The 137,202-nt window shown below is 36.2% G+C and overlaps 6 protein-coding genes and 1 long non-coding RNA gene across 8 annotated transcripts; 3 read left to right on the forward strand and 4 right to left on the reverse strand.

The window, feature by feature from the left end:
• The first annotated feature begins 14,439 nt into the window (after positions 1–14,439).
• Positions 14,440–26,071, forward strand: gas2b (growth arrest-specific 2b). Its single transcript, XM_077713610.1, has 7 exons — positions 14,440–14,653; positions 16,131–16,240; positions 16,434–16,575; positions 17,465–17,528; positions 18,129–18,621; positions 18,712–18,819; positions 25,883–26,071. The coding sequence occupies exons 1-7, from the start codon at positions 14,440–14,442 to the stop codon at positions 26,069–26,071; spliced, it is 1,320 nt and encodes a 439-aa protein (XP_077569736.1).
• Positions 26,072–27,445: 1,374 nt separating this feature from the next.
• Positions 27,446–36,875, reverse strand: tmem276b (transmembrane protein 276b). The gene is made up of 4 exons (XM_077713679.1): positions 36,231–36,875; positions 34,400–34,513; positions 32,650–32,787; positions 27,446–31,234 (listed from the first exon to the last, which is right to left on the reverse strand). The coding sequence occupies exons 1-4, from the start codon at positions 36,616–36,618 to the stop codon at positions 30,987–30,989; spliced, it is 888 nt and encodes a 295-aa protein (XP_077569805.1). The 5' UTR covers positions 36,619–36,875; the 3' UTR covers positions 27,446–30,986.
• A 3,719-nt stretch (positions 36,876–40,594) lies between these two features.
• slc39a13 (solute carrier family 39 member 13) lies at positions 40,595–49,961 on the reverse strand. The gene is made up of 9 exons (XM_077713907.1): positions 49,633–49,961; positions 46,798–47,160; positions 43,684–43,791; positions 43,355–43,497; positions 43,047–43,136; positions 41,582–41,632; positions 41,314–41,446; positions 41,141–41,240; positions 40,595–41,058 (listed from the first exon to the last, which is right to left on the reverse strand). Exons 2-9 carry the CDS (start codon positions 47,120–47,122, stop codon positions 40,983–40,985), a joined length of 1,026 nt encoding a protein of 341 aa, XP_077570033.1. The 5' UTR covers positions 47,123–47,160; positions 49,633–49,961; the 3' UTR covers positions 40,595–40,982.
• Positions 49,962–52,115: 2,154 nt separating this feature from the next.
• spi1b (Spi-1 proto-oncogene b) lies at positions 52,116–65,416 on the forward strand. Its single transcript, XM_077714092.1, is given in 7 exon segments — positions 52,116–52,231; positions 57,115–58,637; positions 58,640–58,711; positions 59,741–59,831; positions 60,702–60,898; positions 62,051–62,201; positions 64,184–65,416. Coding segments are annotated over 6 exon segments (906 nt in total). The 5' UTR covers positions 52,116–52,231; positions 57,115–58,556; the 3' UTR covers positions 64,498–65,416.
• A 422-nt stretch (positions 65,417–65,838) lies between these two features.
• On the forward strand, positions 65,839–89,715 carry mybpc3 (myosin binding protein C3). Its single transcript, XM_077713408.1, has 31 exons — positions 65,839–66,133; positions 68,020–68,289; positions 69,151–69,285; positions 69,367–69,444; positions 70,258–70,406; positions 70,606–70,723; positions 70,856–70,907; positions 73,317–73,376; positions 74,325–74,348; positions 75,349–75,512; positions 75,586–75,718; positions 75,838–75,840; positions 75,929–76,053; positions 76,131–76,236; positions 77,380–77,546; positions 79,878–80,043; positions 80,107–80,213; positions 80,298–80,327; positions 81,202–81,341; positions 82,677–82,836; positions 82,997–83,101; positions 83,196–83,384; positions 84,461–84,595; positions 84,680–84,847; positions 84,921–85,009; positions 85,147–85,342; positions 85,586–85,725; positions 87,224–87,383; positions 87,474–87,610; positions 88,384–88,570; positions 89,459–89,715. The coding sequence occupies exons 1-31, from the start codon at positions 66,109–66,111 to the stop codon at positions 89,488–89,490; spliced, it is 3,750 nt and encodes a 1,249-aa protein (XP_077569534.1). The 5' UTR covers positions 65,839–66,108; the 3' UTR covers positions 89,491–89,715.
• LOC144194371 (uncharacterized) lies at positions 75,059–87,745 on the reverse strand. Of its 2 annotated transcripts, XR_013325871.1 has the most exons (5): positions 84,670–87,745; positions 83,231–83,378; positions 82,229–83,134; positions 81,219–81,327; positions 75,059–75,475 (listed from the first exon to the last, which is right to left on the reverse strand). It is a non-coding gene; the product is annotated as an uncharacterized LOC144194371 (long non-coding RNA). The 2 variants fall into 2 exon arrangements; XR_013325870.1 differs by having other exon boundaries at positions 82,229–83,378.
• Positions 89,716–92,157: 2,442 nt separating the features above from the next.
• lgr4 (leucine-rich repeat containing G protein-coupled receptor 4) lies at positions 92,158–118,154 on the reverse strand. The gene is made up of 18 exons (XM_077713695.1): positions 117,263–118,154; positions 108,343–108,414; positions 106,205–106,276; positions 103,884–103,955; positions 101,827–102,042; positions 100,631–100,702; positions 99,034–99,102; positions 98,762–98,833; positions 98,561–98,632; positions 97,789–97,857; positions 97,636–97,707; positions 97,465–97,530; positions 97,264–97,335; positions 97,077–97,148; positions 96,873–96,998; positions 95,575–95,672; positions 95,140–95,193; positions 92,158–95,060 (listed from the first exon to the last, which is right to left on the reverse strand). Exons 1-18 carry the CDS (start codon positions 117,445–117,447, stop codon positions 93,649–93,651), a joined length of 2,943 nt encoding a protein of 980 aa, XP_077569821.1. The 5' UTR covers positions 117,448–118,154; the 3' UTR covers positions 92,158–93,648.
• Between the last annotated feature and the right edge of the window lie 19,048 nt (positions 118,155–137,202).

Raw genomic sequence — 137,202 nt, forward strand, 5'->3', positions numbered from 1 at the left:
CCCCCATGATGTATTTTCTGATTTACTGTATTTGTCATAACAGTCAATGGTATTCAAGAACAATAGTTGATTCTGTACTGAAAAAACAAAAACAAAACAAAAACCATTGTGCAACATAAAGTAGTTCAATTTCCTGTTTTTGTGCCTCTAATGTTAAAGCGTAATTATTTGCCTTCTGTTGCTGTGAAATCTGAGAGGTTTGTTGTTGTTGAAAAAAAATACACTAGATCATTTTTTAAATAATAACAATCTATGAAAAATAATCTCTGCATTTTCTTTTATATATATATGTTTATTTTAGATATAATGAATGTATTGACAATCAAAGAACATGTTAGTGTGAAATAACATTGATTTTTTCCTTTAGAAGCTTCAGAAAAAGTCTATGGAAATGGAACATTTCTTTATAATTTAAATCCCAATGAAGAATTCTAACATATGTATATATATATATATATATATATATATATATATATATATATATATATATATATATATATATATATATATATATATATATATATATATATATATATATATATATATATATATATATATATATATATATATATATATATATATATATATATATATATATATATATATATATATATATATATATATATATATATATATATATATATATATATATATATATATATATATATATATATATATATATATATATATATATATATATATATATATATATATATATATATATATATATATATATATATATATATATATATAATAAACAATGCATTCAAGTTTAAAGGAACAAACCCAAATTCTCATAGAGATGGACTGTTGTGTAAAAATTAATGATACACATATACAATACAATTACAATCATTTTCCAGTAATTTTCAACTTCCATTCAAATTCTCTCATTGCACAGGGTGGGAATGAATGTGGAAATGAATGAACATGAGTGCTCCACATGTAAAACTTATTAAATGGCAACCAGTTCAAAGTTAAACTGCATTCCCTAAAATCATCTTGTAATACAGTGTTCCCTCGCTACTTGGCGGTTCAGCCAACGCGGACTCAGAGCTTCGCGTTTTTTTGGGGGAAAAAATACAAATATTACATTGAGACAACATATTTTACAGGGTGTTTTTGTTATAACATGAATTTCACTCTCTCTACCCGTATTCTATATGGTGTACTGTATACAGGGGGGTAAAAAATATTATTATTTTTTTAAATTGAATTAAAATTAAGCATTTTTGAAGCGGCATCCCTACTTTGCGAAAATTCACTTATCGCGGGTGGTCCCGGTCCCCATTAACCGCGATAACCGAGGGAACACTGTATATGAATTCATTCATTAATCTTTTGTATCTCCACCAGATTATCCACAAGATTTCGAATGCAGTTTTCATCTTGTCCCCTCCCGCTACTCCAAAGGCCACAGGATGTACTCAGCTTATAGCCACCCTTCTTGCCTGCTGATGATGAGATCAATAGTGTCGTTCACCAATGGTCGGTAGGACCTATTGACAGCTCTAACCTCTTAATGGAGATGAGCGGAAGGAGGAGTGCTTATTGAGCTATTTGGGAGTGTTATTTCCATTTAGGAGACCTGTACCAACAAAGACCACAGTCTCAGAACAGATTGCCAAAACGGCATAGATTCGGACTGCATTAGTTTAATTCATCATATAAAGAATTTTAAATTTTATTGTCCCTCAAGGGTCAGAATTTATTTGCTGATTCCTTGAACCACAAATTGACAGGAAAATGTTCAGATGGAGTGGTTTATGAATTACATAAACATTCATTCAATTGCAAGACAAAGAGCTTTGAGATTTTAAATGGAAAATTATCTGAAAACCATCACACAGGTTTATGTGAAGTTGAAACAATGCTCTTTTTGTTTAAAGATATATTCATAGAAGCTTTAAACAAGATTATCCATTTAAAAGCAATTCAAAGATGATTTGAACATACAAGATCTTCTTCATTTCATCTTTATCAGATTTATAGCTTATCACTACCAAATCAAAAAAAAAAAAATAAGCAGAGCTGCTACATTAACATAATAAAAAAATGAAATTATCAAGAAAAGAGAAGAATACAATATCTAAATCATTATCTACTGTATGTTTATTTCAATCAAGGTTATAGAAAATGACATACAACATGACAACAGATTAAATAGAGAGCTGCAGCAGGTGATGATATTAAAACCGTGCCTCATGTGTGCGTTTGTTTGTGCCCAGCACATCTCCAGTTGACTGGATTTGTTAATTTGACAAGCTCCATAGATCTGTCACCAGCCACAGCAAATGTTATTTTCTCGTAGGCAACCAACCAGAACTGACGCCCTGTCCCAGTGCAAGTGAGGGAGGTGACCCATAACCTTGTGTGACCATCAATCCACTTATTACATAAAACATGCCACTCCCCCTCTACTTCATTGACCAGCCCCTACCATGTGAGATTGATAGAGGTTAAAAAAAGAACGGTGTATGTCTGGTGTTTGTGTTTGTGTCAGTGTACTTACTACGTGGAAAGACGTCACAGCAAACTTTCCTAGACGTCAATGATTCTTTTTATATGTTTACTTGCTATTTGAACGCGTGCTTGGTAAACACAAATACAGCACGTGGGCATGTGCGTGGTAATTCTAAATTGAATGCTAGCTTGCACATATGTTCAGCATCTTAAATGGCAGTTCAATGTGGGTGGAGGCAGGTGTTTCCATAGCCTCTAGGGATGTGATATGTGTGTGTGTGTGTGTGTGTGTGTGTGTGTGTGTGTGTGCGTGTGTGTGTGTGTGTGTGTGTATGCGTGGGGGTGGTGGAGTGTGAGGAAGTAGATGCCAAAATCACTCATTAATGACTGTAGAGCTGTGCCCGTGTCGTGTGAAGGTCCCTAAGAGCCGGTGTGGCTCATAAATAAACTCCTGATTTGCACACTGTGCCCCCAGCACTGAATGATGAGAAAGTCTGACTCTTGAGCGCATATTGATTCGAATGCAATCTAGGGAAATGGGGAATAAACATGTTTATTATATAATTTCCTTTTAAAACCATCTCATCATTTTAAACCTTATTTTTTGTAAAATTGCATTAAAGTGATGTTTTTGTTCAACTTCTAGTTAGAGCAGTTTCTATGCACATGCGCTGTCCATGGTTCTTAATAAAGCACTTCACCAACCAAAGAGGATATCACAGTATTAAACGATAAAGTATTGCACATTTAAGTACAGAGTATCTGTATGGTTATTGGTTAATGGTAAACAAACAGGGTGTGGAACATCAGCCATTGGTTCTGAAAAAAAGGTGTCATGATTCTCCTGCACGTGTCAGGAAGCATGATTGGATGCACATGCCAGCCTTCAGCAGCAACACCAGAGTTGATATAATTAGCGGCCCCCACCTTCCTTTCACGTATTTCTCATCCTCGCCTATTACGCAGCTTCCTACCACCTTGTCAGAAAGTGCGTCAGAATCTCGTCAGCAAGGAGCCTCTGGGGCGAGGTGCTCTAAAATTAGGAAGCCTGCAATTCTTCTTTATCAGACCATCAGTACTCGAGTACACGTGCAGGCTTACAACAACAATGTGATGCACGGATTCGGGACAAAGCTCAAGTTGTCTGGAGAACATTTTGTGCACTTTTGTTGCCACAGCGCTGACTCTACTCTGAAGAGGCTGACTCATAAGCACCCAGTCACTTTAAACACTTCAAATACTTGCAACATCCTTTATAAGATGCAAAGCATGATTCGCGGATCAGCAAACGTTTTAGAGATCCTGGCTCTACTCAAATGTTTGGAAGCCATACTACCTGAAAAGGGATTCTGGTTTAAATTCATATTTCATTCAGCCAAAACAAATGAATTGAAAATAATTTGATTGTAGTCAAACAAACAAATCATCTTATCATTGCATAATTTGCTCAAGATGCATTTGGCAGCAAAATGAATGAACAATTTTCAAATTTAACGAGAAATACCTACCGTTAAACCTCTAATTTTACGGCATGCCGTTCTATTTTTCAAACTTTCCCCCTTAGTGCCGATTAATCAGAGGTGCCGTTCAATTAGAGGGTGCCATTCTATTTTCAATTCTTCCACCAAGGTGACGTTTTATTAGAGGTGCCGTTCAAATAGAGGTTTTCCTGTATTTTGTATTTAACATGGTCAAACGCTGTTATAAAATACCCTTAACCCTATCCAAAAATTGTCAATGATTCCTTAAATATGTACACGACTTTAAATAAACATTCAAATGTGAGAAGGAGAGTGAATTGAAACAATTTTTACACATGCATACATATTGTATATATTGTATGTTCTTGGCTAGAAAAAGCATGAAATTGAGTTTCCCAAAACATGGTGCTTGTTGGAGTGCCTCTTAATGCCATGTCAGCAGATGGACGTCTGTGCGAGTGTCTGTGTGTGTGTGTGTGTGTGTGTTTTGAGAGGGGGGGGGGGTTGCAAAAACACGAGCATCAGGCCTCCTTTTGTCCTCTTGCCGCTGATGGCTTCGCACTGGGCTGACACACAAGCATACGTATATGAATACAATGGTGCATGCACACGTACTCGCAACCTCATCAAAAGTGAGAGGCTGAGAACCTTTCATGTCTAATGGAACTGGAGGGAACAGAATAATTAGTTCTTCTTGTTGGAAGTCATGCTTATACAATTTTGAATTTAATACAGTGGATACCTAACATCAATTATATGTACCGGAGCCATCATTAGTTTGGTACAGTCAAATCAAATATATGGGAAATCTAGACATTGAAAAAACATAATTTCAGCATCCAAATACATTTATAGGGAGTACTATTTTTATCTCATCTCATTTTCTGAACTGCTTTATCCTCACAAGGGTTGCGGGGGGTGCCGGAGCCTAGCCCAGCTGACTTTGGGACTTAGTCAAAGGACACCCTGAGTCAGTAGGCAGCGAATTGCATGGCACAAGGAGACTGACAACCATGCACATTGACACCCATACCTCAGGGCAATATGGAGTACCCAGAGGAAAGCCACACAGGCCTGGGGAGAACATGCAAACTCCATACAGATGGACCAACCTGGACTTGAACCCAGGAGCCCAGAGCTGTGAGGCCGACACTCTAACCAATCGCACCATCGGGCCGCTGAGTACTATTCTTGTGCGCATTTTTTTTAAACACCTATTTTGTATTATACCGTATCATGTGAACAAAAGTATTGTAGCTTTCTTTTTTTGCACACTATAACTTACCAGGGCTGGGAAGTCTATTAGATAATGATAGTCATGTCATATTAAAGCATTTGCCATGATTGCAGGTATGAATGAAATCACAGCAAGCCCCCATTTATGGCCTGCAATTTACCCATTAGGTTCATAAATTGCCTTCCAATTACAGTAAATTGCACTTGAAAATACTTGAATAGAAAGCAAAAAAAAAAAAAAAAAACACATCCCCGTAAATTAAAGGGCAGACTTTGAATGATACTTTAATAACCGACAAGTAGACAAATTGATTTTTTGATTTGTGTGGTGGTAAATTATTAATGACCTGTACCTTTAAGAGCAAGAGCTGTGAAAAGAGGCACCTTGGAATAGAGTGAGGGGGCTGCACTAGCAGACTATAAACAAACATGATAATAAAGTGTCATCAAACACTGAGAACATTTCTGTGGTCTGTATTCATTCTCCGATTCACTAACTATATGAGAACAAAGATTCACATTGTGCAGTTTCCTTGAAACATCTTCCTCAACATGACATCTCTTGATACTTTAGTAGATGTGACGATAGGGTAGGAACACTAGTTCTCTTCATTCCTTCAGCGTGCTTTGTTATAAGCTTTTTTTTCCTTTTCTCAGCTCGCTCCTCCCTTCCTCGCGCTGTCCCTCGCAAGGCGACTGCTGCATGGTGACTCACATACTGCAGTGATGCTTTTCAATGATGGATTGCATGAGTCACACGTTGTCCGTTTTTCTCAACTTTTCTTCTTCTTTCACACTGGCATCGCACTAAGCTGAGTCGTGATGTTGCCCTGGCCCACTTACCGTATTTTAAGGACCATAAGTCACAGATGAGTATATTTCACACTCGTCAAAGAACACACAATGAAGATGAAAAGATTTCACACTTGAGTATAATTAGCAATTTTGGCAGAATTATTTTTTATTTTATCAGAAACCAAGAACAAACAAAGTTAAAGTGACAATAGTAAAATTGGAGAATAACAAGCTAAACAGGATGTTAACTTGACAGTTTTTAGATGACAACAATTGCCAGAGAGAACAAACTAAAAACATATTTGCACATGAATATTCATATTTGATGTTGCACCTTGCATTTTCATACTTGAAACACAGTGAGAAATAATCCCAACAGTGATTAGTTGTTGTCTTCAATACAACTTTTACTGTACTTTAGCATGTCACACAGACAAGTCAAAACAATGATAAAGGTGCGTATTATAGTCCAGAAGATACATTATTGCAGTCGATTTCTTCACAGCTCAATGCCAAAATTTTGACTGTTCAGTCATCCATCTTCTGAACCACTTGTCCTCACCGGGGTCGCGGGGTTTCGGACAGGAAGCGGAATACATGTGGAACAGATTGCCAGCCAATCGCAGAGAGAATTAGAACTGTCTAAAACTCAAATTCCCGCCCCCCCAACCCCCCAAATGTCATTTCCTGTGGTTCATAGCATGCTCTATCTTAGTCAAAAGGTGAAAAAAAAATCTATTGGGACTGAATAGATTGAAGTCATAGATGTTGGCATGTGACCATCTCAAGGAAATATAAATAAATTGAGGAAATGTTGTCATTCTCAACTTGGCCACACCTGAATAATTTACATTATTATTACAGACAGCTGACGTCAAAAGCCGCTCTATTGTTAGAAATCTCCGCAAGAAATTATTCTCAATCTCATTTAAATTATATGTCCGCTTTGAGTGAAAAAAGAATTATTGGCTATTCGTTCTTTTTTATTTTTTTGTCCGTCATTTTAAAACATTCACGAGTTGCTATGGAGACGAGTGCTGGGAGGAAAACCCAGAGTACTGTGCTTGTAAGCAGACAGCATGGGGTTCAAGGTTCATCTTTTTTCTCTTCTCTGCTTCACTATTAACCAGCAGTAACGAAGCTTCTAAATATGGCAAAGAAACATGTCTTTGATAGTGAATATACATTTTTTTTACCCCCTCCCAGGTTGCCCGTCCTTGTCTTCACCGCTTATAATAATAGTCGTCATGAAGCTTCTCATCATTTGGGGTGAGGTTGTGATCCTTCATGTGCTGACAGGGGTTAAGCGACTGGACGGTGATAACACAGACATCCGAGGCACTCTATCACTTGATAATGACATTACACTGGCACTCCATTGCTTTGACTCCTTCCTGGTAATCTTGTTAAAATCCTAGTGATTGGAATCACTGTGACAGAGAGACAAATGGGCCTGAGATCCAAACCATGCGCATCTGAGTGAAGGTTTTCAAGTGTATCAAGCTTTTGTTGGGTTGCCATGGAGCTGCATAGGCACACAAATGTACATACGAGTGCAGAATACCTTGGAGTTTCTACTTTACTGCATATACTAACCTGGCTTTAATGAATTGTTGGAGGTTTATGTGTTTTTTTAAGCCATCTTTTTACTTTATTTTATTTTATTTGTGTCTTGGTGGCCAGATGGATAAAAACAACTACACAAAGGTGCTATCCACTCCATTGAAAGTAGCTAAAATCACCGCCTTGACGCTAACACCACTCCCTTTTTTTGTATACGCGCAAGTAGATATGCTGCTCTCTGGTGGAAATAAATCAACACTACTGTAAGAGTATTACTTCACTGGCATGCATTTTCTGACTATTTCAGTGGTCAAAAAGGTACATTTAGTTAAACAAGCAATCTTGTTGTGCAGATATGTATTAAGGTATATTTTTTAATGGCTCAAATTTTGTTCAGCTTCATCATTGAGGTCCTCGTGGCAGGTAGCTTATTTGAAGAAAAGGTTACCCCTGCAGCTAGTGACCCCCTGTCGTGGCCTGCCTGAGCCGAGGGAAACAGCAACCATTAGTCATGTGCAGGAGTCGTATTAAGAGCCGGTCTGCTATAAGAAACGCCTCACAGCCACTGGCAGCAGGTTTAATGATCAGTGGTAATTAAAGTGATACAAAGGAGAAAATGAGTTGAATTCCACGGAGACAAGGCCTGGAAATGTGAAGTATTTCTCATAACACGAGGTATTACTGTCACTACATAATGAAAAATGTAAATAATTACATGCACAAATTGCTGAAGCTGTGTATGAGATGGAGCAATTCAAAAGACATTTTAAGTTGAATCCAAGAAGTTAAAATGTTTTTGGAGGGTGTTGCAAAATTTGGATTAAGGAAAAAGAAATATGTATATTAAAAGAGGAAATTTTTTTTTTATCTCTGCAGACTGCAACCGTGCTTGTTATAATTGTTTTGTGGTTCATTCGACATTGCGCTCATCCTTCGGATGTACTTGTCATGGCAACCAGGCTGTATGTAGTATGGTGTATACAGGCATGTATAATATATATATATATATATATATATATATATATATATATATATATATATATATATATATATATATATATATATATATATATATATATATATATATATATATATATATATATATATATATATATATATATATATATATATATATATATATATATATATATATATATATATATATATATATATATATATATATATATATATATATATATATATATATATATATATATATATATATATATATATATATATATGTATAGAGCCTTTACTCTGCTGATCAAGTTGAAGTTTAATTAAAAATCATGCAGAAAAAAAGTGAAAGAATAAAAAAGAAATAAAAAGTGAATATAAATAATAAATATATTGACTTTTTAAAAATAAATACATAGTATAAAACAGTGATTAAATTGGACGAGAGGAGACACCCTAGCTCATAGTGATATCTGTTTTAATCTTGCAGAAAGACAGAACAATTGTGAGTGTCTAATAAGTGTGTCCCCCATCTGATAAGTCACGGGCCTCTTTACCCAGGGGACCAATTTGAGTGGTACGCAGCACATGGTGCCTCGTGCAGCATTATTGATCCCCCACCACCACCACCACCTCAGTGGGGGTAAAAAGGGGCTTAGTTGTCTTGGCAACATGCGATGCCATCTGTCATGCCTGCGCTTGATCATCATGTTGCTGTGACCGTCTTTAAATTGGATAATTTCTACACGGAGAGATCTCGTGTTTAAAAACATTATACGTATACACGCTACTCAATTTGTGTCAAGGAAAGGAAAAAGCTGGAAAATTATTATTTTTTAAACCAAAAGTTGGATACTATTACTAATATTATGGATTTTGTTACCTGGCGAAGCACTGACGTTTGAAAATGGCTGTTTCAAATTTCCTTTGAACTTAGAAGAAGAAAATAGAACCAGGAAATATACTACTGACTAGTTTTAATTGTCCCATAGCACATTTTGAAAATGTCATTAAATATGGCCAGCACAAAAAAGTTGAGTTCGGGCTATATTTTTCACACTTCACCGTTTCAACGCTAGATGGCACTAGTTACTTCAACAATTCATTCCTTCTGTAGTATGTTTCAAAAGTATAAATATAAAATTCTGTTAAGCTATTGCAAAACACATTTGTTACAATTGTTATCTAGATGTGTCAATATATTTCCTTACAATTCTGGATAACAATTATGAAATCTTTTTAACATTGCTATAATTTACCTTCTGCAACATGTTGAGCCTGTCGTTTGAATAATCAGTGGTGTCCTTTCCATCTAAGGTTGAATTATAGGTTGAAGGACATCCAAATTAAGCTCATTCATATTCAAAACTGTGGTTCTTTGCATAGAGATGAGCAGGAAGGAAACACACTTATGGAGGAAGGGGTTTGGGGGAACTCCCCCTTGGGAGACAAGCTGTTAATGAAGCAGAATTCACACCAGTGGAGTACTTCAGATTGCCACTAGAGGCAGGACATATTCTGAGAATTCTTTTATAAATCCCTATTTTTAATTATAACAATAATATACACTGGTTTAGACAGGCTATAAATTTCGGATTTGGTATTTATGGATGAAACAACCCCTTTTTTTTCTTTGTAAACAGTGATTACAATTTCCTAGAGCCAGTCGGAAGTGGCAAGTACTCTGTTATATTTCATTTTGTTCATTCAAACCTTGAAGGTACACTTGAATAATGTAGTTATGTGATGAAAAATATAATGAGCATGATGTTGTCACCTAAATGAATACCCTATAACCCTAACCCTAACCCTAAGGGCTTCATCGAGGTGGATGCAAAACAGCTGGTTAAATTGGCATAGTGGCCCCCTGAACAGTTGAAAAAGGAGAATAAATGTAGGCCATGTGATGCTATGATCTCATCAGGGTTTTTTTTCCAGATTTATTTTCACAATTGGTTCTCAATGGGGCACTTGGGTAGGGATATGAAAATGGCTGTCCGTCAATGTTCTCCCTCCAACCTAACAAAGCAGTAGAAAGGCAGAAGATCCCCAAAGTCCAGGTGGGAAAAACTTACTGTATAAATCATAATGACTCGTGTATATTTTTTTAAAAAAGGGTCTTTTATTTACCAATAATGAGGAAAAAGTAATTATAATCATGTGCAGACCATACAGAGATTCCACTCTCTCTGTGAATGCTACTCCATTTTAATGCATTTCATATTCATATATACTACTTAACTAAATCTAACAATGACGTGATTTTGACAAAGACACAACAATAAATGATCAAAGATAGGGGAATTAAATACACACAAAACAACAGATAGTCTGAGACACAAAAGGTGAAATCAATGGACAATGGCAATGTCAAGTTCCGGATAGAAAAAGCCAAGACTAATGCAACACAAAAATCAAAAACACACAAACCTCTCAATTTCTTTGTTCATGAATCCTGGCCACTGGAATAGAGGGTGGGCCCCACACTAAAGGTGGGAGATCCACCATCCCCTGCTTATAGAAAGCACGGTGAACGAATGGTTAGTCTGTCAGCCTCACAGTTGTGGGGTCATGTGTTTGAATCCATTCCCCCTGTGTTTTGCTTCCTGTTCTTCCAAGCCCGCGTGGGTTTTTTCCGGGTACTCTGGTTTCCTCGCACATTCCAAAAGCATGCATGGTAGGCTACTTGGACACCCTATATTGCGACTAAGTATGAATTTGCGATTATTGGTAGGCTAAAAATTCAAGGTGTCCACCAAAAGGTACCTGAAGTCAGCGATGATAGGCTTCAGCACCCCCAGCAACCCTAATGAGGATAAAGCGGTTTAGAAAATGAATGGATGAAAATTAATATTTCCCTAATTGCACTGTTTAGATATTGTAGCAACACCTAGTCAGATTTACATGGCAAGTGTAGTGTAGGAAAAAAAACAATCATATGTGGTACTTTGAACAGCATTTGAGTACTTTTAGAAATGCTCTAATATTGTGGTAAAAAGACAGTAAAATAAGACTAATGCCATAGGTAAATTGCACTTTTTTTTACTATAACTTAGAAATGGCTATTTTATCCTTTCCTGGTCAGCAATGCTAACTCAAGTACATAAATAATTTCATAATCTGCACAAAAAGGGGATGATGTGAAAACATTTGAAGTCCAATCTCACTGAAGCACTCGCAAGAGTGTTGATTTTTACCGACTTAAAAATACATCAAATGTTATTTTTGATCAAGGATAATGGATGATCAGAGTGAACAGATGATGGTTTGAACTGTATCCTCAGTGAGGAAAAAAAAATCATCTGCACTGAAAAAATGTCTCATTGGAAGGTGTGTAAGATGACACCCCTATTTGCAAGTTTAAAGTATTCTGTTGAAAGTTACAACTCCGCCTGTTAGAGAGTGAGGCCATGACCACCGCTGTCATGTGTGTAAGCTGTTTGGAGAATCGAGAGTTGAAATTCTGATGAAGAGGTAAACCTTCATTGAAATCTATCTGCAATTACGTACTATCAGTCCTATAGGTAAGTACCTTGTTATGGTTTTTCTATGTGGTCAGTAGACAGGCTATTCCTGAAAAAAAAAATGAGAGGATTAATAACAGAAGCTATATTTATGTTTATTATCTGACCAAATTTTAGTCTACAATCATTTGTTCAAATCAGTCAGTGAGCATTTTTAACCATTTGTGAAAATAGTCTTTGAAGGTTTCGTGCTGGTTATTTAGTGCTTTAGTGATCTTTCATCATTCAGTCTTTTTGACCTAGTTAAACCTGTACTTTCATGGTGCCGAGTAATTGGGGTACAATGCAGATTTTTCTAAGGCACATCTTGTTTATTCGACTTTTACCTCTTAATCAAAGGAACACAGGACAAAGACGACTTTTTTATGGTTGTATTCTACTGAGGTCTCACACTAAAACCCACGCTCTCATCAGGAAGCAGCAACAGGTCATAGAACTTCTCCATCCTGTGTTGATAACAGGTTTATTTAGTGTAAAACTCAGTGCAACATGAAATGAAAAGCTCAGCTTTAGGTGAACTCTAGACCACTAGCATTGATTCATTTCATTTCACTTATTCTGTTCTTGTAAAATGCCCGTTTACAAACATTGAATGCTTATGAGAACTCAAACTGTGACTGTGGACTGTACTGGACTGTGTATTAGACATATTGACATTTTACCAGTACATATAGATGTTTTAAACCTGTATTTTCAATTGTGGAAAAGTTGTTTTGTTGCTTTATAATACAATTCAGCTGGTTTTCAATAGTAGCTAATATTTGCTTTGAATGAAACTGGGCTTTTACTGAAAGCCCAATGAAAGGTGACAAAAAAGTAACTGCGTAATGTAAACTAGGGTTGAATTACAATACATGCAGTGGCCATGTGGGTTGATTTGACAGCATAGCACCTTGAGTTTAGCTGGAGAATAAAGGCATCTAGTGTCTCAAAGATAGACCAGTGGGTGACCTTTGACATTGCTTCCCAGCAGAGCAATCCTGGAGTACAGGTGTGATTTTCTCACCTGGATGTTTTGTCACAAGCTCTCATGGCCCACTGGTCAACCAATAAACCAGCCTCCAACTTGGCAGGCTGCCTCTTCTCATAGCCAACATCTGGCCCAAGGTTTTTCACAATGTGTTTACAAAAGGGCCCTTTCACAAAAGTCCATGCTACATGGCGCCTACATTTTTGCAATTTCCTTTTGCTGTGTGTGAATTTCGTCTAGCTCACATATAATGGAGACTTTTTGAATAGATTTCTCTCAAAATAGATTATCCTAATTGTGTTGTTTATCAGAACAAATCACGAAGATATGCCATAACACTGGAGTTATAAGTGAGGAATGTTTTAAAAGCAAGTGGGATGCTAGTTGGCTTCAAAATATCGATATACCAGGTTTGCCTCAAACACATTATTCTATGCGCTTTGGATATCTAATATGAAGAATATGTTCTTAAAGAAGTAACACACAGACAAGGTCAAATAATGTAATAACTGTGTGCATTGTTTATTTTTACCCCATACCTATCACCTATTTTATACATTTATTTTATTATATCAAATTATGTATGTCGTAAAACAAGTTTTGTATAGGAATCTTTTTGTTAAGTCCGTTTTTTTTTTTTGTAAAACCGATCCCGTTTTACCCATTTCCGCTCTAACCCGGATCGTCTCGGTCACTGGTTTAAATGCAATTACAACCATTTATTTGATTCATAAATTTTCCCGAAACATATCCTAACAAGGGTCACGGGTGGTGCTGGAGCATTTCCCGGTAAACTTCCAGCAGTAGGTGAGGGGACGTTAAATTGGTTTCCAGACAACCGCAAGGAAATATCTGATCCAAAACATATTTTCCACCATAATTAGGAAGATTTACCTCTATACTGAAACTACTGTAATTGGAATTTTCACTTGCCACTTTAACCTGTTCAGTTGAAAAGAATACATTGCTTAAACAGAGACTTTTGGACAAGTTTTGTATTTCCAACAAAAGAGAGATGAACTTGGTGACAGCCAAAATGTACATTCATTTAATTTATTCAATTCTTTTGTAAGTTATTTGTGTAGGTGGGTAAGGGTGATGGAGGGGGGGGGGTGGTTTGGTTTGGGTTTTGCCAGATGACAAGAAATGAAAATCAATTAATGAATAGATAGTAGATTTGAAGAGTATATTTGATTTTACATGACTTTACATGAATGAATGATTTTACATGAATGAAAATCAGGCTGGCAATGAATAGATAGAAGATTTGAAGAGTATATTTGATTTTACATGACTTTACATGAATGAATGATTTTACATGAATGAAAATCAGGCTGGCAATGAATAGATAGTATATTTGAAGAGTATATTTGATTTTACATGACTTTTGTAAATATAGCACAATTGATACCAAAAACATAACACGTGTCTCCCTGCAGGACAAAACTTTATGGAAGGTGAAGTGGAATCAATGAACAGGAGGGCTGAGAGTCCTCTAAGCCCACTGACAGGGTTGGGGATGAGCTGTCTTGTTGGGCAGCGGCACCGTTGCGGGCCGGGCCTTAGCAGTCCTCAGGAGTACAGCCAGTGGCTACCATATCGCCATGATGCCAGCCTGATGCCTATGAAAGAAGACCTTGCTCTTTGGCTCAATTCCATCCTAGGTGAGCTTGATTAACATTACCATGCAAAAGTGATTGTGACTCCATTCGCCGCTAATCAATGCAGATACTCACGCTCCCTTTAAATGTGAAACAATGGTATCCCACTCAAGGCTGGAACAATGTCACCACAATTGGCTTGTGTAGTGTGAAACATTTTAATTGAACCCTCTTATATGAAATAAGATGATAACAGTTAATGGCGCCCTGAAGAAGTTTATTCCAAATAATATTTGTTTGGAAACATCATCACATCCCAAATGAATTCTCTCAAAATATATGTCAGTCAATTAGGGAACCGTTGTTAGAATGTAAACAAATCAAATACAATCCAAAATAAACTGTTGCTATGCTTTTACTATCCAGGTATTCTTGAGCAATGGATAAACATAGGATGGTGTTCAATGGCATAAAACACATTTCTTGTAAATACTGATTATCTCTGGCTCTTTAGAATTTTTTCTCCTTACAATGACATGCCTGCACTCCTATTAAACAGTTGGGATCTATGGAGTTGAAATTTTTCATCCTATTTGGCTTTTTAACAATAATTATATACTAATGGATATCAGTGGGTTTCAACCAGTACAACTACAAAAACATCCAGTGGGTTTCAAGCAATACAACTACAAAAACATCCAGTGGGTTTCAAGCAGTACAACTAAAAAAAAACACTTTGACTTATATTCCCAGGACTGGATCTTCCTGTGTGGTACTTACTTGAAAGTTCTTCCTGTGTTTGCATGGATTTTCTCCTGTTATGCTGGTTTCCTCCCACATTCCAAAAACATGAACACTCGTTACAGTGGTGGCTCGAAGTTTTGTGGTTTGTCGTTTTATCAGAAAATCGCCAATACTTGCACCAGTACAAAATCCCCTTTTTCATTTAAGATGATAAATTATGATCTTATTAATCACTATAGCCGAGTGACGCAAGTGTAAGATACTATTTAATATTCAGTAGGTCCAATGTTAATGGAGCACCATTAACTTGCTTCCTTGCCGTACTTGCTCCGGTTTGAACTTGTACGGTAAAATCTCATTTTCTTTGAGACTTACTTCCTCCTTTATCTCACTTTCAATTTCATTGTCCAACATCTCCCATGATAAATAACCACAATGAGTATATTCATTTTCCATTGAGTAATATATCCTCTAAAAATCCTGTCATCCCGTAACGTCATCGGTTTCAAAAAACGCTGATCCACAAAGCTACATGAGTATTTTTTTGTACAATTCCAATACTTTGAATACTTTTTGACAATATTCTAACACCTAATTTGTATAAAAAAATCTGTGATAGTTTGACCCTAATATCTAATGTAGTTATTTGCAGATATGATACACAAGATGTGCTCCTTTTTTTAAAGAATTTTGAAATTTCATTGGAAACAATAACCTGTAGTAATAGTATTTGTGTGTGTGTGTGTGTGTGTGTGTGTGTGTGTGTGTGTGTGTGTGTGTGTGTGTTGGTGCACAGGTGGGGACCTCACTGCTGACAGTTTAATAGAACAACTGGACAATGGCGTCGTTCTTTGTCAACTGGCTCAGCTCCTCCAAGAAAAGATGAGCCAGAGCAATAATGGCAAGGTGGTGTAACTGAATTAAAACATTATTTTCAAATAAAAACAGTCTGTGTTGTGTGTATCGCTGACTGGTTAATATACAAACATGAGCACGTGGAGCTTTGCAGAATAAAGGAGATGATCCTACTGACGTATAACTTCTTTTATGTAGATATACGTGGAATTACCATGTGTTTATTTGTGTGTGGCTTGTGCAGTCCTTCACAAGAAGAGTGATCCACTGGCGAAATGATGCAACTTCAGGATCATTTTTGGCCCGAGACAACACAGCTAATTTCTTGTACTGGTGCTGCAAGATTGGTATTGATAGGTCCCACCTTTTTGAGTCAGAAGATTTGGGTGAGTTAAAGCCAATGTAATTGTCAATCAAAAATAAAAATATCCTGTTTCTACCTTCCTGCTCAATTATCTTCCCTCTTCTCAAACGTAATAAGTCATCAATTCCTACAATATTTAATTTTAGCCAAGTTTGGATAAGGCAACACTGTGAAAGAGTACAAACATATTATGCTGTGTTTTATTGTAAATTTATCAAACTCCCTTTTGATACAGTGAGACAAAACGTAATTTTTACTTATAATTAATTATTTGGAGGTGACTGCTGTCAAGTGTTTAGCACAGATGTGGGCAAACTACGGCCCGCGGGCCTAATATGGCCCGTTAGGCGTTTTAATCCGGCCCGTCGACTTTGTTCAAATAATGTTTTTTGTGTTTTTTTCCCAAGATGGCGCCGTCATGCGGAAGCCAGTGGCAGTAGCTCTGTCCACTCTTATTTGTTTTTCATGTTTTACAGCCCCTCTATATCTTTTTTTAAATTACATTTTAACATTTCTTAATACATTCCTTTTTACTTTACTTTGTACTTTATACTTTTTACTTTAATGATGAGTGATGAGTATGTCAATACTTGAGTCCTTTTTTTCTGTTTATGTTTCATATGTACTGTTAACGGATGCACTTTTTTATATGTATCGTATCTTGTGCTGACCTGGCCCATCTGTCAAATTTTTAAAGTCAATGTGGCCCCCGGGCCGAAAAGTTTGCCCACCCCTGGTTTAGCACGTCCACCTCAATGTTCCGAGATATGTCACTGTTGTCATACGCACATTTATCTCTAGAAAGGATACTTTGCTATACAGTATATCCTATTCATTCAATCTTTATTTTGGTCTCTAACTTTGTCTCTCTTCCCATTTTTGTCTGAATTCTCTACGTGTGTCATGAGAAGTCCTCCATAAGCGACCACGCGAGGTATGCCTGTGCCTAATGGCGCTTGGACGCATGGTTGCCAGGTAAATAGTACATTAATTACTTTGATGTAATGACCATCAAGATGTTGCAATTTGACATTACGCAACAATTGTGTAGAGATTATCATATCCGGATGTAAGGAGTGGCATAATTAAAGAGTAAATATCCATCTATGTTTCCAGTTTACATGTGTGTATATATATATATATATATATATATATATATATATATATATATATATATATATATATATATATATATATATATATATATATATATATATATATATATATATATATATATATATATATATATATATATATATATATATATATATATATATATATATATATATATATATATATATATATATATATATATATATATATATATATATATATATATATATATATATATATATATATATATATATATATATATATATATATATATATATATATATATATATATATATATATATATATATATATATATATATATATATATATATATATATATATATATATATATATATATATATATATATATATATATATATATATATATATATATATATATATATATATATATATATATATATATTTTTTTTTTCTTATATAGCCATGTATTTGCCTTCTCAGGTATGGCGTGGAACCTCCAGGCCTTGTGAATTTGGAGCGAGAGATAGAAAAGGAGGAGGAGGAGGGCAGACTGTCTCCGCTACCCTTTTCGTTTTTTCCTCCCCCGGAGCTTTGCTCACTATCTCATTCAAACAAGCCCCCAACGCTTCCCCCTCCTTCTCCACCTGTGGCCCACACTCCAAGTTCAACCTGCTACTCTGAAGCCCACATCAAACCTCTCGCGTCTGATCTTCCATCAGCCACTGCAGACCTAATGCCCACATGTTTACCCCCTCTGCAGTCCATGCTCTCAGCTCCGAAACTCTGCACAACCACAGCTTCAACACAAACCCCTTTGTGTTCCACTGATATATCTGATGCTCTTAAAAGCCAAACCCAGGTGGCATTTGCAACAAGACCCTCCGCGCCCTCTCCAACACCAAGCCCGAAACATCACTTCAACAAATTCACGGCCAGAATAAGCACCAGGACCGACAACATTCTGGACGACACTGTACGGCCCTGCAAATGTGTGTTTTCTTTAACTCGGTGACGTTGTTTGCATTGCATTAACACCTTCTCGTTCTACTTTGTCTTTCATCAGGTAAGAAACATTACTGAAAATCCACCCTGCAGCTGTCCAAATAGGTTCCCTGTTGAAAAGCAGCCAAAGAGCTGTTATCGAGTGGGGGATAAAGTTCTTTATATACGGGTAAGCCCTACACCTACATTATTTGCCTTTAGCTTTTTTTTTTCTTTTTATGACCCCCATCAAAATCAGTCACCAAGCAATGAATAACCACTGACAGCTAATCAAATCCGTATTAATGTATCCTTCAACCTTGAACCTCAGTTTTGTTTATTATTTATTTAAATATATATATATATATATATATATATATATATATATATATATATATATATATATATATATATATATATATATATATATATATATATATATATATATATATATATATATATATATATATATATATATATATATATATATATATATATATATATATATATATATATATATATATATATATATATATATATATATATATATATATATATATATATATATATATATATATATATATATATATATATATATATATATATATATATATATATATAAAATAACCAAGCCCTCCAATTACTCACTTAAAAAAATACATTTTCCTTCCAGCAAACTACCACAGGTTTTGTGCTTTTACTGTAACCATTATACAGAACATGGTAGTTATAAATCCCTCCTCCTTTATTTTCCACCGAAAAAAAACAAACCCCCCCCCTTGTAGGAGTGAGTGAAAATGATATTTCAAAGATAATTAATGACATTGTGTTAACATGAATCACTTCCTGATTTGGCATACCTGGAATAGAGATGTTGATGGCTTTCAGCCTCCCCGAGTCATTCACCACCTGTGTGTTTCAATACAAAGGCTCAAGGAAAGGCCTTCTGGGAGCTAGGGTTGCTTGGCAACCAATGGTCTGGATAAGACTGGGCTGACAATGATTTTATTCAGTACACAGACCTTCAGCTAAGAGTTCAAACCTGAAGGGAAAACAAACGTGCCTCTTTCAGGTTGATTTTGCAAAGATATGGCTGTTGTGTGCAGTTCAAATGGCAGCACCCTTGGGAGACAGTGTCCTTCCATTTTGGAAGGCGTCTCATTGTACACTGGATGATTTATTTCACTTCCACTAAGATGACAGCGCCGACTTGATGGATTAATAACATGTGGTTCGAAAAAAAATAAAATAATGAGATTAGGAATTCTGCTTTGAGCTCTATAACTGACCAAGAAGGAAGAAGTACAATTTCAGTGGTAATCAGTTTAAATCTATTTAGTGCATGATTTATCTTTTAGCGGACATCCCGGTGATGCGAATAGTTACCACGTCAGCCTCACAGCTCTGGGGTCTTGGGTTCAAATCCAGGTCATGTCCATTTGTATGTTGTGTCCGAGCCTGTGTGGGTTTCCTCCGGGTACTCTGGTTTCCTCCCACATTCCAAAAACATGCATGGTTGGCTGATTGGACACTCCAAATTGCCCCTAGTTATGGGTGTGAGAGTACACGTTTGTTCGTCCGATCTTCCTGCCTCTGGCCTGCAGTCAGCTGGGATGGGCTCCAGCACCCCCGCGACCCTAATGAGTATAAAGCGATACCGAAAATTAGATGAGATGCTACTGCCACAATGTAATTTCCCGAATACGGGATGAATGAAGTTATCCAATCCAATCCAATTTATCTTATTGAGCTAACACACTTTTAACTGGAAATCAATGCTGTCAATCAGTTTCAATAAAAAAGAAATACAGTCAAAAGGTCTTTTAGTAAAACTGTGTGTCTTGCTGTGAATGTGCAAGTGTGAAGTTGATCAGTCGCAATAACAAAAAAAACAAAAAAAGGCAAAAAAACCCAGTTTTTAAAAAAAACACTTTTTTTCCTGATGACATACATTATGGGATATTCTTGTACATGATATTTACTCCAAGCTAGCGTTGATGGTGTTGAGTTCAAATGACGGTGAATGTTATTCCACACAAAATTCAACCTATCATGGACCTTGCAACATGTTCTTTCAAATCCAAACCCAAACTATATAATATTCTAGACAGTAAAATGAAATGCCTTGCCTGAGGTTCTCAATATGACATCTTAGTGTGTCTTAAAGCTAATCTGTATCCATCTTTTAGTCTTCAACTATAACTCCTATAGTATAACTATGACTTCCATTATATTTTCCTCAGCTTTTGACAGCAAAAACACTGACCGAATGTCCAACTATCACCATAAAAGGCACATCTGCCATCATATGTGGCAAGAAATATGCAACAAACTGCAATTGCCATGCACGCTGATGACCTCCCTATGTGCATACACACATTTGTAACATGCACATACTATTGATTTGCACGACAAAGTCATTAGCGAGGGGTTAAATCAGACAGCTTGTTAATGAGCAACTGAGCATGACGGCCCCTCCTCACGTATGTGTTTTCACCCCCCCCAACCACACCCCGCCCTCTTCATCCCGTCCATTTCCTTTGGGGACTATTCAATCATTGTGGCTGTGAAGTGCAGTGCCAGTCTTTGGTGGTGAAAAAGAAGAACACTTTCCTTTCTTCTCTAAACCCAATTAGGCTCTCCATGAGCTTTTTAACCATGACACATTGTGTGACTGTGTCATTTGAAGGAGAGACTCTCACAAGATCATGCCACGGCCATTCTTTCTTCATCACATTATTTGCTAATAAGATAAACTGAAGAGAAATGGAAAGACTTTTGACCAATTAAGCATTAAGAACATAATTAAGTCACATTCAAGAAACAATTTCTACTCGAGTTGTTACTCAAACCAAGCATCTGAATAAGGAAGAAAGGTGATTTAAGTGACTTTGACCATGGCATGGTTTATGGTGCTGGACAGGGTGGTCTGATTCAGAGCGTGACCGGACATTTGGTCGACGGACACTTGGTCCACAGACGTTTCGTCGAACGGACGTTTCGTCGAACAGACGTTTGGTTGCCGGATTCGCTCGCTCTCAAAATTGTAATCATAAGAGAGAGAGAGTTACTGTTGAAAGCGATCAACCAGGTAATCTTTCGCTCTCAAAATTATAATCATGAGAGAGAGAACTGTCCGTCGACCAAACGTCCGTCGACTAAACGTCCGTCGACCAAACGTCCGTCGACCAAACGTCCGTCGACCAAACGTCCGTCGACCAAACGTCCGTCGACCAAACGTCCGTCGACCAAACGTCCGTCGACCAAACGTCCGTCGACCAAACGTCCGTCGACCAAACGTCCGTCGACCAAACGTCCGTCGACCAAACGTCCGTCGACCAAACGTCCGTCGACCAAACGTCCGTCGACCAAACGTCCGTCGACCAAACGTCCATCGACCAAACGTCCATCGACCAAACGTCCATCGACCAAACGTCCATTGACCAAATGTCCGGGTACCAATTCAGAGATATTATTCCACTGGAATTTTCACATACAACCATCTCTGGGCTTTACAGAAAAAGAGAAAACATCCATTGAGCAACAGTTTAGTTAGAGAAATTGCTATAGGTCAGAAGAGAATGGTCAGAAGGGTTGAAGCGAGGTTAAAGAGAGGCAGCAATATCTTAAATAACCAATCGTTCTAACCGAGGTATGCAGATGAACATCTCTAAATGTGTAACACATCTAACACTGAGGTAGATGGGCTACAGCAGCAGATGACCACACCAGGTACCCATCTTGTCTATTAAGAACAGAATATTGAGGCTACAATTTGCACAGGATCAACAAAATTGCACAAAAGAATATTGGATAAACAATGTGTGGTCCGATTAGTTATCATTTGTGTTTTGATGGTAATGGAAGAATTTGGCACCAACAACAAGAACCTTGAAAACTTGGAGGCGCAGTCGACAAATCAACAGCAATTTTCAGTACTTAGTTGAATCTTTGCCATTAAAAATTATAGTTCTAAAGGTAAATGGGATCCAAGTGGGAACTTTAGCACAGACTATCTAATTATTTGGTCGATGAGTAGTTCAGTTCAGTTACAAACTAGCGTCAAAGTAACATTTGAACATAAAAAAGCAATTTTCTTTTAAAAAAAAGGTCTTGTTTCTGCTGTCTTGTGGCTTGAGGTTGAAATGTTTGTTCAAGTTAGCCATGTGGTACTACTGTTAACTAAATAAGTTTTCTTCCAAGGAAATATTAGAGTTTCATCTCGTTCAGTCACAATCCTAAAAAGCGTTTACTTCAGAGTGTTGTGGTAAAAAAAAAAAATGGCTGGATTAAATGAACCAAAGGAAGAAAATGAACTGATCGTGCTCTATTTTTTTCAATTAAACTTTAGTTTCTGAATTTGTGGAAATAAACAGTAGGTGTGGCTCAGATGTTTCTTGACTACAAATACAAAAATGACAGTTATTATTTAATCTTAAACACTTATGGTTATTTAAATGGAATACCTAAAACAACAAGGCTATGTTTATATTTGATGGATGTGCTGTTGTTTTGCTTTGATGTTTTCTACTCTATTTTATCCAAAATTGTTGAAATGCTGTAAAACTAAATATTTACTATTCACCCTGAAGTGAAAATTATTTTCACATTTCATAATATTTGTCTTAAAACCACAAATGGCAGTCTCAAAGTCAAGATACTCTATTACTGTACTGTGAATGAATTTTGTTGGGGTCCATTGTTGCCCCTTGTCACATTAGCTGTGGCTTTGGCTCAAGTCTGACTCCTACTGGCATCTATTTAAATCATTTCTCTGCTGTCATGTGAACGTATATGAATTTTTCAGTAGGACAAGGTAAGGCAGTGGCCGAGACAGGCAGTACTCAGGGGAATCCACAAAATAGTTTATAGGATGCAAAATGTAGCCAACTGTGTAGACCACAGGTGTCAAAGTGGCCCAAGAAAATAAATTATGAGGGCCGACTATCTGTTTTAGGATCAAATTCAAATGGTTATAGATGTATATTATATTTCCTGATTCCCTTTTTAAATATATATAATTGCAATGTTTTAATCCATTTTTTCTCAGTTTGTATTTCAAAAAGCATCAGTAAACTCTAAAGATAAATGTATACAAATATATTCTGTTTTCAACTTTAATATTGAACATAATTTATAAAATAAGTTTCCTTTAGAAATGAAAAAAAAACTATGATTGAAAGACGTTTTCCCTTACCAGGAAGAAAAAAAAAGCTCAAATAAACATTGTTTTAGATCGATACAAAAATTCAATATTTGAGGCTTTTGATCAATTTCTTTGAAACATATTTAAAATATATAAATAAATACTATTCTAAATATTATATCTAAAATGGTCCGGCCCACATGAAACAAGAGTTGACATTAATGCGGCTTAAGAACCAACTCAAGTTTGAGACCCTTGGTGTAGACTCTACATAGTAGGAGAATTTATAGGTAGGGAAGGGCCATTTTGGATGACCCACAAAAGATGCCTGTGTGGTAATTGTGAACATAACATTCCTAAAATATAAATATCAAAACAAACAAACAAACACACACACATCCTGGGTCAAGAAAAGCATGGTTCTTCACTAAAATACACAAATGCAAAGAGCACATGTTAAAGATTAGGAGGTTGAGCTGGCTTATCCATTAGGCCACTAAAGGCAAGCGCTAAGGGCTCCATGACCTCCTGGGGGTGCCCCAAATCTGGATAAAGTACACCTTAGTCTCATAGGACCCCCATGGGATGTCAGATCTGTAAGGCTTCCTAGCTCTTTTGAAAACAGGAAACAACAATACTCTTCATATAACAAAAGTAGCCCCAAGAAACTAATCAATACGCCTTTTTCCAAAAGACGGTTTATTTTTAAGGTATGTGACATCTCGGTAGCATCGGAAATTTACATATGTTTACTCTTAAATATCTCAAAATATATTCCTTAAAAATTGAAAAAGTATGTACTATAAATAAATAAATAAATATATATATATATATATATATATATATATATATATATATATATATATATGTGTGTGTATATATGTATATATATATGTATATATATATATATATATGTATATATATATATATATATATATATATATATATATATATATATATATATATATATATATATATATATATATATATATATATATATATATATATATATATATATATATATATATATATATATATATATATATATATATACATATATATATATATATATACATATATATATATATACATATATACACACACACACACATATATATATATATATATATATATATATATATATATATATATATATATATATATATATATATATATATATATATATATACAGAATTATTAATGCACCTATTCACATATAAGGGTAATGACATCATAAATACTTTCATAAATTACTACTGTGTGAAAGCACTACAGAGTAAATGACATGCAGTGTGTGTAAGTCAGAACAATGGCTCACTGAGGATGTCAGATTTGACCTCTGTCGACCTTAACATTTTAATCTGGAGGTTGTCAGTTGAGATGGAACGTGTCTGAGCTTCCTTCCACGGCTGCTTAAGTCTGTACGTGTGCCATTTATTTTTTATTGTATACGTGAGACACAAAATGAGGGAAGGGCTGAAGGGGGTGCATATGAGCTTGTGTGATCAAATTCTTAATGCTTCCTTAATGAAGGGTTTATTGGCGAGAAAGCAATGAGGAAGAAGAAGAAGGGCTGGAGGGGGCTGGGGGGGTGCTGACTGTACAATAACCCGCTTTGCAAGGTCTCCCGGGAATGTTAATATCTCCTGGGAGTTGTGGGTGTGCAATTGATTCATCTCAATCCCCCTTTATTTCTTGTTCTGGCTTCATATTGTGTCCGTTGTTTCCATGGCAGCAATTGGTTTTCATCTCCAAGGCTTCTTGTCTGTGGATTCTGGGCCCTTTTGCAACAGCTAGCTGCAAATACATAGGCAATAATATTTTATTGAAAATAGTGCACATAACCTGGTTTGTGTGGGGATGTAATTTGTGCGTATGCATGCTCAAATATAGATTATTCTGTGGTGTGAGCTCAGCTGGTGGCACGGGTTGCTCTTTCATTTGCCTTAATGAGATTTTGACAAAGCTATATGAAAGATCACTTGACTTTCATGGGGACATCTTTATATACAGTCAAAGCTTGTAAATATACGGGTGTTTTACGTGTGTTTTTTGGAATTGATCATTTATAAACATTGTTCCGTGACTCTCCTTTTTCACGTCACAGATGCTGAATGAACGTCACGTGATGGTACGTGTGGGTGGAGGATGGGAGACTTTTTTAAGCTACCTACAAAAACACGACCCCTGCAGATCTGAGGTCAGGAGCTGTCGGAAAAAAGTACATTCACGCAATTTGACCGTGTCACCTGACAGCTACATGGTGGTCAATGCCCATTACCATTTGAAGAAATAATCATTCTTATTTTTGTATTCTTGCAACAGTCTTCAAGCAAATTAAGTTTTAAATACCGTATTTTCACGACTATAAGACGCACCGTATTATAAGGCGCACCCTCAATGAATGACATTTTTTCCATATATAAGGCGCACTGTATTATAAGGCGCACTGTCTATTTTGGAGAAAATTTAATACTTTTAAGTGCGCCTTATAGTGGTGAAAATACGGTAATTGCTATTGACTTCCAGGTATGAAGCACTCACTACTTTACAGTCACCTCTAGAGCCAGCCATTGTTGATCTTTTGGATTTTTTTGTATAAAATCTTGCAGTTGGGGAGGAGCTATATGATGGAAGATTTTGTAAACTAAGATGGCATCTGCTTATTTAATAGTATTGTTTCAGTTCAGGCGTTTGTGTTTTTTTTTTTTTTTTTACATCCGACAGTGGTGGTTTTTCGTTTTTGGTTTTCAGTTTTTTCCATATATAAGGCGCACTGGATTATAAGGCGCACTGTCTATTTTGGAGAAAATTTAAGACTTATATGTGTGCCTTGTAGTCGTGAAAATACGGTATCTTAAATCGAAAATAGTTTGTGTTACTAACACCTGCCATTCTCTCTTTACCCTGTACACACACAAAATAAGGTTGAGACAGTCTGTATTTTTCATAATATTGCAGCCTAATACTCTGGTGAAATTACATCTGTGATTAAATGTATATTCATCATTCATTTATTTTCAAAAGCGTTTCAACACAAGTCTCATTGGGATTGCTTTAGGCAACCACAGCTGACTAAGGGCACCAGGTGTTAGAAACCCTGAATTGGTGGCCAGCCAATCGCAGGGCACAAGGAGACACAACCATTCACAATCGCACTCATACCTAGGTGCAATTTAGGGTATTCAACCAGCTTACCCTGCATGTTTTTTTTGGAATGTTGGATGATACCAGGGGAAGCCCGAGGAGAACATGCAAACTCCACACGGTGGGGGCTGACCTGGGATCAAACCCTCGACCCAAGGACTGTAAGGTCGATGTGCTAACCCCTTGCTCAACGGGCCACCGTATATTCATCAGAAATTCAAATTTCATAGTGGAAAATGAACTATATTTCGAGGCCAAATGATATCTAATATCAGACTCTTGGACACTTGGATATATTACCAATAATATTTAAACGCCGGTTATTTTATGGTAAAAGTAAACACAGCTTTGTACTTCTTGAATTCATTTCTTGCCATAGAAATTGTCTGATAAAAATCTAAAGATATGTTACCGGTTTCATCCTCTAGATGGCGTTAGGTGCTTAGTGAGAATAATACCTCAGTTTAAGGATAATGCAGAACACAAATGTGTTGATTCTAGAAGAAATACAGGAATCTGAACGTTAGCAATTACATCTTTTATTTCAGTAAAATAAATAAATGAAAAACTTCCACAGTTTTAATACTGAAAGAAAATGAATGATATCATGCATGGCTGTTATGACTTTAATTCCCACAAAACCTCTGTTTTAGTAAATGGTACTTGTACAAACGTAAAAAGTAATAGCTTTGCTATTGAAACGAGTGTCACTTTAAATGGCAGGTTTTCCACTGAACAGAAAAGTTGAACGATAACAAGATATCTATGGATTTAATTAGAAGTCATTATACTACTGTGCTCAAATTAGCAGAATTACTCATGTGCTTTTGTTTTTAATACATTGTCATTGATAAAAAGATATTCAATTTCCAAACCTTGTATTGGCACTTTAAATGCATAAAATCTGAGAAAGGGGGACACATATTTGTGCTTAAAAATCTCTGGGCTGTCTGGAATTTGTAGCACATCAGCTCGAAAAATAAAAAAATAAGGATGAAGGGGTAGACTGTTACCACAAAAGTACACGAAAATACATGTACAATATTGCTTCCATTATGTCAACAAGTTCATATTACTATTTAATCAGTAATACATATCTTACTGGTAAGTTTGGGGAGTGATCTTAGAGCAAAACACTGAATATGTTCCATAAGTACTCATGAATATTAACATTGTAAATGTTCATTGATGATTTCTAACACTTATATCCTTTTTACTGCCTTCATATATTCACAATGAAAGTTTGAATGGACTTGTTATAAACACCACATGGTTTAAACCAAAACTGTAAAAGACACATCATGGTGTGTATCATGCTCTTATTTATTTTGATACCCTAATGTATGTGACCTTGCAAACATATACTTGTAATCTGTCTGTTTTGACATTGCTCATGCTTCAGATAACATATGACCGACTTCTTGTAAAGTGGAAAGGACTGAACAATACATACAGAGTTGTCAACACACATTACAATACCTTTGTTTTTTCAAAGAGAAACTTCATTCACTCTTCTTATCTGATTTCATCCAGTTTTTGTATACAGTATAAAACATAAAAATGATTTATGACCTAACCTAAGCAAGTTTCCATACTCAAGTAAACTCCTCTACTTTTTCATTAAGTGTATGACATGGAATTTGTAGCTCATAAACAAATGAACCAATCCTGAAAAATTCCAACATTTTTTCAAAGTTAACTTTTATGCACATGAAAAAAAATCTTAACTGCATGTGTTTTTCGTTAGAGCATTGTTCCCTATTTTTTTAGATCAGTAATTGTCAAAATCAAATGGGCCACCACACAGGTTTATGCTGCCCTAAATTAAAAACAATCATATTTACCATGATCTTTCGTTATGATCAAATCCCCATGCCGGATGCATTTAATAAGAATGGAGTTTTTCAGACCTAAAAAATATAATTTTGCTACTCAAGATCGTAATGAAGTTATTTTTCGGACTTGTCACAGTTGGCAGGGAAACATTTGAAATTATGATATAAAAGGATTTCAGTTTGAAAATACCTGTGTAGAAAATCATAGGTGGGTGTTATCTAACACATATGTTAATCACTGTAGATGTCAATGCTATTCATTCCCTTTTTAACTTAAAAAAAACAAAACAATGGACATTGGAAACAAATTAATACATTAGATATTTGAATTGAAAACCCTGCATTAAAACATTTGGATTCTTTTTCTTCCAAGCATTCGAATTGCTGTATTTTCTCGCATATTAGCCGCCTTTGCGTTAAAGCCGCCTTCTTAAAATTGCCTTAAAATCGTTGACTTTTACAATTTCTCCCGTATAAGACGCCCCCTTATTCACAATTTTCACCTATGTATTCATGATTTTTAAAGAGATTACAAATGTGTTAGTTTGAAGGGAAAATCTCGCAAAAAATAGTCGCATCTGGTATTTATGAGATACTGTATAAATCGATTGCTGGATTGGACATTCATAAAAGGTGTTGCCTGCACATAGACAAATTCAAAAAGGAAGTGACATGAGCAGTAATACCAGAAAATGTGTCCGTAGCAGTGTAGTTTTTTTAACCCTAGGTAAGATGGCGGCGCCCTGAGCGAGCAATGGCAGGCACAAGTGAGTTTTTTCCACGTTTTATGCAAGATAAGTTTTTTTTCCTTGAATTTCATTCATAGACAATACAATAAATTTGTCTTGCGTTATGGCGTTTCAATTCTAATTTGGGCGCATATAAGCCGTACCCTCGATTCAGTCATCTATTTTTTTGCGACAAATACAGCATATATACGAGAAAATACGGTATTTATAAATGAGGTGTTACCAGACGTGAACCAATACACTGAAATTTGAGAATTTAAAATAAAATATTTGTCTGTTTGCTCCAATTTTTCAGGTTTGTTTTTTTTTAATGTCAGGACCAAAGGACACAATGGCCACTATTTTTAAAGTATTTTTTTTTGCAAGTAGAGTACTAAAACACTGACATTTATTTTCAATTTCCTAAAATGTGTACTTTTAACAAGAATGACAAAGTGTAAACATCACAGCATTTGAATTTCACTCTGCGTTTGGCTCTCTTATTTGTCTTGTTAGGTTTTTACACAGCTGTCAGCAAACAACTGGTTCTGTCAAGAGTTGTAAGCACACAGCAGCATAAAATCATAGCTCAGCAGTTATGCGATTTAGTTTTTCAACCCCCCCTCAAAAAACCCTCAACTGCCATCATGTTGCTAAACCTTATAATGGATTTATCTTTGCACACAATTCTGCTGAGCCTGCACTTCCATCCTGTCTGCCATTTCAACACAAACAGATATAAACAACCTTATTCAAAATCTACTCTACATAAACAATGTATCTTAGTCTACAGAGAGATGCAATTGTATACACACAACTCTTTTCCAAGATAATCAAATGGTTTCTTTTTTTGATGCAAATGTATCATCACTTCATCCAGCAGAAAATGCAGACATCTGCCATGGTAACGGCTAATGTTTGATATCATTATGCTACACTACCAGTAAGGAATGGGCACTCATTGCCATTTTTTAAAAATAATTTTTACAGCACACATGACTACTGAAAAGAGAAATGCTGACGAGATGTTCTGGACTCAATTCATGTGATTTCCTCTGTTTGGATGATTTTTCTAATGAGTCACCAGCATAAAATGTTTGTGTGGAAACGCTGGTGTATGTCTGCATGTGCGTGTATGACTGCGAATGGATTTACAAGAGCACCATTGTAAAACAGTCACCTTCAGATTGCCATAAAATCATCATGTCAAAAAATAACATCAAAAATCTTTGTGCTACAAGAGCCAAAGCGCCTTTCGGATTTGAGGTTGCACTCTTGGTGTCCCTGGAGGTCCTGAAGTGGGATGGTTCAAGTGCTTGTGTTTGAAATATTTGTTCTTTGTGCCGGGATGTGAGTTATCACAACTTAGGCACCATCAGCACGGAGAAAGATGGAAATCTTGAGGGCGTTGTGAGACGGACAAAAATGGTTGTACGTTGAAGTTTTGAAGAGAGTCGTTTGTGGCATTTGTGTGCTCAGCGAGTAAGTCGTACGAGCGCTGTCACACGGTTCCGTTCTCGTACCTCGGCTTGTGAGTTGTCGAGCGGGTCGGCGTGCTCAGGGAGGGCGCCAAGGTGCAGAGGAATCCAGCCAATAAAGTAAGACCAAGTCCACCCCAGGCGCAAAACATGGACCAACCATAGCCATGGCTAATGTCTTCAGGTAGGCCGTACATGTTGCGGGGGTAGCGGGATAACTCAAAGTTGATACCAGCCACGCATGTGCACAAGGAGATGATGCAGCAGGTTCCTGAGAAGGCAGAAAAGAAATGTGCTCATTAAGTAAAAACAAATGCAAAGATTTAAGTTGGATTTATTAAGTAAAGGGAAAGTACATATTAGTGAACATATACACATATTCATGTTATATGTAAATATGTATGATTGGAGCCAAAGGCTAAGTTCCATCTTTAGTCCCTTGTGCAGGTTTGAGAATGAATAATGCATAGAAACAATGAGTAACACACACAAGTAGAACTGTTCTAGACAACAATTTTGTTCATCTAACAGTCAAGCTTTAAGATGATTGGCGAAGATATTCAGAGACAGGAGTTCAAGTATGGTAATTGGTATTGAGTTTTAGTTATGTGAGGCAAGAACTGTGAAGGTGCTTTAACTAGAAGCACATTTTCTTCTAACTTGTTCAAAGTAGTCAAAGGTACTCTTGCTGATTACCAGAACAAAAGCTAGACTGCAAAAGTAAATTCAAAATCATAGTCCTAGTGTTTGGAGGATGAGTGGAGAGGAACAGAAACCACATTTCCTGAAGTCCATTGTGAAGCAGAGTCAGTGATAACCTGTGGTCATGTGTTATCTGCTGGTCTTGGTCCACTGCCTTTTCTAAAATTTACATTCAGGTTTCATGGAGATGCTGACCTCACCACGTTAGAAAGGATATAATTGTAGCTGGTTTAATGAACAGGGCATACCTGTCAACCTTGCCCAATGGCTCCGCTTGTTAATGATTGCAATTCCCCTTATTTAGCAATTAAAAAAAACGTATAAATGCAACACGGCACATATTTATTCACATAGGGCACACTTAAAAGTCTAACATTTTCTCCAATATGGATGCCCAATCAGTATTCACTAGAGGTTGACTGTATGGGTACATTGCTTGCTGACACGCTATATTTATATAGTGAAAAGGGGAATACACGTGCGCATATCATGCTTAAAGCATAATAATATTAGCAGTCGACAATGACGTTTTTTTTCTGCTACCAGTGACTGAGACGATCCGGATTAGAGCCGAAATGGTTAAAATGAGATTGGTTTTTACAAAAAAAATAAATGTTGTTATACGGCATACCCAATTTGAAATGATAAAGAAACGTATAAAATACAGGAAAAGTTGACAGGTATGCCATGGTATTGAGCTTGATTGATGAGAAAACTCCCCTCAACTGAACCACAAATATAATCAACGGGGTGCAGTCAGGAAGAGGATGAGAGAGATCAGAACTAACAATGCAGATGACCCGAAGAAAGCTAATCGTACTAACTACACAATAAAACTCTGGTCAGAATAGAAATATGTAGACATAATTTCTAGGGGTTGAAATAAAGCTTGTATCTGATGTTGTTAATATACTGTATAAATGGCCATAATGTTATAGCTGGATAGTGTTTATGCAAATGTGTACAAATATTTACACACAGTACCTCCCATGAGAAAGAGTAGCCCGGCTACATATTGCATGAGGTCATGTTGTTGACAGCATCCCAGCACTCCAATTATCCATCCAAAAAGAATTATGGAGACGGCCATACCAACAAAACCAGCTGTCATTCTTCTGAGATCTGCAAGAAGGGAGGGCAATGTAACAATCAGGTAAACTTGCTATTACTTCAATTATAAATAAAAATTATATCTACAATATACTGCTTAAAACGGGCAATACATTAAGTAAGTTGGTGGATTTTCTGTACAGATATTTTATCCTGTACTTCCAGCCATTTTGAATAAATCCTCTACATATTGGAGTCATATGTAAGCAGCCACCCATTCCAGTTGAATGGACTGGTTGCCATCCAATTGCAGGGCACATACAAACAGAGAACCATAAACACTCACATATATATATACCTATGGCTAATCAAAACTCTTCCATGGATGTTTTTGCAAAATGGAAGGAAGCCAGATTATACGTAGAACTCCTAACATTGAGCACAACCTTCTAATCATGACAATCTAAGAGAATTTCCAGTATGTTTCTGTCAGGATTATACTGTCATTTCCAAATTGATTATGAAAATTTCAAATATTATTGTACGATATCATCGGATTATGAACGAAAAGTTTCTTGGCATTAGGCAATTGTGCTTTTTTTCTTCAGTACGGCTGAACTGTACTTAGTAGAACAATTATTGCAGTAGTAGAATGGCCAGTGTGCTAATAGGACAACTTCATCTAAGAATTAACCTTTTCTAGTTGTCCAACAAACTTTACCATGAAACTACTGCCCTGCACTGCAACATGATATGAGACCCAGCTATTTGCTATTTTTCAAAAATACTAGGGTTCTAGTACAGAGGGTGGGCACACTTTTCGTCCCGGGGGCCACATTGACTTTAAAATTTTGACAGATGGGCCGGGTCAGCACAAGATACGATACATATAAAAAAGTGCATCCGTTAACAGTACATATGAAACATAAACAGAAAAAAGGACTTAAGTATTAACATAATCATCACTCATCTTTAAAGTAAAAGGTATAAAGTCCAAAGTAAAGTAAAAAGGAATGTATTAAGAAATATTAAAATGTCATTTAAAAAAAGATAGAGGGGCTGTAAAACACGAAAAACAAATAAGAGTGGACAGAGCGACTGCCACTGGCTTCCGCGTGACTGCACCATCTTGGGAAAAAAAAAAAACATTATTTGGACAAAGTTGGTGGGCCAGATTAAAACGCCTCGCGGGCTGGATGTGGCCCGCGGGCCGTAGTTTGCCCATGTCTGTTCGAGTATATGTGATGAAATGAAAAAAAAAAAAAGTAATTAAAGACTCCATAGATGCATTACTAATAAGATAGTTATTCTAACCAGGTTGATCCAAAGTTATCTGGAATTGCCTAAAAACCGGGGTTAACAAACCCGCCTCAATGTTATCAAATCAAGGTTCAAAACCAGGCTCGGACAACAGCTTGAGGACCACAAAAAAAAAAAAAGACAAGAATGTAAAAAATATCCTAATTCTTAAAAGTTTTCCTTTTATTAAGAATGACATTGTCAATGTTAGAAAATAAGAGTAAATTAAAACTCTTACATTTTGGGAAAAGTAATAGATCTTATTCTAATGTGTTTAAAAGTAAAAAATAGAAAGAGCAGAATGCTAAATAGAATCCAAATCGAAAATAATGACTAAAAGTCAATTCATCAACCCTTCATGAAAATAGAACGTGAAGTTACTCACGAAGTGCATGCCATTCATCCTGTCGTATGGTCTTTGTGATGTTGACAGGTAAATTTCGTGGAAGAATAGATGATGTGTAGTGATACGTTACAGGAATACATCTCTGAATTATTCCTGTTGAAAACAAAGGGAAAAAAATCCTGAATTCACATTAAAGAAATAGTGCAGCCATTAATTACACATCTGCTAAGTTAGTTTTACATTTTCAACATACATTTTGTATACACAAAATGTTCAGGTTACAAAACCCTTTGATATGCAAATCGTAGTTCCAACATAGGAAAACAAGATCCAAGTTATAAAATCGCCTAAAACATTAATACATTTTCTCTCACTCTCATTTTCTGAACCGCTATATCCTCATTAGCGGGGGGTGCTGGGCCTATCTCAGCTGACTGTGAGCACCGTGAATTGGTGGCCAGCCAATCGCAGTCCAGTTTTAAGGAATTTTCTTTAAAAAATAATGAACAGAATATGTTTGTCCTCTGTGATTTTCCAGACTAAATATTTGATTTAACACAAGATCATCAAATAGTAAACTTCTGTATGGACACTGTTGGTTCATAAATTACCTTTGCTATTTTTTTTGTCCAATTGTGGATATATTATTTGCATATTTTGCTGCTTCTTATTAACTTTTATTCCAACAAAGTTAGACATGTTTTGGAAAATGTACTGGCAAAGCCATTGCTTTCGTTCACACTATGTTTATGTTGCTATTTGACTCAAAAACTGGCTCTTCCTGAAAGAAGCTTTTGGATCAGCTCGTGCAAGATGACTTCTTAATAAAATAGTTTCCATATGTTTTATTGAGATGATTCATTAACAATCATATCAAGTTACGCGGACAACCCAACTAAACAAACTGAAAAACAAGGGAATGAATGACTCACTTTTTTAAAGACGATAGATTTACAAGCGATCTATATAACATTTAGATTGATATTGCCAGGGCCCTGTAACAAAACATTAAAATAATTAAAATTAAAAAAACGTATTTAATCTTGCTAAAGTGGCTATTATTTTATAAGAGCACCGAAAAAACAAAGTTAATATTGTAGCATGTTCTTCCCAGGCCTGTGTGGGTTTTCTCCGGGTATTCCAGTTTCCTCCCACATTCCAAAGAAATGCATGGTAGGCTGATTGGACACTCTAAATCAGCGGGCCCCTATCTTTTTCTCACTGCGGACCGGTAAAGCTCTTTCTATTTTCTCGCGGACCGGCTAATGGAAGGGCAGCTTAAGACAAAATTGTGTGGGTGTGGGTTGGTGCACGAACGACACCCAAAACGGCTAAAAAAAATGTCCCAAGCACAATAGTAATCATTTATTATTATAACTATTATTGTTATTATAAAAACTTCTCTCATGTCAAGTAGGAGGGCGAGATTGAAAACGTTAATATTTTTACTCTGACGGACCGGCACTAGGTAGCTCACGGACCAGTATCGGTCCACGAACTGGTGATTGGGGACCACTGCTCTAAATTGCCCCTCGGTATGAGTGTCATCATGAGTTGTTGTTTGTCTCCATGTGCCCTGCGATTGGCCCACCACCAATTCAGGGATAGGCTCCAACACCCCTCGCGACCCTAGTGAGGATAAAGCGGTTCAGAAAATTACATGAGATAATATTGTAATCAAAGAAATGCACTTTGGATGCTCTTGATGAAATAATCCCCCATTTTGTTTCAAATAAGTGAAAATGACATTCTAGTTACAGCCTTAACAACACTGGGCTATGTGTATGTTTGCATTATCAAGCTATAGGCTTGCACTCATAGCCGAGCGTCGCGGCCTGCTTCTCGCAAGATGCTCGCTGCTCATATTTACCTTTGTAAATAAGATCCTCGGTTTCAAGGTCGAATCCCTCCCGGTGACATTTCCTCCAAAGGCCGGACACGGTTGAGTTAAACTGTCGACTGCAGTGGGACTCCATCGCGGAGGCTGCGGCCACAAAGTGTCGCTTGCCCCTAATGAGCGGCACAGCCTCCGGGCCGCCTCCTCTCCTCTCAGGAGGCATCTGGAGAGGGAGGTTGTGGTTGGAGATGTAGATGTAACCCGGGTCGTTGCGCTTGTTCGCGTAGTTTTTACACCTCTCCCGGTGCCTCCTCGCGTCCGTCTCGTACCAGAAGTCGGTACAAATCGCCATAGCGAGCAGCCCCAGCGCGCAGAACGCCAGGAAGAGCCCACCGCTGGTTAGTATTTTCATCGCGGCCATCTTCCCCACACGACGGAGACAGGCGAGACGCTTCCTCCGCTGCTGCTGATGGTGCCTCTGCTCCCGCGTGAAGTCACAGCCTCACGCTTTCCAGCCCTCCGAGCATGCTGACGAAAGACCCGTGTTGGACGGACACGGGATGTTGCGGTCTGTGGTTTTGCTCCCCGCTTGATGTAATGTTGTTGTCACCATCTGTTGTGGTACAGGAGGAGGGGATGGATGGCGACCAGCGCTGTGAGGAGGAGGCTGGGCCACGGGATGTAGTACCGCAATTCCTCCTCCAGGCTGCCCAGCGATGACGAGCGCTCAGCCGGGATTCGGGCAATTTGTTAGCGGCCAGTGGATTTGAAATGAAGCTCCTTTGTACGACTTGAAGAGCCAATTTTGCCTTGTCGGTCAACCGAAAATTCGCGAAACTAGATATCATTAAGGGTGGTCCGGTGGAGTGAGTGGTTAGCGCGTCGGTCTCACAGCTCTGGGGTCTGGGTTCAAAGCCAGGTCATGTCCATCTGTGTGGAGTTTGCGCGTTCTACCCAGGCCTGCGTGGGTTTCTTCCGGGTACTCCTGTTTCCTCCCACATGCCAAATACATGAATGGTCAGGCTGATTGGACACTCTAAATTGCCGTTTGGTATGGGTGTGAGTGTGCATCGTTGTCCGTCTCCTTGTGCCCCGCGATCGGCTGACCACCGATTCAGGGTGTCCTCCACCTCTGGCCCGGAGTCAGCTGAGATAGGCCCCAGCACCCTACACTTCAAATCCATAGGTGGCCACCATTTAAACTTAGTACAGTATATAAATAGTGTGCTCAATGTTTATTTCCAACTTCTATAACAACAGACAAAACCCTAATGAGGACAAAGCGGTTCCAAAAATGAGATGAGACAAAAGACAAGTATGAAGCTGTGAAATAGTGAAAATCCAAATACAGTTCAGGCAAAAAGCCCAATATTATTTGATTAGTTTACAAATTGAGCCAAAAAATAATAACAAAACATTCAATATATTTTGAATTTTACAAATAATCTGCTACTCTTAAAAATGGCACTTATAACTACAAGTATTCAAAATTTTGTGCAAAATAACTCTCTGGTTGATGTTATATTCTTTGAAATATAAATTGTGCCTTGCTTTATTTAAAATATATTGCATTTGGTAGGAAAGATGAGGTGGCCTGGTGCAGGTGGTTATGGCTTCGCCTCACAGTTCTGGAGTCAAGGGTTTGAACCCCGGGCTTGCCCAAAACCATGCAGGGTAGGCTGGTTGAACACCCTAAATTGCTACTGTATTGGATGATCAACATACTATCATTAAAAAGGTCATTGCTCAGACACTTGGTCCGTCAAAAGAGATCATTTAATATTTATAACTGTTTACTTTTCATTTTAAAGTCTTTCATAAGCATATGAAGAGGGAACAAAGTGATAAGTTTCCGTAAAGTTTGAATGTGATAGCACACAATGAATTCTTAAATTTATACAATTAAACAAATGCTATTCAAGGAACCAATGGGCGGCTAAATTGAGTTCCATGAGCCAAAGAGCAGCAAATGAATACTAGCAAGAATGACAGGAATAAAAAAAAAGCTTGCCTTTCTTTACCACTGTCTTTATTTTTTCATGCCAATTTGGTAGCATATACCACTCACACTGTCTTGCTTGACTGAGAGCCTTCCCACATATAATAGGCACCTTATTGGATGATGACGAAAGTAGCCACCCTGCAGTGGAGTTGATATGGAAACACATGCTTGACAAATGGTAGAAAAGGGACAAGAGAGAATAAATCATCGCACTGCTTCTCCTTCATTTATATTTGACATTTTGCACAAGGGATCGTTGAAATGACGTGGAAAAGATTTAGGTAAATCTTGGCGATTCTTGAATTTGTATGCTGGAGTGCAACTTGCCTTCACATGCTAGCGTATAACCTAATTGTGCATATACACGGAAAATAGTATGTGTTAAATACATTGTCAAGTCAATGATGACGACAATGCCTATGTTTGATTAGTAATGAGTAAACAGAAAGTGTGACCTTTACAGATTATCTTTCCTAAAGAACGAGGGCTCCAGGCGATTGGGTGGAGCAACAATACATCAATTACACTACCGGTAATCATCAAAGTGTGCTATAGCCCATCCCAGATGACTGAGCGAGAGGCTGAATACATCTTATACTGGCTCCCTCCCAATGTCAGGGCACATGTTTAAACAAACTATTTATACTAATTAAATGAACTTCACACAAATGTTTTTGGTATGTGGTCAGAAAAAACAATGCATCTTCATACAAGGCTGAAGCTCATTAATCAAAGCATGGGCTCAGAACTATAACTACCCTAAAATTATTAATTTATCTTCTGTACCGATTTTTAGCGTAGTTCGAAAGTGCTAAAAGTGAACAAACCCAATCGCAGGGAATCAGGGAGGCCAGGAACGGTATTGGGAACTCAAAAGGTTTAATTAACAACACCATAATACAAAGTCACACCTAACACTGACGTGACATTGACAAGGACTCAACAAGACATGATCAAACAAAGGCTAATTAATAAATACACAGACGTGGCTTAATGAGACATCGAGAAAAGGTGGGAGACACCCAAGGCAACAGAAAGCCTGCGGCATATAGGGAAGGTGACAAAAGGTGAAATCAATGTACAATGCCATGACAAGTTACAGAAGGAAAAAGCCAAGAATAACGCAACACAAAACTCCAATACTCACAAACCTATCAATTTCTTTTTTCCTGCATCCTTTCTAATGGAAAAGACAGTGGTCCCCACACAAGAGGTGGGACATCACCAGCTCTGCAGTAAAGTCACATGGTAGCTGGGTTAAATTTTCGGAGAAGGGCACGAGCCTATCCCAATGAACACTTAATCTTAGAACTATGAAGTGGACGAGCTAACCACTCAGTCACTGTGCTCCCACAACAATAAAATTCTCAACAGAAAATCCTCTATGTTTCATGAAAGCATTTTAAGTCCACAGTTAGACATGACCCCCCCCCCCACCCCCCAAATAGAATGACAGTTTTACTATTATGAGACGACGTACCTATTTAAACATTAAATTTACTGTACTCTGGGTGTGCTGACCCTAGTTTAACAATGTGAGACCAAAAACAAAAAGGCTGTACATCTGACATACTGCATTCAGCGTATCTATTTTATTTTTTTTAAAAATAAATATGTAATCTGTGCAATACACTTCTCCTGACTCACTGATACAGCTATTATATAAATATTGTTGGACTAATACAGTTGGGTTTCACTCTAAAATCATCAGTAAAACAACAGTGATAGACACACGTGTATACTGCATACATGGGTAAATTATTGACATGTGCACACGTCTGTAGTATAGATCAGTGATGATTTGTGAGCAATACCATCATTGATTGCATAGTAAAGCCCAGAGCTAGTAGGGCAGAGAGTGTAGCTGTGTTGCAATGCAGTTTTTAGAATTTTCTCATCAATATGCCATCTTCACTTAGTTTTTTGCCTTGCCACATGAATTATGATCTCAAAAAAGTGCTTGCTGCCACTTTGACGCTCATTTGATCCCCTGCAACATTTTGGTGTACCGCTATTAGAAAAATAAACTTCACGAATGGTAATTGGTATTGAGGTACAGGGATGTGAGGCACGAACATAGAAGGTGCTTCACAATACTCACATAGTATATTAAAGACCAGGAATGTATTGTTCGCGAGATGTATTTGACTCTTATTCAGCGCATCAGGTTCTCTGTGGCACCAAAAGCAGTTTTGTGTTGACACAGGCCTTAAGTTGCCTAAAGTTTTGTAATATTGCAAGAATAACTTAATTCTGATAATATTACAACTTTGAACTTGTAATATTGCAGCCCTTGTCTCAGAATTTTGCAATGCAAGAACTATTGGTAGATAATTAAGAGGTTGGATAAACACCCCAATTTTTTTTTATGAAAATGATTGAAATTGACATAAAATTGAGATTAGGATTTTATTTGTGAAAATAATTGTAGTATGACATTTTTTTGCCACACACAATTTGGCAACAAAAGAAATTCAAACAAATGTGTCATCTTTGACATGAGATTAAGAAGTGGCCTGTGGTACAAATTCCATTAAAGGCATCCTATCTCAAGATTCAGATTGTCATTGGTTTATAAAGTGCAATTTTTTAAAATCAAATATCTGTTTCAGTATAAAATGACATATATGAATACCCATAGGTGTGTTTTGGTTAAAAAGATAGACTGTAGGTGTTCATGAAGAAGCATCATCAGATCAGAAAGAGAATGTCACCCTTGAGGTCACTAGATAGACTTGGTTTTAGTGTTTTTGTCTTTTTGGTATTCTGGCAGCACTCAGGTTTCAAACAGCTATAGTTGACAGGAAAGCCATAACTGCTATGCCACAGAAAATGAGTAGTGTCTGAAAAAGGGAGTGCCTGTAAAAGAAATAACTCATAGTTAGAGACATGAAATACATATAGTTCTTTTCATTCATGATCAATTTAGTATGTAGCATACCTCAAACTGGATTCCTCTAGCAGATCAGGAACTATATTCACCAAGGCGATGTAGATAAAACCTCCAGAGGTGAATGAAAGTATCCATGAAGTTGAATTTTCTACAAATGACAAAGAAATGACGTAGGTCATAGGATGTTTAAGGCTATGAATTCAGCCAGGAAAAGACTCTACCTGCGCCATTTGGTGATTGAAAACACAACGCGACGCAAGCCCCCAGCACACCAACCAATGCAGTGGACAGCTGCAGACGCGCAGCACTCCACCGGTCGAAGCCAGCTCGCAACAAAATGGCATAGTCCCCCACCTGTGGACAGTGATAACTCTCATACAACTGTAGTACCTAAAAATTCAGTGGCTTCCCATCACTATTGGGCGTATTTGATTTCTCTGGCTAAAGCAAATGTGATTTATCCAACATAATCAGGTGGATGAACCTCACCTCGTGTGGGATTTCATGCAGCAAGATAGCAAATGTCGTAAGAAACCCAACCTGAAAGCAAAATAGTATTAGTCAACTTACTGCTCAATAATCATTTTTTTTTTTTTTAAATCATCTTGTTATTTAAGCAATGAACGTCATGGACGGTATGTTTTATATCCCAATTGGTATCACAAGAAATCTGCTGAAATGACTTGGGTGCATGGGTGTATCAAGAGTTTAGAAATCCAGCCAATTTCCTCTTTGGCACATCTAGTATAGTTCCCACTGATAACCTTATGTCACACAATCTGGAGTCATTGTGTTCCAGTTACAATATGTACTATATGGTCACCTACCTACTCAATTCTGCTGACTCGCCCAATTCATAATTTTAGACTTTATCATAGCTATCTCTATGGGACATCCTGTCTTTGTATCCATTTTTTCTGTGTTTTTAGTTCAAAAATCATTTTGTAAAATCAAAAATATATTTTAAAAAAGCTAAAATAAACATTGTTTCAGATCTATAAAAAACGGAATATTCAGGGCTTTTAATCCATTTTTTTAAAAAACTAAATATTATATCTAAAATGGTCCGACCCAGATGAAACCGAGTTGACGTTATTCGGCCCGCGAACCAACCCGAGTCCGTTACCCTTGCTTTAGAGTTTGGGGTGTCCAAACTTTTTGCAAAGAGGGCCAGATTTGGTAAGGTGAAAATGTGTGCGGGCCGACTATTTAGCCTGACATTCTTTGAACCATTAACATTAAATACAAATTAACCTTTTGGGATTTTTTTTAATTACAAATGGCATACTTTTACTTTTACATTTTTTTTACATTTAGGTTTTTACCGAAATCACAAACCACAAAAAATTAAGAAAACTATCAAGGATATCTAAGTTCATGTGAAACATCACATATTATTCACTATTATATGCTTACTGTAGGAACAGTGCTGAAAACAAAACAATGATCACTGCATATTCAAACTGTGATTTTGACCATCACAAAAAAATAATGAACTCATGTATTTTATACTGTGGTCAACAGTGCTGGCGGGCCGTGTATTATTGATTTCATGATAGAGGCCACGGGCCGGTAAAAATTTGTCCACGGGCCTTAATTGGCCCGCGGGCCGTACTTTGGACATGACTGGTTTAGACAGTCACTGACACGAAAAGCCTTTATGATTCCAATACTGTAACTTGCCCCTTAATATTCCATCATTATGAAATAAACTATTTTCTAAAACAACTTTTAGTAAAGGATAGTATGCTCATGATGTCAGAAATGGTTTATAAAAACAACCATTTGATTCTTGTTCTGCCATGTTGACACAGAGTCCATCCGTGTTCATTTCGGGTGTTCGGTTGGCGTCCACATGAATTGTTTGACAATAAATGAATCTGTTTTACGTGCTTTTCAAGGCAAAGAAATGCAACTAATGTCCATCTTTTGTGACATGCAGACAGTTCCTTACCTTTTTGCTAACAAAGAAGCTTCCGGCAACGGCCAGTCCGTGTGTAAAGTTGTCAATGCAGTTAGCCAGCAGGTTCAGGTAACCACAAGTCTAAATTAGAGCACAGTTGTTGAAAAAAACAAAATGTTTTAATTGGGAACTGTAAAAAAAAATGTTTTGAAGAATGCATGCATTCTTATGGTTATTAGTATCCATTAAAAACGTATATTATTGGTAATATTGAACGTGCACTCGTCATATTGAGTGTCTTAATGACCTAAAAAGAATATGTTGCACTTAATGCACTGAGTGTGAGCTGCAAAACTTACAGTAGAGTAAGATTTCAGGTCTGGTTGTGATGGGGAATCTTTTTCTCCCTCTTGGTCAGAGAACAACTTCTCTAAAAAAAGGAACGCCAGTAAGCCAGTGATTACCCACAAGCCCTGTGTCATGTAGTGTTTTTCTTTGCTTGCTGCGGAAGAGGAAAACAAACAACTTTACTTTTAATAATTGAGTAGCTAAAAGATACACTACGCATGCGAGGCATTGAAACACGACAGTAAACATTCAATGAGCTGCGATTGTATGTTGAGATACTGAATTTGACTTATGTATTTGGGAGAGAAGTCATAGTGTTAGTGGTATCCAAGTGACCTACCTGAAGAACCAGAGAGTGCCCATGCTTCAGGGAGGAGATGAAGGAATACATCACCAAGAAGACCACCAATAGCAAAGCTTAACAATCTTTTCAGCTTCTGCCCTCCAGCTACGGATATAAAAAAAAGTGTGTAATGAATTATACTGTGACTGTGTTGTTTTCTCTCAACAAATTAGGCGTGTGGGAGGAATTATAGTGACTTGTCATTCATTTCATTAAAAAATCAACATTTGAAATGTGTTGTATTGAAGTTGAGCACCCCAGGTTCTGCCTTTATCAAGCACAAAATAAGAAATCAATAGTCTTTAATTTTGATCTGAACAAGCCTTGGAACAGAACCTCGGGATTTGAGTCTCAACACAGCCGGCAAGGCAGAAAATAAGAGTGAATTTTTTTTTGGCATTACAATGACCGAAATAAATGGTCAAGGCAACAAATGAATTTGTTGGAAAGGACTACAATAATTCTTGTTTTAATCCTATAGAGCACATGTGCAGGAGTTAAAACATTAAATATCCAAGTGAAAATTTGAGGGATTTAGAAACAGACTCATAAAAGAAAGACTTTAATTTGAAGCATGCACAAATCCGTTTTACTTCATGATACCTTATGTCTGATCACTGTGCTAACAAGCCCTTTCTCTCATGTATCAAGGTAGAAATTGACAGATTATTGGTCAGGCCAATTATTTGGTCCCGAAATTTGGACATTTAACATTAATTGATATTGGCCTTTATGAAAAATCTGCCTGACTAATGAAGAAATCATTTAAAGCTGGGCTATTTTGGCTGAGGGTTAGGCAAACCTGTCCTCGGGGGCCGCTGTGGGTGCAGGTTTTTGTTGCAACCGATCCAGCAAAATCACTTTAACCAATGAGACTTCTGCAGAAAAAAAGAAGCACCTGACTCCAATCCACTGATTGCACTTGTAGGACACCAGATTGGTGAAAAGGTTTCTTCTTTATGGATTGGAATGAAAACCTGCACCCACTGTGTCTCTTTGTGGAATAGTTTTCCCACGCCTGGCCTAGCCTAACATCAACAACCTGCCACACCTTCTCGTTAAGTCGAGGCTTTAAAGTTTCACACAGACGCTTACCGCTACTATGCTTCAATTCCACGCCCTTTGTTGGTAATGAGATGCGTCTCAGCTGCCCTCCCTTTGAACTCTATTTTCTACTATTTTTAACCTGGCAACCAATATAGGGAGTACCCCGCATATTTTATAGTCACCTCTATGGCCCCGATCAATTAAACATCTCACCAACTCCAAATAAAGATTTCTATCTTAAAATGGGGGCGGCTCGGTGGAGCGAGTGGTTAGCACGTCGGCCTCAGAGCTCTGCTGTCCTGGGTTCAAATCTAAGGTCATGTCCATCAGTGTGGAGTTTGCATGTTCTCCCCGGGGCTGCATGGGTTTCCTCCAGGTACTCCGGTTTCCTCCCACATTCCAAAGACATGCATGGTAAGCGTATTGGACACTCTAAATTGCCCTTGGGTATGGGTGTGAGTGGTATGTCTGTCTCCTTCTGCCCTGCGTTCGGCTGGCCACCAGTTGAGGGTGTTGCCCGCCTCTGGCCCGGAGTCAGCTGGGATATGCTCCAGCATCCCCCTGCAACCCGTGAGGATAAAGCAGTTCAGAAAATGAGATGAGAGGGATGAGATCTTAAAATGGGTCTGATTATTAAAGTACAGTAGACTCAAGTAACATAATTGTAGAGTACAGTGTATTATGTGCATGCATAACCACACAGAGTGTTTTTTACAGTTCTCTATTTTGACCACGGCTTACCATTTTTGGGGAGTGCATGTTACTGTTTTAGACTGGAAAATGCCATCTGCTCAATATCAGATGATGTTTTAGTCCCAATGTTCAAAGTTTCCAATGGTGAGCAAATGTCAATAGTTAAATAAATAAAGGCTCGGGAAAAAATAGGAAATACATTTTTCCACAAGGACGAAAATAGTGGTAGACTAGACAATGCAAATGATCATTATAAAAAGTTACAAAGACATTTATAAACAAAGGAAAAACTGCAGAGACTTTTGGTGGAGTCAACAATCCTCAAGAATATATCTGGACGTTTGAAGTAACTTATAAGTGTCCAGCCATGTCACTGTTAATATGTCCTTAGAATGTTGTACACAAGAATGCAACCGGTTTTCTAACCATCCATGTATTGGTTTTTGTTAGATTAATTCTGGAATACTATTATATCTATATATGCACATTTAATCATTTTTGTATGGAAGCTTTTTCAATTTGTCTGAAGAGAACTCGGGATCGTAACAAATCAATGAGTCCTCATTCCAAGGGCTGTTTACTGGACTTTTACCCAAGGAATGCAGAACTAGAAGGACGCTTAAGAAGATGCTTATGCAGCATGATCGCTATCCAAGCAACCTTCGTGATTACTCGCATATTGTCGTAAAACGTGGCGTTTTTTTCGCTTCTTTATGGAATTGTGTTGTGGAATGAAGGCTTGTTTTTTTAAATTCCAATGGAGTTTGTTTTGAGTTCCCCTTAATTGTTATTATTGAATAACTGATATGCTATGATTGTTGCAGGTGTTGTTTTTGCTTACGCAGTTGGATTAATCAATAAAATTGTATTTGTTGTGATTTATGGCCTTAAAGTGGCAGGAGAAATTACTGCACGGTAGAATTATTGGCGGCGGAGACAATGCCGGAATGTTCTTACTTGCAAGTTGATCATCAGAGATGCCAATTTAATTAAATGTCAAAATGTCTGCCTGCAGTGTTTTCTAACTATATTAAAGTATAATTATTAATGAATGTAACAGTTTTGTTTTAAAATGTGAATCCTAAATACTTAAACAATTAAATAGGCATAATTTTACCTCCACATGGACTTAAAAACATGTACATATCTATACATGGCTCTATTTTAACATTTTGAATAGGGATTCATTCATTCCCAGTAAAATGAAGTGTCCGGACAACATAGAGCACTTTTTTGAAGAGTCTTATGTGCTATTTAATGCTCTTCAAGGGCTACCTGATGCCTGTGGGCACCACATTGCTGACCCCTCCATTAGAAGCATCTTGTGAACTAGCACATGAAAATAAAAGTAAATGAGGTGACAGATCCTACCTTCAGTTTTAAGGGCTGCTCCAGCTTCAATTGGAATGACAAGGAGCGGCAAAATTCCACTGAGACCAATAACAACTGAGCCCGCGAGGGACAAGAGCCAGACATGAACATGCTCACTAGCAAGGAAGTCTGCTACTGCCTGGAGACCTTGAAGTTCATCGGTGAGGTTAGGGCCTGATCTTGCAGCCGTGTCTGTAGCATGAGCCATGGCTGCTTGGGTCATCTTCTGGGCTGACGCCACCTCAGAGTTCAGCATCAGAAGGGTGACTACGATCAACAGAGCCAATACAGCCCAGTGGGGCATCTGACAGTCCTTAGCTTTCATCCGTCCCGCGGGCCGAAGAACACATGCAACCGGTAATCCTGTAATAAGAAGTATATATTTAGGTCTGCACATTGTACTGAAATACATAAATTCACAAAACAGCTTTAACACACTATATGCAGCATGGAAAACGCATATTTTATTGCACAGAGGAAATTGAAACATTGCAAGCAACTGTACAATTCCAATTTCTTAAAGATGCATGGCATTAAGAAAAAATAAATAAAGGAAAGGCCAAAATCACAGAAACCTGCATATGGCAATCAGGTAACAACATACTAGAAAGGAACAAGGAAGGAACCATTGACTCGAAAGAGCAAAAGCTGACTTTTTATGACTCATAACATCGTAACAAACTAATTGATGTAATAGATGTTAATATATGTAATTGTGTAGTTGGGAATACACTCTCATTATGAGCTAATGAATTAATAACTCAAACTCTTTCAGAGTTTAAATTGCTAAAATTCCATAAAGAGGAGGGGTTGTTACACAGCAGAAACTCCAGCACGACTGTTGCTGGTGACATAGACAAGAAAGCTTCTACGTCATTACAAATTGGGTAGTTCCACCCAACAAAAATGAAGGACAGCAGGCTATCATACCTATTTCAAAACAGCCTGGCAAACTTTGCTTTCCTTGGGTTAATTCCAACAAAATAACATCACCAATTATAGACAATGTCTCTATTGTCTTCTATCCAGTAAGGATGTATCTGAGTAATAAAGGGACTTTATGGATACCGTGGGTACAGTCAAGACCAGAGCAACGCAATATATAGACATGCTGCTGCAAATGCACAGCCGAATGAATGGTACAGGGCAGTAGTTCCACAGTGCCCGTAGGAAAGAAATAAGTTTCCGTTCACTCACATGTGGATAAACACTTATAATGTACTTGTTCTAATTTGTTATGTCCCTATCATTGAGGTAAGGTGTGCAGCCATACGAGACAGCTACAGAAAGATAATACCAAAAACATGCATAGTGAATTATAAAGACATTTTCACCCTACTACGTAGTCTGTAAATAGTCTGTAAAGCTCATTTTCACTACACATAGGAAAGTCTGACTAAAATGTGGTCATTCACTGGATAGAATGAGTGTCAGTAAGAAAATAAACACCAGCACACAGTAGTTTTATCTGTTGTTATAAAAGTTGGAAATAAACATTGAGCACACTATTTATATACTGTACTAAGTTTAAATGGTAGCCACCTATGGACAATTTGAAGTGTACAATCAACTTGACCACACATTCTTAAAGATTTGTGAGGAAACCACGGTAACCGGGAAAAACACACAGGCATGGGGAGAATATGCAAACTCAATACAGAATGCGCCATGCTAACCAGTCAGCCACAAAACCACACAAACAGATATTCATCAAAATAATATAACACACTATATGGCACACTAATGCACCTCCTGACATCACCACAGGTGATGCAGGATTTTTTTTGTTTCATGTCATAAAATAAGAGATTAATTACAAATTGGTAGACGAATGACGGGTACGAATTAAATCCTCATTTGCCACATATCCACCACCTGTTACCATATTATATCTTCCTGTGAGTGTATCAGTTTTGTGATTTCAAACAGAGTAAATAAATGAATTCATTATTTTTCTGAGCCACTTTATCCTCATAAGAGTCACGCGGGGTGCTGGAGCTTATCCCAGCTGACTACGGGCCAAAGGCGGGGAACACCGTGAATCGGTGACCAATCAATCGCAGGGGCATAAACAGACGGACAGCCATTACTGCTAGGACTCACACGTGGAGTGTCCAAACCTACCATGCATGTTTTTGAAATGTGGGAGGAAACCAGACCACCCGGGTAAACCCACGCAGACCCGGGGAGAACATGCAAACTCCACAGAGGTGGACTGACCTAGATTTGAACCCAGGACCCCAAAATTGTGAGGCCGACGTGGTAGCCACTTATCCACTGGCCGTCCGAGTAAACACATTAAGAAGCAAACAAAAAGTATTGATACTTTTTGTGACATGCTTGTCTAGTGTTTTACCATTTAACCTAAAGCACATTTTGCAAGGCAGATCAAAAGCCTACCCTGGCTACATGGAAGTTATCAAACACTGTTGAATACATCAATTGTGTAAAAAAAAGTTTTATTTTCTTGATCAGAAAACTATGTATATTATTTTATTAAGCATTCCCTTAGAAGTGCTCGTTTCCTTACAGTTAGTTTTACGGAGCCATGACCTAACACACTGTATAGAGTATTATTTATCGAGTAATACGGATGCACAATAAGCGATCACAATAAAACAAAGTACTAATAGGGTTTTTGCTCACTTTTAGTTTTCTGTAAGGGTCTAACAAGCCAGGATCCCCATGCACAGAAAGTTAGCAAGCTAACGCTAGCTCGTATAAAACCCAAATAAAGTCATGAACGTCGACACATTCAATCAGTGCGCAGTACTACCGCAAGCATCACTTGCACTTAGTGCCCGCGACATGAGGCCGATTGTATTGTCCCATTACCTTATGGGTGAAGCAATCTTTGCACCAGAGTGTCCCTGCCATCCAGGCCAACTTAATCGAGTCTGTTTGAGCCCACACTGACGGTCGGCGAAAGCAAGAATGCTCCGGTCGGAGCTGCCTTCACACAACGCCGCTTGTCCCCCTTCTTTTTTGCCTCCAGGAGCCACGTATGAAGATCCGGAGGAGGGAAAGTTGGAGAAGGAGAGAGGAAGTGTGAGACGTGGATGATCACGCCCAACTAAACAACATTCTGGAGAATAGCTCTCCAGAACGTAGTTATTAAGAAAGGCGTGTACTGGATCTCGGGATACTAGGACCGTCCTTTTGCGTTAGGTTATAACCAAAATATATAAATATAAATATATAATATATAATATATTAATATATATTTATATATATATATATATATATATATATATATATATATATATATATATATATATATATATATATATATATATATATATATATATATATATATATATATATATATATATATATATATATATATATATATATATATATATATATATATATATATATATATATATATATATATATATATATATATATATATATATATATATATATATATATATATATATATATATATATATATATATATATATATATATATATATATATATATATATATATATATATATATATATATATATATATATTTGGCCACTAGGTGGTGTATACAAAAGCAATGCACTACATAGGCCAGGGGTAGGGACCTATGGCCCGGGAGCCATACGTGGTTCTTCCGATGGGTGCTTGTGGCTCTTCACTAACCTGTGAAGTAAAATATGTATTTAAACCGCCACCGAGCCAAGTCCCAAATGCACCAATAGGAGCGTTACATTGCCACTATGGCGCTGACAGTCCCTCTAACTTCAATCATCAGTTTTTTTCTCATTAGACTTTTCTGTATGTTGTAACAGTAACAGTGTTGTAACAGCATTGTCAAAAGAATTCATTTAGTACTTTAAAAGTGGTAAAACGTGCCCAAAAAAAAACACATCTCATTTTTTTTCCATTTTTACTCTTAAATTCTGAGTATGCCTCTCAAGTAATACAATTTGAAAATGGGAATTGTTTATGGCTCTGTGTGTCAAAAAGGTTCCCGACCGCTGACATAAGCTGTGATCATTGCAACGAGGTGTACCAGAAAACATTATATACTCCATATACAACATTATTAAAACCAACCATGAACATTATTTTTTACTGATACTTGATATAAGCAACAATTGATTGTGGATTTGTCATCACACACCCAATGTGACAATTTGACTTTATGTGACCCATTTGACAATAATACATTCAGATTGAAAATTAATTAGAGGCTTAATGTATTTCTTTTTGTTTATTTTGTATTTATTATTTTGAACAATACATTTGAAAAAAAAGAGATACCATTGCCTGATCTGGTGTGTGAGATTTGAAGATAAAAACAGCACACACCAAAAAAAAAAAAAAAAAAATACATGATTAATATCCGCTCTGAGTCATCTTTGTCTGGTTTAAGCAACATTAAAAGAGGAACTTGGTTGCTTGGAAGGACTGAGGCTGAAAGCCTTATATGGTATACATTTCTAAATGAAAATTTCGTATGCTAAGGTTGACCATCCAGTAAAATGTATTTATATATATATATAAAAAAAAGTTTATGAAAAAATTGTAAAGATGTGTTACATTTTTTGTTTCTATCCCATGTGACGCAAATGATAATTCCACCCATGTGCCTCATGAACCACACTCTTCTAATAATACCCGTGGCCTTCGTGAAGGTTGGTGTTGTGGAGTCCAGATAAAATGAGGAATCAGGAATAAGAAGTGAGAGCTAGATGTCATCTAGCACGCATGTCAGGCAACTGTTCCATGTCATTGTGAAACAAATAATGGCCACTGAAACTTTAGCTTAATGTCACATAGTAAACAATGAATTTCATTTTGCCCTGTATACTTACAGAGGAGAATTGCAGCGTGGAATCCATGAAGTAGGATTAATAAATCCATGATTTAAATCAAAGATTTGTTCACATTTGTATGCCTATGCAACACTCTGTATAATTTTAATTGTGATTTCACCATCTTACACTGTATACGATTCCCTTTTTTTCTTCTCCTGATTGAAAATACAAGAAAAAAACCTTGAAATGTTCCAATAGATACATGCAGAAATACATTTTAAAAATTCCTTGTCAAGTAAAAAGTCGGAACATTATATTACGTCTTTTGCTTAGTGAAAAAAAGAATCTTTCTGTATCTTGTGTAGTAAAGAAAAAATAGGTAATACTATACTGTACTGTAAAACTATCAGAGTGTAAACTAACAGCCTGAAAAAGATGTTCTGTAGGAAGTTTGTCACCTTCTTGTTTTAATAAGGAACAAGAAGAAATAGGAGAAGAAGCCTTATGGTTCTCAACCTAAATTGGCAGAATTAAGGAAGTTTTTAGTTCCCCTGCTAATTCAGAGATATATAGAAAGCTGCATTTTTCATCCACCTTTGGCAATTTGCTTCTAGTAGTTAACCACGCGACGTTTGTGGAAATGTAAATGCTACCCGATGGATGATTTACACAGCAAACTGGTAAGATCAAATCATTTTTGTCTTTTGTTTTTTTTTATGAGAGACTGTGGGCGTTCCCCATGGAACACACTGATCTTTTAGTGTAACTTTGTCTACTTCATGGTCAAACGCCACAATGGTGACTTTAACAGAGTTTAACCTTCAACCTAATCATTTGACCATCAGTCACTATCACCTTTCTTATATTCTTTATAATTGCTTTACACAAGATAATACATTAAGAGTAATATCATATTATGAATTATATGGGAACTACTTCTGACTCCTACATTTACTTTTTGTGTGAAAAGGTCAATATTTACATTTTCGCATGTAAAAATGCATCCAAATTAATGTAAAGTCATTTATTTTCTGAACCCTTATCGTCACAAGGGTTGTTGGTGTAGCATATCTCATATATACAATAATATTATAGAATATATTTAATGAAGCAGTCGCTCTTTTAATCCCTTCTACATTGTGATACGAAATCTGTCTAAGACTTATAATGTCTAACCAAAAATGATTTAACACTTTTTAAGTGAGTTAAGCTGCACTGTTTTGCATCCAAGTATAGTAAAAGTAGTGATAAAAATATAATTTCCTCCCTAAAAATGGTAATTTGATATTTTATAATTTAAAATCAAGAGTTTTGTTTTCTTTCATTCTTTCTTTCTTTTGTTCTTTCTTTCATTCTTTCTTACTTTCTTTTGTTCTTTCTTTATCTCTTTTTTTTTTTTTTAATCTGCATTCCTATGGTAAAAAGCGTAGATGATTACGAAATATGTACCACAGGATCTACAAAGTTTGGACATCAACCAGCACTCAGTCTGGCTAAACTGATGTTCTGCAGAGGAGGAGCGCAACACTTCCTGTTGCGCTGTTGCCTGTATCCTGTTTTTCCACATTCAGTGGTCATGCGTGTCATTCCCCAATGCAAACCTGCGTGGGTACAAACTCGTGATCTTGTGCTGTGAGGTTTCTGAAACTCTAACTTTAACAATCAAAATGACCCTGCTAAAAACTGTCGATGTCAGCAACATGGGTTTTGCAACAAGTCAGTTGACAATTACAAAGTGGCAGTTTAGTCTAGTGAGTTACTGCATAAGAGGCTTAGTAGAAGGAATATAGAAAGATAGAATAAAATTACTTTTAAATATTTGTATGACAAATGGAGTTTTCCATTTGTCCGATCAAATGTAGTTTGACAAACAATGTCAGGGACTTGTCATCATTACCTAAGAACATCTAGCAGCTTTGCGAGCTTCTATCACAGCTTTGTAAATATGGTCTAAATTCGAAATTTGAATGATTTTGGAATCATTTAAAATGGTGTGTGATATTGACTGCATTTTGTGCTCAAATGACTTTATTCATCATGATATCTATAAAAATTGAGAGGTTTATTGAAATGAAAACTAAGGGAAGTCCCTCCAAATGTGGATTGTTTTATCTTGATGGTTTCCTATTTTTGCCTTATATATGCTACCACATACACTCCTGTACTAATTGCTAGGGCATCACTTTTGTTGTTGGAAGCAAAGTCACAACGCGTAGCTCATTGCCTTGTGTGTTCTGTATTTTGGCCAAGCCTTATCTGTTTTTCATTTGTTTTAATTCTATTTTTTTTTAGCCAGCCTATGATCACCTACCAGGCAAATAAACTTTTATCCCCAACCTTCCTCTCGCCACTGTCTCGCACATTTGAGGCCCACTGTGTGTTCCACCGTGACAAAAGTATACAACAATTCAATCACTGACACTGGTCAAACATTACCATTTTCAGCCATTAATCTATATTGTAAACATCACAAAGCATGGCTGTCTTTTGGAATTTGTCAAAACCTGTCTTCACTTATCTAGCCATGCCAGTCACAGCAACAGACTGCTTTTGTAGACAAGCCTCTTTGAGGTGATAATTTGGAGGATAAGAAGCACACTTTTAATATACCATTTAACAGCCAATAAAAGTTTCAATGCTAACTAAAGTTGGATAACTAAAGTTATCCAATCCAATCCAATCTAACTAAATTGGTGGTCTGGAGAAATTTTGGTAAGACGGTACCAGAGGAGCAAGTTTTGCATACATATGGTGTAGCTGTGTAAATCATTCTTCTACACAGAATGAAAATACATGTGTCCCACTCAATCAGTGTACAAATAAATTATTTAGTCATTTATTGGAGTGTCATAGTGTCAGGGCCTATCCCAACTTACTAATGGTTGGAGTTGGGGTACACCCTGAAATGGTGGTCAGCCAGTTGAAGGGTTTTTATCGACAGACAAACATTCACGCTCACAACACTTCAAACTATGGGGAATTTAGAGTATTCAGTCCGTCTACTATGGTTGTTCTTGGGATGTGAGAGGCAACCCGAGTGATCAGCGCCTAATTCAAAGTACAGACCTGCAAAAGAAGACTTTACCACATCTGGTTGTGAGGGTGGCTTGTCTAAGAAAATGTTGGCCTTGACAAGTTTCTTGTACTTTTTCCTTGTGTTAAGGTCGGAGTGTGGACTGTGAATATGCTATTTTCAAAAACTATGTGAAGAAGCCGCTTATTAGTGGGAAAGGATTTGATTATTTTTATGCGGTATGTTTCGCTCCAGTTCCAAGCCTTAATTATGAAAACATAGTCTAATTATATCTACACTGTGCTTCTTAATTCATCTGATAATATTACTTAAAACTTGCTAAAGACACAGACTGTATCTTTATGTATCTTGCAATTATCAGGAAACGTATTCTCATTGATTTGGTTAGAAAACTGAGTATTGCATTTCATTTTAGAGAACAAAGTAGTACTTTATGCATAGTCACGGGCTACTGCAACATAGTCAAACAGGTGTTAGTGTGCGATTAAAAAATATTGCCTTTTGTAACCCATAAATACCATGTCATGTGAAAGACCTCAAGAGAAAATATTTTACCATCACTTGAATTTAATTCAATTGAATGCTTTTATTGTCATTATGCAAGTACTATGAGATTTAAAGCTATCACCACATGGTGCACAAATAACAACAGACACACAAATAAATAAATAATCCACACAAATAAATAAATAATCAATACATAAGAAATGAACATATAAGTAGTCCAAGTAAACTCACCAGAGCAAAGCGGATTTGTTCCGCTTGAAGTCCACGATGAGTTTTTTTTTTTTTTAGCCATTCAGCACCAAGTCGCAGCACTCGCTGAGTCTATGGATACAACAACAAACAAGCAAACACTTAGAAAATCAATATATAGTACAGATAAATAATCACTAAATAATCCATAAATAAGAAATAAATAAGTAGTCCAAATGAAACTTTGTCAACAGCCTTTAACTCAACCGCTATGCATTGGGATTCTCTGTGAACACAGTATGATGCATGCATATCAATGTGGTTACAATTAATTTAATGGTGAATAATTCAATATGAATGTCTTTGCTGTCATATTTTAGCTGTATTGGGTTATGCCATTATTCTATTGACGTGCAAAAAAATTGCCCCAGAGGCAAAATGTTATCAATGCATTTTTAAAAAGTGCAGCATTGATAGTGTACAGGGATTATGTGAAGCTAAGAAAAACTGAAAAACCAAACAGAAAAGCCATCCAACCCCCCAAAAAACAACAAACAAACAGCTTGTCAAAGTATAGTAAGGTTATTAATAATAATTCATTAACATAATTTTTTGTTTGTCTTTACTTCCTTGGTGTGCAACAAAGGACAAAAAAATATCCATTTCGTATTGAAGTTAGGATAATTTGTATACTGCCAAATGCTTGCGGATTCATTGAAAGACATTCATAGAACCGAATCCGAAAGAAAACTTTCCAGTTCCTCATTTTGCTTTAATGGTTGACATGCCCTTCATTTTATTTTGCTAAGTTCACACACCACAATGAAGACACACCAAAAACATTTATGATGTCGTAATGAATACTAGGTTACAATGGATGTAATTTCCAATATTTTGTTTGTCTTGTGCTCAGGTTAAGATTACAACACTGAACCAGTTTTTCTTTTAACTTTAGACAACATTTTTTGTTTGTTCGATTTATTCCTTGTATAATGCATTAATACTTTCAACATAAACCTCCCTTAACACTATTTCTTGTTAAAATCTAGCCTAGAAATGAATGTTTTTATAGACTATAAACCTCAAGTTCATAGCACTTCATCCTTTTTTTTTATATACATTTCTACTTCGTTTACAAACAAATCAAGAGACCAGGTGAATGGGCTTGAATGAAAAAGAAAGAAATATCCAATTACAAAGCTTACTTTATAAAATTACTAGACAACAGCATTGATCCTCAGTTTACCGTATTTTCACGACTATAAGGCGCACCGCATTATAAGGCGTACCCTCAATGAATGACATTTGTTCCATATATAACGCGCACTGTATTATAAGGTGCACTGTATTATGAGGCGCACTGTCTATTTTGGAGAACATTTAAGACTTTTAAGTGCGCCTTATAGTCGTGAAAATATGGTAATTGCTATTGACTTCCAGGTATGAAGCACTCACTACACCACAGTCACCTCTAGAGCCAGCCATTGTTGATGTTTTGGATTTTTTTTGTATAAAATCTTGAAGTGGGGAAGGAGCTATATGATGGAAGATGTTGTAAACTAAGATGGCATCTGCATATTTTACATTATTGTTTCAGTTCAGGCGATTTTGTTTTTTTAAATATCCGACAGTGGTGGTTTTTGGTTTTCTGTTTTTTTTCATATATAAGGCGAACTGGATTATAAGGCGCACTGTCTTTTTTGGAGAACATTTAAGACTTTTAAGTGCGCCTTATAGTCGTGAAAATACGGTACTTGAAATTATTGAACTGCTTTACTTAAAGACAATAATAACATCTTTGCTTTCCCTCCCACAATCACTATCTTCAGACAGCTTTAACAAAATTCCTGCTCTCCATATGAGGAGGTAGAAGGAGTGCACCATTAACAACATGTAGAACTGAGATGGAAGGCTGCTGACGTCAACCCAAGTCCATGGACTGAAATCCTTCAAAGAGATCATTAATGCTGCCAAGATGCCTTTCCAAGAGGAAAATCAAGACAGCTCACTTTTTATTTTACAATTCATTCATTCATTTTCTGTATCGCTTATCTTCACATGGGTTGCAGGGGGTTCTGGAGCCTTTCATAGCCAACTACAACAACACACAGGTGAAGCTGAATTGTTTTCCAGCCATAAGCAAGGCAGCAAAATTAGTAATAGATATTAAATAGTTAGCTCATTCTAAAATATTGAACGCATAGTATTTATGACAAAGGACAGTACAATAGACCAACATCAAAGTCATATAACCCCACCCCATCTCACCCTACCTTTATTTTCTTTTCTTAAATCGAGATTGCAAGCAGGGGCTATATCCCCCTTTAGCATTTTTCGGATAGGCCTGTATCTCCTTTGTGATAATCAGAATCTCCAAAACTGATACTGTAGCTTCATCTTATCTTCCAGTCATGTGCGGGTATGCATGTGATTGTATGTGTGTATTTCTAGTATGCAAACTATTAAAGGGGGAGCAATTTAAGTGGAGGGTGAGGAATGGAATCCAGGTTTTGACTGGATTTCGGTGTAGCTAAGTGGTTGGTTTCTTATTTACATTTGACTTAGACTTATTTTTGAAAAAGTGTAACTTCAGGGGAACTTAACAAATTTTTTTTTAATGAAAATATTCACATGTACTGAATTAAACCTATTCAGCGATGCTTCCATATGAATGCTTTAGACAGACTAATTGACTCTATTTTACAACACAGACACCAGTTTGGGCCAATGACAATTCAATCATCATAAAGAAACACTGAATACATTAAAAAAATATTCAATTGTATATCAAATGTTTAATAAAAATGTGCATGAATATTCACTCAAGCTAGTCTCATTACAAAAGCAGCCTAGGAGTTAGTTCTGGTGACAAATAGGAAAAAACTTAAATTCTGGAACAACCCAAACCAATTTCCGAATCATTGCTTTTGTCTTTAGTGATTGTAGCAGAATTTTAAATGATGAAGATCCCCCTGACATGGGGACGTTTAAAGGAGACATGGTCACTGATGATTGGCCACCAAGGGTGGTGACAATATAGAGACGCTGATAAATGTGAAGTTTCACGAGACTAACGCAGTTAGACGCACTCTGTTGCTCCCACCTACACACGTTTATAGAAGTTAAGTTCCTTTTTTATTTTACCAAAAGAAAGCCTATACTTATTTTCTTTTTGGAATTTATCCCGCTGGAGGCCTCCTGGACTGGTTAAGCTCATGAAAGTGAACTAACTATACAATAAGTGAGACAGAGGGACATGATTTGCCTATCGTTAAATGAGAGGAAATTTTGAAACGTTGTGCAATGGCGCTGTAAACGTTTTGAAAGGTTGGAAGAGCTTTTGTTCTGCAAGGTGTCTTTAAGCCCACTTGTTGGAGAAGAAGCCCCCATGTTGCATCCTTACAGAATGGAGAGTTACTTCATAACACCTGTAAGTATATATTTTTCCCTCTATTTTTTGTTGTAGTGGCGTCTATTATTCTGACTAATTTATTGATTCAATTACGAGGACAAATGTCTTCAACACATACATGAATACCCAAACTACTGAATTGTTTTAACTTTGATAAATGAACTACCAAACTCTAGTTCATTTGTATATAGAAGGGCCAAGTCCTTCATACGAAAAGCTACACAAGAACGAAACTTTTTGGTTCTCGAGAGTTTCAGAACAGCAATTGCAATTTTTTTTCTTCCAAAAAAGCTAATGCCGACTTAGTGAATTCAAAATAAAGTATCTACCATGTATATTTGTTTTGTGTGTGTGTATATATGTATATATATTTATATATGTATATATATATATATATATATATATATATATATATATATATATATATATATATATATATATATATATATATATATATATATATATATATATATATATATATATATATATATATATATATATATAGAGAGAGAGAGAGAGAGAGAGAGAGATTTTATATTATTTAAATACGTATTCAGAAACATTTGCATGTAATAAACATTGAACATAAGCAGTGTACACATACATAATTACATATATATATATATATATATATATATATATATATATTCAGAAACATTTGCATGTAATAAACATTGAACATAAGCAGTGTACACATACATAATTACATATATATATATATATATATATATATATATATATATATATATATATATATATATATATATATATATATATATATATATATATATATATATATATATATATATATATATATATATATATATATATATATATATATATATATATATATATATATATATATATATATATATATATATATATATATATATATATATATATATATATATGTAATTATGTATGTGTACACTGCTTATGTTCAATGTTTATTACATGCAAATGTTTCTGAATACGTATTTAAATAATATAAAATCTGCGAATATGATTAAAACTGACTGTTTCTCCGAATGTTTTTTGTTTGTGTAGTCTTCAGAAGAATTGTATGAACCAGATATCTACAGACACCAAATTCCAGAATATTATAGCCCATACGTTCTGGATACAGAAATACAGGCAGGTCAGTGGAAACATTTGAGATTAATTTATGTTTTTGTACATTCATTTTTTAAAATGTACTATGACTATGAATTATTGTATTTCATATGTAATTATAACAACATTTATCAAGATGTAATTTTAATAAAATAAGAAATTAATCCTTATGAGTAATTACTAAATGATACATTCATTCATTTTTTTGTACTGCTTAAGTGTTGTGGGCTAAAGAATACAATGCATATTAAAATGTTATTTTTTAATTACACATGGATAAAAACTATTTTTTGTTTACTTTTTTGTACTTAAGGTGAATATGCGCAGCTGAAGGGTACAGGAAACAGATGTTATTTTTTTTTTTTGGTTGCTTCTGCAACTACAGACATAGAACAATTTATGCCCCTTGGGGTTTTATTAAATTTTTCTTGGTACAAATTTTGAATATTCCACCAAAACACACTTAAAAGAGAAAGAGGAGTGTGTTTCCTTTTCCAAAACTGTTTCCATTAAATTATTTTCAAAATTAGGGCAAATGAAAGTCTATGGTGAAAATTTGGCACATTCTAATATGATGTAGATTTCATATTGACTTACATATCATAATTAAATTGGCAGTGTGCCCAAATGCCGAAAAGCAAAAATAATCTTGCAATTAGACCTTGGGATTGGCTACATTATATTTAACAAGGCAGTGTCTGAAAATCCTTAAATGTTTTTTAATTTTTTTGGGTGCGAAAAATAGTTGAAAAAGTTCAAAATCCAGAACTGAAAATAAAATCATTTCACATTTTCTATATTTTTTCTAAATGAAATGAAAATGCCCTTCTTCTAAATAGCTTGTGTTGTAATAATTGTGTCTGAGGTAATCTATGCTTCGCTATTTTCTGACTAGATCACTGGGACTATCATCCTCACACTCATGTCCATCCTGTTGAGTTTGAAAACCTTCAAGAGACAAATTTTACAGAGCTGCAGAGTGTTCAGTCTCTGCACCCACCTGCTCTAGTTCGGCATGAGGTGATGCGCTACGATGCAGAAAATCTACTGGATCCAAACCTCGGCCCACATTCTCATATGTTACAGCAACCAGTGAGTCACTCTGTCATGTAATAAGTTCATAAAACTGTATATACTCAGCAAAATCCAAGAAACCAATTTACAAACTCAAGTGAAAAAAAAAATTAAATGATAATAAAAGGATATTAAAAATTCCCCAGCTATGGATGCCATTTTTGTAGCGGATAGTCATTGTTTCATGCTCATTAATGCCGTTAATCGACAAGACTAAAGCTGCCTAGCTTTGTAATGTTATTTCTAATATCTACCCCAATTAGGTATTTTTTGGGAGGGAAAACAGTTGTTCTACTCGATGTCCTTATTTTTTTCTTTTTATTTCATCCCCACTATTGAATTATAAAATAGTAGAACATATGCTACAGAAGTTTCTTTTAAAAAGCAAATCAAAGAACAAACACACATTCAAGGAACTATCATAAAATGGAGAATAACTGGCCAAATTGGCGGTTTGTCCAGACAATGAAAGCCTGAAAAACAAAGCATAACAGGCTGTCCATGGTAAGGGAGAAAAAAAACATAGATAAGTCGCAGGCCCAGCCGAACTATGGAAAAAAAAACACGACTTATAGTCCGGAAAATACAGAGCCAAGTTAAAGAAGTCATTGTATATGATCTATGTTGGATATATACTACATTAGTAAACCAATGAAAATAATGAAACAGTGAACAGTGGCAACATATTTTGGCTCATGGCTTCTTCAGTGTAACAAAAGGTAGCAAAGCCATCCCAAAAAAAAAATTGATGTTCATAAATGGTAACAACATCAATGTTGAAGCATTAAAGTTTGCACTATGATGTTATTTATCAGTGTGTTAGCCTTAGAGGCAAAACTATATGTTCAAAAATTGTCTCCTTCCAATACGCCCACTTATTAGGTTAGTACATATAGCTTGAGTGCTCTAAATTGAAAACCAGCGACCCTTGTGAGGATAAGCGATATGGAGAATTATTGAATGCCTTGAAGAGAATACCAGGTCAGATTCATTTGAAAGCATAACGTATTCAAAATATGGAGATTTCAAAAATGCATTCACTCCATGACGTTTTTAAATGAATGAATTAAAACATTGCATGTTCTGATTGGAAGATGAGTTTTATGCAATATTATTATTATCACTTAAGACAGATTCTTAATTAAAGTGACTTTTTCTGCTATTTTACAGGTAGCATTCTTCCCACGGACAATGTATCCGGCACATTTGTCCCAGCGCAGCACTGATGATGAAGAGCATGCACGTCCAAGTCCACCCCTGGAGGTGTCTGATGAGGAGTGTCTTCGAGATCAAGTTCCTTACGTCATACCCGGAGAGATGGGTAGGTCAGCCCGTTCGTAAAAGTGTATTGTAAAGTGTGGATGAAGAGAAAATAATGAAAAGTAAAAAAAATGAAGCAAGAAAGTGTGTAAGTTTACAAATGACACGTCATTCAAAGTAATTTGGTTTACAAACGAACACTACCATTCAAAAAAGAATGCATTTTGTCTTGCAAATATAAAATGTAGCCAACAAATGAAAATAGTGTCAGAAACCCTCTTTACGTCTATGCAAATCACGTCCATTATACATACAGTATAGTATATCGTTTTCAGTTGCAAACCAGTTTTTCCCCTTTTTAGTATTGATTCCACCTCAATAAGTTAGCTACCCAATGCCCTTCCAAAACCTTTGATTTGTATGAGTGTTCTTTCCATATCATCGATATGCTAGATCATCTTATTCGTCAGCGTTCATCATCAGAAAACTGAATTGGATCGTATAGTTTTGCTCCGTCTTTGTGGTTGACTGCATTTTGCAGACGACAGCATGTGTGCTTCTTGTTTTGTCAAGCTACAGGAGCTGACAAGGCAAGCTGACCCCATCGGGCATTTCACAACCGTCATCTTTGCTTACATGTAAACTTCTATATTTGTTTCAGAATAATTGTCTTTTAAATGACCTAAATCGAAGCTCGAGCACCTTTCGAGTACTTTTTTCTTTACTTAAAAGGGTAAGCAGAACAATTGTATATGACATTTTTCGGACTACTCCGTGACACATGATTTTGTTAAAAGAAACATGGTATTTACTTTTACAAAGTACTTTTTTTTACAAGTGACAGCACTGCAACGAAGTAACCATAAGTGTATTTTCTACATACGAGCAAATCGAGATACGAGGAACATTTCGAGCAAATAATTATCTCTAGATACGAGAAACATTGCGAGACGCGAGAAAGCCAGGTGACCAAGACATGAGAGGCTGTTTATCATTGTAGCGCACTATCTTTTTTGCCGCATCTCTTTCGTGTATAACAGATATCTACGAGCACTGGGCAGAGCTTGCATTTTCCCATGTTTTTTCCCCGTTAGTCAATGCATAATGCCAAGTGAACAAAAACTATAAAAAATATTTTGAAGGGAAGGCAAAAACAAACAACTCTTGATGGGTTCCTTTAAAAAAACTCCCGCTGAACGTCCGGTTGGAGTCAACCTGGAGAAGATAGGTAAAATGAATTAAAACAAAATTAGAATGCAGTTTTGTGCATAAAAAAAAAAAAATATATATATATATATATATATATATATATATATATATATATATATATATATATATATATATATATATATATATATATATATATATATATATATATATATATATATATATATATATATATATATATATATATATATATATATATATATATATATATATATATATATATATATATATATATATATATATATATATATATATATATATATATATATATATATATATATATATATATATATATATATATATATATATATATATATTTATATTTATACACAAAACTGCATTCTAATTTTGTTTTAATTCATTTTACCTATCTTCAGTTTTGTGTATAAATATATATATATATATATATATATATATATATATATATATATATATATATATATATATATATATATATATATATATATATATATATATATATATATATATATATATATATATATATATATATATATATATATATATATATATATATATATATATATATATATATATATATATATATATATATATATATATATATATATATATATATATATATATATATATATATATATATATTTATACACAAAACTGCATTCTAATTTTGTTTTAATTCATTTTACCTATCTTCAAGCGTATGTTTGAGTGTGTCTGTATATATTAATCCAAGTTAATTTAAATTTGTTCTGTTACGAGTGTGTTGCCGTGCGTTTTTGGAGCTTGCGTCTGAAATGACAAAATTTGTGAATGTATCACTTTTTATCTTTCCCAAAGGTAACAAAAAGAAGATTCGACTGTATCAGTTTCTGTTGGAGCTTTTACGGAATGGCGACATGAAGGACAGTATCTGGTGGGTAGACCGAGACAAAGGAATGTTTCAGTTTTCATCCAAACACAAAGAGGCCCTCGCACATCGTTGGGGGATCCAAAAAGGCAACCGCAAAAAAATGACTTATCAAAAAATGGCGCGAGCTTTACGCAACTATGGCAAAACTGGAGAGGTAAAAAAGATCAAGAAAAAACTAACATACCAGTTCAGTGATGAGGTTCTCGGGAAGAGTCATTTGGAGAGAAAGTCGTACATGTAGGCAGAAAGGTAATAATGCAAAACAAATGGTAACATTTGAGGTATGGTTCCTAGTTCTCCTTCTTACTCATTGTTAACATTCCAAGGAAAAAGCATTAAAAGTATTATAAAAGCTATCCAGAGTTATTGTACAGCACATATTTCTTACGCTACAATATATATTGCAACGATTTCTGTTTCTGTCAACCAAGTCAATACCGCTTTTGCAATTCAGAAAAAAATGTGAAAGCCAAAGTTAGTAAGGTTTGTGTATAGCATTTTCTGAAATAAGGCCATGCAATTATAAGAATGAAAGCTGTTATTTTAAAATAATACATTATAGGCCTAATTTACCAATACACATGTTAAAATGGAATTTTTGTACTATATAAGTGATGAATAACTGGAAATGGAATAAACAAATATTTCAGTCATAAAGAAATTCACTGTGGATACCACAGTTTATTTTTTGTAATGGACATGCGGGACTTTATTAAGAACGGTGCATAATTAAAGCCTAACGATCCAACTACGCATATCAGAAAATGTGGCTCATACACGTGGTGGCAAACCAAAGTAAAACAGAAGCATAGATTAAATATGGGTGGCAGAATAATAACTCTATTTTTATCCATCTAACTGGTTCACCACACCTGTGTAGGTTTTCTATTTAAAATAAAATAAATAAATTAAAACTTGTACAGTTATCTTTCTCAGCTACAGGACGCACCCTCATGTTTTGTGATGCAATTTAATTAAAAAAAAATGGAGAAAAAAACTGAAATGTGTACACTTCTTCAAACATTTAAAATGTAATGTCCAAACACTTTGATATTGAAACTGTGTAGGTTTTCTATTTAAAATAAAATAAATAAATAAAAACTTGTACAGTTATCTTTTTCAGCTACAGGGCTTACCCTCATGTTTTGTGACGCAATTTAATAAAAAAAATGGAGAAAAAAACTGAAATGTGTACACTTCTTCAAACATTTAAAATGTAATGTCCAAACACTTTGATATTGAAAAGCGACATTACATTGTTTTAAATGGATATAGTAGATTTGCTTATTAATTTTGCTCCAAACTGACTTTTCAAGTCTATAATTTCTTGTATTTTCTGGTTGAATTTTCATTTGATATTATATAAATGGAAGCCCTGATACAAGCTCCCGAAAAAAAGGACAATGGCTTCTTATTAGCTTTCTCTTTTAAAAGTACAACACACTTCACACAGTCTTATTATTTGTCTTTGTTCCTCCCTCTTCTTATTAATTTTTAAATAAAAAGTTCTAAAATTAACCAGTGCCTAACATCCCAGGCTCCCGCTCTCAAGGCCTGTCATTCAGGCGAGGTGTTGGAGGAAATGATGGTTGAAATATAGCCTGCTTACGTGCTTGCGTGCGTGTATGTGCGCGTGTGTGAGTGTGGCATGCTTGCTGATGTGATTCTGGGTTGGGATGAGCTTTGATGGGACGTGTGTTAGGGCAGCTGTTGTTCTTTGGCCTTCATGTTATGGAATTGAGGTGTCTAGAGAGGTAGTGCACTTATAGAGAGTGAGCACTACAATTAAAGGCAAAAGATAGAGCTAGACAGCAGACTACATCACTTTGAGGAGAGGACATCATTCAAGAAGATGCCAGAACCAGTCAAAAAAACAAGTGAGTGCAGATTGTATTCTTAAAATTGTGTGTACTATGGTTGTTAAATGGCCATCCAATCTCACACAACTGTAATTTTTAGTATACTATAAGACATTTCCTTTCTGCCTAAGGACAAACCTTTTGAGGCATGAGAACAAATGTGCTGCTTCACAGCTGTCTTAAGCAATATTAACCACATGCAAACTGCTATAACAGGCCTGAGCAGATAAGCTTTTACCACAACATTTTGCAACATTTACAATTAGTTTTTTTTAGTTTTTTTTTTTACTTGTCAGGCATGAAAAGAATAACCGTAAAAATGGTAGGAAAACATGTACTGTATAATTATAAAGAAGGATAAAAGTCATGTTGACATAAACTAATGCTCAAATGTGAATATGGGAAACAATGGCCTTAAAATGGTTGGTTAAAACTTCTGTGGCACTTAAAATGAGTAAAAATCTGTATTGCTTTTTGTCATTGTCACACTAGATTATGGTACTAATAATGTGCCAGTTTAACATACTTCTTTATCCACTTTTACGCTTGTATCTGGAATTAAAAAAATATTGTTCATCTATTGCAATGTATGGAATTATTAGGGTATTACAAAGCCTTAACAAATGGAAACAACTTTCCAGCTTCAGTAACACAAAGGGTCCACAAGTATTTCAATGACTCCAAAGATGCAAAAATAGACTCAAGATAATCCCATCGCTGCGATACCTGTTCCTCTGGTGCAACTGAAGCCTGCCACTCATTCATTTGTCCACTTCATCCTATATTTAACCCGCTCATTGAGGCTGCCACTAGCTAATGTGCTAACATGCACACTAAAAAATAAGTGAACCCATTCACCTTGTTTGCAAATTGTTAATTGGTTACAGAACTTGTTTCCTAACTTTTTTTTCATTAAGAGAGCAGTATTTTATATGTAAGTTATCTATTTCATTCCATGGTCCTCAAAAATAAATAAATAATTCGATAAAATAAAAAAACAACTCAAACAAAGTTTTTTTTTTTGAGAGAGAGAGAGAGAGAGAGAGAGAGAGAGAGAGAGAGAAAGAGAGAGTTTACTGTTGGAACCGATCAACCAAGTAATCTCTCGCTCTCAAAATTATAATCATGAGAGGGAGAGAGAACTGTCCGTCGACCAAACGTCCGTCGACCAAACGTCCGTCGACCAAACGTCCGTCGACCAAACGTCCGTCGACCAAACGTCCGTCGACCAAACGTCCGTCGACCAAACGTCCGTCGACCAAACGTCCGTCGACCAAACGTCCGTCGACCAAACGTTCGAGTAACCCATCAAGGAGCCACAGCTTCCTGACCCTGTGTACTAAACCCATTAAAAATTATCAGTGTCTCCATTTAGTCTGAAAGATAAAAGAAACACAAAAAATAAAAATAAATGATAAGAAGATTGTATATTAATGATTAGAATAAACATGCATGCATGTCAGGAGGAAGCTAATGTTAGGCAACAGACAAATTCAAATTATGAATTCAAAGCAACTTGGCATTTAATAGAACTTGTAATATCAGTGATAGATGGATAACACACTCAAAAAATGTGGAAAAAAACATGGAGAGTTGTTGTTGGGAGATAGCCAATGGGTGGCCTGCAGTGCGTAGTGGGATTGTCAAGCAGGACGCAATGCTACTGCGATAATTTCAAAGTAAAATAACGAATATGGGAATGTCCATAGATTTTGAGCGATTTTGTCACTTAGATCTTGTTTTCTGATAAATGAAGAGTAATTTGCGCATCAACAACAACAGCAATGATCCATGAAAACCCATAAACTAAGTCATCTTATAATATGCTATTACATAAGTTCTCTATAGTCAAACTATTAAATATAAAGCTTCAATATGTAGTTTTCTCATCTTCCTTGTTTTAGGTTCAGCCTTTGCCAAAAAGCCAAAGGGACAGGAAGTTGAAGAAGGGTCCATGGTGGTCTTTGAAGCAGAAACTGAGAAAACTGATGCTAAAGTTAAATGGCAGTGCAACACAAAAGACCTTGCCAACGATGACAGATATGACATCACAGCCAATGGAAACAGGCACTCTCTCAAAATAAAATGTGTTAGCCAGGAAGATGCCAATACCTACGCTGTGATTACTGGGGGTTCAAAGGTCAAGTTTGAGCTGAAAGTCCTACCAAAGAAAGGTAAGAGACTTTGGCATAAGTTGACTAACAGTTTGTGCATCCTTTGGCAAAAACAGTACAGATTATATCTATATTTCATGGAGACAAATGTCTGTACATTAAAAATACCTTTTGAATTGTATTGTAAATGTCAGGAAAAAAAGCATTTTCAAAGTGTTTCCTCTATAAAGACCTTTCTTGAATTCGGCCTGTAAACCAGCAGAGGGTAAGACCTCCCAATTGTGAGCTATCTTCACTTACATCTTTCCCTTTAATGTGGATATTCAATGTCTTTTGCCATACTTGGCATTTGATTCCATTTAGACAAAGATTACAAAATGTGTTAACAGACTAAAAAAGAAATCATAATTCTCCCTTTCAATAAATCCATGAGCAGCAATGCTTGTGTATTGCTTGGATCAGTTCAAATGTAAACAACAGTTGTCTTCCTGAGCGGGTCAAGACCTTGACCTTCAACAAGCACAATTTTTCACAGTGAGCGAGCAACTCTTCATTGAGTCTCACGATAGGTTTGAGAGGTGTCTGATAGTGCATGGAAAAACAGCCATTCAACCTAAGATAATGACACAAGTCTCTTAATGTGAGTGAAAAAAAATAAATTAATAAACAACATTTTCAGTTTCAAACAGGGTAAGCACATTAACAACAAATCAGCCTTCACTTGGGGAAAACATATTTTTGAAAATGTGTTGTTTTGCAGTAATACATTAAAAAATGCACTTGCTCATAACATAAATTCTGTATTTACAATGTGTGCCTTTTATTTCTCAAAATCTAAAATCTAAATTGAATGCCTTACACCAAATGAATGGGCCTGTTGTATGTCTGACGTGCATTGTCACGATGGTAACACAAATACAGAAACCCCAGCTGAGACTCCAGTTATAATGCCAGAAGAGTCAAGTATAACACAAGGGCAGTCTAATTCTACACCTGTGACTGGAACCACACAAGACAAGGCCACTCCCCCAACACATGATGCCCTTCAATCAGAGGGTCAGTTAGCACAATCAGTATCATCTTTTTGTTTGTCAATACATTCATAAAATGATGTGTATTTACTGTTTAATTGAGCAGATGTTCTGCATCCAGACACCAGACAGGATCTCACTGGCCTTTTCACCGAAAAACCCAAAAGTGGAGAGGTCACTGTTGGTGAGCTACTCACAGTGTATATGTATATATGTATATATGTATATATGTATATATGTATATATATATATGTATGTATGTATATATGTATATATGTATATATGTATATATGTATATATATGTATATATATATATATATATATATATATATATATATATATATATATATATATATATATATATATATATATATATATATATATATATATATATATATATATATATATATATATATATATATATATATATATATATATATATATATATATATATATATATATATATATATATATATATATATATATATGTATATATATGTATATATATGTATATATATATATATATATATATATATATATATATATATATATATATATATATATATATATATAGATATATATATATATATATATATATATATATATATGTGTATATATATATATGTGTATATATATAGATATATATATATATATATATATATATATATATATATATATATATATATATATATATATATATATATATATATATATATATATATATATATATATATATATATATATATATATATATATATATATATATATATATATATATATATATATATATATATATATATATATATATATATATATATATATATATATATATATATATATATATATATATATATATATATATATATATATAGTATATTCATTTAGCATCCTATTTATATTCATAAAATAGAAAATGAGGTGGCTAAAGCAACAATGTTAGGATTTTAAAATGTACCGAATACCCATCGGTATGCATATTTTCTATTCTCCCATTCAGGTGGAAACATCACATTTGTTGCTAAAGTTAATGCAGAATCACTGCTGAAGAAACCAACTATAAAATGGTTTAAAGGAAAGTGGATGGACCTCGCCAGCAAGTCAGGAAAACACCTCCAGCTAAAGGAGTTATACGACCGCAACACTAAAGTAGAATATTTTATGCTGTTTAATTTGTTCCTGGGTTCCATCATGGCTGATTCAAAATCCATTTAGACCTGTATACAGTATATATCTGCCATTTTAAATTCAGATTTCACCATTTTTAGCAAATCCTATCATGTATTCTGTGATTCATCCCGAACCCAGCACAAAAGAATAATCAATTTGCGGATTGACTATCAAACAGGTTTACACATTTGAGATGCAGGTCTTGGAAGCCAAACCTAATTTTTCTGGAGCATATAGATGTGAAGTTTTATCCAAAGACAAGTTGGACAGCTGTAATTTTGAGCTGATTGTACACGGTAAGTGTAATTATTAACTTTCTTTTTTTCATTTTTTTTGAATGTTTTTTTTAACTTTAAATAATTATTTACACTTTGGATCAAAATGTTTTTGTGTTAATTTTTTTGTGTTTATCCTTATGCATACTCAAGAGGCATGTACTTCTTCTGAAGGCTTTGATATAAGAACAGCTTTTCGACGCACGTAAGTTATCTCTTTTTTCCTTTCTTTCATTTTCTGTTTGTCTTAATGTGCATAAAAAAAATATGTTTTTGTATTTCAGCTGCTAGAACACATAAATGTATTTATTTGAGCAAACCAACATTTTTACGCTCAATAGGACAGTTCACTTGAATATTGGGCTTGGACTCACATTATAGTTTTCTTTTTTTTTTTTTAAATGACTGACAAACTAAATGACATATTAACTGATGTAAAAATCCTGAAATTTAGTCCATCACATGTCATTGTATCCAGTAGTGAAATGTTGACAAACCTTGTCATAATAATAGCACTGATCGATCTTTCTCTGACTGGAGTGATTTAATATCTCCTGTAAAGATATGGCGAGTGTTGGCTTTCCATCCCCATAATATATATTTTGCATAATCACTCAATATATTTATATCATACCACTAGGCCAGATGGCAAACTGACTACTGTAAGGTCTCAAGACTTAACATAAAAGGATAAACTGTACAATCTGAACTTTGACCTAAATGTCAAATAATTGTGGAAATGCTAACCTATTAGGAGCGATCCCGATGTGAAGAGAAGTGGCGCATCACCAAGGTAGTAAAGGTTTAAAATTCCACGCATTGAAGTGGAACTTTAAGTGTGTTCCAGAAGAAACAAGAACCAAGAAGTCCATCACTTTGGTCACTTTCTTCTCACACTGTCAGAACTGTAAAGTTTTGAAGAGAAACAGAAGGCAGAACATGATAGAGTTAAGTGTACAGGTGTAAAGCTCAAATTCAAGAAATTTAAAGTGAAGTCGTGTTTTAAAATTACACCATTTGGTGCTTCGGGCCTTCATTGGGAAAGTCATTGACAGCATCTCTTGATAATGTCACATTGGAATTTGACAAAAAAACTCTAATTGCTATACAAAGAGTGCCAACAACTCAGCTAGTATAATATCGGGTGAAAAAAAAGACATGACAAAAACAAAATAATAAGATTGAGGAATTAATTTAATCTGTGAATTTAGCAAATATCCTCAGCGGACATTGTTTGGTTGATTTTGGCCTACTAGAAGATAAAAAAAAAAAATGTTGATTGTCATCAACGGGAGTACTCTTTTTAAAATCAGTACCAAAAGTACAATAATTTAAGGTACACTAGCCAGTCTGCAGATCAGGGATATTCAAATTCATTAGAAAAAAATGATGGCCAAGTTAAAATCCTCCTTCCTTCATTTATTAATGAGACGTCAATTGATATGACTAGCAGTGAAAAATTCAATACTAGCCTTTTCAGTTGAAACTGTCAACGGCAGTCAATAAGTAAAGGGCAACCAGCAAAAAAATATTCCTGTGCTAATGTGATATTGTAAAATATATACCTAATCACTTTTGCATTCAGATTTCAAAAGAGATGGAGTGAGAATATTATGATAAACAATACTAGAAGCTGTGAAGTCAAAGTTATACTATGGAAAAAAAACAGAATTCCTATTCATTTCCATTCGGCAAATAATTTAATTGAGAATTTATTTTGAGCACTATGTTAATGACAGGTAAAGAAACATTATGACAAGCAATTGCTGATCTGCTTCTGGGTCTCATTCAAAACAGCAGTGACAGCTGCACAAACAGCAATCCACTGAGTGAGCTTTAACAGGAGCTTTGGCCTGACTGAAAGTGCTGGATGTGTTAAGACACAGGGGCTTTTCAGTATCCAGGTTCCTCCACTGGGTCACCACACTGAGGAAGCACAGTTATGGAGTGTTGTAACTTCCTCGCATAAGCCACACACTAACCCCCGAGTCGTAAGGAGATCACAGAAATGCTCACCAATGCTGGTTCATTTTCTTCACGCTCTTTTTTTGTTGTTGTAAATGCCCATGTGTGGTGTTGGTAAGATGGCTACTGGTTCATCTCTTGGCTAAAACAAACATTTAGGTTTAATGTTTGCTTTCTGTCCAATATTAGATGAATGCCTTTTGGGAATGGGATTTAATTATTTTGTTCATTATCATGAGACATGGAATTGTTAAATCTAAAGCATGTTAAAGTGAACACGACTTTCTTTTCTAGTTTAGAAAAATTGTGACTTTTACTATCGCATTTTCCACACTATAAGTAATTTAAATTATTTGAAAAGCTGGCAGTGTGCATTATAATCATATGCGCCTTACATATGGCTCAATATTAGTTAATTATTGTTATTATTCAATGAAGGTGTTTCTTATAGTCCTGTACGTTTTATAGTGCGGAAAATATGGTAGTACGAGAAATCCAAAATGTAAAATAATTCTGCAATTCTACTATCATTTTTTTTTTATTTAAGTTTTTATGTCCATCAATGAAAGAGTACTTACTGGACTTACTGTATCTAAGATACTGTGTTTGAATGTTGAATTGTGTTTTCCTATAACTGATGTCTCTGCAGTAGCACAGAAGGTAAAGAAGACTCAGGAGAGCTGGACTTCAGCACATTATTAAAGAAGAGGTAAGCTTTGTAAATATAAATGTTAACAATTTCCCATTTGCTTTTTCTTGCTTCAAAAAAAATCTATTCTCTCTTTTCATTTTGGATCATTTTCCATCTCCAGAGAGTAAGCAACAGCATACATTTACATTACTAAAATGAAACCACATGCACAGACAATTGTGAATTTGTCTTTCCATTGATTTTATTCTAATTTAATAAATGCTGATTTCAAATAATCTACTGTATCAGATGCATGGCATTATTAATGAATAACATTCCCAAAATCTATGTTCCACTGTTAATGACTTGGAAGTTACATAACATGATAGTATTTTCAAATTGTAAAAGTTTTATTTCCTTAATGAATTCTTAATATTCAGAATTAAACATGCACATGCAATACATGTAATAATCATGAATACTAACCTTAATATTTGTTTTTTATTTAAGTGCATGCAATATTATGGATGACATTATTGTATTTTTTTTGTATTTTTTGGACTATAAGTTGCACCAGGCAAAGAATATACAATGGAGAGGAAAAAACAATACATACGTAATATAGGAGTATAAGTGACATTTTTGAAAGGACTTTTTATTTTATTTTATTTTATCAGTAACCAAGAAGAAACATACTATGTAAAAGTAATAATAGTAAAATGTAGAACAACAGGCTAAATAGGCTTCTGTTAAGATAACAGTTTTTCAGACATCTAAATCCTCAAGTAAACATTATAACAAGTTGTTTGTTAGTGGTCAAGGATTAAAAAAAAAAGAGATGAGTTGCACTTGAGTTTTAGTCGCAGTCCCCAAAAAACTTTCAAATGAATTGCGACTTGTAGTCCAGAAAATACAGTGCTTAATTTGATCTAAAATGCTTATTAAAGTCTGTTTAAGATGCTGTAATGTGCTTTTCTAATCTTTCTGGTTTGTTTTGCTGTTTGGCTTCTACCTTTGAACGAGCAGCAGTTTCTTAAAATCCTCCAATCGGTAAGGATATTCTTAATGGAAAAAGTGTACGTCCATGGTTTTATATTACTTCATCATATATAAGTACGTGATACGTGATAAAATGTGGAAACACAGGAAATGATCTACAATCTTCATTTAAATTTCATCATAAAACAGAAAGTCGGCACTCATGATTTAATTTCCCGGGCCACACAAAATGATGCGGCGGGCCAGATTTGGCCCCCGGGCCGCCACTTTCACACCTGTGGTTTATAGGTATGAGTGTGCAAGCACAAGGCTTTTTTCATTGGGCGCTGAAATTGGCTGGCAACAAATTTCCCCATCTACTGCCCATAGTTGGCTGGGATAGGCTCCAGTGCCCCCATAAGTATAAGTGGAATGGTCTACATGCCGAAAGACATTTAGCCGACTGACATCTGGCCGACTGACATCTGGCCGACTGACATCTGGCCGACATCTATACCTGTTAAATATATTTTAATTTTAAATAATTTCCCTTTATTTTTGGAAATATATATTCAAAATGATTTTCTGAGAACCTTAATTCAAAGATTAATCTCAATGTTTTCTATGTTGGTGAAAATTACAGTATTTACTGTTATAACTACTTTTTCACTGTTATGATTACTTTGTTTGACCGTGAATGAATGCCCTTCATATTCTAAATGAACGTTGTTATCTGTACCTTGTTACTCTAAATGAATGTTGTTATCTTTAACTTGTTATTCTAAATTAATGTTATCAGTAACGTATATGGCCTTCGGGCTGAGGTTGAAAAACTTGTGCACACACACACACACCACCGGGGGCGGGGCGACTAAATGTTCATCGGCTAGATAGTCGGTCGGCCAAATAGTCGTTTGGCTAATTCTACGTTCAGCCAGATGGTCTTTCGGTCAACTGGTCTTTCGGCCAGATGTCAGTCGGTTAAATGTCTTTCGGCTAGTAGACCGTGTGCCGTTTATGTGTACTGGCAATATGTATTGAAACTGTAATATACCTGCCTTGGATATTTCAGGGCCATTCAGATTAGTACCGAGCCCGATGTGGATGTCTGGGATATTCTCAGCCATGCTCCTGCCTCAGAATATGAGAAGATTGCATTTCAGCATGGCATCACTGATCTGAGGGGCATGCTCAAAAGACTGAAGAAGATGAAGAAGGAGGAGAAGAAAAGTGCAGGTTGGCACACGGTTAACGTGTAACTGAACTCTATATTTTCTGGTATAAGAAAACGAGGTGTGTCTGTTTGCAGCTTTCCTCAAAAAGCTCGAGCCTGCCTATCAGGTGACAAAGGGCCATAAAATAAAATTAGCAGTGGAGGTAGCTAATCCAGATGTTGATGCCAAATGGCTGAAGAATGGACAAGAAATGCAACTAACTGGAAGGTTGGAGCTTTTTTAATAATACTATATGCATTATCGTTTTGTTTTTTTCTGCAATCAGTTTTGGGAAATGACAATTTTATTATTCCCCCTCCATGATGGTCATTCTCCTCCATTTCCAGCAAGTAAGTGTTCCAAATGAAATGAACCAATTTATTTCTTATGGAACAGTACTATTTAAGACAGTATGAGAATTGCTTGGGACTTCTACAGGTACATTTTTGAGAGTGTGGGAAACATGCGCTACCTTACCATCAACCATTGCTCCTTGGCTGACGATGCAGCTTACTGCTGTGTGGTGGGAGAGGAGAAGTGCACGACAGAGCTTTTTGTCAAAGGTAGATTTGCTTTGTAGTCAAATAGACAAAATATGCATGATCACGCAATTTCTGACATTTTGACCCCTTTGCTTTAGAGCCTCCTGTTGTGATTACGAAGAACCTGGAGGATCAAATGGTCATGAAGGGGGAACGTGTGGAGTTGGAGTGTGAGGTGTCTGAAGAGGGTGCGAACGTGAAATGGTTAGATTTGCTTCTTTGTCTGCATTGGGTAAACACAATTATCTATTTATGTGTATTGTAGAACATTAAAATAGTACTCATTTTTAGGCCCACTAACCATTGATTTACACAAAAAGAATCCAAAAACGTACACGTTTTTTTTCTGTACTTCATACGTTTTTTTTGATACGGTACGGTAAAAAATGTGTGGTAAAAAGTACGTTTTTTTTGTAAAACCTATCTCTTCTTCCCCATTTCAGCTCTATCTGGAAGATCTCGATCATTGTAGACAAAAACGTCATCGTCGATTGCTAATTTTGTCATCTTTTGAGCTTGATATGCACATGCGCGTTAGTCACTTCTGCCTTTTCAATGCATTTCAGCAAGCAATGTGCCCAGACAGTTAAGCTGTCAGCGGCATCTATAGAACCTTGAATTTAGTGCATGTTTAGACTTTTGAGTGCGACCTATATGAGTAAATATGTGCTGCGTTGTGATTGTATGGTTTATTATTGCTTAATAAGGGGAATCCCAATCATTTCAAGGGGAGCAATTGGCCGAGATTCTGTGTTAAACAATCTAACTACAGGAAAAATACACTCTTTAGAATATGCCAAAAACATAAACAAAAATGTCCCAAAAGGGGATATTCGTCAATTAATTTACCATGTGTTTTACAATGTGGAAGGTAACGAGAATATATGAAAAGTTAATAAGGAATTTTTACAGATTCAAACAAAAATAATTCTGAACTAGATCAAAATGATTCAATATATTATTTTTAAATTTGTACTTGTTTAAATTCTTAATAATTGACATTTTTACAACTAAAATGTATGTATTTCATGAATAACAATGAGTCACTTGAATGAATAACAATAAATAACTTGAAATGCCACAATGCAAAAATCTTCCCCATTAAGAAGGTACCATTACAGCTGACAAAAGATTAGTTATAAATCATTTCATCATGTTTTTTTTTATGGTAAAAGTGTAGGAACTAATGATAATAGTCCTTCAAATTATAACACTAACAGTGGTTTTACGTGGGATGATCTCAGAATGCTCTATCCACCTTTGAAAAGAATTTGTATGATCCCTGAGGTGTTGCATACTATACTTATACTATACACTATACTTATACTATATACTATACTTGTGCAGGGAGAAGGACGGTGTAGAGCTAACTAGAGATGAATCCTTCAAGTATCGTTTCAAGAAGGATGGCTGCAAGCACGTTTTGATCATTAATGAGGCTGCTAAAGAAGACTGTGGCCATTATAAGGTCAAAACAAATGGTGGAGAATCTGTGGCTGAGCTCATGGTGCAGGGTAAGTGTTTTTTTGTTTTGTTTTTTCCACATTGCTGTCCACAAAAAAAAGTTCTAGGTTTAAAATAATGCATCGCCTGCAGGAGAATTGTGGATTTTTTTTGTCTGACCTTAATTGTCCTTAAAAGTGCAGAAATGAATTCATAAAATCTTATCAAGGTCATAAACTCTTAAAGGTATTTTTAAGTTTTGAAATATTGCTCTCGACCCACTATCATTTCCAACACACACACACACACATATATATATATATATATATATATATATATATATATATATATATATATATATATATATATATATATATATATATATATATATATATATATATATATATATATATATATATATATATATATATATATATATATATATATATATATATATATATATATATATATATATATATATATATATATATATATATATATATATATATATATATATATATATATATATATATATATATATATATATATATATATATATATATATATATATATATATATATATATATATATATATATATATATATATATATATATATATATATATATATATATATATATATATATATATATATATATATATATATATATATATATATATATATATATATATATATATATATATATATATATATATATATATATATATATATATATAACCCTAACCCTAAAAACACAGAAAAAAATGATTAAAAAATTACAATTATTGATTTAAAAAGGGAAAAATCAGGACATTTAATATACATCTATACTAGTCATTTTAATTTGATCCTAAAACAGAAAGTCGGCACTCATGATTTACTTTCCCGGGCCACACAAAATTATGCGACGGGCCAGATTTGGCCCCCGGGCCGCCACTTTGACGGATGTGACTTAGACCCTTAATTGGTGGTCAGCCAATTGCAGGACATATTATTATTTTTGAAATATATACATACATCTACAATAATATAAGACTCAGTCAGAGATCTTGGTAAATAAATGTTATTTTCTAAAATGGATCAAATTAAAATATTTCACCGTTTTGGTCACGTATTAACGTTTACTCAGAAAATAATGGAATAATTGTTCATCATAGCTCCATTAACTGGAAGTTAGAAGTAACTAAACCCTGGTGGATAGTTGACGTTTTTTTTTAGAGTACCACTAATAAAAACCAAAGTAAAGTTTATTGCCAGAGGTCACCATTTTCACATTGTTGTTTTCAATTCATTAGTCAACCAGACTACAATTTCTGTAAATTGTTATTATAAAATAGCATTGTATGATCATGTAACTCTTTCTCTTGTTCCCAAGATACACACAAACAAATTAGTTCTTTAGTTATTTGCATGACATTCTCTCTAATAGAGGTAAAGCATATTAACACATCCTTTTTTTTTCTCAAAATGTTACCCTTTCCAACATCGTGGTAAAGTTCATGTTTGTCTTGCTTGTCATAAACTTTGTTAGCATCATTAAGTCTAATTATTCCAACCTTTTTGTGTTATTTGTATTACCACATTATAATTGGCAATTTATAATGTCATTTTGTAAACATGTGTGACATTCACTTTTACGCTTCCGTTGTTTTTATTTAAAGTTGGTCTACCACCTTTTTAAACTAAATTTCTTTTTTAAACTTTGGCCATTAAGTTGTGTATGTATATATGTATATATGTATATATGTATATATATATATATATATATATATATATATATATATATATATATATATATATATATATATATATATATATATATATATATATATATATATATATATATATATATATATATATATATATATATATATATATATATATATATATATATATATATATATATATATATATATATATATATATATATATATATATATATATATATATATATATATATATATATATATATATGTATGTATGTATTTATGTATATATATGTATATATGTATTTATGTATATATATGTATATATGTATGTATATATGTATATATGTGTATATATATATATATATATATATATATATATATATATATATATATATATATATATATATATATATATATATATATATATATATATATATATATATATATATATATATATATATATATATATATATATATATATATATATATATATATATATATATATATATATATATATATATATATATATATATATATATATATATATATATATATATATATATATATATATATATATATATATATATATATATATATATATATATATATATATATATATACAGATAACAATGAAAACATTTGGCCTCACTGCTCCATTACTTTTTAAAGTCAGTGTATTGTGTTGACTGTGCAGAGAAAGAGCTGGAGGTCTATCAGAGCATTGCTGACCTCTCAGTTAAGGCAAAAGATCAGGCAGTGTTCAAGTGTGAGGTTTCGGAGGAGAATGTGAGGGGTACCTGGTATAAGAATGGAGTAGAAGTCAAACCGGATGCCAGAATTAATATTTCACATATTGGCAGGTGAGGTCAACTATATTATTCTAAAATGTCTTGCCAGGAAAGCTCAACTTTTGACCCTTTCAGGATCCATAAACTGACCATTGACAATGTCAAACCTGAGGATGAGGCAGACTACACATTTGAACCCGATGGCTATGCTTTCAACCTATCTGCAAAGCTAAATTTCATGGGTATTTTTTTACCTTCACAAAATGTTATAGTTTTATCTCCTCCTGGCATTATGCTCTTACTAACTTTGTCCTTATTTTTTACAGAGGTGAAGATTGACTTTGTACCACGTCAAGGTATATTAAGAAGCTTTCAATGTTTATAGTCTCTATATATAGTCTCAGTGTCTATATATCCCAAACATTAAGCTGAGAAGCACAAATTAAAGAGCTGTACTGTATGTGTTATTTTATGGAGGCTCTACTCAAATATAATAAATATTACATATCATACATTATGTAAACTATTTGTTAAAGAAAATATGCCACGCACCATTATCAGCAAAGCCCAATTCGTTAATGAATACCTTATAACGAATATTGTCATATATATTTACATTCAGGCATTATACTGGATCGGGCATATGAGGCTAGTCCTTTTTTCAAATATGTTCTCAAAAATGAATTGCTAAAACAAAACAGAAACACTCAATTAGACAAAAATGTCACCAAACAGACTTTCACAATCCTTTTATAGTCCTCCCTATTGCCTCTTTTTTTATATTAACCCAGATAAGTGTATATCATAGATCAGGAGTGGCCAAATCCGATCTACGAGAGCCCCAATCCAGTCTATTTCCCATATTACCCTCCTCTAGCACACCTGAATCAAATGATCAACTCTCAGCAAGCTGTCCAGAAGCTTCATACTGATCCCGATTATTTGATTCAGGTGTGTTGGTGGAGGGACACATGGAAAAGAGACTGTAGAGGGGCTCTCAAGGACAGGATTTGTCCACCCCTGTCATAGTTTATGGCCTCCAATTTCTTAAACTGTGCTTTAGCACAAAAGTTGAGACTAATGTATTTTGGGTCAGTGCTTTTTTTCATATTTTGAGTACCAGTAATGTTTTTCTTTGGCTTACATTCTACAGTAGTAATGTCTATTCCTTACACTTACTTACTGCCTCATGGTCTGTGCATCTGTGTTCTTTAATTAAAAAAAAAAAAGATCCTCCTAAGATTCACCTGGACTGTAGGGGGCACACAGCTGAGTCTACCATCGTGGTGGTTGCCGGCAATAAATTACGCCTTGATGTCCCAATAACTGGAGATCCGGCTCCCACTGTTGTTTGGACTAAAGGTGGAAAGGTAAACACACACACAAATGATCATTTGATTGACTTACTTGTCGTTAAGAACTTGTAACTTCCCCTCGGTATCCCAATGTGTTCCTCAACTCATCACATTTTGGGGAATTGTTTCATTGATTTGTCTGACTGTACACAACAAACATGGCGGTTCAGTCTGCTTTGTGATGATACTAAGAGAGCCTAGACGTAAACCCCATAAAAGCTATTATTTTAAACCACAAACAAATATCTCATTTGCAATAAACTGGGCAAGACCATTAAATAAAAAATATTCATTTAAACGGTGAGCATTGTGAAGAGATTCTCTACTCTCGCTGGTTTTCACTGTTTTGCTTTACTCATGCGTAGGCTAGTTCTCTTAAGCCTGATATAGAAGAGAAAGAAGGGCCAACTGCTTCTTGGAACATGAGCAGTGGGGTAAGAGTGCATGCTTTTTTTCCGAAGTTTAAGAGCCAGGCTCAGAATCCAAGTATGCATGTTGCAGCTATGGCATCTGGATCATCAGGTTTGACTTTGATACATTTATTGGCAACACCTATCCAACCAGTCCACAAATAGATTTCATGTCTGCTGTGTAAGTACTATTAACCACTTTCCTTGGTTTGCTGTCCTTTCTGTAAGTCTACCGTACTGATGCAGAATGGATGTTCAGGTCTTTACCTGAATGTACTGATCTAATATCATATTGCCTCCTGTGCGTAACGTACTCAACTCCAGTGTGTTTTACTCTCAGACTGATTAGATTTGACTGAAAGGTTCTATTTCTACCCAATTCTCGTTTCTTTCACCGACCAGCGTCAGAAACTAGCCCCTTAATACAGGCCACTTTCTCTCCCACAACATTTGTTCTCATCTACTACATGACCAAATCCAGTGGTTCTTAACCTGGGTTCGATAGAACCCCTAGGGGTTCGGTGAGTCAGTCTCAGGGGTTCGGTGGAGCCTCATCCATTGAGGTCAAGACACATCGACTCATCATGTCGATTCACTGGCTGCAGATGATCACGTGACATTCCTCGGCCAATCGGTGCTGCGGAGAATTTATATATCTTGAATTTGAAAAAAAAAACATTTTATTTTACACTCAAGTAGGGTTTTGGTGAATGTGCATATGAAACTGGTGGGGTTCGTTGAATGCACATATAAAACTGGTGCAGTTCGGCAGCTCCAACAAGGTTAAGAACCACTAACCAAATCCCTCAGCAATGAATTGCAAGTCACTCCTGATAAATAATGATTGAGAAAGATAGGACTCCCACAGACGTGCATTGTATCTCTATCTGTCCCATATATAATACATATAATAATAATCCAAATCTTTTCATTTTTGCAGGTCATCACAGAGGGAGATGGGAGAGTTCATGTGGAAACCACCAAAGGCCATTGCATTTTTACCATAGAAGGGGCTGAGAGACAGGATGAAGGGATTTATTCCGTTGTGGTCCGTAATCCGGCTGGGGAGGACACAGCAGATATCAATGTGAAAGTTGTTGGTAAGTATATGAGGAAGTACCGACCGGTATTGTTCAACAGCAAGACTTATAATTAACTCCAATGTAGTCCAATCACACATTTCGTACAACCATAAACAAACTGTGATTGGATACTTGCCTATAATCTTTTTTCGACGTACACATTTTTAATTACCATCAGATGTTCCTGATCCTCCCCAAGCTCCCAGAATACTTAGCGTGGGGGAAGACTCCTGTGTTGTACAGTGGGATCCCCCACTCTTTGATGGAGGCCAACCGATTATTGGTATGGAAAGAAAAATGAAGTTTGCCATTAATTCTGACAAAAAAATCACAAGCATGATCATCAATCGAATCAAAATCTATTTTGTTTTCCACAGGATATGTGTTGGAGCGAAAGAAAAAGAAGAGTTACCGATGGATGAGGTTAAACTTTGACCCGTACACCGAAACAACGTATGAGGCGAAAAGGATGATTGAAGGAGTGGAATATGAAATGCGAATCTATGCAGTCAATGGAATCGGCATGTCTCGCCACAGTCCAGCCTCACAACCTTTTGTGCCTGTTGGTGAGTCAGACATACAAACAGTTTTACACACTTTGTTTAGCTGTATAACCTGACACATCCAATGGGCTGTTACTTATTTCACATATGCATTCTGGAAAGTTCCAATTCAACCCTTATTCATGGGGGTAATCTTGAAAAAAATAGACAGCTGCTGATTGGATGATGGCTCTTTTCGTTACATTCATCACCGACCAATCCACATTATGCCACATATGCTATATGGGTCACGAGAAGAACATTGTTTTTTGTTGAATTAAAAATCTTTGGGTGACATTGTTTGCTCCTTTTTTTAAGGAGTACATTGAGTGTATTTGTTAAAAAAAAACGTTAGGAAGTGAACAAGTTCTATAAGAGTTTGATTAGAAAGGTATTCAGATTGCAAAGACAGAAAACGTCTTGGTCAACTGCTAATATTGTTATGCTTCACGCACGATATGCGCACCCGCATTCTACTTTCATAAGTTTGCCTTTTCACCGTCAGCAAGCAATGTACCCGGAAAGTCAGCAAGCAATGTACCCGGAAAGTCAGCATCATACAGCGACATCTTTAGAATCTTGCATTTACTCCATTAAAAAGTTTACTTGTGCCCTATGAGTTTAAATATGTGCCCTGTTGCATTTGAACGGTTTATTATCGCTTCATAAGGGGATTGCAATCAATAATAAGGGGAGCAATTGGCTGAGGTTGACAGGTATGTGAGTTTAAATGTTATTTCTTGTGAGCCATACTCAGAATTTAAATGTCAAATTACATGAAAATGTGTGCTTTATTTCTAATTTCAACACCTATAGTACAAAAAAGTCTCCAAATTCGTTTAACAACATCAATGAGTGAGTATCAATGAGAGTTTGCATACACAAAAGACCATCCATTAAAAGAGCCGTGTATGACTCCAAAGCCATTGGTTCCCAATCCCTATCACTAGTTGTTAGGAGGGTCATACAGCATTTTAAAGCACTGCTTGCTGGTAGTAGTCTACTTATTAGATTCAACTCTCAAGTCATCAATTTCCACTAATAAAATCAGTGTAATGATTTAACTGAGCCTTTCAAGCTGGCCTGTTTGCCTCTTTCAGCCCCGACAAGTGAGCCCATCGGACTGTGCGTGGAGGACATCAGTGACACTTCCATCACAATCAAGTGGCGAGCGCCTGAAAGAATTGGCTCAGCTGACCTGGAGGGTTATGGGATTGAATACTGCAAGGAAGGCAGTAAGTCTTAGAGCAAAATATTAGGTTTATCTATGTTGAGAAAGTTAAAATATAGTATGTACTTTGTGTGTTACCTGAACATAGCTGATGAGTGGGTACCAGCCATTCAGGGTCTGACCGAGAGAACGTCAATAACAATCCGAGAGCTCACCACAGGAGACAAGCTGCAGTTTCGTGTACGTGCATACAACATGGCCGGCCCGAGTGCAGCGGCAACCCTTGTTCAAGCCGTCACTATTAGAGAAATAATGCGTGAGTGAGGAGTGGAAAACCACAATATATTCATGTTCCAACAATGATTTGTGTCCCTTTTCTTTTAAATTAGAACGACCTAAAATTTGGCTTCCACGGAATCTCCGTCAGACTTTAATTAAGAAAGTTGGAGATACTGTCAACCTTATGATTCCATTCCAGGTGTAGTAGGATCCATTCTGGTATAAATTCCTTTCTGCTGAATAGATTAAAGTAAAAGCAGTGGGACTATTCTCCATCCAATATAATTATGGCTCACTTGCAATGATTGTTTTTTTTTTTTTATTCTTGTTACTCAGGGAAAACCCAGGCCTAAAGTTACTTGGAGCAAAGATGGACAGCCACTTGACTCATCATTTGTCAGCGTGAGAAATAGTGACACAGATACAATTTTATTCATTCGTAAGTCAGAAAGGAAACACTCTGGGCAGTATGATCTCCAAGTAGAGATTGAGAATGTGGAAGACAAGGCCAAAATCACGCTGCAGATTGTTGGTGAGCACAATCACAAGATCATTTGTTTAAAAGACATTTTGTTCTCCATTAGCTTTGTTGTTTTAGCAATGTTTAACCATTTTCAACATTACTGATATCTTATCCAAACAATACTTACCGTTACTCTCTATAAAATTGAACATTGACAAATGTTTCAGACAAATAGTTAGTAGCAGTGTACTTCACAGTGGGATTTTTTTTCTTCTCTTTTTTTCAAACATTTTTTAATGCACTTTATTGTAGATGTCCCGGCGCCCCCTGAGGCCCTGAAGGCTCCTGATGTCTGGGGCTTTAATGTCGCCCTTGAATGGAAACCTCCGAGAGACGATGGAAACTCTGAAATTACTGGTTATTCTATCCAGAAGGCTGACAAAAAAACCATGGTTAGTAATAAATGAGGTTGAGCCAAAAGACATCACTAAAAAAATGAGGCGGAAACACTAGTTAAGAACTTGTAAGTTCCAGTCTGTCATCTGACTGGACGTAGAATAATGTTAGCCTTCTTCCCCCTCGCTAGTATAGAATGGAAACATATTCTTTGCAGTGGTCATTTTCACCATGGCCCACATTATTTCTCCTGACAGTGATGGGGGTTGAATAAAAAATTAATACATTGATTTTTGGGCATTTCTAGGCTACTTAGTTCCTGTTGGTTTTGGCGACAGGGGGGTCAAATGAACAAATGTTAATGCAGATAGAAAATTGAGAAAAATTCACATGCTTTATCACACAAATCACAAAGTTCTAGTTTTGCGGCACCATTTTTTGAAAAGAAAAAACATTTCATTCTGTACGTACAGTAAGAATGAGCTACAAAGTTCCCGTCAGGCAGTACAATCCTAAGGGCCGGATTGGACCACCTAGACTCGAAGTGGTCTCAAACCGGTTCCACATAGGGCAGCAGTGGGTCCTGGTTTTTGTTCCAACCGATCCAGTGCCGGCATTTTAACCAATCAGGTGTCTTTAAAATAAGTAGCACCTGGCTCTAATTAACTGATTGCACTTGCAAAAGGTATCCTTGTTGAGTTGGAATGAAAACCTGCACCCACTGCGGCCCTTTGAGGACCGGTTTGAGACCTTTGACCTAGAGAGCCTCACAATTGACCCCGAGCTTAGTAGTTATAATATACTATATAACATTACCTGGAAACATGGCTTTCAGACATGGGAAAATGGTCAGGTACTTTACCCGACTCTCCAGCATTGAAGTACTACGTGCGACTGACTATACATGGCATCCAGCCTTTTTACTTTTATAGATTAAGATCATTTATTGTAACAATCAGACCCCTTCATATGTAAGAGACCAGGCTGAATGAATAAAAAGAGAGAAGGCCCGTGGCACGAGTGGTTACCAAGGTGCCATCACAGCTCTGGGGTCCTGGGTTCAAGTCCAGGTCAGTCCACCTGTGTGGAGTTTGCATGTTCTCCCCAGACCTGCATGGGATTTCTCTGGGTACTTGTTCTCTTATATTTTTGCTCTGTTTTGGCATACATCACACATTTGCATACCCATTTCATTTGAAATTGGTATACTTTTGTCATCTTTATATGGTTTATCATGTGTAGTATTAAACATTGTTGGGCTAATTCAATGTAAAACACTGCTCTACTTTTGAACAATACAAGTTACGAAAAAGCTTCTGGAACCAATGAATTTCCGAAGTAGCGGTACCACTGTACTGAGAAGGATTCAATTCTCAATTGGTTTAAAGAGTGTGATTTAGGTCAAATTAAGTACTGGTACATGGTTTGATACGGTAAATAAGGAAGGAAGCTACCATCATGTTTTTTCAGTATTCACATTTTAATGGCACAATGTTTGAAAAGTCCCAAGAAAATTAACTTTTTTTCTGGTTTCCTGATTTAACACTTTTGAAGGAATGGTTCACAGTCTTTGAACATTACCGAAGAACCAACTGTGTTGTGTCTGACCTCATCATGGGAAACGAATATGTCTTCCGAGTATTTGCCATCAACCTAGTGGGTCGCAGCCCGGACCCCTGCTATACAAAGGACAGTGTCTACATTCAGAAAACTGGTAGGTGGGATTGTAAAGGCAAAATGAGGACATTTTATTTATTGCTTGTCCATTTTTTAACCTGTACAACCCAATTCACACTATTTGTAGGGATTGAGTGGAAGCCTGCTGCCTACAAGGATCTTGACTTCTCACAAGCTCCCAAGTTCACTCATCCGTTAGCAAACCGTTCAGTCATAGCAGGATACAATGCTACTCTCAGCTGCTCCGTCAGTGGCATTCCCAAGGTCCGTGAGTTCAATGCTCTTCTGTGTGGTAATATATATCCAGTGTATCAAGTACCGACCATGTCATTTATTTAACAATAATTCATCATAAGTTTTGATTTGATAAGGTAAGCTATTAACTATTCAATCTGAAAACGTAATATATACACATATATATACACATATATATATACACATATATACACATATATACACACATATATACACACATATATACACACATATATACACACATATATACACACATACACACACACATACACACACACATACACACACACACACACACATATATATATATATATATATATATATATATATATATATATATATATATATATATATATATATATATATATATATATATATATATATATATATATATATATATATATATATATATATATATATATATATATATATATATATATATATATATATATATATATATATATATATATATATATAGATATATATATATATAAAATAATTATATAAATTAGTAAATATATGAATACATTGATAAATATATACATACATTAATAAATATATCATTGCAATAATAAATATATAAATACATTGATAAATATATCATTGCAATAATATATAAATACATTAATAAATATATCATTGCAATAATAAATATATAAATACATTAAAAAATATATAAATAAATACATAGATTAAATAAAAAAAAACATTAAAAAAAAAAATCGCAAGGAAAATAGCTGAATGCGGTTGAAATAAGGAGTGACATATTTTGCTGTTGTTAGCCTAAGGTGACCTGGTACAAAAACAAGATGGACATCTCAAATGAAGCCAAGTACAGAATGCTCAGTAAGCACGGTGTTCTGACCCTGGAGATCCGAAAGCCTTGTCCCTTTGATGGAGGAGTGTACACGTGCAAAGCGGTCAACGACAGTGGCGAAGACGTCGTGGAGTGTAAACTGGAGGTTCGCCGTAAGTTCAAGTACTAATACCATTTTGCTTGTTTGTTTGTTATGTATGTCGCTTTAATACATCATGAATGAAGGACTATATGATAATGTTAACTGGTAAATATTAACTGGTTAGTTTTGTTAGTTTAGCCATTTCTTCCCACAAGCATGATAGCTAATCTTGAATTCCAAAATAAGAATTGTATCGTATTGATATCGGTTTTGCAGCAACATAAATGGATCAAGTCACTACATACTAGGGCTGAAAAATTCATTGACTATAGTACGTCGAAATCGAGACTTTAGACATCGCCAGTCTTATCTTCCCAGGTGGTAAAAAATGAATCTAGTCTTTTCTGCTGGTCACATTTTTTAAATTAATCTGATAAAAGTACATCATTCTCAAATGAGTACATTTGACATACCATTATTGTGAAGGGATACAATTTATCCAAAGTTAAAAATGTTATTCCATATTGCTCAGCTCGGCCTAAAGTCTCCGTTTAATGCTGTTAGTCAATATAACGTAGTTAGTACTGACATACAATAAACATTTACATTAGTGCAAAAAAGTTTTGATTAAAGTCTCCTTCCATCATTTTTTGATAGATTATTTTTTATATAATGTTGTAATTCCATGACATGTTTGACAAATGGTGGTATTAGCAGTAAAAATTGAATTTACATTCTTAATAAAACTGCTCAGCCCTATTATATGTTGTAAAGTTTGCTTAAAGCCCATTGCAATAAAAGTCAACATATTTTTAGGCAATATTGCCCAGCCCTACACTTTATACCTAAATATCTTGTTTGACATACAAATACACCATTTTTTTTTTAAATGATTGATTGCCATTTTAGTGATATTATACTAGGAGTGTTGACATCTTTGTACTTTACCTTCTTATAGCACAAATTGCCAAAGAAGAAAAGAAGCTGTGAAGGTCCAATGTTTGCTGAACCTATTTCACCTCTCACTGAGTGTTCGTTCACCTTCATACCATTTATTATTTTCATTATTTTAACTATTTTTTTTTTTGGCAGAAGCTTTCAAACTGCATTTCAGTTTCTTATTCAACTTCCTCACAGCTGGTCATGTATCATATATCCAAAACATGCACTTGTGTCCATCTAAAATAAACCATTTTATTTGTCATTCACTTTTATGTCATTGAGTTGTGTTGTCTCACTACTTGTTGTGATCCATGGAACTTAAAAAGATGTGTTGCTAATTCTCAGACATGCGAATGAATGGATATTTGAGTTAACGCTGGCTCAGCTTTTACAACAGCCTCGCTTAAACCTAAATGTGAGAGGTCGGTGTCTCGAGTATAAATGACAGACAGGCAGGTCTTTTTAACCACTGGGCATGTATGAGAAAAGTGTAAACATATGGCAGTTGCTTATCACATAGTTGTATTGTTATTGAAACATGTATGTTAACTATTCCCTGCATTAACATTATTCTATTTGGAAAAAAATCCAAAAATCAACAAACCTGTTTAAATAGATTTAATGCATGACAAGAAACTCACTGAATACCCTAAGGCCAATCTTAAATACATGTTTAAACTAGACTTGGAGGAATTTTATTATTAACATTGTTGGATATAATCAAAGTAATATTTATATTACCTATATATGTTATATAAAAAATCAAATGTAGGTTTATGCCTTCATTTGTAAAATAATTGAGAGTTGGTTAAGAAAATGATGCCCCATCTAAATTGCATTTTTTTTGTGGTAAGATGACTCCATGCTCAGTTTAGTTAAAAATAGCAGCTTCTGTTGCTCAGAAATAGACCGCTTAACATTAGCACATGGGAATCAACACCACAACCAAGGGTTGCTTACACACATTGGTCTTCCTTATCCAGTAAATTTGAAATTAAGTGTTTTATACAATGAACTGGATGCTGATACCCAAATCTTGGGTGCTAATATTTTATAGGAGCGAGTACTTAATGCATGCCAATTGATTGTTAAAGTATTTATCAGTAATATAAATAAAATGAGTTGATGTGAATTTAATTTGCGAGGCAAGACTGTGCGCCCATATATTTAGAAACTGTCTCTAACCAAACTTAAATTACCAAAACGCACAACTTATTGAACTCGTTGGCTGCCGTTGACAGCACTATAGGGCGAACGCGCATTCAAAATAGTTTGGACGTTTACTGCCGTCAATGGCTGTGAAACATGAGCATTCACAGCAAGTCTCTCCAGTTTAAATGAATTTGAAGTCTATATATAAGTCTATATGTATGTATGTATGTATGTATGTATGTATGTATGTATGTATGTATGTATGTATATATATATATATATATATATATATATATATATATATATATATATATATATATATATATATATATATATATATATATATATATATATATATATATATATATATATATATATATATATATATATATATATATATATATACACGACCAAAATTAGTCATTAGCTATCTAACATTTCCTGAAGCCTTAAATATTCCAGTGGAGATAAGCTGCAAAAGGAGAATAAAAATAAATAAAACCTATATAGAGCAGCATGCATTGAGAGCCAAGTTCATCACCACGGCTGCAATGCCAAATTCTCAGGTATTGCATATTTCACACATGTTCTTCATGACCACATACTTAAGAAATGTTGAATATAAATTTGTGTGACAGTTGCAATTTTTCACCGAGTGCTTGAGGTATAAACTGTCACACATGGCGGCTGTGTTTTTCCAAATTTATTCACATTTCTTTGTCTACATGAACAGATAAAACCATTCTGGGAAGATCTCATTAAAGAGAATAAGAAAAAAAATGCTGAGTATCATTTCTGTATAATTGTCTATAAAACAAAATTCTTGCTTTATAATTTGGTTAAAACGTAAAAATCACAGTATACAATATAGATTCCTCCCAGAAATAGCACTGACTATGTTCAAACACAAGGGTCGAAACAAAACCAGGCACTTCAACAAGAGGGGAAAAGAGATTTCTTGTGTAAAACGCTGCTGCTAAATACAATCGAGGAGGTAGCTTCCTAGAAACAGCATCCCAGTCTTGATATTTTTCAAATAATTTATAGACAGCTACAAATATAGACAATACCACCTAGTTTCTTAACAAATGTCAAGTTAACTACAAAAACACCTGTAAATTTCCACCAGTAGGGACAGGAGCTATGTCGATACAATGGAATTTTGGCAGGCGCGACAGATAAAAAGTCTAGACAATGCATACATGAGAACCCAAAGGACAAAAAAAAAAAGATTCACTTAAAAGACACCAGATTGTCTTGATGGTGGAGACAACAACGTTCCATTGGATGAATTCCTGAGCACATGTACATACATGCTCTAAGGGTGGTAACCACTTAATGTGTAAAACAACTTCAGCCAAGTCTTTGCACGTAAAGTTGCTTGGAAATGAGATTAATATGCTTAACATTCGACCAATATTCTTCAAACCACTATGACCTAAAATACGATCCACTCTTCTATCGTACTTTGCAATGTTGGTACCGTGTGAAGCAGATTTGAAGAAACATATTTGACATATCATCTGTTCATTTTCAACTACACAGGCACCCAGTCTGTAATTAATTGGAAGAAAATTGGGTACAATTTGTGCGAAGCAATTACAGTATGGTTAGCCAGACTTAAAAAGGTGCAACATTCTGCATTAACCTGGGACACTCATTTAGTAATTAATTAACTGTCACTGATGGCGCTAAGCTACCAATCCATTTTGACTGTGAGAGGCTAGCAGCGACCAATCCTTGCCAACACTCCCAGTCGAAATGGAATAGATGTCCCGTGCTGTCAAGGGCACTGAAAGATGAACATTCACAGCCAGCTCTAAAAATAATAATAATAATAAAAAATACATTACTGAAGGCTACAACCAGTGTATTTGGGGGTTTTGTTTGTTTAAAATAAAGATGTGAAAAAAAACAAAATAATAATTATCAATAACAAAACTTTACACATTAATAAAAGACATTTTAGGTCATGTAGGCCAAACTTGTAGTATATCAAAACATTGATATTCAAAATCAAAATATGAGGTCCACATATGTGAACACCAGGTTTTTAAGTGTTTAAATGAGGGGTCATCAAAAATAACTTTTCAATTCAGATGGGGGAGGGGGGGTCGGTCAGTTATTTGCATGTACCAGTTTATGCATTAAGGGATACAAATGGACTCCCGCTATTTGTGGTAGTGACCAGGCCTGACTGCAAATAAATATCCCCATTTTAGCACTGACAAATTGCCTTTGTTTGTCTTTACTCGTTGGCTCCACCTATACAAAGACATTCATTTGAAAAATAAATCCAGAAATAAGAGTGGTTCTGCAACCACAAATATATGGGTAGTGTATCGTATGCCATTAGCAATAACCCTACAAAGGCTGGTAATTGAACAAAGTTGCCTTTTAAACAAATGACACCACCTGCATCCAAAAATGAATGTCGCTCAAACAATAAATAGGAGCAACACTCTGACAAACAATGTGAGCTGTTACTCAAAACAGTGATATCTGCTACTCCGATCACATTCTTAGTCTTGGTGACTTAATAATACAAATAAGTGTGAAGTGGACACCCACAACCTCTCAAAGCATTAGCGCACTGCTGCACACAGTCACAGTTACAAATACGGGCAGGCATTATTCCATCTTTAAGTTGGAAACCACCAGACTCATACCATACATTCACAGGTTACAGTTGTTTGCAACGATTTGATTAGAGAAGGAAAAAAAAAACAAAATATACATTTGCTGTGGTGGCGCTTTACCATTTGTTAGGGTTTAGAATCATTTCAACTACAACGAAAAACAAAAGGTCAAGGGTGTACATAAGGAAACCACAAGTCCAGGCACGAAGGCAGGCACAGCTGGCGAGTCATCCACTGAGACGTCTGTTCATTGGCCAGTTTTTGACACAATCGCATCCACAAATGCTAAATTCAAAGTTCCCTTTAAATGATTGCTTGCGTGTGTTTGCTCTGTGAAAACAAACAAGTGCTCGCTGTCCCCCATTCCCCAAGGTAACCGCTGACGCAGATACTTTAACAGGGCGCCAGAGTGGCCTTAGTCTCTGACTCGAGGTATGCTGTACGAGTAGTTTACTAGAGGGAGGCCTTTGCTCTGACAGAAGCAGGCTCTGCCGCACGCCTGAACTTGGTCCGAACTGTCAGAGATAAACGAGTCCCCCTCATCGGCGTATTCGGACTGAGCCGAAGGCGTGCCGCTCTCAGGCCGGAATCCCTCGGTGCGCTGGCACGCGGCCACTCCTGTCAGGAGGGTGGGACAGCTGCGAGATTTCACCATGTGTCTGCAGACGGCGTCGGACGAGAGAGAGGAGCAGGTCTTGGCATGCAGCGTGGCCTCGCACTCCTCACACAAAACCACCTCTCCACAAAGTTGAGAGTAAACGCCGCAGTCAAAGTTGAACTGAGCGGAGGAGCCTCCACCCGTCAGCTCAGAGTCGCCACTGGCGGCGTCTCCGAGGCTGTCGCCTCCTGTTTGCTTCCCCCCCCTGCTCAGATGGCAACTGCCCCGTAACCTCAGCCAGTCCTCCCGGAAGGCCGGGCTGAAGAAAACATAGAGAACCGGGTTGAGGCATGCCGACAGGGGGAAGAAAATAAGAGTGACGGACTTGGCGATCTCTGGCCCTCCGGCGGTAGATCCTGTTAAGAGGGGGGCAAAAGAGAAAGCGGCCACAGGGCAGAAGAAGATGCAGTTGGTGAAGATGAGCCAAGCTACGTGGCGTAGGGCGCCAGTTTGCTCAGGGTCTATCAACTCCACCCTTCCCAGGTGGCAGTATAACTGAGTGTATACGGCCGCAGTGAACAGGTAAGCCAGGGCGTTGAGCAGAACCAGAACAACGGTGACGCTCAAGGCCGGACTCTCGGCTCCGGCAAAAGGCAGGCAGAGGGGCGAGGCCGGCCGCTCGCCGTACGTCAGCAGAGGGAGGCAAGCGGCGCCGGCGGCAACTAGGCCCGCAAGGCCAGCAGCCAGGCCAAAACGCCGATCTCGTCTCCAGCATCCTCTGCGGCTGAGGATACTTCTCCTAGGAGTTGTCATCGCTTTGCCGAGAATGTCCCTTACGGCCATGCTGCGCTCCACTGCTGCCAATAAGAGCAACAAAAGCGCCCACTCGGACGAGAAGACTGCGAGAGAGCCCGTGAACTGGCAGCCGGGTCCCATTTCCCACCACACGCCAAACTCGGCGAAAGCTCCCCATGTGGTGACGTCCAGGATGGTCAAAACCCCCAAATAAAGGCCGGTGAGCAGGTTTGCCAAGGCAAGGAGCCCCATCAACAACCTCCCTGAGGAGATGGATGGAACCCACCAATGAGAGCGGCCTAAGGTGCAGTGTGAGGGGATGAAGGTGGCAACTAGCACTAAACTGTTAAAAACCAGAGAAACCAGGCAGATGAACCACACCATCAGGCGAATCATCCAATTCCCTAGAAGATGCTCACAAGGCTTGAAGGCTCCTAAAAACGGGGGAAAAAAATTCAATGAAAATAAGACATAAACCTGGATACATTGAGAAGGTGGAGGTATCTGGCTTACCTGGTGAGGGTGAGCAATGCATAATCATAGGAGTTTGTTCCACATCCTCACCACCTAAAAAGTGATAAAGTTTGGCTGCTTATTTGGATTTATTTCATAGTGTTTAACTCATTGCCTGCCATTAACAACTATCAGATATCTAATTTGGTGTTTTCCAACCTTAAAGCTATGTCACTTATCTTAGCAATATAAACTTGTTGTCATCAGAGTTTTAACACCAAGAATCAAATGAAAACCAAAAATGATTCAAAAAATCCCATTTTTAACACTGGCTTAATGTCGTGGAAAGTTGAGGTCTCCGGAACCCGAACAACTTCTGGTTAACGTGATGTAAAAAGTTATGTACAATTTTTAATCTGATTTTAATGATATGATTTGAATGAATGAATGAATATCCTGTTTGCATGCCACATTTTGAAAGAAAAGGGCTCCCACCTGCTGATCTCTTGACGTCACTTTCCTCACAAGAACCTGCCATCGAGTCACATCCAACAAATGCACAACATTGGTAGGCATAAGGAACGGAGACAAATCTAGGAGCAGAAATGTCATATAGTCAGCAAATATATTTGCTACAATGTAAAAAAAGCAAATGTCTATTATCTTAGACAGAGGGAGAGTATACAGTGGACACCGTGCACTCTTAAACGTTTCTATTCAAATTGTTACTGTGTGGCTGATGCGACGTGAACTCTAGTTCCAGATCAACATTCAGGAAGCAAAGAAGATGGCAAGGAAACAACAGACATATTTATATTAGGATGGTTAGCTATACAGCAGTTAACACACAGCAAGAAAGCAAAAGGAATAACACAGCCAAAATTAACAATTGTGAGATGCAGGACAACACAGAGACAACCCACTACAAGATTCAAGTGAAGTCTCCCTGACATTTTCTTCTTCTTCTTTTTTTTAAATGTCCTTAACCCATTTTAATTGATTCTCCTCTTTTGAGGACAGCCTGTAATTATTTCCTTACTTGATATCAAGGAGTTACCCCCATTTTATGCAAACGTTTTGAAAATATTTCTTTTTGTGAAGCCAAAAATAATATGCTTGCCAATAGTGACGATGTCCTCAGTTGATTATTTTATTTATCGCATAAACAAGATGCCTGTCAAGAATTCTGCAGGTCTTATTATTCATAAACATGCATGTAGGCTGGTTAAACACTCTAAATAAATTGAGCCTAGGTATGGGTGCTAGCGTGAATGGTAATCCGTATCTTTGTGCCTAAATCAGGGTGTCCCCTGCCTGATGCTCAAAGTGTGCTCAGGTGGGCTACAGAACCCACCACAACCATTGTGATGATAAGCGGTACAGAAAAAGAATGAATGAATATTTTATATTCTCTTTTCTTTAAAGTAAGGTCAAGAACGCAATTAATTTCATGATTGGATAACAAGGAAAGTAATGTATTTACTTATTCACCAAAGTTGGGTGTTTCGATTTGAAAAAGAAAAGTTGATAGTTATCGTGATAATTATCAATAGGCTGATATATAAATATATATATATATTTTTAATTGTGATAATTTTTGTCATATGGCTCAGGCCTAGGAACAACTGTTCAAATTGAGGACTTTAAAAAAAGTTGCAGCCAGAGACGTTTGAGTTTGCACTATTGCATTTAAAAAAAAATGCAATGTGGTGAAGTGAACTCAACCCTGACAAAAAACTAAAATGCACACAAACCACGTGATGTAAAATGATCATTCTTCATTGTTTTCTCACCTGAGTTTGGGTAACTCATTTACTGTCAGTAAATCTTTCATCTGTGGGTTCCCTGAGAGTTTTAGTTGACTTAGGACACTGAGCCCAGCCGTTGGAAATGCATTCAGATAATTCATAGTCAGATCTCTGTGGAGAAAGGATTGTTCACACGATATTAGACATTATTCTATATAAAATGGATTTGATTTGGTCATCTTTACTTACAGGCTTGTGAGAGCAGAAAGGGTGAGAAAAGCATCTCTGTGAATAAATTGGATTTTATTCCTACTCAGGTCTCTGTGGAACACATTAACAATCAAGGTATGCAAGATAATTGGGCAACGAGCAACCGTATGCGCAACGCTTCGATGTAGTGGAGGAAAGGGCTAGAGAAAATGAACTCAGCACTTACAATAAACGAAGAGCAGAAAGACCTTGAAAATGTTCCCTTCCAATTTCTTTAATTTGGTTGTGCTGAAAGCTTCTGTGGATTGAAAAGCAAGGTGACATTAAAAATGTAACTGTTTTAACAATTACAGTGGTATAAAGACATGTTTTTATTTTGAAACTTCAATTTTCCAGGTCCAGAATGCAAATGGATATCAAAACTCACATCTCCTGCAATTGGACACAGCCCTGAAGGGATGGGAACTCCTTGATCTCATTGTAGGATAAATCTCTAACAAGAGCAATGGAGAGAATTAATAAATTCACTGGGAACCTTTGAAACCAAGGAGTGATGATAAAGACAACCCCAAAGGAATAGAAAGGAAAGGTGTCTTACAATGTCCTTAGCAGCTTGAGATCATCACACAACTCAGCGGGTACAGATGATATTTTGGTCCCCGACAGTGTCCTGGGAACACAAAAACCTCATCAGCCACTATTATGCAGCACCAAATCAAATAAACAGTGTTATGTATTCTGTTTAACTCACAGGCTCTCAATGTTGTTTGTCCATGTGAGAATAGGGAAGTCATGCATCATGCTTGCCCCACGCAGCATCCTAGAAAACACAAAGGATATTCAATTTAAGACATTAGAACAAATATTTAGTTTTTCTGGGAATGTATAATTTAAAAAAAAAAAGAATTCTTCAGATGAAGCCTAAATTCTAATTCTCCATGAACTTTTCTAAAGGAAACATTCAAGAAGGTTACGTCATACCATTAATAGATTATAAACATTTCTCTGATAACAGAAGAAAACTGAAGAGACTTCATAAGCCAATCCTTATTTACAACAACACATAAAGTGAAACAAGAAGTAATGCTTGCTAATATTGTATCTAAATAGTGCATGTAATTGTTAGCGCTGTCAAGCGATTACATTTTTTGACCGCGATTAATCACAGACAGTTCATGGTTAACTCGCAATTAATCTTTTTTTTTTTTTACATGCAAAATTCATATTCACTTCCAGTTCTGGGTGTTATAAGTACAGCTGGCCCTTTTATTTCCTCCTGGGAAAATAATTAATAATAATAATTTCCTTCTCATCGTTAGTTATTTTTCACTTAAACAAAATTTGTGTAAGAGTTCTGTCATAATACATTGTAGACGAGTATGAACATGTGTGCGAGTGTGTGTTTTTGCGCATGTGTTTAGCATTTGCCTTTTCAATTGCCTCTTACTCGATGGGTCAAACTGAGAGGATGAGGACTATTCTAGGAACTGACGAAAATAGTTATGTAGTGTCATGAAACTTACAGAGAGTGGAGGTCAGACAAATTTTGGAAAGCCGTTGCACCCACAAATGACAGAGGATTGTCATAGAAATGTCTGCCATGAGACACAATCACATTAATACAAAGTAAATGCAATGGGAAAAGTGCTATGTTGCTTTATGTGTTATGTTTACACGGAGTACATAGTGGTATTTGTCATCATAGGGTGTGCACAATGTCTTACATGGTTCGCAGCAAGGGGTTGTTATGAAAAGCCCCTTCAGGTATAGAAGAAATATCATTGCTATGGAACCCCCTGCAAAATAAAAGGCCAAATACATTGGGCATATGGAGAGAATTAACATGCATCTCATGTTAATTCAAATAATTGTAAATACCAACACCACACTATATCTTTATGAAGTACTTTAAAAAAAAGTTTATATATTAAAAGAAACATTTCAACTGATAACAAAAACTACTTTTAAGGTTACTTAAAAAATAACACATACTTACAATTCTTTCAGTTTGGGTAGGGCTTCAATTGCTTTGGGAAAAACAATCAGGTTGTTAAAGTTAAGATCCCTACAAAGAGAAAAGGCACACACATAAGCAAATAGTTTGCCAGTGGTAAAGTTTAACTGTCTCCAAGGACTATGAAATAAAGTTGGCAAGCCAACATCTTTAAAAAGCAAATGTATTTGTTTGAAAAGATCTGACGTATAAGTCAGTCATAATGTCATTTACAAAATTAATGGCAAGTCACTCTGGTCTTCTCTGCTTCGGGCTGGATTTTGAAATCAATGCTAGAGGTGGGGCTAACAGACAAATGCTGCATCTGAAATAATCAGATCATAGAAGCACTGATGAACACAAACATTGTCATTCATCAGTTCATTGCCAGATTGAGGTAGGTTTCTCATATCTTATCCAAGATGGCGCCGTCACGCGGAAGCCAGTGGCAGTAGCTCTGTCCACCTTTATTTGTTTTTCGTGTTTTACAGCCCTTCTATCTTTTATTAATTATATTTTAATATCTCTTAATACATTCCTTTTTACTTTACTTTGTACTTTATACTTTTTGGAACCATTCAGCCATGCCTACGCTGTCACACACATGGGACTAGTTGTTACAATACGCAGCAGAAGGAGCAACACCTTGGTGTCGCTGGAGATTCAGAGCTGGACAAAGGGTACGGGAGAAGAGGCAACGCTTCGGACCAACCATTCCATCCTGGGATAAGATGGAAGTGCTGTCGGCGTTTACCAGCAACGGAGTCGAGGGGCTCTACTCGGCTACTGTTGTCTTCAGCTCCAGACTTCTGGGGAACGGAGTCGAGGGGCTCTACTCTGCTACTGTTGTCTTGAGCTCCAGAGTACTGAGGAACTGTGCGGATAAGCTTGGAAGAGTGACTCGCCATATTCTCTACCTCGGTCACAGTCTGCAGAAGTTCCCTATCTTGTGGAAGACTTCCTTTGTGTGGTTCCAGTTTTTGTCCAACTTTACATCTTTTTGAGCCTGTATCCGTTTTAGCTACTGCAACCAAAATGGCACTGTTCAAGCGGCAGCGGGTGGCGGCGGTAGCTCTGTCCACTCTCGCTCATTTTGTGTTTTTGCTGCTTTTATGTTTTAAAGATTTTATGATTAATTTGATTTGCTTTTTACTTTGTGCTTTTGCTTTGCTGTTCTGTCTAAAGTTATCCAATCCGATCCAATCATACTAACCAAACTTACAAATGACATGTTATGCATAGTAATTTCAAAAAAAATATTAATTGGAGTGTCTTAAAACGAAGAGCCACCCTAGAAAATCATCCCTGACATACTTTTTCACCAAAAAGAGTTAGCCATTGGTTGGGTGGCTTTTGAGTTCACAAAAGGATTTTCCATGATAGTGTGTCAGGAAGAAGCAAACAGTGGGAGGGCATATTTGATAACAATCTTGCACTTTGCTCTATTTATCTCCAAGCAATTACAAGAGGAAGTGGGGACAATGATGTCTGGACAACCACAGCAAAGGTGGGGTGTGGTGTGGGTAGTTGTCGACACGTGCGCACACATCCTAAGCCACACAGCGCCAATCACTCCGATACACATTAACTCAAAACTTACAGTGTTTCCAGGTTTATAAGACCGGTGAAGCAGTTGTTGGCAATTTTTGTAATTCTGTTATTGTGGAGATGACTGAAAAATAAGAATGGAAAAAAATAAAGATTTAAAATATATATTTTTTAAATGACACTACAATACAGTGTACGATACATTGGTTTATCATTTGTCTTATTGGTCACTGTCATGATAGGAACTGATAAAGAGCCTTATATGAGTGGCTCTGAGTGATGTTTGCCATGCTGCAAAACATACTCTCTGTACGTCATTAAATGTGACCCACAACGTATCGAGGATCACTATATATTGGCCAATGCAGTTATGCAAGTTATATCTACATTCATAACTACCGAGCTTTGTTGTTGGCCTGGAAAGAAGGGAGATCACGGGAGGTTGGGTGCTTGAAAAAGAGATCTTGGACCAAAAAAGTTTGGGTAGCTCTAGTTTGCATTATTACAAAAGTCAGAATTTTGAAATTCTTGCAAACTTGACATATTAATTTTCTCCTTTATTAGTGAGCTGCCCAAACATCAGATTTTGCTAGTTTCTGTGTAGGAAACTACAAATAATCACATAAACCTATTGATATAGTATTGTTTTCAATTTCAAATGACTGGCATGCATTCTACAACTTCTTTGGGTACTTTTAGGAAAGCAGAGAATGTCTCCCTAATTAATTTTTAGCAGTACACAATCAGGTTGGTCCAGCTGTATATGCATTATGACATTCTGAAACTTCCCTGGTTTTGCAAGGGACAATTAAAAAGACACTTTGTACCAAGTGTTCAGCATTACAGTTTTTTGATTGGTCCATTCATACATTTTGTATATTGGTTGCTTATTAGGTGCATAGGATATATGGAAAACTAGATTAGAATATGCTGTTTAAAGATGGGTAAAGTGAACTGTAAATTTTAGATTTAGTATGGATTGAAAAAAATATCAAATGAATTAACAGCCATTTTGATTATTTTTTGGGGAGTTTTCTTTTTTTTTTTTTTACCTGAAAGTCAATAATTGATGGCTTTTGGCCAAAAGGGTTTCATTGTTTGATGCAGACCAAGAGGTGAATGCATTCATTATAGAGAATCGTAACTAGAACTAAAATGATCAAAACATTATTACTGTCATTTTTGCGTATAAGCTATATAAAAATCACAACCAAATGAAAATTACAACAGTAGCATGATGAAACTTACAGTACAACTAGACTTGTGAGGTTTGCAAAGGCGTTGTCTGGTATGTACAAGATGCGGTTGAGCGCCAACGTCAGTGCTTGTAGATTTGCTTGGTGTTGCAATGAACCAATGGGGACCTCTGTAAGGTTGTTGTCATCCAACCATAGATGTCGCAGTTGTTGAAGACCCTCGAAACTGTCATCTGGAACTGTAGTAATGTGGTTTGCATCTAGTCGACTAAAGAATACAAGGACAGTGGGGATAGGTCGGGAGGTTGAGCATTAGGACCCAAATTTTGCACATTCAAGGCTTATGTAACTGGTAAACAATTTGTGGCAATACTTGTTGAGCTTCTTGTTGTTGTTAAACATGCATTTAGAAATATTTACCCAGAGTTCCATCATTTAAGTATTCCCTCCAATCGCTGTTGTTCCTTGTATTATTTTTGTTCAATATCAATGTCACATTACTCGATTTAGAGCTTCACAAATTTCTTTTTTTAATTCAATGTAAGGGTTATCACAGTTGCTCAAAAATGTGTCATTACCAAAATTATTTCACCCTGACAATGATGGTGTAAGCAAAATCTGAAAAAGGGAAATATATAAAATACTATGATTATCAATAGGTTTTCTAATTAAATAAAAATAGTAAAATTTTGTTACTACATTCATACAAATACACATACATTTTAATAACATTCTATTTCTTGATTTGTGTCAAATTAAATTTGCCAAAATAGACAATTTTCATGGTAAAATCTTGTGTTTTGAGATTTTCATTAGAACATTTCGTGTATTGAATAGTCAAGTGATTTTCACACTATCATCAAACTATTTTCTCCCACTCTACTCCCTCACTCTGTATCTCGCCCTCCCTCAAAATTCCTCAAGTGTCTGAGCTAGGGAGAAAAACACACTTGATTGACATTTTGCTCTTTGGGGCCTATTACTTCAGCAATAGACTCTAAACCTCAAACTTCTGTTAAAAATATATAAAAATTAAGACACAGAAAAGGAAAAGAGAAACTGGACAAGGTGGTGGTTTATAAAGTTTCAACTGATTAAATTTAGACTTTCAACATGTTCATCCTGATAGAACAATTCTCACAATAATCAGTCAATACATTTACATGGACAAAAGTGTAGTGTTTAAAAGTTAGGATCAGATAACCTGATTTTATGGACAGTAAAAAATAATTTTTAATCATTTTTTTACTCCATGCAACACATTCAGTTGGAAATAATTTTGGAAATGCACAAATTGACCAAATATCTTATACTTCTGATCAAATTGGTATATCGGAAATAGTTGTAAAAGAATCCGTCCTTACGTTCATGTCAAAAACCGTCACTCGTCTTTTCCATGTTAATTGGTGTTTTCATGTTTTCACACCTAAAGGATACACTTAAGTCTAAAATTTTCCCTAAAATGGACGGGGTGCCCAATCAGTCAGTGCGCTTTGTTTATGCACTAAATTAAATTGTATGACGCGACTGCGTGACGGACTTTTCATTCACTTCTATGTAATAGGGTTTAGAATCATTTCTATGAACCTGACAATGAGATGGAACCCAGCGTTGTTGGCGATCACGCCCCCTTGGCAGAACTCATGTTGGATACAGAAGATGAAGACTTTGAGAGATTTGATGATGTTTTAATACTTTGACTTGTATTTTCGCAAATGCATATTAAGTCAATAAAACAAAATCAATGTTTTGCTCCTGTTGCCTTTTTAAAAAACTTACACCAGGATGCACGTTAACGTGTGTGTCATGCTAGCACAACCATAGCAGCAAGTTATTTGAAACATAGTGCCTTTTCTATTGACAAAAAACAAAACAGAAGACATATCTGCAACTGTGATGGCGCCTTTTAAGGCGGTTTGAAAATACGGTAATTATGAAATGACCTTTGATAGCAGCCATGGCATTTGTTTCACAATAGCTATATACACTAACTAGCCGGTTGCAAATCAGTATTTGAAGGCAGTATTATTTTTATATTGTAATCCCGACTTTGTCAAACAGTGATGGGTGGTGGTTTTTTTACAGTAATAAAAGGTTTTGGAAACTCACAGAGACAGGAGAAAATGAAGGTTCTTGAGGGCAGTGCTTGGTACCGTCTTAAGTTGATTGTTCTGCAGCATCCTGATGGTGAAAAGTATATCAGGTGAAACTCACAATTTAATATGATAAAATCCAACTACTATATAGGTAAGCTCCAAAGGATCTAGGGTTGTGTGATGTATACTATCGCTCAATTCATTCATTTTCTGAACCACTTTATCCTCACTATGGGCGCATGGTGTGCTGAAGCCTATGCCAGCTGAATTCGGGCCTCACCCGGAAGAAGACAGACAACCATTCACTCTCACACTCAGTCAGACAGTGCCCATGATCTTCTTATGAGCAGCATCTGGCGTCCCCTGTCTGCTCGTAGATTGAAATTTGTCTCGTATCACCAGATAATTATTTGCTCGAAATTGTACTCGTATCTCGAATTGCTCATATGTCGGGGTGCTTGTATGTCGAGGTACCTCTGTACAGTATTTCAACAGTTTAGGATACAATATCATTTGAGATTTAGAGTTAGGCAAACAAAAAACATTACGGTACATTGACGTACTGCATGCATTGTTATTTTTTTAAATGTTGGATTTCCCTTAGTCCCAATAGGGATATCCTGCATTTGATTTTTTTAGCTGCTTAGTATAAACCCTACACTGAGCCAGAGGGGTCCAATGCCTCCCAGGCATAGCAGCCCACTGTAACCCCGCAAGGCAAAGCAAAGAGTTGACTTCACGGTGGTAAGCCAACTATTTGGGTCAATGATTGACGTGCCCTGCAATAGTTAATTTGCTTGAGTTATCGCTGCATTCTTCCTCAACATACAAGTTATTCATGGCAATTTAGTTGGGTCAAGCAAGGCATCTTGCTGGCCAACCTGTTGAGTTCACATTGTGCTGAAATCTCAGGAAAAAGTATTTTATAAATTTAATGACAATTTGACACATCCATATCCATAATTTCTTATTTTTAGCATCTACATAAATACTTTTGCCTTCTTTCTTCTTAGTGCTAATGTATTTTAAGCATTACCGCACTTCTTGGATGCAATTTAAACATGTTCCCTTTTTGGGACTACTTTTTTGAAGCACAATGACATTAACAGAGAGTTGTGGAAAAGGAGGATTTCTTGAAGTTGTACCAACAGGGCTCACTAATACAAAAAAAAACTGATTCTGCATTTGCAGCGAATTCCGCAGACAAAAAAAGCAGTTTTATGTTTTCATCAAGAGTGAATATGATTCGCGCAAAATTTATATAAAATGTAAAAACAATTAAAATAAAACTGTTATTATCATGTGTTTACATGAACTGAAATATTGTGGTTTTGGAAGCTTTTGAAAAAGTAAAGTGGAATGAAAATAAGTACATGTATGTGTTTGCATCCTTCTGAGTGCGTCTTACTGTCACTATTTCCAACCTGTGCCACGCTGAAGTCGCACTTGCATGTTGTGCAATGTGCAAATGTCGGTCTTTTTGGAGATGGCTTCAACATGGTATATTTTGTTGAATACGAACGAAAGAACTTCTGCGAGTGTCTGGATTTCTTCTTAGAAGTTTCATCCAAATTGCCATCCATTTTGCACTTATCCTGAGCAGGCAAATTGGTAAGATTTACCAGCGCTGTGAAATCCTACTTGATAGGATTTGTTTCGAAACAAAAGACTGGTGGTTTAGTCAGCCTTATTTATACTTAAGTCCCGTATGAAGAAAAAATGAAATGCTAAAGTGAAAAAGGCTACCAATGCAATTAATTCCAAATCGATTGCCACATTGAAGTCTCACAAGACGAATCATTTGTCAGAACTTGTAATTCGGATGATTCACAATGCACTCACTCGTGTTACCGAATTCGTCCGGATTACGGTGCAGTTGAATCAAATGCGGATGTAAAATGGTGGAAGCCGTAGTGATGATATGGGGCATTTAAAACTGAAATTTGAAGTAGCTTAAAAAAAACATTCGGGGGGGATTTCCAGAGTTTAGGAAGGTTGTCAGTACCCCCGGAGTTTGCGTTGCTTGTCCAGGGTAAATTCCGGCAAAGTTGGCAGCTCTGCCAAACTAATCTTTTCACAAGGTATGTTAGTAATAAACGGTTGTTGGGTAAGGGGATTTAAAGAAAAAAATAACACTTATGCTTATTTGGGTAAGACTGAATCAAAGTTGTGGAATATCAATAACTAACTACCTCAAAGTTGCACCACAACATAGTGAAAGATTTACATTTCTCCCCACCCCGTGGGTGGAAAAAGCTTCACAGTGTCACTGTGTGGGTTTTTATCTACATGAGAGTGTTAACAGTAGTGGTGTCATGGAGGGTGGATACTTACAGGACTTTGAGCTGATGCAGTCCAGACAAGGCTTCAGGGTGGATGAAGGATAAATCATTACCTGCAAGTCTCCTACAAGAAAAAAAACAATTAAATCAAGTATAGATCTAGTGTAAAATCAAGCAACAGTTTAAAGATGAGCCAAACTGTTTATTTCAGAGAAAAAGTGAACCCTTAAAATGAAACTGTGTCAGCACCTAAGATTTGGTTTAATGTATCACACTAAAAAAAGGGGCCAGAGGTGTCAAAGGAATCTATGTCAGGGCCTGTTCTCACTTTGTCTGTCACCCAAACAAGATTAGAACTATAGGACTTCCAGGTATCACCTCTCAAAATTACTTTGCTTATTTTGGACCAGCAGTATTTTTGAAGAATGGAACCAATGTATATCACGGCTTGTGAATGTAGCCATTGACTTCTCTTTAACAGTTTTCCGCCTTAAAGTTATCCCGTAAAACACAAAAAAAGTGTGCAGGGACACCGCTTTTCCTGTTTCCAACAAGAGTTGTTCAGACAGTGTGTCTCCATGGGCAAAGTTGAGTGAGACACATATTCCAAGTATACCATTAGGCCTGAGAGATTAGCAACAGATTTATCACTCAGCAATGTACAAGTCTGACAAGGTTAAAACCCCGGCAACAAGTTGGGTGCTGGGTGTGAAGCGGAAAATGAAGGTTGAGGGTGTCAAAGATAAAATGCTTTTAATGTGCCAGAGAAAATGAATAAAATTCATCAAAATAAAAACTTGCCCTAGACATTATAGAATATTTAAAAAAAGTCTTTCCCCTTCAAAAATTTTCACCTTTCCTGCTCTTCTGCTGCCTCGATATAATGCAAATATGTGATTAAAAAACCAAGGTGTTTTTTTATTTTACAGCGATCCTGATTTTAAAACAAAAACCCAGTAAAGTTAACAACCTATGTACAAAATACCGTATTTTCTCGCATATAAGCCGCACCCTTAAAATTGCTTTAAAATCGTTGAATGTTACAGTTTATCTGGTATTAGACACTGCGGATTCACAATTTCACCTCCATATTGATGGTTATAATAGGCAGTATATATGTGTTACTTTGAAGGGGACAATCTTGAGAAAAATCATTGCACATGGTATTTCTGAGATACTGTATGAGAATCATCTGCTGGATTGCAATTTATTTGGGTTAATATCATAAGGAAGTTAATATGCCTGTCTTTGTAAATGAAAAATATCAAATCATTCAATTTGAAAAACGAAGGAAGTCTATCTTGAGGAACATTGGATGCTTTTTAATGACAGAAATTACAATTTTCTTACCAGAAGTTTAAGATGTTGTGGCAGCCATATTGGTTCTAATGTCGAAATATCGAGATTGTTTCGATGGTTCATATTACTGCAACAGTTGTCACTTTCCAACAAGAAATAAAAGTATTGTTTAGCATTTTATCTGTTTATCTTTTCTCTATTTTGAAATAAAGACGTATTGACTGCATTGTGTTGCGTTATGGCGTTTCGTCTTTGTCAACTTGTAGTTTTGTGCACAAGCATAGCCGTACCCTCGATTTAGTCATCTTTTTTTTGCAAAAATACAGCTAATATGGGAGAAAATACAGTAGTTAATGAGGTGAAATAATTCTAAACACCTTCAAATTCACACAGGTTTAGTTTGCTTGTAGTGTGCCCGTGGCTTTAAAACCAGGGCATGTAAAGTTTTCGTTTTACCAAGTTTTCTTTAGCTTATCGTGTCAAATTATTGTAATCAGGGAGCTTGGCACCCGCCGGCATCCTATTCTGACTAATGAACTATCCCATAAAGGGCCGCAGTGGTTGCATGCTTTCGTTCCAACGTATAAAGAGGAAACCTTTCCACAAATCTGGTATCTTAGAAGTACAAGTAGTGGATTACAGTCGGGTGCTACTTGTTTCAGCAGAAATCCTATTCGTTAAACTGTCTGTGTTGGACCGGTTGGAACAACAACCTGCACCCACACCCAATTACCAGCTCTAGTCAGCAGTCGTCAAATTTATGTTCCTACTCAATAATTCTGTAAGAGTACACACACTATGCTTATTTATTCTTTCCCCACCCACCCACATGTCAACATTGCACTGTGTCACTTTCTACCACTAATGAAAGAATAGAATGCATCCACTCACAGCTCCTCCAGATAAGGGAAGTTCTTGAAAGCATTTGCTGGAAGCTCAGTAATGTTGTTCATGCTCAGGTCTCTGTAGAAAAGAAATAAAAATATTATTACTATTTGATCTGTTTTTTTAGGAATGCTATAGCCACAAAATTCAATATTAAAATGGCTCGCCAGGGTTTAACAGAAGCAGAGTCCGAGGGATAGTTGCATTAAGACATTTTGTATATCTAAAAAACATATTTTGTCTTAATGTAAACATTTAGTATGATGCATTGTTGACCCGAAAGTCTGGCATTGACTTGACGTGTCTAGGCTGCATAGTATTTTACATTGGCCCACAGTGGGTGCAAGATTGACTCTGAACCAAACAAGAAGACACCTTTTCACCAATTTTGTGTCTAATCCAAATTGCAGTCAGGTGCTGCTTGTTTAAAGGAAAACTCTACTGTATTGCTGAAGCTGCCCATGCTGGATTAGTGTGGGAAAACAACAGCAACCAACGGGCCTTGATGACCGGTTTGGGGACCCTTAAGCTACAGTAACTATGTCTAATATAATACTTTTTTAGCAACTTTCTAGTCTAAACAAGATTGGAAATTTTTAAAATAGACAGTAGTGCCTCTACATACAAATATCTCCACATACATGGGATAATTTTGCCTCATGACACGAAAGAAACTGAAGTCACAAAATGCAAACTCAGAGAATTCAAACAACCCCGAAATGATAATTGACTACCTGTAAGCCATATTTTAATGTTAAATTGTCAAAAGAGTTGCGCTGTCATTGTCTATCTCCCAACGCCTTACTTGACTCTCATTGGCTAGGAGGCATCTGCATCTCCACGATACTTTGTCCCTTAAACCGCCATTTGTCGTGACGGAGTTCTAACACATTGTTTTGTGAGTTTTTAAAGTGTACTTTAAGCACCTTCATCCTTTTTTTTCTCATCATGAGCCCCACAAAAGTTGTGTGTTTATACAGATGGATTCTTAAGTTTTTAGTTGTGAAACATTTGTCTCCTCTCTCACAAACGCACTTGCAAACGACAGCACCCAACCGGCCTTGATGACCAACAATGAAATGTTTTTGTATTTGATTATTGGCTTAATTATTAAGCCATCAATCACATAAAGATAAAAAAAATACTATACATTAAGCCTTAATATACTGTAAATGTCTTATTTTTTTTAACTTCTTTAATGCTTTTCACACATTTCATACACACTGTGTATACTTGGACAATTTCTTAAAAATATCTTAGTTGGTAGTATTGGGGACCTAAGAACGGATCACAGGTTTTACATGTAAAATGCGTCTCTAATTGCGAAAAATGTGGGATACAAAACAACTTTCGGAACCAAATAATGTCATAAATAGAGGCACCACTTTACAATCGAATACTGTCACGTCAACAAACAAGATTTTTCAATCCAAAATTTGAACACGTGCGCCTCCAAAAGTGTTTTTAATGCCTAGTTTGTTTGATATGCTTGGTTTGAGCTACAAGCTATGTTGTGTGTTTATCTGGACATGTGAGTGACTTAGTATAGAATAGAAGAATTCACAGAAGTAAAGGGGATGCTTCTGTTTACACTATCAAATAAGTATCTTGTTTACTTTTCTTAAGATATTTAGTTTGAACTTACACACTGCAGTTCCACATTTTAACTGAAAATTTTTGCTATGTTCATCCATTTATCACCACAGTGTGTACCAATCTTCTCGTGGCTACTTCCACCTGATAACGTGCCATGTCGAAAAGCTTGAACCGTCTCAGTGTTTACTTGAACATGACAATGAGTTTACTGTACTCAAATGGCATCCACAGCACCTTTCCTAAGTGGTGTTATGCAAAATTCATATCATGGATGTTCAGCAACTACATGATGCTATTATCAATTAGGACCCACTGAAGAATGATTATATTACATTTTTTAAATCAAAATGCCGGAGTCAGCAAACGGTAGGTAAGAAGGGAAAGGGGGCTCAACACGATACTAGTAAGATGTACCTAATAAAGTGGCCAGTGGTGTATAATTCAGTATTAATGTTTGTTTTGGAAATTAAGAAGATTCCAAAAAAACTTTGGTTTAAAAGAGAAAAAAAAGCAACAAAAAAAAGCTTTCTGCTGCAGGGATTTTTACATTTCAATCTATCCTTGAGATAAGCATGTAGCAGCATGACAAATATGCACACAGGACGTGATTTGCTTCCACACAAAAGCAGAACAGAGAAGAGTAGAGATGCATTGTATTGATCCAGAAAATTAATCAAAGGAACTGACAAAACAATATACAAGACTTTCAAGTTAAAAAGGTGCAGACTACTGACAAGGGAAATATGATACTCTTGACCAGAGATTTGCAGTTACTTCACAATAAAAATAAATAAATAAAAACATGGCTACCAAAGAATGTACAAATCAAGCACCATCCTGTCTTTAATGCTTACTCTTAATTAGGTTATCTTGAATTTCATTGCCAGATCACTTGATAACCTGTGTGCGCGCCTGAAATTCAGCATGGATCATATTGCACCTTTTCTGCATTCCCAATGACATACGCTTACACACAGCACCATTACATGAGGGTCCAATTCCAGAATGCTCAATGTCCTTACGATCCATCTCCTGTCTACCCAGTGATCCAGTTACTTTACAAGCAACATCTCAATTCTGATTCCTTTTTAGTAGTAGTGGAAGGAATTAGGTAAGGCTGTAACCACATGTAGTCAGCAGGACACATTCCTAAGCATATTTTAGTATGTAGGTTAACATACGGAACTGTGAAGTCGCAAGTTTTTACCGACGTGCTCATTCACTTTCGGACTGCTTTACTCATTAAGGTCCTTGGCCTATCCATGCTAAGATATATTAAACAGGGCACTTAAAATGTAGTTGTGATTAATGATGACTAGACTAAATTACTATACAGCCTGTTGTTACTAAATATCAATCCCATGTGTTTTCTCATGTAGCCAAAAAAAAAATGTAACTAAACCTGCTCTTTAAAAAAATGGAAATGTCACACTCTGTTAAATTGCTAATTTAATCAATATCTTATATCGAACTACATTACCTAGCGGATATTTTGCTTTAAAACACACTATGAGACAGTGGAAAATCGCTCAGATATTGTAATAGGAAAATATCTTGATGGTAACTCAGTTGCTGGCAGTGAAAGTGTTAAATGTAGCTGCTTTATTCCTGTCAAACATTTGCCATTGTTCTGGAAAACAAAAGGAAGCTCTGCGTGATCCGGTAACCTATAAAAATGATTGATAGGCATAAAGACCTGCTAAAATACATATTGGTAAAAGATGTTATTTTCTCACAGTACTGTATCTATCCCTATCAAAAATTCAAGGGGCAATATAAAAGACTACAACAAAAGTACAAGACTCGACAGTGATTGAACATCAACGCAGACTAGATGATATTCGTGCATTATCAGAGGTGGTTTTGTCGAGTCAGTGCTATGTTTTAAAAAAAAAGATAATAATAATATTCCTACAAAAAAATAAAAACAACCATTGTGTTACTCTCTTGAGCTTTGCATTTGAGAAGTTGCATGTTGTGATGATCCCACACAACACATTTTCATGGTATCATGAAATTCAATACACACATCAAACTTCCCATTTGTGAGCCAAGGCAAACACACTTATAACATTGTGGAAAGGACAAGTTAAGTAAGCACAAGCACAGCTATGTATGATAAAATGCTGCAAAGCACGCTTGGGAAGTAGCACGGCAAAAAAACTCTACTGTTCACAGCATTTCTGCGACATGCCATGTTGACAAGGGGAAATTAAAAAGTATATCTTTGTTTACAGATGAAATTAGCAAAAAAGAAGTGTGTTGCTTAGTACACATGTGAATTACATCATATTGCAATGACATTTGCTGGCAACTATCTTATTTTCACGACTCTAGGGTACACTTAAAAGTATAAAATTTTCTCTCAAATGGAGGCTGCACCCAATCAGTCAGTGTGCGCCTTTTTTTGGACTCAATTTAAAATTTTCTACACTTTGCATGACCCTATCCGCTTGACCCGATGGTTTCATTTTTGCCGACACGCTACTTACTCCGGTCAACCCAGTGCACGTTCATGTACAAAAAAATATGGTAGAATACAGTTTTTTTTAATTTCATACATGTGCTACATCTATGCAAATTCTTGTTACAGTAATCCCTCAAATATCGCGGTTAATGTAGACCAGACATATGTTAGGGTTAAGGTCAACCCTATTAACAATTTATTTTTCTTTTCTTCAGTGCTGAGTCCTAGTAGCAAGAGTGCGTTCCACTTTCGAGTTTCAGCGTGGATTTTCACATTTTTATAAACTTTTTAAATTATTAATAGCGGAATAAAATCGCAGAGTAGTATATTCGCGATAAGTGACGACACAATAACCAGGGGATTACTGTACACCTTTTATGAATGATGTTACAAAACCAAAAAAAATTGAGGATTAGACAAACTAAATAGTTTTGATGTAGAAAGCATGAATGTGTTTTATTTTTGCTTTACTGTTTGCCAAGGACGACACTATTTCTTCCCAAAAAACTTTTTTTCAGATGAGAATTGTTGTGTTTGGTTGATTTATCACTTTTTATTATTTTTACTTGATTGTCGTTTCATGTTCATCTTATTTGTGATTGAGCGACTTCAAAATACACTTGCCTCTACTAAAGCAAGTTAGGCAACATAGTTGTAGCCAGTTAGACCTCAGGCAATAGCTTAGAGCAGTGTTTACCAACCTTGCTGCGGCACACTTTTTGCATTGAAAAAAAAAATCCCAAAACAAACCAACATCTGAAAGTCTCATTAAAAACCGCCTACATTGACAATATAAAGTTTTACTCATCAAAGTTTTATCGACAGGAATCAAATAACTCCACCAAAAATGTAATTAAAAAATCCACTTTTTCGCACAGACCCGATGTCGCCAAAGGTTGATGTTCATCTTGCATAAAAGTAAGCAACTAAATGACTATTGTTTGAATCTTGTATTAGTACAACGTATGACGCAATGTTCATCACATTTCAATTTTAATCTCGTAATTTTAAGATTTTTCTCTAGGAGTATTACAATGTAAGACTTCTTGGCTGATCATTTCCTGCGGCACCCCTGACCATCGCTCCGCGGCACAGAGGTTGGGAACCATTGGCTTAGTGCACATGTACTGTGTTCCTGTTTATTTTGGAGACATAGCTGTGAGTGCGGCCGTCCACACTGTTTAATCGATTAAAGGCACTTCTCCTGTCGTGTGTTCAGCTTCGTAAAAGGGAAGAATTGCACTCCACCAAACAAACTATTTGGGTATCCCGTGCCCATTTTAAATACTTCATAGGTACATTGCTTCTCCATTTCACACATCCCGAACGTGTTGATAGTTTTCGACCTCTTCTGTAAAGTTTCATGGGAGTTGGCAGTTTTGTAAGGTTTACATTAACCACCTAATGAATCAATTACCGAGTAAGCTCCAACCTTTTTATGATAGCAGACTGGTAACTGTTTGATAATTTACCCGCATACTGGAGAGGTGAAAGGACACAGAGGGCAATACGATGGGAAAAGTCATACCCGAGCGGTGGCCAGGAAGCAAAGTCCTGGGCATAAGTGTATTTATTTTTCATTATTTAACTAGAAAGTGTCTTTACTTTTAGTATTGCAAGAAGTAGGGTGAGACTACAACAGCTGTATAAAACGGATATATACTAGTTTCATTGAGCAAATTTTCAAGTGTCCTAATGCTCAGAAATCTGCATCCATGGGAAATCCCCTCCGACACTCATAGCGAACATGCAGCAAGATGTCTTCGCTTGTCTTAAAGGTCTTTATGCCCAAAGTACACAGGTGCCATTGTGCCATCCACACAGTGTGCTGATGCCGAACGCCTGTTTATCAGATACCAAACCCTTGGTACTGGTACAAATAAGAGCTTCTGAAACAGTGTACCACTGTACAAAGAACACGTACAGCAAGTATGTAGGTACAGCAGTGCTGCCAGATTCGCCTTGCGGTCTGGTACAAAATAGCAGATGACGGACCATACTTTGTTAAAGATTGTGGGCACGTATGGTTCGTCATTGGTCTTTTGGGGGACATAATTTGCTTAAGGTTAATTTTTGTTGACGTGTGTATAATATCGTGCTAAAAATCATATCCTAAATGTATGTATTGTTACAGTCGTGGGATATTCAGTAGTCATGCACAAGACTTGGCAAATAATTTGATTCAATTGGCACCGCTCTTAAGGGATGAAGTGTCAAAGTAAAACCTTTAAATGGAGATCAAATTTTAAGTGTGACTGGGCCCGAGACAAGAAAAACAAACTAAAGTCAGAAGTATTACAGATGACCAAAAAAAAAAGCACATCATTTATTCTTCCCATATGGGTAAAATGACTATTGCAGGCATTAACCAAGAGAGAAATAACTCTTGCAGCTGCAATATGTCTCACTAATCCATCACGATCCCCAAACCCCACCACTCAACATACAAAAAGCAGAGGGAGTGGTTGAGGACAACTAAAGTTCAAGACTACGGGAGAACAAATGAGGAAAAGCAAGGAGTGGGGACAAACAACCTTTCACAATCCTCAGAGTTTCAACTACATATTGAAGTATCTTGGTGTTAAATGTAAGAAAATGTGACAAAATAATCAGAGAAGTTCATATACATAAGTATGAAAACATCACGGAGACAAAAAAAACAGCCGAGTGCTTGCAAACACCTTTATATGTCAAAAGTCTGCTTCTTGTCAAGATCTCAATGTGAGACTGAATAATACAGAGTACTCTTTATGAAGCAAAAATTGTGAAAAAGTCCTTTGACACTAAAGAGTACGCCCACTGTGACATCGTGTCTTGACGGACGACACTAGTATATAAATTGACTTCCTCTGTTTACTTTTCAGAAAACATTCCTAACAATGGCGACCAGACTAATGTTGGTTCTGCTGTTTGGGGACAAAAGCAGAATTTTTTTCATGAGGTAAAGCAGAAAATAAAATGTATAACCCCCTAGCCACAACGATGATTCCATTAAAGAAGTAATGAGACCCAAGATTTTTCCAAGAGTCTGCCTTGATAACCATTTTAAACCATTTGTTTTACTTTGCACTATTTATAAACACAAGAGCTTTCTGATCTTTAAGATTGATGTTGTATTTTGAACAGGCATGCATCATTAAGCTGTTGAAAAGTTTTAAAATTCTGACCTCTATTATTATTAAGTATTTTCTATATAGATTTGAATTTGAAGTTCTTTAAATTGTATAAGCAAAGCATGTACGTAGTACTAAGTCCCAAGTCTAGGACACACCTGGCCCACCTACCAATTTTTACCAGTCAGAGTAAAGTTCCAAAAGCAAAATGAATTGAAGTAATATAATAAAAAAAATAATGCATTTGAAATATGTTTCAATGGAATCATGTTTTTTGTGGCTAGTTGCTTCATTTGTTTAATTTCCAATACAGGCAAGGAAATGTTCTCAACGCACTCACCAAGGCGGTTAAACAAGTTGATTATTAAACCCAAGATATTGTGAAACAACCTGAGTATCTTTTATAGTGTGTGAAATCATCAATGGAATCCATGGTGTTTTGGAAAAGGGAGTTGTGGGTTAGGTTGATTATTTCTGTTTGTTTTTTCTTAAATGGAGGCCGTGAAAGATTTGCATTTACAAGTTGACATTTGGGGGAGAAATACACATTTACAATGTTTTAAAATGGCATTGTTGACTTTCTGTTTAAAAAAAAAATACATTAAACCAAACATTTCCAGCATATTCTTTTTATACAGGTACAAACAATGATTACTACAAACAGCCATTTCTTACACTTGGGAACATGTGAATTTAATCATGTTTTATCTTTGCTGTTCTTTCTCTCTGTCCCCCATAACTCCTTTATTGCGCAGCAGCATTCTTTGACTAAAAAAATAAAAATAAATCTACCATCTCAGCCAAGATGAGAAATGGTGGAAAATATTCCCTAATGACTTAGGTTTTATTTCATTAGAGCAGGACAAAGATCTACCAAATTTAAGTGTTTATTATGTTTCCCATTGAAAAGTTATCAATATTTCAGACTTTGGATTTGACCATATGGTTATTAACATGGTTGTAGTTTAATGTAGCGTAACAAGGCTCTAATGCAGTTCAGTCTGCGGTCCCGTTGTGTTCCGATAACTGATTCACATTATTACTTGTATTAGTATGAAATGTGTTAAAGTGACTCATATTATGTAGTTTGCCCAAAGTACCTCATGTTGTCTGGGTGGCCTGGTGGTACGAGTGGTTTGCACTTTGGCGTCACAGTGGGTGACATGGGTTCAATTCCAGGCTGGTCCACCTGTGTCGAGGTTGCCTGTTTGCCTCGGGCCTGTGTGGGTTTTCTCCAGGTACCCTGGTTTCCAACCACATTCCAAAAACATGCATGGTAGGCTGATTGGACACTCTAAATTCCCTCTAGATATGAGCGTGACCGGTTGTCCGTCTCCTTGTGCCCAGCAATCGGCTGGCCCCCCTTACCTGGAGTCAGTTGGGATATGCTCCAGCACCCCAGTGACCCTAATGAGGATAAAGCGGTTCAGAATATGAGATGAGAACCTCACTTTGTGTGTGCAATGGTTCTGGCATCATTTCTTGTTACTAATAAAGAAGTTATCTAAGGAAATATTCTTCAATTCACCCCAAAGCACAACCATGGGGAATTCATAAAACCACTTTCTAGACGTTCCTGTCGAAATGGAAAGTTGTCAGTATCCTAACAACCCATTATTGATACACAACAACAACACTAAATGAGCCTATGTTAATCAGATCATTCATGTTGCGTGTAGCCAGAAGCTTTCTCTGGCAATCGGCTTGTTTTGACAGGAGAATTTCGGCGTGGACTTTGGCGAAAACTTACAGGTAGTAGGTGAACGCACTGAGGCCAGCCGGGACGGTCGTCAGTCCTCTCCCAGAACAATCCGCACCTCCATCTTCATCGCAGCTACATGAGGGGGGACAAACAACCGGAGTCGACGGTCCTTGGCCGGTGGCTCCGGGACGAAGAAAGCACCACAAACAGATCCAGAACAACCCAAAAGCCATTTCCCCCCAAGTCGATTCAGGTGACTCCAAAATAAGAATTTCAAAACAGGGGGGCTTTGTTTATGGTCTTATCAACGTCGTGGATCGTCATGAAAAGAGGTAGCCTGATCGAAGTTAAGCGACCGCGCACTCTGTACCACGAAAATGCCAGGTTAGGTGAGTAGTTACTATTCAAACAGCGACATGGTCTTCGAAAAAACGTGCGATATTCCTCACCCAGAGACAATTACACAACGCCAGAACGTCGCATTAGTCCGTCAAAATAAAGTTGCATTGATGGCGACAGCCGCGGTAGCTTTCCTTGTCGCCCCATTAAATAACCACAAACCGAGCGGCGGTTGTTCGTCCGTGCCGAAATCTCAAAGGTTCGCTCAAGTGAATTCTGGAAGCGTCAGTTGAGCGGAGCAAACAATTATTTTCCACCCTGCTTTGCTTTGCTTTGCGCCCTCCCTCCCTCACGCACGCTCGGCTCCTAATGCTCCTCAGTAGTACTGATATCAACAGCATGCGTGAAGCTCTGCAGGCACCCTACCGGACAACCTGGAGCACAGGGCCCTTCCTTCCTGCCTGCCTGGCTGACTGTTTGCCTGCCTGTGTCAAACTAAAAACTGCACCCGAGTGCCTGCGTGCTCCTTTAACCTTCCTATTATGTTACGGATCAAATGGACCCGTTTTCAAGCCTGCAAGAGCAGAAAGTATACGAAAAAGTATTTTCTACGGTGAAACTTCTGCGTGCCTTAGTTAGTAAAAAAAAAGATATGAAAGGAAAAAGATTTACCCCTCCTTGATTGTCCAGTTGTTTATAAACTGAGGAATGCGGGCCAGCTACGGACCCATGCTTAGTTTTTATTGGGCCGCAGCAAATTATGAGGAAATCAGTGAATATTTTCTCCCTTCTGCAAAGTTTGTTGCATTTGTGTAACAGACATCCCAAGTTCCATAACCTCATTTATGGTGAGTGTCTGTTTTTAGAGACGCAACTCGCGCTGGTTTATTTAAACATACCTGGCTGGCAACCTTGGCCAATTGCTCCCCTTATTAATGATTGCAATTCCTGTTATTCAACAATAATAAACCTCACAAACACAATGTGGCACATTTTTCATCACAAAGGGTGCACTTAAAAGTAAAAAAAAATACCCAAAGTGCCCAATCTTCACCAGTGTCCCAATTTTGTATGAAAAGTGTGAAGATACAAAAAAATGAGAAAAAAATATCATAAAACTATTTAATAAACCATTAAAATAAATGAACATTCAAAATATACTTGTGTGTCACGAAGCTAATGTTAGGCAACAGATGTTAAGATTAAGAATTAAAAACAATATTACATTGAAGTTTTAATCTTTTATCATTAACGTTTTATGATTTCTTTGGCAGATGCTGTGCATTATTAAACAAGCCCAAAATACATTAAGGAATCCCGTGTGAATACATATTTTGGTGACATGGAGTTGTAACTTATTGTCTTCTGTGAGAAATTCAGCGGGCACTTGGATGAACTGTAACTGACCACCATGTATTTAGACCAACCACCATTCCTGACAGATGCCAGCAGGCACTCTTCAAGCCCCCCCCAATAGAGGTAACGTGATGGTCTTGGTTTGGTTTGGTGCTGATAAAATGGTAGATGTATACAAGGCAGAAGGCATTTGTATAAGGAAGACTATCGCTCCTTAAATAGTTTTGCATTATTTGAATGGCGGACATGCGTCTGAGTGGTTAGCGGGTCGGCCTCACAGTGGGGGACCTGGGTTCAAATCCAGGTCGGTCCACCTGTGTGGATTTTGCATGTTCTCACTGGGCCTGCGTGGGTTTTCCTCTGGGTACTCTGGTTTCCTCCCACATTCCAAAAGCATGAATGATAGGCTGATTGGACACTCTAAATTGTTCCTAGGTATGAGTGTGAGTGTGAATGGTTGTTTATCTCCTTGTGCCCTGCCATTGGCTGGCCATCAATTCAGGTTATCTGGCCTCTGACCCGAAGTCAGCTGGGATTGGATCCAGCACCCCCAGTGACTCTAATGAGGATAAAGTGGTTCAGAAACTGCAAAATGGAGCGATATCCCATAGTAATGCATTATAAGAGAAACTCTGTTTTGGGCTGGTCACCAGCAATAATAAATTGGTGCCCACTCAAATCCAGAACACAAAACCTCCATTCACACCACAGGGAGAAGACAGATGTGGAAGATAATAAACACTACACCACATGACTGGTTTTAAATGTAAAAAAAGATAGACATTGAATTGAATTGGTAGTTGTGGACGGTAGTATCCCAACAAGTAGCAATCCAGGTTTTGTACACCGTAGGGTAATAAGAAAGCATACCACACGATAATATGCGATTCATCTCAAAGTGGACTTTTATGTTTAAATTTCACTATTTTAACACAGTAGAAGTCACTGGCTTGGTATGAAGGGAAACACTACCCCACAGTGGTTAGTGTTTCTTAGTGCTTAACACTGTTTTCATCTCTCATGCTCATTTTACTTACATCCACATGGAGTGTTTTGCATTTTTACCCTGTGATGAAGTTAATTCCATTTTAAGTTTTCCAACCTCACTTTTGAACTCTTTTCAAACTCCCGTCTTATACTAGAAGAATAGAAGTTAACGACTATTATCCATCACATTGAAGTTAACGCTAACAGTGAAATGTTTTTGAAATGTTTTACAGCAAACATTTAGTTTGGGTCCTTCAATTTGATACATCAAAAATACATTCATTCTGGATGGTTTTAAAACCAAAATAAGATGTTTTATTTTTATATCTCTTCACTATGTCACAGTCCATAAGGACAATGTTTAACGGTTAGTCCCACAATAGGAAAAGATTGTGAGCAAAAGGGAAAGTGTATTTCTAATTCAATGAGTCATAAAAGCCAAACTTTTCTTTTGTTAGAAAAGGTTATAATTCTGACTCACACACAAAATTGTGTGCATCTATTCCAACTTCATTTAAGATCTTAAGGTAATTTTGAAAAAACAGACATGCTAAAGTAAAACTGGAATGACAAACAGCAAGCGCTACAATGTAGTATTTTCAAAGAAATTAGTGTATATGAGCCTGAAACAAGTCAAGTCAAATTTAGATATACGTTTCAATTTCAAACTCGAATCAAACAGTTAACAGTTTCTACGTTAAATGAGCCACATGTAAGAATTAGACTACAATTTTTCATCAAATGGCGTGACTATTTTAATAGACATTAAAGATACATGTTTTTTTTCAATACTCACAACACATTTCTCAACAGCTGAATCGAGATTTACCCCACGTTAAAAGCTGATACCTAGCACGTTTAAATTATATTTATCTATGTTCACATCAGATGACCTGCATTCCACCAATCAGCCAATTACCACATAAGTTCTTTGTCTTCCTCCAGGTTTCCACTGGGCTACGAAAATTAAACTTTCACATTCAGAATTAACAACGCCCTTAACAAATAGAGCAAAGAAAGAAAAAAAAAGCTAATTTTCCTGATGTTAAATATGTAATCACAATAAATTCAGAAGGCTTTCGATCATTGGAGACAACTGAAAAGGAAGACAAATGGACAACAGACACCCAAGTTTTATGAGTCTGAGTTTCTCAACATTACTTTCATGTATGCTAAGGTGACATTTGGAATATGAACACAGTTCGCATGCTCAATCTTAGAACTGTGAGGTGGACGTGCTAACTCCTCATTCACTATGCCGCTTCTAGAATGCAACAAATATAAATGTGTCTTCTGACAAAAATAAGGAGCATCCGAGGCAAAGGGATTAAAATAAAGACTTCATTGGCAAATCTGTGGAATAAAGTGCTTGTTTGTTTCTATTACTTTATATAAATAACCAATGTATAATGCTGTAAACTTCAGGCAGTTAAAGAAGCCTTTGAGGATGCACTGTCCATCATCGTGTTGCAATTCTGGTCTCAACGTGCTTCGACGTCGTGTATGTTTCATTTGCACCACTTTCATATTGCAAATGTGATCCTCGAGAAACTTCCAATCCAAAATAACTAGAACTTAATATAAAAGGGACCGGCTTGTACTGATTCAAATAGATGACGCTTGTGTGAACATGATGACCCAGAAATGGAAAGTATTAAGGCGTTCAGCTAATGTTCTCATATCAAAGGTTGCTCATGGATATATTGTAATTTCCTAGTAACAATAGAGGGAAAATTGCTCATGTTGAAGCCAAAAGCTACATTTGCTAGTTAGAGCCAAAAGTTAATTCATTTTCCTGACCACTTACCCATGTGTTTAAGATCCAAGTGTTGTAAGCAATGGTGGAATTAAAATACAGAGGATACGCTCTACGCATTCAGGTATAATTTTTCTTTAGACAAAAGCATTTGTGGTCTTATGACAGTCTATATGACGGTCTAGTATTGCTGTAGTCCTATATAAGTCATCCTTTCTGTCCGTATGAGTACACAGTGTTATTTACCCATCCAACTATATTCTTGTAATGACAAATGCATCACCACAGTGCCCACTGTTCATTCTCAATACTATTCAGTGACAAATGTCTGATGTCCTTCAGATGAACACCAAGGCTCTGATTGAAACCATCTGTCCGTATGGTACAATTTCTCTTTGACATTACTTTTTTCCAAAGGAAATTACAAGAAACTTGAGAGTTAGTGAGCTTCACATAGAGATCCAGATACAGTTTGACCTCGGTTGACCAGACCAGGAATAATAGATTCTTGGTTTAACAGACAAATTCTTGCGTAAATAGAGAACACCTGTAGCTCAATAAATCTGCGTGTAGTGAGCAGAGTCCATTTATTTTAGAATTCAGCACTGTTGTCTGACACAAACAACAGACCGACTTTTGTTTCGTGTCCAGAAAAGGCTCAGAACAACATGACGTTAGATTCGCTGGCATGACCAGTACTAGGGTGATAGGGTAACCATAATTTGATTATAAAAACACACACACACTCAGCCCAGCCACAAGACAAGTGACTTAGATGTCTTATAATCTTACTTAAATTCTAACATTTTTTACTGTGTTTAAGATTATGCAAACTTTCCTCGCAGCTGATTTATGAATTGTTGTAAACTGGTGTTGGGTAACCCTAGCCAACTCGAACTGCCACTTTGAATTAAAAAGATATCAAGTAAAAAAGCCATTCATTTTCTGAACCACTTTATCCTCACTAGGGTCGTGGGGGGTGCTGGGGTATATTCCAGCTGACTCTCGGGCACAAGGCAGGGGACACTCTGAATCAGTGGCTAGCTGATCGTAGGGCACGAGGAGACTGACAACCATTCACGCTCACACTCATACCTAGGGGCAATTTTGAGAGAATAAGCAGCCTACCATGCATGTCTTTGGAATGTGGCAGGAAACCGGAGTACCTCAGCCGCCGGGCCTTGAGTAAAATATATTAATTTCAACAATGCTTTCATTCCGCAGATCCTTCCCCCCATCAGCTGTCAGGCTCTTTAACAAAAAAATGTGTTAGTGTTAAGACCTACCATATGCATGCATGTATATGTATAAATATATGAATATATATATATGTATATATATATATATATATATATATATATATATATATATATATATATATATATATATATATATATATATATATATATATATATATATATATATATATATATATATATATATATATATATATATATATATATATATATATATATATATATATATATATATATATATATATATATATATATCTATATATATATCTATATATATATATATTTATTTATATATATATATATATATATATATATATATATATATATATATATATATATATATATATATATATATATATATATATATATATATATATATATATATATATATATATGTAAGTTTGTGTGTATAGTCATCTAAATTCATTTCAGTTAAATTTGAAAATTATTATATTACATTTTTATTATTTATTTATTTATTTTATTTTATTACATTATTATTTATTTATTTATTTTATTTTATTACTTTATTATTTATTTATTTATTTTATTTTATTACATTATTATATTACAATTATTATATATTATATTACATGTCACAAAAGTGTAGCGAACTGAACATGTTGCCTTCAAATCTTTCCTGCCCCTTCTGCCACTGCTGTTAGCCGTTACCGTCTGTCTCGAAGTTAAGAACTCCATACAGCACTGTCCATTAAAATGTCACATTTTATTGCAAATTATAACCACTAGATAGGCATTTGTTTATTTGTGAGTATAGGTGGTGAATTACAACAATTAAAAAATGTGTTTTTCCAATGTTATATCCTATTTTTAGGTGTTTTTTTTCAGAGGATGGAACAGATTAATTTGTTTTTACCTAGTTATTTCATATTGGAAAAATTGATTTCAGATGCGAGTGAACTGTCATTAGAGCTCGGTCCCGGAACACGCGCAGAAGGTTTGGGGAGAGGTTTTTTGTTGTTTATCGGATATGGCGGACAGTAGCCATGTTGTGTTTTTGAATTCCATTTTATATTTTTAATTTGAGAAGCCTACATAAACAATGTTAAAACAAAAAAAATATTTCCCTTACCCTTTTTCCATTTTCAAAATTAAAAAAAAAAAGCTCCAGTGAGCCAATAAGGTAGTTGCTGATCCACGCGTTAAACCCCCGTCTGTGTATTTATGTCCCCATGGTTCATTCATTTCTTGTTGCGTCCTTGTCAATGTCACGTCAATGTTGGGTGTGCATCCAAGCCCTGGTCTGGTATATTTGATTCTCTTACTTTTCATTCATCTTTCTATTTTTGGATTCTCTTGTTTGCACTTTGTTTTTGGTCTGTTTTATTAAAACCTTTTGATTTTCCAACACTATTCCTGGCCCCTTTGTTTCCATGTGATTTGGTCCAAAGTATGTGACAATAACTTTGAAAAATTGAAAAATAGCAGTATACATGTATCCCACTGCAGTAGGTGCAGTATATATATATACATTTTTCATTGACGCACACGTAAATGCCATTTTCTGAGTGTACTGTTGAGTGTGCATGTGGTGCATCACAATCATTCTCTGATGACCTTTAATACATATTGCATAATGTAAGTATTTGTATTTCCTTAAGATTGCTAATTCATCTTTTGACCCTAACAGGTTAACCCACTCCCCATGGGGATCAGATGTTATGATTCATTGTATTGTTATGATTGCTTATGTAACTCAAATCGTCATAGTTTTCTAAGGTCTCCTCTCCTGTTCCCTCGCTTCGAGTCACACGTCTCAGTTTGTCTTTCTTCTTTTTCTTCATCTTTGTGTTGAGTCTCAAGGGTAAACTCGGTGCCCTCTTCCATTTGGCAGCTATTTTGGTCTCCATGTCAACAAGATATGAGTCACTAGACACTCCAAACACATAGGCCAATTGCTAAAAATGTCTACGACCAATAAATCAATCAACTTGATTAGTTAACGCAAAACCTTTGCGGTCCATCAGTCATCAACAGTTCAAACTGCCTCCCTGATCGAGCCTAAAACAGCAGTATGTGGAACAACAAACAAAGCCCTTCACTCTGTGTAACTTGGCTTATTAAAGATTCTGACTCCTCAGAGGCTATTTTTTACAATCCACTTTTAAAGCACTTTCAGCAAACAAAATCCATTGAATCTGACTATTTGCCATCAGCGAAGGATATATTTTGTCAGATTTGACCTGATTCATATCAGATATGTAGTACCCCATTAAAATCACATGAAATCCATCTTTTACGCAAATGAGTATATTAAATGCAGTAATACCTTGACATATGAGTGTTCCAACATTCCATAAATTTGAGATAGATGTAAAATTCCAACCAAATATCTGCCTTGAGATATGAGACAAATTTTGAGATATGAGGCTGCTTATGATTCCTTTCTCACCGCATCTCCTTCCTGCACAGGTCTCTACGAGCACTGGGCAGAGGGTTGCATTTTTACCATGTTTTTTTGCGTTAGACAGTCCAGAATAAAGGGAAACAATTGGTCCAAAGCAAGTCGGTGCATTGAATGCTAGTACAAAGAAAAGGTGTTTGATGACAATCAATAATAAGCACGAAATAATCGAAAAACATGAATAGTGTATGCGTGACTGAGCTGGCTCGCCAAAACATATGGAGAAGGAAGAAGTTCGCCTCAAAAGCCACGGTGTAATTTTATTTGATCCCCTCTTTGGTTATTGCACAAGAAGGTTTACATTTAGTGTAACATAAGATTAAAACTTTTTTTTTAATTGTGTATAGGAATCTAGGTTCATTTAAATTAAATTTAAAATGTATGTTATGTTAAAAGCGCATCGGACAAGTCTCTCTCTCCCATCCGCAAACTCCTTGTTGTACTGAATAATGTCTCATTTTAGTATTAAACAACATAACCACTAGTTTATCTGTTACTCTGTTATTAGATGGTGAATTACAACCAATAAAGGGTTTATTCATTGTAATATCCAGTTTTTTTGGTGTGTTTTTTCAGAGGGTGGGAACGAATTAATTTGTATATAGTTCATTTCTAAAGGAAATAGTGATTTGAGATACGAGTAAATCAACATACAAGCTTCGTATATATATATATATATATATATATATATATATATATATATATATATATATATATATATATATATATATATATATATATATATATATATATATATATATATATATATATATATATATATATATATATATATATATATATATATATATATATATATATATATATATATATATATATATATATATATATATATATATATATATATATATATATATATATATATATATATATATATATTTTTTTTTTTTTAAATGATAAAATGACACCACAATCCAGCATTGGTAGGACAATCATAAAAAGAAGCAATTCAGTAGAATGTGATAGGAACCTTGACCATTGAGGTTCCTTCTCAATATACTTAGTACAAACAGATATAATTCTATTTTTTTTCACCTTGAAAATGTTTTGAGCCGTTAGCTGCATTTTGTATTTTGTGCCGATGTGTTGTACATTGGGTATTGTTGATGTCCCAGACAAGTATTTGGGTTTGGTTGTTATTAAGGTCACTTGGTAAAACGACTTCTGCACTATGACTTAGAGAGCATTTTGTGGAACACTCCATAAAAGTTTAACCATGCTTTAGTCTGGTATAAGACTTGCTATATTTATTCGTCTTAAATTAGGAAGTCATAAATAATTTCTATGAGTTGGCCAGCAGACATGGGTGACTTCACACTGAACTGTAACTGCAAAAATGTATCCATCTTAAATGAGCCTGGGCTGCAACAGCTTTCCTATATTGCACATAAAGCCACCGTGTCTGTCAGAGATTGAATAGGCCGTAAGGTATAGATTAGTCATCAAATGGGAAGCAAAAAAAACATTCATTTCTGTATCGCTTATCCTCACACGGATTGAAAGGGGTGCTGGAGCCTATCCCACCTGACTTCAGACACCAGAACTCAGCCATTTTCTCTGGCACGCAAAAATTCAGCTTAGTGGTGCCTGATGCGAGGCAACTCATGCACAATGACTTTGTATGAGAACCCTTCGTGCGATGAAAAAAAAAAAGCTACAGGAAGGAAAGTTTATGCGAAATCTAAACTTTATTAATTTAAAGAAAGTAAAAGTAAAAATGAGTAAAATTCATTTGAGAGATACTTTATGCAATTTGAAGAACTCTTGTTAACTATAGTTTGTCATACCTTGTTGGTTGGAATTGTTAAAAATAACAATTTTATAGTTTGATGGTGAAGCCACTAAGACTAAAAGACGAGAGACAGGCAAGGTTAAGTCATATTTCTATTCAAAATTTGCAAGCAGTTAAGTTTTTCGTCAGGTGAAAGTTATACAAGCAGTAAACACAGCATAAAAAGCCTATATATCAATTAAAAGATGTACATATTTAAAGATAACGGTCTGATGTAAAAGTTATTTATAATTTCTGAACCCAATGTCCTCAATGAAATACATCAGAGGATTGAATTGCATCACTCCATGTCTCATGGGCACCTATTTATGCCAGTGTAGTTAAGCAAGGCTTTCCTAAAGACCTCAAGGCACTTGTGCATTTAATGAGATGCTGCTAATAAAGAAATCATGAGTCAAAGAAACACAGAGCAAGTGAAGGGGCGTGAGGATATCTGGAATGAACACTGAGGGAGCAGTAATGTTTCATCCATATTTTCTAGAAACTTACCCTCTTCTAACTCAATACAAAGGTTTGATCATTTTCTGAAGAGAGTTTTTTTTAATTTTCATTCATTCATTTTCTGAACTGTTTTATCCTCACTAGGGTCGCAGGAGTGCTGGAGCCTTTCCCAGCTGTCATCGGGTCAGAGGCGGGGGACACCCTGAATCGGTGGCCAGCCAATCGCAGGGCACGAGTAGACGGACAACCATTCACGCTCACCCTGATACCTAGGGGCAATTTAGAGTGTCCAATCAGCCTACCATCCATGTTTTTTTTTTTGGAATGTGGGAGGAAACCGGAGTGCCCGGAGAAAAGTCACGCGGGCCAGGGGAAAACAAAGGTGGACCGACCTGGATTTGAACCCAGGACCCCACAGCTGTGAGGCAGACGTGCACACCACTCAACCCGCCAGGCCACTGAAAAGCTTTTATGATTTCTATTTATAACTGCATGACTGAGTTGTTCGATTATCTATTCCCACAAAGTGTGTTTGTGTCTCACAATTGATGATCTTTATGACGTGACAAGAAAACATCCACCCAAGGCAAAGATGCATAGAATGAGATATCAAAGTGTTTGCCATCTTCCTGCGTTTTTAATATTCTAATGTTTACCAAACTTCAATTGTTCCCTTTATCAAATTTATTTAAATATCAGTCAAAGGCAAGCCATTTTTAACGCTGTTTTCGATGGGTTTTATTAAAAAGTCACCCGATGGCATGGAAGTTCACTCGCATGACTTTGGCGAGGGCAGGTACGGGTTCAACTCCTGCTGGTGGTAGTATGATTATTCATGTATTTATTTATTAACTTACTATTAAGTACCTATTTGTGTATAATGCCTTTCCTATTCCTGCATCCTCACCCTCTTCCTATTGCAACAAAGAAATTTCCCGATTACGGGATGAATAAAGTTATCCAATCCAATGCAATCCAATTTTATGTGCAAATGCTCATCTGTCTTTCTGCTCTATGGCTAGCTGGCGACCAGTCTAGGGTGTAATCTCCCTTTCGTCCGAAGTTGGCTGGGATAGGATAGGCTCCATCAACCCTTAAAGAGATGCGTGGGATAGAAGAATAAATGAACGAAGGCCATCACTGATGAGGGCCCAGCAATCTGAAATGTCTTGCCCTGTCTCCACCCTGTCCCCATGAGGTTATTGGTGGCTGAAGTTGACAATGGATTCTATTTACTTGTAGAGGTTGAGGACTAAATTGTTAGTAGCACGCCAGTCTGACAGCCGCTCTGCTTCCACTTAATAATGAGTCTCGTCTCCCACAAAGATAAAACTTACCATCGTAGTTCCAACCGCAAACATGATGATGGTGATGTCCGAGTGGCCAGACGTGGGTGATGAGCAATGTTGTTTTCGGTGACGATAACATTAACAAAAATATTTCGTTGACACTCGCACTTTTTTTTTAAATACCAATAACAAGCTCTACACGTGTTGGATCACTCATACAGCGAAACCAATGCTAATTTACATCTGACAAGACAACACAAAAATTCTAATTACTGATACACTGGATGTTCATTGCATGATTTTTTTTTTTGCTTATTGCAGGTAGAAATATGCCAGACTGCATCCAAGCCGTGTTAGGTTAAGTGACTTGTATATATTCATCTATAAAAACACAAGATTCAAACTGAAAGGACTGGCAAACACAACACTGATGTTCCATCTGGGTCCTTAAAACACAAACTCAACAAGCAAGTCATTATAGTCTGACCAGGCATCTATCCAGCAAATTCAACCTCAGTGTGTGACCACTTTGAGATGATTGAGATACCCCCATTCAGCAGCAAAAACCAATATTGGCTAACGTTGCCACTGAAGCTAGTGTTAGCTAATTCCCAAAGACGTGTGGAATTACAATTCATGGTTGCTAGACCTCAAGGTAACGGTTATGTTGGCTACCGATCACCACACTCGAGGACCACAGGTGGCAGCCCAAAACAATTATGCTGGGGATTTTGACACCTGGAACTCATTTATGAAAAAAAATGTCCATTATTGTTTTACCTTAGAACCAGTCAAGGTAGCCTTGACAATTAACGTAGCAAGGTGGACCCTCTTCTGGTAAACTGCCAAGTGGAGAAGACTGACTACCCTCTGTGTATCGTTCCAATCATTCTCTGAAGATTTTCGCAAAATTCTGTGAGACAACCCTATTTAGTAGCCTCAACAAATCTGAATATTTTTCTTGAATTGAAAGCTTTGTTGTCATTGCACATTGTACATCGTACAACATGCCTTCCAGGTACAACCTGACTGGACAGACAGTTATAATGTATGTACATATGAAGAACCAGACAGCCTGCCGACTCGCCATTGACTGAGATCTGAAATCAGTGTAAAAATTAAAACAATGGGCAATATTAGAATCAAGTAAAATTTGTACACTCAACAGCATTTACTCCTGGGAGATTTTGTCAAGGCCAAAGATTATTGTTCTATTCCAGTCCCGCAATTTACAATGCTGCTGAAATCGGTGCCTTTTCTTGCCTCTATCCAATGAAGGAGATCAAGCACCGTGTCTAACTTGTGCTTCATGCCAGTAACCTGGTCACTTGCTGAATCCAGCTGGAAAAAAAACAATAAAAATAAAAAATAAACCATGGCAGAATCTATTGGCATGGCAACACAAAGATGCTGAAACCTCTCTGGGCAAACTATTTCGCCACTACAGAGGTTTAAGATAATAAAATAAAGATATTAAAATATTTGTGTCACCAACAATGAAAACCATCTAAATCTGTGTGTATGAGTGTTTGTGTGGGCTGTCAAAACATCCCCTGCAAGAAAGAAAATCAGTGAGTAAGTGATAAAAGCAAGACAGGATGCTGTGTTGAGTGGGAAAATGCCGCACGTTCATTTTGTTCTAAACAATATCTGACTCCAGCAACAGTAACTTTGATAATTTGTAGAAAGGCTCAAACAAGAATTTTCCAGAACGTCAGTTGGACTAAAATGCTAGACCTACTGTGCCCCTTTTTGGAGTAATTGCCCATCCCTGGATGTATAGGGCCAATACCGGGCCCCCCCAAAATATTTTATCATCAGCGGCCGCTGCTATACAGTCTGTATGTCACAATACTACAGTATAACAGGCACAACCTATGCCACATTGTGTTCAGATGCGTTGTTTCAATTGCTGTGTTGTTTCTGTTCTCACTATAAACGGACCCCCCTAGAGTTTGAATGGAAGCAAGCCGATGTTTAGTTTCACATCTGAATGTGGATGTTGTATTCATAGATTCCTCAAAAGAAAAAAAAATCATCATTTGCTGAATTTTTATGCATCTTTAACCTACCGTATTTCCACAACTATAAGACGCACTTAAAAGTCTTAAATTTTCTCCAAAATAGACAGTGCGTCTTATAATCCAGTGCGCCTTATATATGGAAAAAAACAGGAAAACCTAAAACGAAAAACCACCACTGTCGGATATTAAAAAAAAAACACAAATGCCTGAACTGAAACAATACTGTTAAATATGCAGATGCCATCTTAGTTTACAACATATAGCTCCTCCCCCACTGCAAGATTTTATACAGAAAAATCCAAAACATCAACAATGGCTGGCTCTAGAGGTGACTGTGTAGTGAGTGAGTGCTTCATACCAGGAAGTCAATAGCAATTACCGTATTTTCACGACTATAAGGCACACTTAAAAGTCTTAAATTTTCTCCAAAATAGACAGTGCGCCTTATAATACAGTGCACCTTATATATGGAAAAATGTCATTCATTGAGGGTACGCCTTATAATGCGGTGCACCTTATAGTCGTGAAAATACGGTATTCATTTCTTAAGGTGCTGAAATTCACTTTCAGATTTGGAGGGTCAAACCAAAATGTAACATGAAAGGATGTCTGATTGAATGTTCATGGATGAATTCATGGGTATCATTCATCTTCCGTACTGTCCATCCCATCAGCCTATCCCAGCTGACTTTAAGCGAAAGACAGACTCCACCCTAGACTGGTCACTAGTCAGTCATAGGGCACACAGAGAGGCAGACGACTATTCGCGCACACAATCATACCGCCACCAGTGGGAATCGAGCTCGCATCTGCCCGCACAGAAGTCAGAAAGAGTGAACCACCACACCAGTAGATGGCTTTGTGGATGTCACTAGGCACAATATTCCGTCCTTAAATATTTTTATAATTATATATTATTTTATTCTCCTACTTGAATACCTGTGGGGAACGATCAAACACATAGAAAATGAGCCACAATTGTATTTGGTCAAAGTGGATGGAATGCAAGTACCCGTGGATATCATCACTCAACTTGATAGTATGTATTCATGTCATGCTTATGTATGCTGAAGAAGAAATACATTAATCTCTTGTGATAACATGCAGGGAAGATTAAAATCTGCCCAGACTCAGATTCCTGCTTGAGAAAATGCATCGGGGGTTCTGAATTTGTCTTTATATGGAACAAAACTGCTCATTTAAAAGGTCACTGGCTGTCCTAATGTTTAACATTTCAAGGAGGGCAATTAATGGTGTGTTTCTGGATGTAGGAGCCCTTTTGCATTCCCAACATTCTTGAACGTTATGGGTCTTGGGTGGGTGGGGGTTCAATGCAGTCCTCAAAATAGCATTAATCTTTATATCTGTGTATACTGGTTGGTATTTCACCAAGTATATATTGTATTAATTTTCCCCAAGTATTGTTTATATCGGTTCATGCCCTTTAGATAGACACTTGCTGATTAAAGCATTCAAGGGCAGAGAAAGTAAGTGTGTGAACATACTGGGATCAGTGCATGTGCATAGAAAAAGGTGCCTAAGCAAAATGGAAAAAAAAGTGGAATCATGACATGGCTCTTGATTATAACATAATAAGAGTGGATTTGTGCTTGACGATGTATTTGAGTCCCTTATGGGACACTAGAGGGCAGGGATGCTCTAAATTGTTATCAATTCCGAAAGCTTTAGCTTAGCAGGGAGGGAGGGGGGGGGGGGGGGGTCCAATATTATTACAAAGATGTTTATGGTGATGAAGTCAGGGTTTCGTGCAGTTTCTCATGACAAAATCACCAAACTATTCCTTTCAGGACTTTTGAAATCAATTTTCGCTCAATTTTAATTTGCCAACCTCGGGTGATGAATCAACGATTGTGCTAACATATTCAATTCAGTTAAATAATTCAAAAGAAAACATTATACTAGAATGAGTTGGAGGATTGGATTCAAAAACCTTCACACTGATTATTCTTCTGTGCTTATCTGTTTTTTAATACTCTAATTATGATTGTCAACATGCAGTGCAGTGTACCTCAACCCAAACAGTCCTAATTTAACACTAAGTATGAAGACGTATGTTTGTATGGGGAGTGGGGTGAGAAAGTGTTAATTTCAGTTAGGTGTGTGCAATGGCAAGGTAGATTCAAAGGGAAATAAGAGCAAGGTGGTGGTGCAGCTTATGGTGTACATGAATTTTTACAAGGTTTTTGGCCTGTCTTTCATTGTGATTTGCCAAATTATACATGTGGATGTGTGGGGCTTAAAGTCCCCTGGAGGTTATATGTGAACAAATAGTTTTCTTGGGAAATTTGGTGAGTGCAGTTTATATTACAAAAATCCAATATAAATAGTTTTGACCTTTACTCAAATATTGACTGCACGTACATGTGGCCAATGAAGCAACATAGATCAAACACCAGAACTAAATACAAGAAAATGACGAGAAATACCATGCCTTAAAAAAAAGCAGATGAGAGGGGAATGAAAGAAAAACCTAGTTGCACCAAATATTAACGAAAGACAAAGAAAGACATGGCAGCATGTATGCAAATCAAAAATATTGGCACTTTTCAGTTGATTGAAATGAGGAAAATTGATGTTGCTTATTCATGTTGATTTTGTTCTCTAATCAAATGTCTAAGCAATACTGATTGAACTAATTTTTCATCGATCAATATAAACCAATGATGTCAAAATGTCACATTGATAGATTGGTTAAGGAAGTTTACCATCAATCTGTTGCCTTCTGTATCGTTTACAGCTTCATTTCATTATAAGGTGTGTGCTGCGCAGACACAGCAATCCTGTAGTCCAACAAAGGAGAGTGAGTGGTGCTTGCTCTAATAAAGCAAGGAGATGAGTCATCAACTGAAGTGAGGCATGGATATAAGCAAGTGCATAGATGAAAACCTTTGGAAACAGACTAAATTATAGCAACATGTAAAGGTCTATTGTTTTATCAACAAGCCTCAGCTCTAGAAACAAAAATATTACAAATCAGTATTGGGTTCATTCCTCATGGCTTTAACAGAGTGATTCATTTTTGTCTTAAAAACCCTGTCACCCTCACAGTAGTGACATTTCAATTTGTTTTTAAATGAACAATTGATTAAAAAAAAAAACACTGATTACAATGGGCCTTGCAGGATGATGAATTGCTAAAGACATTCCTGCGATAAATGTATCCGGGCTGTAGAAGTAACCAGATTTTCCTGCACCACCTTAATGACGTAAGTCTTTTCCCTGACTTGCTGATCTGAATTGAGTAAGTGCCCAACTCGACAAAAATACTAAACACAAATGCATTCTTTCTAAGATGAACGCTGGCCAAGACTGAAACCAGACTGGCAAATGTCAATTGAAGGATGTTGTCTTTTTGTGTACATCATGCTGGAGGAATGGGAGGTATGTGAAGTATAAAGCCAGACGGACATAGTCCGAGTTACAAATATGTCATTCATCGAAAGGAAATGAAATAATAAACAACCTTCAACCTTCCAATGTGAAGCGTTTTTTAAAAGTAATTTAATAAAAGTTTAGTCTAAGGATAAAGGGGTTGGTGAGTCATAGGTCAGTGATGAGTAGAAGGTGAGAACATTGGGAAGCCTTAGGCATTTAGTGAGTTAATGAGCCTTTGTGGACCTCCCAAGTTCCAAGCATTAAGACATATTACATCCTTTTTGGCTCGAGCTACAAGGACCTTGCTTTATTCACAGCTCTAATGCAGCTATAATCTACCGAAATGCATACGTTTAGTTACTTCTATACATATGCTCCTAAGTCTAAAAAAAATACAATATTTTCTGTAAGAAGGAGAACTACTTGACTTTATAAAGTATCCTTTAATTGCTTTATTAGATAGATTGTAAAGAAATCAAATGAATGACTGTGGCAGAGGTTGACACCGTAAACTGGTCGACAACTATTCTACTCAAATAATGAATACAGATATATTTGTGTTTCTAACCAATGTACCATTGGTGTTTTTTTGGGTTGTTGGAAGAAAACTTATACAGCCACAGTGAGATATGAATTCCACAAAGTAAGACCAAATCCAATGGTTGAAGCTTCCATCTCAGTATTAGTATGTGTCACACGTGCTAGCCTATCATTTATCGTACCACAATATAAAATATATCGGATTATCGAATACCCCGATATTTTTGTAATGTTCAGTTGCTTGAATGGCAAATCTGAGGGCTGTTTACACCGAGACACTGCAACAGCAATCAGCAACAATTGTGTTGCAGATTAGCCCCGTATTTTGACCTTGATATTACGATGTTTTGGATTCCAGTGTCACGTGAAATAATAATTCTAATTTTATCATTTCACTGCTCAAAATATTGAAGAATAATGTTGGTTTTCTGCACCCGTCAACCTAAAATGAAGAGGATGGTTGAAGAGGATGGTGTCAAGAAACTGTATGTATTGGCTATTGCACTGTAAAAACTACATTGCCCCCTACTGCATGGGATGAATACTACATCGTATTCACATGGGTTTCCAGCTTTGTCTGAATGGAGTTCAAAATCAGGCTCTGGTCGTGGATGAAAATCTGTAAAGGGCTTTTCAATTGAGTCAGTCAATGCGTCTTCTTATAAACAACTGCTGAACTGTGGGAACAGTTTCATAGTGCCACAAAGATTTTTTTTACCCACTGCGTTTGTTTGTAATAAGTTGTCTATTAATAAATTGCAACTGGACAGAAGACGGTTTTAGGGGACAGGCCGAGCGAACAAGCATAAGGAATTGGAACACAGAGACATGATTGAATATACAATCAAAACCAGATGTTACAAAAATGTTTAAAAAAAATCATCATTAAGCAAGAGGGGACCTATTTTTATACTTATCACCCGTGAGGAATTGTGAGTCATCCTACTTAGTGTTGTCCTATAGTCTTATTGTCATTCCAACGCCACTAACTATAATTATACTTACATGTGAGTTAATCAAACTGAGAAAGGAACTCATGCACAATAAAATTACAATGCCAAATGTGTCACGGTCAAGTCTCATAATTGTTGTGGTCTTGTTCTGATATAGTAATGTAAGAAGCCGCTATTGCTGGGAAAGTAGTTTTGGTTCGGTTATATACATAGAGAGGTATGTACTTAACTCTATGTCCTCTGGAATCATAAAAATGTCAACATTGGCTGGATGGGGAAGGAAGTATGTACATTACAAATAAATGATTGACCACCTGTATGTCAACTTTCCTGCAATACCGTTGGATTGATACTGAAATGATATGGGGGAAAAAAGCTAATTAAAATGTGTATTTGTTTAATTGCATAACTGCATGAAATCAAATGAGCACATAAATGAGTTATTTGTTGACATATCATATTCAATTACAAGTACATTATTTTGCCACCAACTTGTGACTGTAGAGTTATGTGTGAGTTTAGTACACACTACACAATTTGTAAACCATTGCCTTATGCTTGTTCTGTCTGGGTTTGCGTAAGTCTTCCCTGTGCTGACTTGTTGCACCACATGCAGTAGTTCTTCCCCAAAAAGGTCAAATGTCTGTAACAGAGTCAAGATTTACTGAAAGCACTCTGCTTGACTTCTTTATTTGGGGTTGCTAAATTCTCCCTCTGTGCTTCCTTTCAGCCAGATGATGTAAGTTATTTATGTAAACTCATTCACAAAATGTTTCTGAGATGTCAAATATGTAAACGATCATGCACTACCCGGACTCCACGCTTAGTCCCTCGGCAGATTGGGAAGGAATTCAATATTTACATTTTTCTATGTCATCAAAAAATGCACCAGACTTAACAAAGGATGACTATGCAGCATAGTCTTGGCTTTGTTCTGTTAAAAGGAAGCAGTCTTTAATTCCTAAAATATCTGGAACATTGTCATTTGGAGTCCCATCATGGTATTAGAGGAATTTAAAGGGTCTAGCTGTTAACTGTCAGCGCACTGGCCAATAAAGGTAAAGGTTTTTTGGTCATCCTATAGGTAATTTATCCCCAAAAGTCTAGCTTCAAATATTTAAATAATACAACATGTGCTCATGTGAAAAGAATTTCTAAGCTTGTTTAATGTAAGCAACAAAGTAACTTGAAGAATATACATACAGGAAAGCCAGGACAAAAGAGGTTTGATTTCAATGGCTGTTTTGGGTTTGTTAGCTATTCGGATGATGTAAAAATATAAAAATATATATATATACATAACCAAATCCCATTAGAAGGAATGGCACTTGTTGCTCAAGAAAACTTTCGTTCGTGAGGGTGTAAGTTCAGTAAGAAGATAGCTGTGTCCTGTTGAATGATACATTTTGCCTACTA

The sequence above is a fragment of the Stigmatopora nigra genome, chromosome 3, assembly GCF_051989575.1.
Source record: "Stigmatopora nigra isolate UIUO_SnigA chromosome 3, RoL_Snig_1.1, whole genome shotgun sequence".
Classification (NCBI taxonomy): domain Eukaryota; kingdom Metazoa; phylum Chordata; class Actinopteri; order Syngnathiformes; family Syngnathidae; genus Stigmatopora; species Stigmatopora nigra.

Excerpts from the sequence above, each read along its gene's own strand:
- gas2b (XM_077713610.1), top strand. The coding sequence starts at position 14,440 with ATGGAAGGTGAAGTGGAATCAATGAACAGGAGGGCTGAGAGTCCTCTA. Across the intron at positions 14,654-16,130 it reads TTGGCTCAATTCCATCCTAG|GTGGGGACCTCACTGCTGAC; the intron begins GTGAGCTTGATT and ends GTTGGTGCACAG. Across the intron at positions 17,529-18,128 it reads CTTGGACGCATGGTTGCCAG|GTATGGCGTGGAACCTCCAG; the intron begins GTAAATAGTACA and ends TTGCCTTCTCAG.
- tmem276b (XM_077713679.1), bottom strand. The coding sequence starts at position 36,618 with ATGGCCGCGATGAAAATACTAACCAGCGGTGGGCTCTTCCTGGCGTTC. Across the intron at positions 32,788-34,399 it reads GGATGAATGGCATGCACTTC|ATCTCAGAAGAATGACAGCT; the intron begins GTGAGTAACTTC and ends CCCTTCTTGCAG. Across the intron at positions 31,235-32,649 it reads GCTACTCTTTCTCATGGGAG|GAACCTGCTGCATCATCTCC; the intron begins GTACTGTGTGTA and ends CTGCCTTCTCAG.
- slc39a13 (XM_077713907.1), bottom strand. The coding sequence starts at position 47,122 with ATGAAAGCTAAGGACTGTCAGATGCCCCACTGGGCTGTATTGGCTCTG. Across the intron at positions 41,447-41,581 it reads TGCATGAAATCCCACACGAG|GTGGGGGACTATGCCATTTT; the intron begins GTGAGGTTCATC and ends CACTGTCCACAG. Across the intron at positions 41,241-41,313 it reads TCAATCACCAAATGGCGCAG|AAAATTCAACTTCATGGATA; the intron begins GTAGAGTCTTTT and ends TGTCATTTGTAG.
- mybpc3 (XM_077713408.1), top strand. The coding sequence starts at position 66,109 with ATGCCAGAACCAGTCAAAAAAACAA. Across the intron at positions 69,286-69,366 it reads TGATGCCCTTCAATCAGAGG|ATGTTCTGCATCCAGACACC; the intron begins GTCAGTTAGCAC and ends TTAATTGAGCAG. Across the intron at positions 76,237-77,379 it reads GAGGGTGCGAACGTGAAATG|GGAGAAGGACGGTGTAGAGC; the intron begins GTTAGATTTGCT and ends ATACTTGTGCAG.
- lgr4 (XM_077713695.1), bottom strand. The coding sequence starts at position 117,447 with ATGGCTTTTGGGTTGTTCTGGATCTGTTTGTGGTGCTTTCTTCGTCCC. Across the intron at positions 103,956-106,204 it reads CTGCATCAGCTCAAAGTCCT|GATGCTGCAGAACAATCAAC; the intron begins GTAAGTATCCAC and ends TTTCACCATCAG. Across the intron at positions 95,194-95,574 it reads TGACGTCAAGAGATCAGCAG|GTGGTGAGGATGTGGAACAA; the intron begins GTGGGAGCCCTT and ends ATCACTTTTTAG.